This window comes from Gambusia affinis, linkage group LG05, assembly GCF_019740435.1.
Source record: "Gambusia affinis linkage group LG05, SWU_Gaff_1.0, whole genome shotgun sequence".
NCBI lineage: Eukaryota > Metazoa > Chordata > Actinopteri > Cyprinodontiformes > Poeciliidae > Gambusia > Gambusia affinis.
In genome coordinates, this window is record NC_057872.1 from 17,764,226 (window position 1) to 17,881,300 (window position 117,075).

Here is a 117,075-nt window from a genome sequence, read left to right on the forward strand (position 1 = left end):
CTAAATATCTGAATGTATAAAGTTATTTGTTTTCCAATAATGGTGACAGATTGTTATGTTTTTTGCATTTAAAACAAGTTTAATTTGAGGGAAATTTGTTGTGTAGGCTATTGCAAAGAATGTATCAAAAAAACCAAGACCCATTTGGAAACCTTACCTAAAGTACCAACATAATGAAATACCCAAATTATAAACTAATGAGGGACTTCTGGGGATTTCCACTCTTCAAAAATCTCATGGCAATTGGTGGGACTGTATTTTCTTATCAGTCAAGGGTCTGAATTCAAATGCATAATTTTTCTGGTATTAATTTGTTACAAATGTTGAAAAACGGGTATCGTTTGTTGTCCCTACCATAGTTAGTGTTTGAAAAATTTCAAGCAGTATAATTACTTTTGTTAGTCACAATATTGTTCCAACTGTGCCTATACATTAGGCACAGTTGGAACAATACTGTACCTACTATAGGCACAAGCTTGCGAGGCAGCAGGCTAGCCTCTGCTAGCGGCAACAGGAAGTTAAAAATGTATCATTTCAAAAGTGGGAAATGCTACGGATGGGGATGGAAATAATGAAAAATAACTAAATAGTGCTGAAAACCGATCTCCACTTGTTCAAAGTAAGACAGTGGGTTTCCACCAACTTAAAACTCCCATGAGCCACTGCTTCGAACATTGTGGGAGTGTTGATGATGAGTTGTTTAATATTTGCTATGTAGCAACCACTTTGGCAGATAATTAAATGTGTGTGTTCAGTGGTTTTTAATTCATGTGTCATGTGAAGATGTTTGCTATGTTGGAATCGTTATCCTATCCTAAAAGTTCCTCCATCATAAACTTCCCACGGATGCATTTTTTTTTTGTATCACAATTAAATTTGATAATGATTTCTTTAGGAACATTTTCTTTCCATTTGCTTGTTGCAGAAGCAAATCCAATCGAGTTTGAAAGCACTTAGACAATTTTTACTGAAGACCAGAGCTGATAAATGTAGTCCTATCAACTGCCGTGAAAAGACATTTCAAATCTACACCCAATCATTCACAAAGGCTCGTCTGAGGTTGGCTCAGTAAAAGCTGTCAAATACTCATAAGTGCATGTTTGTGCTGTTTAGATGATCCATGCTGTGCCAAGGGCTCGTTCCAATCAGGAACTCAACCCATCAAGTTGGACTCATACTGTCTCTGCAGTCAATTGTTTGAAGGGCGGGACTGATGGTGAAGGGAGAGGGAGAGGGAGTGAAGAACGATGAGAAAAAGGATGGATGAGTTGAGTGAAGAGATGAGGTGAAATATTAGTCCAAAGCGCAGGGCTTAAATAAGCCAATCGATGCTCTCCAATGGAAATAAATGAGAGTTGGGAAGCAGGGAATAGGCTGAGGCTGAATGTGGAGAAGGAGAGTTTGACAACCCAGATTAAAAAGATAAGACAATGACAATCAAAGGTGTAAGTGGATGAAGCATCAGAGTGTTGAAATATCGACAGATAACGTTAAACTATTATTCTTAATTTATAAATCATACATTTATGGCAAAGTAAAACAAAAATTACTGAATGCATCATTAGTTTCTTAGCAATAGTTTAGTAGTTGCATCACCAACTTTCATTTCTCTCATCAAAACAATTCACAAGTGTGCAAAATCCATTGTGATTAGACAGATGAAATCTAAAACACTCGTCCTCTACATGGAAAGCATGTGGTTTAGGAAAACTTTTAGGTTTTAAAGTGTGAGAGAAATCAGATTACACGTTTTACCCATAGTTGCAAGTGAGATTGTAAATGGATATATATCACTTTTCAAGTCATACTGTCCACTCAAAACACTTTAACAATAGAAGTCTCATTTCCCCTTCAGCTCTCACAAAGTTACTTGTCTTGAAACTTTGATAGGAGGAAGACTCACAATCTGCTGTTTTTCTGCTTTTTGGTAATTTTTAACAAGTAATTCCCAAACATTGGTTTTTCCCTGTGTTTGACATGTGGAAATCAAGTCATGAATCAATCACATGCAGGAAAACTTTTCATATAACCTTTCCACACGTTGTAATTATTGTTATTGTAATTATTGTTTTTCCCACATTAAATATGTGGGAAAAACGTCACATATGTTTCAATTAGCTACTATGTGATGTAGTAATGGAAAACCTTTTAGTTCACATAGATGCTTTAGATAACATGAAACATGGCAAAAACTCTACATATAAAATGTTTTCCTTTGTTACAGATATATTTTGCCACTTAATGTAATCACATGTGGAACCAAGGAGGTTTTTTGCTGTAGTACAAAAGTGATGCAATATAAACCATAGTTGTCTTAGCATAGATGTGTAATCTAAGGGAAATGTCCTTTTGGTATATTATCATTAATTTAAAAGTGTAGTAATTTTTTGCATCATGTGAAATTGCAATGTATCGAACTAATAAATGTGCCTAAAATCCATTAAAAGAATTTTAACATGTGACATGAAAGATGTCAGCATAGGAAACCACCTCTGCACCCATCAAAAAGTAAAATATGTGCAACCAAAGTTTGCCACACCAGTAAATCTGGCAAAATGTTGTACCTTTGAAGGGTTTTATTTATATGCTGGGATTTCACTGCGATTGCCTGCTTTTCTGCCTGGAGACCACAAACTTCAACAACCTTGGAAAATGAAGGGGAAAGAGATCAGCCCGTTCCATTTATTTATATAATAACAGACAAATTGAACTTGTGTAGCAACGAGTGATCTCACTCTGCTAATGAGAAGCCTGATGCGTGTCCTAAAGTTTGAGCTCGAGCAACTTAGGACTGCTTCATCAGTTGCACTTTCTGTTTTTGCTATCTGTGAGACCGAGCAGCTATCCGGAGATCCATCAACTCAACTGAGAGCCACAGTGTTTTGTTAATTGGGAATATATATTTGGTTCTTCATCAGGTTAGGCAACAGAAAAGTGGAGCCTGATGTCAGGAAGCCTAGGAGAAAAGTTAGGTAATGAGGAAAATTCTCCCTCACTGACAGAGATAGATTTTATTAAAGTGCAAGAGAGCAGACATTTAATTGCAGTCAGCAACCTGCTCTTCACTTTTATCCCCATCTGTGCTTTTTGGTCTATAACAAATAGGCAGAATAGGATGTTCAAAAAAATTTTTTTAAATCATATTTACGTGTAAGAATATGATCAGAACTGCAGCAAGTGTTTCTATAATGTGACGTGCAACAGTCTTAGTCTACTTTTAGAATAAAATGTTCATTTGGTCAGGACACAATTCTTACAAAGTAGCTTGGACTCAGTTTTTTTACAGCATAATGAAATCTTTTCTTTCAGAAAAAAAAACATCACAAAATGACAAACAAGCAGAGGCATTTGACTTGGAGATAAGACACAGCTGACTCAGGGAGGCTGCAGTCATCTCTGAGGCACACAAGCACCAAGCTTGCATAACTTCTGTCAGCTGACACGTTACAGTTGTCTTCTGAGATGCAGTAAAGGTTTAAAACTGTGGTGTTCCAGATAGTAAATATAACAATTCGCCAGTGGTGGCGCTCTTGCGTTATACAAGAGCGTGAGCTGGACCGCAGAAGAAGGAAAAGGGTTCCATGTTCGATAATAAAAGTTTGCCATGTGTTGTTCCAGTTGCCTACTTGGACATCATTTATTTTAACCCAGTGTTTCATACACAACAGAATTTTGGCGACGAGGATGGGATGTTCAAGTTGGAAAGCACAGAGTACGCAGGGAGCGGCTCCATAGAGGCAAAAACGGAACCATAAAAGCCGAGCGTTTTGGTGAGTGAAAGGACCGCCGAACCAGAGCTACAAAGATGGCGTTTGGAAAGCCTGAAGATTTTCACTTCGAGGAAAGTGAGGAAAGTTTTGACAACTACATGGCGTCTCGAACAGTATTTTGCGACAAGCGACTTGGACACTAACGAGGAGAAAACTAAGTCGGTGTTTCTCACGGTGGTGGGAAAAAGATCCCATAGCTTGCTCATGGACCTATGTGCTCGGATAAACCATCAGAGAAAAGCTATGAGGAGTTGGTGGAGTTGCTGCAGAGGCACTACGTACCAAAGGCGAACTTTATTGCAGAAAGGTGCAAGTTTCACGGAAGAAACCAAAAGACAACGAAACTATCAGTGAGTGCGTGGCAAGTTCTGAAAATTAGCAGCTACATGTAAATTTGGGACTTTCTTAGCTGAAGCACTGCGTGATAGATTTGTCTGTGGGGTAAAGAGCAGTGAGCTCAGAGATCGGCTGCTCAGCACCGCGCACACCAAAGACTTGACGCTGCCGCTGGCTGTAGAAATGGCGTTCTCCTTTGAAGTAACTAAGGACAGTGCACAGCAATTTGCACAGAAAGCGTTCAAGGCTCATGTAGTGGATAAGAAAGCTAAAACACAATACCGCATGAAGCTGAGAAGAATAGAGCTACCGGGAAGCCCTGTTATCGTTGCGGTGGAAAAAGTCACAACCGAATGACTGCAGGTTTAAAGAAAGCGAGTGCCATGAGTGTAAGAAGAAGGGACACATAGCAAAGCCTGTCGCTGCACGCAAAGAAGGAGGCCGTTCGAGTACGACCAAGGGAACCATGCATCTGGATGTGAAGAGACGATCCAGCGCTCTCAAGCAGCGCCATGATGTCGGCGTTCTCCAACAGCAGGATGTCTGCAGCTGGCCCGGTCCGCAGTACCCTCATGAAGGTGCGCCTCAGTATGCAGATCCTGGCAACAAGCACGAGTTTAAAGGATTCAGACGACAACCAATTTCTGTCACATCAAGTCAGAGAAGACAGAGCAGCCAGTGATGTTGTGGTTCAGTGCAAAATGGAAGCTGCACCAAACTCTGACACTATTCCAGATCGGGCATCGGACAGTCCAGATCTTGGTTTGTTTGAAATGAACACAGGTAATGGTGACATTGTTAAGCCTTATTATGTGTATGTCAGTGTAAATGGTTCAAGAGTGAAGATGGAACTAGACACTGGTGCCGCAGTGTCAGTGATATCTGAAAATCTGTATAAGCGCAGATTTAAATCAGTCAAACTTAGTTCAGCAAATTGTGTACTTAAAACGTACAGCCAAGAGTCATTACCGCTGATGGGTAAATTTGTGGCAAAAGTGAAATGTAAAGAGACCACTAAAAAACTAGAACTGTTAGTAGTAAAAGGAAGAGGCCCTGCTTTGATGGGTAGAGACTGGATTAGCCAGCTGAAGCTAGACTGGTCACAGGTGAATAGAGTGGCTCCAGAAACAGTGGAAGATGTATGTGCTCAGTATGCATCAGTGTTCAACCCTGAGTTAGGCAAGTTGAAGGGTATTAAAGCCAAGCTACATGTTGCTCCAGAAGCAGTGCCGAAGTTCCATAAACCAAGAAATGTTCCATATGCATTAAGAGAAGCTGTGGAAAAGGAACTGACTAAATTGGAGGCAGAAGGAGTTATTTCACCCACTAATTACAGTGAGTGGGCTGCTCCAATAGTGTGCATACCTAAAAAGGATGACAGTGTGAGATTATGTGGAGACTACAAGGTCACCATAAATCCATGGTTAAACGTGGACCAGTATCCACTTCCAAAAAGCATAAGATCTGTTTGCAAAATTAGCAGGAGGTCAGAAATTCACCAAACTAGACTTATCTCAGGCTTACCAGCAAGTCCAGTTAGAGGACAGCTCTAGGTGTTACCTGACCATAAACACTCACAAAGGGCTGTACCAATACAACAGGTTGCCTTATGGTGTTGCAAGTGCTCCTGCAATTTTCCAGAAAATAATGGATCAAGTACTTCAGGGCATGGATGGGGTTATCTGCTATCTTGATGATATTTTGATAACTGGTAAAGATGCAGCAAGCCACCTGACTAACTTAAAGGAGGTCCTTAAAAGGCTCAGCTACAACCTTAGGGTAAAGCGAGAAAAGTGTGAGTTCATGAAAGACAGTGTTTCATATTTAGGACATGTCATTGACGCCACCGGCATTCATCCTATGAAGGAAAAGACAACTGCCATTCAGAAGGCTCCAGTTCCAAGAAATGTAACTGAACTTAGGTCATTCTTGGCTCTGTTAAACTACTATGGAAAGTTTATTCCAAACTTATCGACTCTTATCCAGCCAATGTCAGCATTGCTGCACAAAGACGCAGACTGGGTTTGGTCAGAAAATTGTCAAAATGCCTTTGAGAATGCAAAGAAGGCTCTTCAATCTGACAAAATATTGGTACATTTTGATGCAGAACTGCCAATTATCTTGGCATGCGATGCATCTCCTTATGGAGTTGGTGCTGTAATCAGTCACCAAATGAAAGATGGAAGCGAAAGACCGATTGCATTTGCATCACGAATGCTAACTAAGACAGAACAAAATTACTCACAGATTGAAAAAGAAGCACTTGGTTTAGTGTTTGGTGTTATGAAGTTTCATGACTACCTTTATGGTAGGAAATTCATTTTGGTGACGGACCATAAACCATTGTTAAAAATCTTGGGACCAAAAACAGGTGTGCCTACGCTAGCTGCTGCTAGATTGCAAAGATGGGCTCTAATCCTAGCTGCATACAAGTACGAGATTCAGTACAAAAGATCTGAGCAACATAGTAATGCAGATGCTTTATCAAGGTTACCGATGAAACCAAGTGTGGATGTGGTGTCAAACCCTATTTACAAAGTATCTTACCTTGACGAGTTACCTATTACTGCAAGGGAGATAGCAAAAGAAACAGACAAAGATCCTGTGTTAAAGGTGGTGAAACAGTTAGTGTTAACTGGCTGGCCTAAACATGTGCAGGATGAGTTGCTGAAGCCATATTTTCAGAGACGTTTTGAGCTGACTGTTGAAGATGATTGTCTGCTGTGGGGGTTACGAGTGGTGGTTCCTAAGAAATTAAGGGATCAGTTGATTTCTGAACTGCATGAACACCACTGGGGCATGGTAAAGATGAAGTCCCTCGCCAGAAGTTTATTCTGGTGGCCAGCAGTAGATGAGTGCATTGAACAGGAAGTCAGTGAGTGTACCATTTGTCAAAAGCAGCGTAGTATGCCTTGTACTGCACCAGTGCATAAATGGAAATGGGCTGCAAGCCCCTGGGAGAGAATCCATCTAGACTTTGCAGAGGACCACAAGCAGATGTTTCTGGTAGTTATGGATGCCTATGCTAGATGGCCTGAGATTATTCCTATGCATACTACTACTTCAGTTAAAACCATTGAAACACTGAGGAATTTGTTTGCTGCTTACGGGTTACCAAAAGAAGTTGTAACAGATAATGGTCCTCAGTTTGTTTCACAAGAGTTTGAGGCATTTCTAAAGAAAAATGGAGTGCAGCACATTAAGTCACCTGCATACCACCCTGCCAGCAATGGATTAGCAGAGCGCTTAGTCCAAAATCTTAAAAGGTCGCTAGCAAAGAATCGAGCCATAGGTGGTATGACACTTGAGCACTGTGTTGCAAATATTCTTTTTAGGGTGTCGAAACACCCCATACAACTACAGGGAAAACTCCTGCTGAGTTATTTCTAAAACGACAGGTTCGAACAAGACTGTCACTCATCAGACCCCAGTTCTCTCAGAGAATGCAAACCAAAACAGAACCAACTCTTCCACGTGTTCGAGTTTTCACAGTAGGTCAACCTGTATTGGTTAAGAATTACAGGGGAGGGGAGAAGTGGTTGAATGGAGTTGTACAAGAAATCCTGGGTCCTGTAACTTACAGTGTGGAAGTGAATGGAAAGTGTGTTAAAAGACATGTAAATCAGATTCTGGGTGTAAATGGAAATCCAGCTCATTTGACACCAACAGACTCTGGTGCTGGAAACTTTTGGAATGATGATGATCTCGATACAACCGAAGATGTGGATCAACAGATGGAAGAAAAAACTGTTGGGAATCAACCAATAGACTTGCCATCATCTACAGTTGAAAGAAACACTCGTCCAGTGAGGAACCGGCGACCTCCTGATAGACTGAACTTGAAATTGCAACTCTAAATTAGGGTTTAAAAAAAGAAAAGTGCTTCTTAATTTTCAGTTGTATTTGTTTAAAAAAAAAGAAAAAAAAAATGAAAAATGTTTGATTGAGAAGTATTGATTTTACAGGGGAGGAGCTGTGGTGTTCCAGATAGTAAATATAACAATTCGCCAGTGGTGGCGCTCTTGCGTTATACAAGAGCGTGAGCTGGACCGCAGAAGAAGGAAAAGGGTTCCATGTTCGATAATAAAAGTTTGCCATGTGTTGTTCCAGTTGCCTACTTGGACATCATTTATTTTAACCCAGTGTTTCATACACAACAAAAACATTGTGATATTAAGATGTGACGTCAGATACAGATCACCTGGTTATCACTTACCTGCAGTATAAAGACATTAGAAGTTTTCAGTCCCAGTCCTGTAATATGGGATTTTAATCACATCCCTCCTGTGGGTGAGCTGTAGGTGCAAGTTGTTCAAATCTAGCAAGCTACTGATCAACTGCAGGCTGAAATACAAGCACATTTGAATAAACCGGAATATAATTGAAATGATACATTTTTTCAATAATTTAATTTAAAAAAGGAAGACTCTTGTTATGTGATACAATTTTGGATTTTATTTCGGTTCATTTTGACGACACAATCATTTAAATTAACAGAAACACCTTTAAAAACTTCTCAGGATATAATATATTTTTTAACTCTTTGATATGAATTCCTGATATAAATGAACTTTCAATAAAGGTTACTTCCAGTTTGTTGTATTAACAGTCTGTTTTATGCTAAAAATGCAATTATTTTAAATATGGTTTTTAATTTTCATCCCTACTCTTGCGTTGCAGTTTTTTATTATATGACATCTTTGTGACTCAGTGCATCCTCAATATAAGTAAATGTTGCGTAGTTTCATCTTAGTCATTTGCCTTTTCAGTCAGGGGTGACTTGGTGCAGCGTTCCTTTTGTCAAACAGCCTTGAGTCCCTGCTAGCAACACAATTAAAGATCCCACAAATCTGTCATGTGACCTTGTTCTCTTCATCATAACAACTGCAGCCATCGTTCAGCAGAGTCAACGGCAAGTAATTTGGAGGTAAAAAAACATGCAGATTTGCTGTTGTTTAGTGTTACAAATCAGATGAGAGGTGAAGCCCAAATGATTTGTGATAACTCCAAGTCCACGTCACTGATGTGCAGATTTTAGAAAAAGTAAGGGATCAAGAAACAGTGGAGAGGCCTGAAATTAAGGAACATTAATGTTTAGTGCAGGAATTATGAGTTTAAAAAACATTAAAAAAAAAACAACTAAAAGATTGGCCAGCGAGTGTACATCTGTAGTAGAATATATTTAGCTTTTTTGTGATATTTTGTGTCACAAGACGTTGCACCTCTTTTTAATACTAAAGTCCTTGCAAAATATGCACAAACCACTATGGATAAAGGATAATGACGTCAAAGCTGCTATGAAACCATTTCTAGACTCCTGGCTGTTTGTGTGGCTGAACTGTTGCCTTGCAGCAGAAAGATTCTGGTTTCAGGTCCCAGCCGGCTCCTTGTTGTGTGGCGTCTGCGTGTTCTCCCTGTATATCTGTGGGTTCTCTCCAAATACTCTGGTTACCAAACACTCAAAGACCTGCAGGCTAGGTTAAGTGGCCTCTTTAAATTGCACTGAAGGACCCTTCGGCGTGCAGAACCACCTCTAGCCTATTGACAGCTAGAGATAAGCATAGAAAATGAATGAGTGATTTCCTGTTAAATTGGCAAATGTTAAAGATGCTTCTTAGTAGAAATTGGGTGAGGATTAAGCTCTGAAGTAGTTTAATCACAGTCTAGTGTCCAGTCTAACCTTCATCATGTGGTGCTGAGCTCCATGCTTCATATTTAGGACTTACTTTCACTACTTGGGCACAAACTAATACAAGATTTCATAAATCTCCAAGTTTGTTGTTGAAATTTATTCCCACTTATGCTGTTTTAACTGCTGATGTCTTTTGAATAATTGAGAAGTGAAGTTTTAACTTAGCAATCATTTAAAATCTTGAATCAGATAAGAACTTCAGCATCAAGTGTACAGCTAAGTTTTTTTGTTTGTTTTTTTTACTTTGCTTTCACAGTGCAGCACAGAGATGGAGGCGCTACGCTTTCACTGACTAAATATAGGAATAGAAAATCTGTTTTCAGATTTTTTGTCTTTCTTGGGCACTTTTTCCACCCTCTGATACAGTGGGATCTTGGATGAAGAGTCATATCACCCATATCAAAAAGTGCCTTCAAAGGCGTTCATATCCAACATAATGTGCCCATGAAGAGAGGCACAGGCAGGAAGTAAAGAGGTCTGGTCATGTGACCTTTCACACTAGATACATGAAATTGATGTTGCTTAGAGTAGACACATTATTATTTTATTTTAAAACTTTAATTAGCTGTCAAAAGTCAAAACAATTGTTCTAGAGCTTCCAGAAGTTAGGAAAAATGTCTGGCAACAATTGTTGTCGGTGGAATTAAAGTCACAGAAACAGTAGGAGAAATGATGCTATATAATATTTATGCTACATTCATTGTTTTCAGTTTACATCAATATTTTTATTTTTTACACTTAATTTTAAATGTTAAATTCTCCCTGTTTTGTCTTACTTTGATTGTGTTTGCTGTCATTTGAATCATCTTTCTACATTATTGTCATTAGTATTCCAGTTACTTTGCACACCTCCTGGGTAATAACATGCCTTTCTGAGAAGATTTTACAACTTCCAAAATTTTACCTCTCATCTCTGCCCCTTCTGTAATTTATCCACAATCATAATAAAAGGGGAATTGCCTCTGACTTTTTTTTATTTCTAGTACGAGTGTAACTGCTGCCTTTGCAAAGATACATTTTTCGAAAGATGTGCTGGAAGCATCTGGAGGTATTGACAAACCTGGACAGGAAGCAGATAAGGTGCTTCATCTAAGAGCGTCAAGCCAGACCCGGATTTCATAAAATACAAGTGCAGGAATTCTTGCTTGGACAATGAGGTCATGACTTAAGCAGTTGTTCTTGAAAGACTTCATCATCGGGAAAGCTTGTGCGACTGGGAACAAGATTTCTATCCTTTTCTTGGCCTACTGATAAGGCTCTATGGGAAAATCCAAGCTAATCACTGATTCCCCTAACTTGCAGCCCAAAAAGCCGCCCGTTTATCACACAAGGGGGGACCAGTCTTCCCCACATGTTGGATTGTCAGGAACAGTTTGTATGAGAGGAAACCCAGCAGTGTCACAAGCCTGCTGACGGGCATTTATTCTCAGACAGCTGACACAAACTCACATCCAGTCCATCAGCACAGCCACAGCACTGCTGACTCTGGGCTTCATCTGAACACTTCCAGTGCCAAATATTAGCAACCTGACAGCAAAAACGACAATGCATCAGATACGAGAGCCTGTGAAACTGTGATTATTATTAGGTTCTGTGTTTGATACCATTTCAGACACACGCAGAGTCCAATAAACCCAAGTCAATAAGCTTGTATGAGTATGAGCGTGTGTGTGTGTGTGGGTGTGGGTGTGTGTGTGTGTGTGTGGGCTTGAGTGCCAAAAAAGTGTGTCGCTCTTTTCATTAAAAGGGCACAGTTGTTTGGAGGCGAGATATTCTGCACTGATTGCTCACCGCTTAAATGGGAGAGCAGACGCATTACCCACAGCTTTCTGCAAGCTCCACCATTTACTCCCCCTCTTCTCCTCCTCACCTCCTCCTCCTCTGTACCTTTCACCCCCTGCAGCTTCCCGCTCTCTGGATTTGATTAGTCCTCTCAAGCAGATGGAGTGCTGTTCGCCAAGCAGAAATCCATCTGCATGTGCAGCAGTCGGCCTCAGACTCTATAGCTTCCCAGCCCCTCGTACAGTCTGAGCCATTAGGATACAAAGGGAGCAGTGTAGGGCAACAATTAGGGTATGTCTGATAGAGCGAGGCCTGGCCAGTGGTCTATTAAGAAGAGCCAGAGAGCTTAACAGTGCACTTACTCATCACTTCTCTGACATTTTTCATAAATGCAGTCACTAAACGGTAATTGTTTGGTGAAAGAGAAAAATCTGCCTATGTTTCATTTTTCCTCCTCAGGAAATGAGGGAAACTCATTCTGTGATGAAACATTTTTCAAATTTTATGTGAGTAAAATTCACTTCCTAATTGAAAATGTGTTGCAAAATGTGTGAAACTAACGTTTAAGAGCTTGGAAGTTCAGCGGTACTAATACTCGTACTGGGTACATGCTCATTTGCACCGAAATAAACTGATCTTTAATTGCAACAGTGTAATTTCACTCTACATAAATCTAGGTGCATTCATTGAGTAGGTAAAAATAGGTTCATATTCGATGTTTCTTTTCTCAAAATCTCAAAAGCCAAGTTGGCAAACATACACCTCATACTTTATAAAGCCCTATTTTGCTAACAGGATAGCGCTCAGGCCGTTTATGATCCTGCTAAGGAATTTAGGGCATAGCAAATACAACCACAGACTTGGTTGTATTTGCTATCAATAAGTGGAAGACTTGAGGGCTTCAATTTATTAAACTTTAAAGAAAACAATTGACCCTGAAATGAGCTACATTGTAAGTTGTTCTTTCAATAAAACAAATGTCCAACACTGTGTTTTGATACAGTTGCAAGGTAGAAAACTACTGGGATTTATTGTGACGCTAACTACTGGTAGCAATTATTTACACCTTGGTCTCCCATTTATGTGTTTAGACACAAAGTTACATGTTCTGAAAATGACTTGGCACATTACTATGTGGTTTAATGAGACAAAAACGCTGCCAGAAATGTAAAGAAGCACTTTCGATATGTTTTGTATGTAGAGCACTGGTGTGAGATCTCTGACTGTACAAACATGAATTAGTGTTCTGGTTAATTTTATTTTTTTACTTAGACCTTGAAAGGTCCAATTTCTACTCTGGAAATGACATCCTATCTGATTTGAGCATGTCCTGGTTGCAAGTCAGGATTTGCTAAATGTTGTGCTCCTAGTGTCAAATGTTGCCTTTTTCTCTTTATTTTCTTCGCTCAAACAATAAAGGAATGTGTTCCTAAATTGAGGTTGTACAGCACTATGTCTGCCACTGGTTTAATGAGATGCAAACTGTCAAAAGTGTCAATAAATTGTTCATACCGTTGACTCACTATGTCTTTATCCACAGCAGCTACATTGTTTGCTGCAGGCTGCACATAAATCTTCTACTTTAGTGAGTCTTTTTGTTGTATTCATGACAAAGAACATTGGAAAATACCACTTTCTGAGTCCAAAGAGTTTGCACCATTAGGACACAACAGGCAGTCTTGAGAATTTCTATAAAAGGGTCTTTGTTAGTATTCTGTTATTCTATCTATCTCAGAATGTTTTTTCTTTAATTTTTTTTTCTGCATTTTCATTTATTTACCCATTCATCTCCAAGTCCTGCTCCATTTAATTCAATACTTGATTTAATGAAAAAAAAAATTAAAATTCTTCCAAACTAAAGAGATAAACTTTCATACCTAAAGAAATGCCAATCAATCAAGGCCAGAAACCTTTGGCAATTTACTATAAAAAATGAGAAATGGTTTAAAATGTTTGCACTATTTTCAATGTTGTGTAATCTCTCGTTTTGTAACAAATACTTAATACATTGTGCAAGTTTAAATTAAATCTGGGTTTCCTCATCAAAATCTTACTGCTTAAAATGTCCATTTAATTGTGTCATATTGTGTACTACGTTTTGTATATTTTTAAATATTATTATAAGATTCCTCATTAGATTTCACATTATACTGCATTTCAGAATATGTATAGAAAAATATTTTACTTTCCCCCTCACAGATATGATTAGATTTTTATCATATTTATTGAAGAAAAATATGACACTCTGTTAAATTATTATGCTAGCCATTAGTTTAAGATGTGTAATTAATGGACGGCTGTTTCTCTAGGGTAAAAACTGATGCATCTGGAAGACTTCAACCACAAAACATCTTTTTAAATAACGATTCTGCAACAGTTTTATATTCATGTCAAACATGTTGCCCTGCCAGTACATCTGTATCTTCTCCCAGTTCAACATTTCCATGGAGAGAGGGAACATGGAACAAAGCGTTTTTAGAAAGGGGTATAATTAAATGTAGCCAGCGTCTATTTATGTTTTCTTTCATAAAAAGAGCTGAAATACGTCTGGTGCGTTTAGATTGCCCTGTTTTATTGTGCTTCCTGTCACACACCCACATCTCCTGAGCTCCCCGTCTGTTACCTCGCTGCTGTCTCACCTGTTCTCGGTTCTCGAGTTATCCCCTGTGAATTTACACCCAGAGAACAACGGTTCTCTGCCAGATCCTCTTAGAAAACGCGTGTGTTGTTTCAGTGACTTTTGGCTGCGGCTGGATTTTTCTATTTGCCTCCCAGAGAGCCTCTGTAGAGCTTCCCTTGCTTAAGACAGATCATATTTTACATTCACCTTTCTAACTTGCTTTTTAAGCGACGGGTAGATAATGGAAGCTGCTGTTTAACGCCGATACGCTGAGGCCTTAAGAGCAAATATCACAGAGTGCGTTTCCCTCACCAGCTTCACTCAGCGTCAGACCACCTTTAATGCTCGCTATCATCTTTATTGTTAAGGCAGGCTTTCATTCTTAACCTCAGTGTGTACGCTAATAAGAAAGACGCTGTTTAAAAGTTATTTGACTTTGCTGACAGTGAAGAGATGGAGTTAATGTGTTTGGTTTGGTTTTGGGAGCAGGCCCACGCCTCAGTCACACCTCTAATTGTCCAGCAGTCATTTTATAATCTGTCATAATCTTCAGACCCCACCCTCAGCTGTTCATACCGTCTTACCTATCGATTTCTTCTTGTCCCTACCTCCTCTACATTCCTGACCATTTCGTTCCTCCTCTTGTATCCTTTATTCCTCATCCGTACCTCCTTCAACCCTCTTTATTCTCTGTCATATCTTCTACTTTCATCCCTCATCTCATCATCACTCATCCCTCATTTCCTGATCTTTTTTAGTGTTCCTCCTTTCACTACTTCAGCCCTCATCTTTACCTCCTCCAACCTGTCATCATACCCCCTTCATCCCTCATCCCTTATCTACTCTCTCACTCCTAGCTCCACCCCATCCTTCAACTTTCATCCCTTATTTAATTTATCCCTCATCCTTCATCAATGATCTTTGTTAATGTTAAACCTGGGCATCCATTGGATGTTAGTTGTAAATAGATCACATAATATAACCATGCAGTGAAAGAGAAAAAAAAAATTAAAACCGAGTAAAACAAAGATGAAATGCAAGTAGTGATTATCTTTTTTTTTTTTACTTGTTTTAAATCAAATATACAGCTCTGGCAAAAATTAAGGGACCACTTAAAATGCCCATTTTCTCTGATTTTACTTATTATAGGTAAATGTTTGAATAAAATGAACATTGTTCTTTTATTCTATGAACTACCGACAACAACTCTCCGAAATTACAAGCAAAACTGTAGTATTTATTTGGAGAAAATGAGAAATGGTTAAAATGACGTAAAAGATATAGTGTTTCCAGACCTCAAATAATACAAAGAAATCCAGTGTATATTAATTTAGAAACAACAATACTGATGTTTTAACTCAGGAAGAGTTCAGAAATCATTATTTGGTGGAATAACCAGAAGGTTTTTGATGGGGTTCAGTGCAGTGGAGTCTCTTAATTTTTTCCAGAGCTGTATTTTTCAAAAGACAAAAAAAAAAAAAGAAAAAATGTTTTCACAACAAAATCACACAAAAACAGAACATGCCTCTTCCGACCCAGAGGAGACATCCATAACCATGTAATAAACTAGAACAGGCTGAACATATTCACACCATGATTCTGTGGCAGAGATAAAACCATAGAAAGACATTAGCCTTTCTGGTTTTCACTGTCTCCCATCAAATCAGATTGAATTTTTTTCTGATTTAAATCAGACCAAGATTAGTCTTGTTTGATGGATGCTAGAATAGTGAGTGAGATAATTTTTCAGAGAGTGTCTTCAATTTTCCCAGATCATTGACCCCATGACTGGTCATCATGGGGTTTTCTAAAACTGGCTGATCACCTCGCTACTCGCTCCTTAGTGCTTACTCTTTCTATCCGGTGTCAGTGTTTATGTCCTTGTGGGGTGTCATGGACATTCATACGTATTGTTTCAGGTAGTTTTTACAAAACTCTGCTTTTTCTAAATTCCTTCCCTTCCCAGGTGTGTTTTTATTATAATGTAATGGTTGCTATATGTTGAATAGAAATAGAAAAATAGCTTTATTCACTGCTTGTGCTGTTGAATGTTGCACTAGTCTCAGAAGACCTTCCTGTAGTTTGTCACACTTCTTCTCTTGAGCCTTTTTGACTCATTCCTTTTTTCTTTTTAAAACAACTTTTATCCTGCTTGGTGCTCTTTCTCCATTTCCTCCTCCACCAACCTGAACCAACCTGCCATTGGTTCATAAAGAAGTCTGATGTGATTTATACAGTGTCATTTCCTGTAGCTCCGATGTGGCTTTAAACTCGGAGGGAGATCAGAAAGACAGATAGAGCAGCCGGAACAAGAGCTGGTTTGTGTACTACAGAGTAGTAGGCATAGCAACTGCCAGCCCTCTTTCTTATTCCTGTTTTCGATTTTACTATTCACTTTATTCTTCACTTATTTCTCCCAATCATATTTCTCACAGCGCATACGCTGCAGGGCACCGCTGTTTGCCAACCTTTTCATCCAGAATGCCGATCATTTCTCCTCACCGTCACCCCCCACCTGCTCCAGACTCTCCATCCTCTGCTGCTGACCACTAGCCTTGACAATATTAAGACTTGTGAAAAGTATACAGTGTGCCCTGACACCATTTCTATTTTCTGTCAGGTCTAATCTCCCCCTGGGCTTCTGGCACACCTTTTTCCATTTACTGCGCTTCATTGTGTTGTCAAACTCTGTCTCGGTTGCTTTTGCTCACCTGAGCAAACCTGCTGCCAGATCACTGAATTATACCAGAGATGATTTTCTTTTACACGATGATGTTTCTGTCTTAACACATGACATGATGATTGGAGGAATATGTCAACAATATGCCTGATTTGAGCACCATCCACATTCATATTCATCTATATTTTTTTTCTTCCTTAGGGTGTAAGAACATTTTTTTTCACAATCTGGGATTTTGTTTCTTTTTGTATGGCTAAGATTACTAAGCAGTTAATGTTTCTATGTCCTTATTTGGAAAATGTAACAGAAATGTCCTCTTTAGATGCTGCAAATGTATGAAGAAATGGAAAAAGCAGCACATCCACCGACATCAGTGGACGGAGGTGGGAGTGAAAGACATGGTGACTGAATTCAACAGAAACTTCACACATAGCAAAATGAAATGAACTGAAAAATATAAAACTCTGTTTGTTATGTCTTTCTGAGGGGGCAAGTTAATTTTCTAAACTCGCATACTTTTATTGGATGCCTCCCACATAAGATCTTCTCCACACAAGTTCACTGTTCTTTACTGACCTTATGCTGTTTTAGCTGCTTTTGCCACTTGTTGGTATCTTGCTCATGTTTGTTGATAACTGGGAGAAAAAATATGTACAAATATTCATCAAATTCCTTCACATTGGGTCATGCTGTCAATAAACAAATAAATCTTCTTTTGGTGCAGTTGTTACTCTAAAGCCAATAACACATTTATTACTGTGCTATTGATTGTGGCTACAGCACAAGTAGCTGGTTGAGGAAGTTAGCAAAAAAGCTAAAAATAAGTGTATTGTATATTATTTTTTTCTGCTCAACATACCTAGATATAGACTATTAGACATCTATAATAACCTTTTCAACCACAGTTGGTTCATCAATCAGCTTCCAAATACGTGCAAGCTGATGTAATCTAAGGGAAATTTTATTGGAAAAAAACAATTTGTTTTGCCATTCTTTTCACCTACATTCAATTGAGGTTTCCTACACCAGATATACAGCGTATCCATTCACTGTTTATTAAAAAACGAGAAAAAAGTAGATATGAATCACCTTACATAACACAAGCCTTACATCGTCTGCACTTATCAGGCTAAATAAACAAGTAGCTTTGATCTGATGGCTTGCACTTGTGATCTCTGACCTTTCCTTGGGCCTTGATTCCAACAATTTCCATCTTGTTGAACCAGCCTCTCTCCATCGCTGACCCATCACGAGTGTGCCCTGGGCAGATGCATCCGATTACCACGCTTATTTGAAGTCATGAGGAAGAAATAAATGAAATTATCCAACTTCAGATCCAGAGAAAAAGAAAACAACACGAAAAAACACAAAAAAATACCAAGAAACACCGGGACTCGATTCAACATTGGTATTGCCTCTAAAACCAAGGCGTTGCAATTTGGTGGGATTCCTGTCTTCAACTTCACATGGTATTATCTTTATTGATGTGTGTCAAGTTGCATAATAAGGGTGCAGCACAGTAGGTTAACCTGTTATATAGAAACGGTCTAATCTGCTCCCCCTCCACCTTTATCCGATTAAAGTGCATAAGGCATGTAGAAAAAAGCATAATGTGAAATGAAACAGATTAGATTGGATAATGTAGTGTAATTATGTAGGATTATATGAAATCAGTAATATTATAAGATAGATTGTGCCTTAAGGTCATATTAATAATAATAATACAAATGGGAGATTAATGAGGGGAATTAAATGCATTCATCCATTTTCTATAACTGCCTAATCCTGTTAAGGGTGGCGCCGGGAGTTGTACCTATTTCCAACAGCCAGTGGGAAAGCAGCAGGGCGAACCCTGGTCAACATGTGCACAGAGATAATCACGACTTATATCAAGGTAGAGTCACCAATCATCCGAATATTATTTCCTTTGGATTATGAAGAGCAACTGGAACAACAGAGAAGATGAGAAGTCCATGTCACAGACCCCAACAGGAAACTCACGCCGGGAACTTCTTGTGTTGAAGAAACTACACTGGAAAATAATACACTGTTTCTCAAGGCAGAGACCAAGTTTGTATGCGACCTTCAGCAGAATCCACTTTTAGTTCCCACTTCCAGTAAAATCCACTCCAGTGGTGGTATAACCTTTAAGTTTAGGAGTTGCAAATGTGGAGCTGGTACTTTTTGTTTACTCAAAAGCTAACAGTGATTTAATCAAGATTGAATGTTTTTCCTTCCAATTGTCTCTTGAATAAATAGCACTAAATAATTTTCAAAGACAAGCATATTTTCCTGACGTACTTATTAAGTCTGGCAGTCATGTCTGGAGTAATTAAAACTTAGCAGAGTTGGAAAGGATTGACCAATTTAATTAGATTTCTTACAAGCGTCTGAATTTCAAGTTTCATTTCAAGTTTATTTTTAACAATGGGACAATGCATACTAAATACACAAGACTATAGCCAAGTGATTAATTTCTATTTATCGTCCCTTTGGCAGGTTGATGTTAAAACACAGATAATAAAAAAACAGGATGGAAATCAAAGATATAACACTATTAATTAAGAGATGTATAAGCAACGGGCTGCACAGCGGCGCAGTTAGTAGAGCTGTTGCCTTGCAACAAGAAGGTTTGATTCCCGGCCCGGGGTCTTTCTGCATGGAGTTTGCATGTTCTCCCTGTGCATGCGTGGGTTCTCTCCGGGTTCTCTGACTTCCTCCCACAGTCCAAAAACATGACCGTCAGGTTAATTGGGCTCTCTAAATTCTCCCTAGGTGTGAGTGTGTGTGTGAATGTTTGTGTGTCCTGTGTGTCTCTGTGTTGCCCTGCGACAGACTGGCGACCTGTCCAGGGTGAACCCCGCCTCTCGCCCAGAACGTAGCTGGAGATTGGCACCAGCAACCCTCCTGACCCCATTAGGGGGAAGGGGTGTATATGGATGGATGTATAAGTAACCATAAATACATACATTTATGACTTTCCAATATCCAGGTTTTTTTTGTTCTTCTGTTTTCTCTGATGTTTGTCTTTCTTCAACCTGTCCATCCATTAGCTGATCATTAGTTATTGGGAAGTCAGTTCCAGGAGGGATATCCCAACATTTGTTTTCCTGTCTCTTTTTAGGGGATCCAAAATTAATTCTATGCCAGGAAGAAAATTATATATGCTGTGGCTTGTGGATTTGTGGGTCTGTGCTGGAGTCCAATAAGGCTAAGCTACAGAGGAAGACAATTTTTTCCCGTTTGCATCAGAGATCTTGCTCTTTCAGTCAGGATTCATCTGGTGATCATTACTAAAGGTTGTAATGTAGATTGACTCCTACAATGCTTTCTGGCTCATCTCCTACTTTATTGCAATGAAATCTTGAGTCTATTTATCTCCTGCTCCAAGTATCATTACTCATAAACAGAGGAGAGCAGTAACAGTTTCTTTTACCCGAATCACGTCTCTGTTTGGGGAAAAAACTGTCTCCCGCACAGAAACTAGCACTTAAAACTTTTCCCTTTGTGAACTGTGGCCTCTTACGAGAATAAAGTCAAAGTGCTCTAAAATCTCATCTGAATTTTTTTGGGCTCTCTCCTGGAGCCGGGCCTGTCAGAGTCTCTACTTCAGAGGGCAGCAGGAGGTCACCTAGAAGTGGGCCCACCTCCTACAGGGAGAGATGTTGAGTTCAAGCTAGCAGGCAAGATTCATTATAAATTGGCACCTGAGATCTGAAAACTGCCAAATGTTGATTGATTTAAACTAGACTAGCATGAAATCACAACGGAATTTCATTGTGTTTTTCTATAAGATTAATAGTGAAAATTTTATTTTCTTTACCAGCTGTCCCATTATTCTAAAAAAAAAAAAAATACTTAAGGGAAAATTGCACCCCCCCACCCAAAAACCAAAAAAACCAAAACCTGTTTATTCAAAACCAGAAGCTCAGCTTGGCCTGCAGGGACAGAAGTTTGGGTACACTGTACAAGTTTTACTGGTGTAACTGATGTGTTTCACAAAATAGACTGCATCACAATAAAGGATAAATGTATGGAAATATTACAGTAACATCTCAGGAGATCAGAAATTAAGTTAAAGTCACAAATGGACAACCTTAAAGACACCATGATAGCTTAAGGACAACAAAGTCTCTCTCTCTCTCTGTATATATATATATATATATATATATATATATATATATATATAATGCCCAACAAGTGTTATACCCAACCAAAAGCGTGGTTTTCCTATAATGTAGTCTCAACGGTACCAAATGCCACATCGCCATATGGATAATGTTTTCTGAGGTTACAATAAAAATAATAATTACCCAGAAATAACCAGGGTACAGTAAATTAAACATCCGTTCGGCGGCCACATCGCGCGCATATCCTGCCACCTGTTTTCTGCGCTCGCTTCAGCGTCCAATGACGAAGGAGCGGCGGTTCTGGAGGCGGAGAAAGGACGCAGAGAAGTTGGAGGAGAGAGTGAGAGACAGAGACGGGGAGACGGAGAGACGGGGAGCTGGGGATTGAGTGTTATAGTCGCTGTTGTCACATATTTAATCACAGACTTTACTGCTCATCTTTGGATTGATAAATCACACCCAGGCGAGTTTCTCCTCCCTTTCTGTTTCTCTCCTTTTTTGCACATTTTATTGACGCGCAGCCACAGGTTGGCCCGATTTTAATCCAGTCACCAGTGGATTATTCCTCCTCATCATCTTCTCCCTGAAGCGGGTTAGAAATGTGTACCGTCGAGACATACGCGACGATCGTTTTAGGGGAAACAAACTGAACATTCAAAGTAAGGAGGAGGAGGAGGAGACATTCATTCATTCTGCGAAGAAGCGACGCGCAAATTTTGTCTTTCTTTTGCTGAGACGAGGACCTGTGGAGGAGCTGAGAGGAGACGAAGCGGAAAAAAGACCAGGGGGATGGCTCTGACAACATGAGAAAGAAAAAGTGTGGTGGTCCTGTCTTTCAACCAGCCAGTGATTGAACGCACCTAACCTGGGGGGCAAGGATCGTGGGAGAAGAGGTCGGAGGTAGGTAAGGGGGGGACAGTCGGGAGGGGTGGTGAAGGTATCTGGTTATATCATACTGAAAGTAGGTTATTGCATTTTGATCAGTCGCCGGCAGCTGATTGCAGCCAACTTATGGTTAACAGACACTTCGCTGCAGCCACGCTTCTCCTGCAAAGGCAAATTGACAGATGTGAAATTGTTATTCTCAGAGTCTCTAAGCCTGATCTGATTTTCATGGGGGTAAAGCCAGAGGATCCCCCTCCCCCCTCCCTCTTGACTGACAACATCAGTGTAACACAGATGACATTTTATGGCCGAGATTTCTGGGCGAGCTGTGGGATGTGAGAGAACAAGGAGGCACCGGAATCAGAGGGACTGAGGGTTGAGAGAGTGGCTGGCTGGGCAGCTGACTCAAATGTGACTAAAGGAATAACATTTCCTCCAAATTATGACAGCCTCACTGCACTCTATTGGCCCCTTTTGTCACACACACCCAACATTTGGAGACTTGCTCCTCATTCGTTTTGATCTCAGTCCTTCCCTTTCATGTTTGTCTGTTGTTCTGTTGTGTTGCATGAAGAAAAAAGTGAGTAATCATCATCTGTTTGTGTTTCTTTCCCCCTCCGTGTGTTAAACTGTAGTCAGGTGCTTGGCCACAGCTCTGACTATGGAGCCTCCCCCTTCTCTGAGCATGGCTCTGCTAGGAGGGAGCGAGGATGAGGACCAGCGCTTCCTCCTTCCTCTGGGCAGCATATCCCATCCCTCCACGGCTGGCAACCAGCCAGGATCGAACCACTCCAACCATACAGGAGCTTCAAGTATTGATCGCCTGAATGGCAGCACCCCATCGCCGTCCTCCGCCACACCCAACTTGCCTCCGGCGCTCCTCCCTAAGTTACCTCTGTCCTCCTCTGGAACTCAGCCTCTGCCTCCGCCCATTCCCAATGCCCTGCACCCCACCAGTACCCCACTTTCGTCCTGCCTGGGTTCCCAGCACAGCCTGAGTGGAGACAACTCCCCAGTCTATAATGCCCTCTTCTACTCCTCCCACTCGCCCTCCATGGAGCGGGACAGGGACAGAGAGCGTGACAGGGAGAGGGACAGGGGCAGCAAACACAGACAGGCCAGTCCGCTTGTCCACCGCAGGGACAGTAACCCCTTCACGGAGATTGCCATGAGTTCCTGTAAGTACACAGGTGGGGTCATGAAGCCCCTGAGCCGCCTCAGCGCCTCCAGGAGAAACCTCATCGAATCGGACAGCAGCAGTGAAACCAAAGAGGGTGGCGTTTCAGCTGTTGCCGGGGCAACGGCGACTGGCGGACATGACAGACAGCGAGACGCCCCTCCCACTTACTCAGAAACCCAGTCATCTACTCACCAACCCCCTATCCAGAGCCCCCCGGAGATTGTGATCTCGTCCAAAGAAGACTCACCGTACCCCAGACGAGGGTATGACATCACTGACTCCACGTCCAACCAAATGTCCATCTACCACCAGAACCACGCACTGGTGGAGAGTAGGCGGGGACAGTCTGAGCGGGGCAGCAGGCAGGGAGGGGTCGGGGCAACGGGCAGTGGGGCCAGAGGCAGCACCTCCAAGGCCCCAAAACGAAAGAACCAAAACATTGGCTATAAGTTGGGGCATCGCAGGGCGCTATTCGAGAAGAGGAAGAGGCTGAGCGACTACGCCCTCATCTTCGGGATGTTTGGCATCGTGGTCATGGTGATTGAGACAGAGCTGTCGTGGGGAGTGTACAACAAGGTGAGTATTATGTATCTTCACATGATGACGAAATGTCAGACAGGTTACAAGAGGAAATTCATATAAAAAGTGTACGTTACACACATTACATAGCAGCAAAATATTAGAAGGCAATACCAAAAAGGTTTACTTTGTGGGCTGGTATGATTGGTATTCTTTCCTTCAAATAAGTGAGTGAACATGATCGCTAAGAAATTAAAAATCAGATAAGTTATTTAGTCAAAATCAGCAAAAATTGTTTCATGAGATGTTTCATAATTTCTTGTGTACTGTTATGTTTTTAATTTATTTTAAAAAAGAAATGATTAGCAGTTGTTGAATGTCTGCTGATAAGTGTCAGGTCATCAGACAGTAGACTTTTTACCGAAGATAGTACCTCCAACATTTTCAAGCCAAATATTGTCGACTATGCTAACAAAATTGTGCATATTGGCTGTGCTCCTTAACACAAATTTTTAGACACGACATGATTTTTTGTCATATTTTTCTAAGACTAAAAGGGAGTATTTTTACAACAATAAATTATAAGTGCTTGCTCTAAAAGGATTTGTCTTTTACATAAATGTAGCGTCAACCAGCATGATAAAATAAAAAGCTCCTCTATTACAGTAAATCTTACAAAAATTTACTAGTTTTAGCCAATTACATTTTTTCTTTTAAAGACTATTATAACAGCTTACCTTCTTTTCTAGTCTTTCTCCCATAAGAGCTCATTCACTGTTAATGTTAGGAGCAGAGGCAATGTCACACTGTGTGTGTGTGTAGAAAAACAGTGTGTGAAAACAGGGTTCCATTCATTTAAAATAAAGACAAAATGACTGATTTGTTATTGTAAACTGTCTGTAACATTTTATGTCAGCCCTTAGTGCAATTAGCATGATTAGCATTGTTGAGTATAAACAACAATCTCTATGGGGCCTTTCCCATCAAACTGGTACCAGTGCTTAACTGGTACAGGTGCTTACAAAGCACCAGTTCTTTGTTTTTCCACAGAGATAAACCCTGGCTCAAGTCCTAAAAATCTGGAACTATCGCAGCCTCAGTTCCCTGCTTAGCAAAGCCAAATTCCTCTCAGTTTAGACTTTTAACAATTAAATTTAAAAACTCAAAACCCTGAAGACATTTTGCTGAATCTTGGATTAGCATCAGAATAAGAAAAGATGACCATTAGTTATCGTGCAGCAGTTTCTTTTGAAATCACCTGCATTTACACTGAGTCCATAATTTTAATTTCCAACTCAGTCTTGTGCCACTGTGGGTCTTTTAATATATCCAGTTGGTTAATAAAGGATGCTATAAAAGTTGTGTTTAGCCTCCATTTTTCAGCCCATGGTTCAGACGAGAGATCAGCATCAGGTTGATGAAGAATGAAGTACTGCTTATTGCAGCAATAACAATATATTCATTATTAAAAGTCCAACATATGTTTTCCTTAGAGGATATAGACCCAACACTCCACTCTTAGATTTCTTAAAGGTTACAGAAATGCCCAATGCTTGTTTCTAAACAGACAGAGGTCTAAGGCGCAGTAGACATTGAACAGAGCAGCTTTGCTGCAATGCATTCAGCCTTTCTGGTATCTGCTAAAACCAGCTCCGACTTAATTCACTGCTTTGCCAATTTGACAAATTGTTCCCAACGCCGGTATGAATTAATATTTTGTGGCAGATGGCTCCTTTTTGTATCTGGAAAAAAAATAAATAAATCTGGTACAAAACGACCAAAACTGCAAAAATATGAAGTGGTGAAGAATAAAATACTTAAAACCTGCAGAAGCCCAGATTCTTTATGAACAGCTGAAGATGTGGTTTCCTTTTAAGTACCTTCCTACATATTTAGCTTTCTAGAAGCATGATGCAAAACCTTTGAAATACTTCTTTTGGAAATATTCCACTGAACTACCGCATCATGTTTGTAGTTGCATTTGCCAAGGTCTATTAAGAATCTCTTATGTTAACTTTTCTTGTGCTGTGTATTGTTTTTATCTATTTTCCTTTTATATTGTAAGTAACCTGTATTGTATTTTTGTCATTTCAATACTTTAAACCTTTTGAGCTTTGGTCATTTCATATTCAACTTTTCAATGGAAAAATTTGCTATCTGTCATTTAAAGTTGGGTGCAAGACATGTTTTATAGGACATTTAAGAATTTATATGGTTAATTGTTTCTGCAATACTTCTTAGATACTTTAATGGCTAAACAAATTAACTGAAATAATATGGTACCGTTTAGTCAATATATTTGTTTCAAATCTATCAATCTATCCAGTCCAGTCGCCATCCAGGTTACCCTCATCTCGATGGGTCAAGAGTTAAGTTATAAAGACACATTTAGTTGACAAGATGAGGCTTTTAGCCACATTTTTTAAGAAATTAGGTATGCCCAATTTTCTGTCTTCACAAATGGAGCAAAGGTTTCACAAATCTGTTATCAGTGTAGATCATTTCAGCTCGATAAGTGTTCTTCATTAGCTGCTTACGGTACTTCTAATCAGGAGTCTCAAAAATAAATCCAAGACATAATTCAGGAAGTCTTGGAAGTGAATCTTACACTTCTGAAAAGCACATTTGTCCCCCTTTAAATGATAATTTTGATGTTGTGGGTTGAGCAGCTGAGTTGAGTCGGGTTGAGTATCCTCCCTGCTAATTTGAATCAGCGTATTCTGCTCATTCTTGGTGTTGTTTATCGGTTTGGATGATTGAAATGTAAAGAAAAAATACATGTTTGCAGTTTATTCGTTTACCAAATCTAAGTAGTGGCATGTCTCTCCTCATGCTCGTCAACAGCTCGGTCACACACTGTTGTGGAATGGCTTTCCATTCCTTGAGCAGCATTTGCTGCAAGTTTGCCACTGTGGCTTTATCTGTCACTCTGGCATAAAGGCAGCATGCTCCCACAAACATTTAGTGGTGTTGAGGTCAAGATTGCAACAGGTCATTCCGTCTTCTCCTCTTCCAAATTGTGCATGTTGTGTTTGATAAACCCTGCAGTGTTGGGGGAACTGTTGTTATTTTGGATGATGCATTAGTTCCCAGTTTGTAATGATCTGGAATTGCAGTGGCTGCATGAGTGCAATCCTTAGTCTCAACTCGACTTAAGCAGTCAACAAGGTTTCCAACACCTTAAGATTCATTGTCAAAATCATTATTATAACAACAACAACAACAAAAATCAACCAAATGCAAATTACTTTAAATTTGTGTTTGATGGGCAGGGGGTGTCCAATTTAAATCACTCGCCTTGATATCCAGAGGCCAGAATATTAGTTTAGACTTAACCTGACCAGACAAAATCACAAGCTCACAGTGACTGTATTGCACTTTGCTGGACGCACTTCAGTTTGACAAGAAAAATATAGTGCCAATTTAACACACCCTAGTGAGCAGCCATGTTTACCACTTTGTAGCTTCTTGTAACTCTTCACACAGTCAGACCAGCTCTGTACACACATGTTGGAGGAACGTTGTGCACTGTAACGACCACGCTTGACAGTAGCTGCTTCCGGGTGATGTGATATAATGACACAAAGGACATGCAGGGCAGATTATCAGTAGGAGGCCAGGATCTCATTTGTCTGTGTAATGGCCAGTGTAATAAGCTGAACTGGCCCCTGGCTGTTTTTGTGTGTTTATTCTGGGTGTGTATATATGTGTGTTACTTAGCCTCCCAGTGTCTTGTGCTCACCTTCCTGATATCCCTGCCCTCATCCCATCCTTCTTTTCTGGTCTGACACATCACAGAGGGCTGGTTCTCTTTATCTAATGAGGCGGAAACATTACTTTCGCAGATTGTCACAGAAGGATCATTGATCATGGAAAAGATTTGGTGGCACTCTGATTTACAGGTAGCCGGTTAGATGCTAGGCGTGCTTCGCATCCCTTTCTTAACGTGTGTGGCCTCCAATTTATCGTACTGGTCACTCTGGGATGGGATCTGCCTGCTCTGTGCTGCCAACTTTCTCTCTTTTCTTCTCCCCACTGCTGTATTAAAATCACCGTTTCAAAACCAGTGTCTTCCTATTAATGAAAATGTATGGGCCTGAATTTGTCTTTCAATTCTTCTTTGTCTTTCTCCTCGCTTCTCGTCCGGCAGTCGTCCTTCTCAGAGGAGATGGCCGGCACTTTCATGTCCTCTTCCTCCATCTGTCCCCTCTTTTTTATTTTGAAATCCCTGTCCATTTCTTCATCCGGGCTTCCTTTTATTCCTGTATTTCTTTCATTATTCTTTTTTTCTTCCTCTTCTTCGCTTCACTTTCTCACTCCCTCAGCTTCCCTGCTCTCGCAGTGGGCGTCAAACTGGGGGAGTGTGATCGGAAGAGAGAAGCGGCTGAGTGAAAATGAAAGTCTGTGGAAGGATGGAAGAAAGGAAAGGCGATAATGAAAAGCCTGATTTAGGTTCTTAAGCTACAATCAATGCGGCCCATCTTAAGCTGGCAGTATTGTCTATCAAAACAAATGAATGGAGATCCCATGTGTTTGAGCAGGGTAATGCCAGCTCCGTCACCTTAATGAATAATCTATAATCACTCTTGTTAGGAGTGGAGTTCAAGGAAAGCAGGATAAAAAAATAAAACCTCAAACTTTTCAGGAAAGCTTTCTCCAGGATAGCACCCAGACATCTAAATGTCTTCTGGCAATTAGTTTTAGTTTGATTTGGTTTCAGTCCAGCAGATACTGGAGGACCATCAAACAGCTCAAACACTCACTTAGATATCTGAGAAGGACAGAGGCCCACCGGTTGTTGTGGTGAAAAATGGATGGCAATCATGGGGATGGAAGCGAGATGGGAAAGAGAGATGAATGGGAAGGGAGCCCAGAGAAAGGTAGAGAGATGTTGGTTCGTTCAGCTGAAACCCGTCTGAGGGTGGAAGCATTGAATGATTTCTTATATTGATCTCTGAAAATCACTCACCCACACAAGGACTGTCCACCCCCAGATACATGAACTCACAATTGTTGCTGATTCTATTTGATTGTATTTGGGCTGCATTTTGTGTTTTATATTTACTTCTTGAGGTGGTGTGGAAAAGTCCAATCACTAGTAACCGGTTTCATCGCAAAAACCCCTTCAGGTCCATCTCAGTGAACGAGAAATCTCAGTTAAAAGATTTATTTTGATTCAGTATTTAATTACTAAGTGAAATTCATATGATCCACATATTTATTTTACACAGTGATACGTTTAAAGCTTTTATTTCTGAAAATTCTAATCTCTACAACAATCATTGAGTATTTTTAATACAAAAAATATCAGCATATCAGCATTCATATAATGCGTTGCATTATATGAATGCAACGCTTGAGGCTGTGGCTCTGTTGAGGTTCTCAGGAAGCCCATTTTTCTCATTTTCCTCTTAATACTTTGCTGGTGAATCCAGGACAATAACACTATGGGCAGCATGTGTTGGTCCCATTGGTAGAATAGGCAGAAATCCAGCAGGAAATTGAAATCAATTTGTTGGCGGTAGACAGAATGGAGTGCTCTATTTTTTTATTTTGTTAGACTAGCCAAATTTTTTTCTTCCTCTTAACTTTATGCTAACTTGCTTGCATACAGCACTCTGTAAACATTCAGCATCTTTACAATGAAGTCTGGTAGCTAACCCTTTTTGTGGAGAATGTCAATGACTATTTGCTTGACTACTGTCTGTAGTTTCCCCCATGACTGTTTGCCATATCATAGCTTTTTTTTAATTGTTTTTGTTTTGGTCTTACATGATATTTGGGCTTTCTAAAAACTGAATTTTGGGTTGCTTCTGGCTGTAAACCATTACTACTACTACTACTACTACTACTACTACTACTACTACTACTACTACTAATAATAATAATAATAATAATAATAATAATAATAATAATAGTAATAATTAAAAAATACTACTATCTAATGTACGAGATTCAACTTTGTAATTAAGTTATTAAGTAATAACTTGTGGATGATAGTTTGATGCGCGGAGTTGCACCTGTACATACAGCATATCCTGATAACAGTGTCCGTGTACAGTCTCCTGCCAGTGTGTACATATCTCTCAGAGCTCTCTTCAGGAGGTCCAGCTGCTCGATTTTGCTCCCAAAAATAGAGATGAAGAATAAGACTGGAACCGAGTGGGGTGGGCTGGACTTTGCAGAGCGAATATTTGGATGGATAAAGCGAGCGAGGATAACTTTGGAAGACGCGTTCTTCGTGACTGCGAATGTTGCAAGCGCGTGTATCAACAGTTTTTCCGACTCCATCAGCACAGTCTGAGGTCACAGTGTCCAACTTGCTGCTTTGTGGCCTCTGTCTTTCAGTACCTTTCCGTTCCTTTTGGTTGTCTTCAAGCCTGAGCACCGAGACATGAGATCCGCTCGATGAGTTCTGGTCACAGGTTAAAAAACTGTTCTCATGTACGGCAGGCAGCATGAATAATTGAACTTGCTGTCAGGCAAAATGGTGACTTTTCACTTACAAAGCCTGAAAGATGAAAGAGCAGCGCAAAGCCTTTTATATTTTTTCTATAAGTTCTCTTCTGCACTGCACGTGTTAAGAGTTCCAGGCACTTTTGCGTTTGCATCTCCTGCTACCTCTTCTGCACATTTCTGTGGGAATTTAACAGCTATGTGAAGACAGTTCTTCACGTAGGGCATCCATTATTGATTTTAAGAATATGGGGGAATCTGTGTGAGAGCAACCAAGGATCTCGCAGACTTTGGACCGGTTGCCCGCCGGTGTCAGTTCAGCCGACTGGCTCCACACCCCGTTCCAGGCCTGCGATGCAACGCGGGCTATTCTGAGAGAATTCACAGCTGTTGTCAACCACACCTGTCACATCGTCAGCGCACTCACTTTGCACATGTGTGACGCACGGGACGGGCTAACAAGTGGGAGTATGAGCTGTACTTGATGTTGCTCAGCACACGCATCACAAACTGTTGCATTCGGTACACTGTGTTTTTGAGGGGGAAAAAATAAAATCTAAATATTTTTATTTTTTATTTTGAGAATAAGTTTAATGTCTCATGAGCGTAACATGATATGCAAACAGCTGTTATGAAGCAGTACATATTTCCCTCAATGTGACTGATTGGCTATTTCTGCTTCCAAGGAAGAAGCCAAGCCAACGGCAGCTGACATGAATGAATAATTGCATCACGCCCAGCTCAAACAGATTTTCTTCTATATGACCAAGCCAAGAAAGCATTAAATTATTGTTCACCCCGGGAACAAAACAAAACAAGAAAAATCAATGTAATGATGATTTATACACCTACAGCATCTTACTTTCCAGTTCAGTGTTTCTGCTTTTGTTGCTTGGGTACCTGATAGTGCATGTTGGCAATAAATTTAACAACTCAAAAGGTCAAGGTCCGGATTTAGTTACGGGAATGCGTCCATATTGAATGAGATGAAATACTGAGATTTTGGACAATGAAAGGGAAAATTTTAATATAAAGTTTAATATTAAAAAAACCCAAAAAACTAGTTTTGATGCTCAGGAACCCAGCCAGAGTCAGTAAACAAGAACTAAATGTGACACGGCACTTGTATGAAATAAAGTACATAATATCCTCTGCCTCTATAACCTGACTGGTCCTGTCTCTGTCTCAGTGATAACACTGAGTAGTTTTTAATATTTAATGCAGCTGCTGCATTATGATATGTTTCTAAATGCACACATCTTTCACTCTCTCATTGGAGACACAGCTAAAATATTTTGTACAAACAGGGAATAGACTCCTTAACAAACAAACACAGGAGCTGCTGCAAGCGACGACAGTGGGATGGAGAGGGGTCAAACAGAGAGTGATGAGGAGCAAAGCAGAGATGAAGGTGGGAATATGAATCATAAAAAGAAGCTTCACTAAACAGGGATGAAGCCGATGAGATGGTTGAAGAGCAGACATGAGGATGGATGAGTGCCAAGAAAAAGGGTTGAGGAGAAAAAGTGGGATTAAAAGGTGTCATAAAGAGAAATGAGGAAGATAAGCACAATTAACAGGCCTCACAAAGAGGGATGAGAAGATTAAGTAGCCAAAAAAGAAGGATGACAAGCATGAAAAGATAGAAAGAACTTGGAGACTGATGACGAGGGTGTGGCATTAAATTTGATTGTAAAGGTTGAGAATGAGAGGGAATGAGGCAGTAAAGGAAGATGAAGGGATGAAGGGATGAAAATTGGTTGTGAGAGGAATGAGGAGAATAAAATGGACATAGAGAAAGATGACATGAGACATAAGGAGGGATGAGGAGGATGTGTGGGACTGTAATGGAATGAATGGTCATTTAGAGGGTTGTGAGGGAATCATACAGATTGATGATTTGGAGGGAAAAGAATTGTTAAGAGAAATTAGGATGACCAGTGAAGTTAACAGTGGGTGCAAAGAAGGATGAGAGTGTTAGTTGGTATGAAAATGGGCCATAAAGAGGGACAAAAAGGTGTAATAGTTAAGAAAATCACAGATGAAGAGAATACATGCAATGAAAAGGTGAACTAGAGCAGAACAAGGAGGATTATTGGGTTAAAATCTAATCTTAAAGAGAAGATGATGCAGAAGAAAAAGACACATTCAGTACATGTAGGATAAATTTTACCCTTCATTTCTCTGAGACACCAGCAACCCTCCCGACCCCTCTTAAGGGACAAGGGTGAACAGAAAATGGATGGATGGATTTCTCTGAGACTGAGCTTCAGCTCTATTTTACATCAGGAGTCTTCAGAGACTGACGTCCTGCAGATTTTAGATGTGTACCAGCTCCAAACCAGCAGATTCCCCAGCATGTTATCAACCTGCTAATGGCCAAATCACTTGATTCAGGTGTGGTAAGCAAATTAATGGCTGATTCATTCGAGTCAAACATTATAACCTGAGGACTGACTTTGGACACCTCTGCTCTGCATTAAAACTGACAGTATAACCGCTATTATATCCTCTGTGTTTCTGAGTGGCATTTCATTTGATAAAAACTGTTTGACAAAAAAAAAGTCATCCAGCCATGAATTAGATTAAAACTAACTCTAAAACATAGTGCAGTTGTCTAATTCATTCACTGCAGTGCTTTTCCCCGTTCTCTCTTCGCTCCCTCTCCTTTTTCATGTCTCTTAAAGTGAGTGTTTATGTTCCCTCCCTCTGGTATTTCTTAAATATGTCTCCATTTCCCCAAGGGGGTCATTGCCATCTCAGTCGGCTTACATCTCCTTCACATGCCCCTCTTCTGCTCGTACGCCATCCCTCCATCACCGCCTTCGCTGTTCTATCTGTGACATTTCTGGCAGGCATTTACTGGTGGACCTCCCTGGACCTTTCTCTGCTTGACCACTTACTGAGGCTGTGTGCTGCTTTCTGGCGGTACATGATGATGATGATCGGGGAATTGAACTGCCATCATATTCTTTAAAGAGGCTATCAGCCATCTCAGCACTTCTCTGTCCTTTTACCTCTCCTCCGTCTCCGCTCCCCTCCTCGCTTGCTTCTTAGGGACTTCAGATCCCTTAAGTCTCACCACCAGCAGGTATAAATATCGCCACTTCTTCCAACATAACAAGGCTTCCTCCGTCTGTACGTGTGAGCGCGTTGGTACACATGGGTGTGCTAGAGCTCGCATCATCCGGTGATAACATAAACACTCATGTCACAGTGTGTATACCATCTCCTGCGTGTATACACATGTGTGAAGTGTGTTTGTCTTCGTGTCATTTTGTATTCAGCTCTGTCAAAAGTAAAACCCACGGATGCACCTGCTGATGTGTGAGCACTCACATCGCTCTTTGTCTGGATTTAATTGAGTGTGTATGCATGTAATAGCTTATTCCAAAGTGAAGTCAAGTGTGTGTGTGTGTGTGTGTGTGTGTGGTATGCGTGCGTGCGTGTGTCTGTGTGTGTGAGCATTTATTCTGGTAAGGTGCAATCGCTTTTCTGCCTACTGCCTGTTTCCCTGGAGACTGATTGCAAGAAGGCATCACTCTGACAGGAGAGAATCCCAAGGCTAAGTCATTAGCATGCACACACATGGTCATTGATATTCATTATAAACATGTGTACCAGGCGACTTATCTCTGCTAGTCATGTGTTGTAACCAACATGTGCAGTGCACTGCCGTTTGCATTTGTGTCAGTGCTGTTATGGGGACGGCTGGGGAAAGCCCTTCAGATCCTACCTGTGTGTGTGTGTGTGTGTGTGTGGGTGGTTGTGACTGTGTAGGCGGATGCATGGCTGCCTTCCAGCCAAACTAAAGAAGCTGAAAAAGCTCATTATCTCTGCATGCTGTCCACCAAGTCAGTGATCAATGCACACTAATCGCACACTTACGCACAACTGGGGTAAGAAAAAAGAAAATTCACATGGTTATAACAACAAATGCACATGCTTGGGAATACATACTGTAGTATTTTTAAAAGTTGGGCGGATGCATAAAATCTCTTCAAAAAGGATAGAGATAACCGATCAAATTGAAGGATATTTTAAAAGAGCACAACAGAATTTTATTTTAAACATTTTTGTTATTTAGTTAGGTCAAACTACACAACCCACCTGATAAAATGTCATAGCGTGTCACTTGATCAAAACGGATAATTTATTCTGAAAAAACAAAGCAAAAAATAAGTATTCATGTTAATATACATGTCAGTGGGATCAAAATGAAAAGTCCTGACACTACTGTTTATGAAGAAGATAACCAAATGGCTTTGTTATGTTTTCATTGTGACAGTTCACTTTCTTTTGTCTAATTAAAAAAAAGTCAGGTCTTGGAGACACCACCTGAAAATCACAAGACCGTACTATACACTGTTGGCACTTCTGTAAACAATCATGTCTGTGAAAACAGAGATTCACCTGTTTGAACAATTGAGAAATTGTTCAATCTTGGAGACATCTTCAGGAAAGAATATTAAAGAAAAATACACAAAGTCCCTGTGTGGTCCAGTCTCATCACCTAAACTACTGCTGCACATAGAGAACTGCTTTGGGGGGGATTCCTGAAATGGAAACGAGGAAGTCAGTGTTAGCCCAACAGAAAATCTGAGTTTGGATTACGGCAAACTGTCTTAAGAACCTTTATCCGCTTTTATATATTTAAATGTCTGCTAAAACAAACGTGCCCTGCTTGTGATTGGCTGGTTACTATATCAGCTGGAGCTAGCACTGTTAGCAGGAGCTAATGCAAAATCAAAACAAACTGGAAAACAATGAATGTGTGCTTAGTTTATTTGACATTTATATTCATATTAATATAAATATTTATATTTAGATCTGTATTTTGATCACTTTGTGTTAAATCCCTACAGTCAGATAAGAATCTGGACAAGACTATGTGTACCCTCTTACACCAAGCAGAAAACAGTAATCACAAGAACTGCTGATGCTAACTAGCACATAGCGTCTTTGCTTAATCTGTATTCAACCAGAAAGGTTAAAATTGCAATTTGCAAGATTAGAGGGAGTGGTGGTCCATTATCTTGATGAACAACATCTCATCAGTCTCATCCTTTATTCACCGCAGACACTCCAGCATATGCGAGTCAAAGAATTAGCAATGATTTAGCTTCATTCTGGACTTTCATAGAGTGAGCGTGATTATGAGCTTCGAGTTGCAAGACTTTTACTCTAAGCAAAGAAAGTGAAAGTAAGCCTCTTTTTTCATTTTATAAAAAAGACTTTTCCTTTTGGATGTCACACTGTTTTTAGATTCCTGTCTGAGACACAGTTTGCTTTACCTCTTACAAAAAATATGTTTGTAAAGTTTCAATATAAATCATTATTTTAGGAATTAAAAAATAAATAAATCCTGATAAGATACTAATTAGGAGAAAAATCCCATAATAAGAAATACACATTTTGACTGCTTTGGCATCAATAACAAGTAATAAAAAATAAATAAACTAGAGAACAGGAAAAAATTTTATTATTGATAATTTTCTCAGACATTTTAGGAACTTTCAATAAGTAATTGATGACTTTGTGTGTCCCTTTGAGTGTAAATGGAACGTGACACAGAGGCTAATTTCTCCTAGCCACTCCTCAAAATGGAATATGTGTTGATCTGAGTCAATCTAAACTTACCTAAACCCATATCTCTCTACAGTCATAGCACTGATTAAAAAATTAAAACAGGAACCTTTTCAACAAGAATAGCTGGCATTTATACAGGTTGATATTTTCATACTGTGATTGGGATGTACCTCAGGACTGTTAAAACACAGTCCGGAGGTAAAGATTAGGGTGATGGCAAAGAGACCTCACAGACCTGGGGCTTATAACCAAAGATGAAATGTCAAAATACAAATGGAAGCATACAAAATAGTTAACTATCAATTAGAAATGTGTTTGAGTTGTTTAAAATATACACAGTTTTATTATCTTGCTTGATTGAAAACATAAACAGAGTTTAGAATTAACTAAATCAAATTTTTACTTACAACATTATATATTTTCAAGCTTTTCCAGTTCAATGACATTTTATTCACTGTTTCATTGACAAAAGGAAATAAATTATGAATAAATGTCACCTCTAGAGATCCAGGGTAAAATGTCTCACTACAGCTGGGTCAGTGCACCCTATTCTGCCATCCCATGAACAAACTAGGTCAGCAGAGGCAGTGTGTGAAAATAGATGTAATGCCATTACTAACCAAATATTTACACATTTTTGTTATATGAAAAAGAGGCTAGACTTCATGTCCATGATTGAATTTAAAGCTTTCGTTCTTGTTTTTTTTTTTTGTTTTTTTTGTCATCAAAGTGTGGTGCAGCATTGTGGTTGCAAATCTGAGTAATGACAGGCAGAAACAGGGTAATTTGTCCAATCAGTACGAATGTCGAGGCAGCACGAGGACGTGGTTGTTACCACTGCTGCCTCACAGCGAGTAGGTCTTGGTTTAAGCTTGGCAACCAGCTGGGGCCAATTTTCCTTTCCATGTGGGGTTTGCATGTTCTGTTTAGTCCTGCGTGGGTTTTCTCCAGGTGCACTAGTTACCTCCCACAACCCAAAGACATGCATGTTAGATTGACTGGCGTCTCTGAATTGGCTGTAAGCAGGTGTAAGCATGCACGACTGTCGGTTCTATGTTGTCATGTGACAACCTGGCCTATTTAGGCTTTTACTCTTTCCTCTATGCTGTGTGACAGAAACCACTTCTCTGTAAATCTCTCGACTACCAGGATTTTACAGTTAGTACTACCTTAATGCAGCTTTTAAACTGTGACCATACTAGAAATAGTTTTTAAATTAGCACCATCGGAAACAAGAGATGAAACGAAGTAATTAGACTTGGTAATATACTGTCACAAGGTATACATTTGAAGAAGAAAAAAAATGTAAAGGAAAGCTCCCTTGAAAAATTCTGGCATTAAATCAGCCTGTGAAACCACAACCTGTCATTAATTAGTGGCTTTTGGAGGCGCTGGTAGATGACAAGCTTTTGAACTTTGCACACAGCAGAACAGCTGGTTCTCCTCTTTATGCTAACCTAATCCCCTGTTCTCTCAGCAAGGCCACAAATAAATGCATTTCAAATGGTATAAAACATTAACTGGGTGCAGAAATGTGACAGTGCTAGCAGATGCAGAAAAAACAAAAACAAATCAGTAATTCTCAGATATGAAAGGAGGATAACCAGATTTCATTGTGCGTAAAAGCATGCGTGTTGTCTACGTGCGAGCCTGGAACTGTCAACATTCGATTCAGCTTATTTATATAGAGACATTTCAAAACAAATATCATCTGAAGGCTCTTAACAAAAAGTCAATTCAATTCAATTATGCAAACAGATTCGCACTGACATTCATTCCCTCTGTTTGACCATATAATTGGCTACAGAGCGTTGCAAGTGTTAATATCTTAATATCGCTTGTGTTTTTATATTTTTTTCACTTTTCAAGCACAAACATTTCTGGGTTTTATGTGCCAGCTCAATCAAGTGATGAATAATGGTGAAGTGGAAAAAACTGTATGTTTTCAAGCATATTTGGAAATGTTATGTGCATATACTGTCTTCTACTTTTACTGAGTTACTCCTTTATAACAACCAGTGCAACAAGGGCCTATAGAAAGTAAAGTCTACTTGTGTGTAATTGAATCACAATATAAATGCAGCTTTTCTGTGAAGGCCTCAGATGTTGGAAAGAGAAGATTAATGAACAGCATCATGAGATGAGAACACAACAAACTGGCCTGTCGAAAGGATGCCTGAGACTTAATACAAGGGAGGAGGTTCACCTTTCTGCATGACAACAAACCTTAAGACACAGCACAGATATCAAAGTACAGTCACAAGTTAGAGTCACATAAATTCCTACTTGAAAACTGTCATTCACTCACTCCACATTCAACCAAACAATGGGGAAAATGCCACTTTCCTGATGAAACGTGGTAGAGACATGACCCAAGAGAAAAATAGGTTGACGTTTATATCAAAGTTAACAACAAAACTTTCCTTTATTTTTGAAAGTCGTTTGTCTTTTATTCCACTTTAAAAATAATTCCCTAATTCATGTTGGTTCATCACAAACCAACATGAAAAAAATACATTTTAGTTTCTTGTTGTAATATAACAAAATCTGAAAAGGCTCATTAGGTATAAGTACTTTTGAAAAGGTGCCTCTTTTATAAATGCAAAGGAGCATTGCCTTTTTGATGGAATTAAGCACTTTCTGTCATTGTGGCATCAAAGAACAGAAGCTTGACATTAGTGACAATATAATAGGCAGATTTGAAAATAAATGAGAGAAGGAACAGCACGTAGACGACAGGTGGTTGAAGAATGAGACCAGGGAGAGAAATGACGTGAACTCCAAGCCAGCTACATTTCAGCTCAGCCAGTGTGACCATGTTTGAACAGACATGCTGCTGCTGGGAGCCAAAGCTGAATACCTGCATTTTTCTCATTAGCACAACAGCGTTGGCTTCTCTTGCACCTAGTTTGCTCCGGAGAGTACAAATGAGATTTTAGCAGCGGAGAGGGAGATTGATGCAGGACAAACAAGATGGGGCTTTTGCATCGTTGTGCACTGGCCCAGAACCACGCTTTAATAGCAACAAACGTGAGGTGTCAAGTTGTTCTGGTTTGCTTTTTCTTTTTAATCAGATGAATAATGAAAATAGTTTAATATTTTGTGCAGTGCATTCTTTGTTTTGAATAATTATGGGAGAAAATAAATTCAAAGAGTCTCGGTGAGGATTAGCAAACACAACTCTTTGTATATTTAAGTGTTTGTTTGATGTTAAATTAATGCTTCTAAGGCCAAGAAGAGTCCAGAGAGACTCAGAATAAATACAGCAACACACTCCTATTTTCCACAACGCTGACGCGGAGTATATTGTCATGAATTCAAAATGCTGTGTGGAGCGTTCCGTGATGAATGCTTAGCAGCATTCCCCTCAAAAACCAGTAGACATATCTGATCTGAAGTGTAGCAGTCTTAAAGTGGTGCGGATCTCGTCTTTGTGGGGTTATCTGGCTGCAGCACTCAACCTGACCTTGTTGAAGGTAATGATGAATGCACTTTGGAGGTTGTTTGTGCCTGCACATGTTTCGTTTTGCAATTCTAAACCTAGTCCTTGAGCTGATGTGGACAAATGAATCATTTTAGCAAGTTTGGGCTGAAGAAACTAGAATATTGACTGCTACAAGGTTCATCAGCAAAACCATTTGAAACATTTTGACAACTTCAGTATCATTAACAAGATTATTTATGGAATTTCTTTTTGTAAAAAAGCTGACTATTGATAAATAGTGACACAGTAATACATTTTATCTGTCATCTAAGCTGGTTTTTATTATGAATTTCACAGCAGCTAATGACAGTGTTCTGCTATGAACACTAAAAGTCTCAGGAACTCACCCATCTGGAAAACATTTGCCATTGTCTTAAAGAACCAAAGGCCATGATTTCAGTGTAACCCATTACTGTTACATTTAATCCATGGAATGGAACAGGACTGCAATGTGCAATCATGTTCATCCCAGGTAGGTTTTTTATTTAAATACTATTGATTCCCAACCTACATGTTGGCGTCGCTCAACTGGATCCCTTCAGCTTTTGTCTACAACGAAGATAGGAGAACACATGTGACCTGCTATTAATCTTCCATGAGCAAATAAACACTCGTACCGACTAAGGTATCGGGATCCTTAGTCAGTTTATGCTGTGATGATGGAAAATTTGCAACTCAACATTTTCTCTAGTTTAGCTTACGATATCCATTACTTTTTGAACAGTTTCTGAAAGCTTCGTTCAAATGCACCCCATATGCTCATTTGCATCACCCATATTAGACTTTTTCAAGACAATCTGAACGACCCAGTTAAGATCTAATGGTTTCATCTCCCAAAAAATATCCCCCACTTTCATATATGGTACTATAGCAACTGCAATTTGTTCTTTTTTTTTTCTCTTAGTTTCCTCTGAACGTGAATGTAGCCCAAGTCATCTGCACTCACAACCAACTGTGGAGCACCACAAGGGTGTTTGTTAAACTCTTTTCTGTGCACACTACTCACTGACTGTTTCAGGTCTTCACCAACCACTTCCTCCCTAAAATACTCTGATTATACTGCTGATATCTCCTTCCTCTTTGCTACTACAAAATCAGCTATTTCATCTTATTGTAACCAGAAGTAGAAACTAAAACTACAGGCTTTTCGGGAAGAGTTTGAAGCCCTCCTAAGCATGGCCCCGTTTCTCCAAATGTTCCCACCAAACTGGTGGGAAAGGCATTCATGAGAATTAGGAATTATTCAAAATTACTTAGAGCAAATGAGAAGAAAGAACTTGAGGGGGAAAAAATGTTTCTGGGCTTAGAATATTTTTCTTTGCCTTCCAGTTATAATGTATTTGTTTAAACAATGGTGTGGCGTGAAAATGAATTTCCCTCTGGGGAAAAAAAAAGATCTAAAGTCAAAAGTATTTTGAAGGCTTTTATTAATGCCAATAAAAGATCAGACGCAGAGATGAATCTGAAGTGTCTGTGTGAATGCAGTGCGATATTCTCAGGGGCCTGTCCTGTTGACCCGAGCGCCGCATGCATATTAATATGTAGCTAAGAATAGTGGCCAAGAAATTAATCTTAACTGCTGTATGGCTAATGTGAGCTAAATCAAACAGTGACCTTCTAACTAAAAAAGGTATTCATATTTATGACACCAATTAAAACCACTTTGTTGAGGTATTCTTTCACAAGTCAGGTCTAAATTTACCATTTAGAAAATATATACATTTGTGATATGTATGTTGCAATAATTCACAACAATTACAATATAAATAGCTTCAGTCTATATCCAGTCATATAAAAAAATAGGTGTTGGGAGGTTTGCTTGTCTCTCTCCAGCCGTCATTGGGCAAGAGGCGGGGTACACCTTGTACAGATTTCTAGTAGATCACAGGGTAACACAAAGACACATACAGGACAAACAGCTCACACACACTCACACCAAAGAGCAAGTTAGAGAGGCACTTAACAGCTGAAAGATTTTTCGACTGTGGAAAGAAGTTGGAGTACCCAGAAAAACCCTCTTCCAGCACCTGGAGAGCTTTCAAAACTCTCCAGGCTGCAATTTGAGCAGCCTGGGTTTTGCTGTAAGACAGCAGTGCTGCCATGCAGACCTGGACTATCTCATTTAAAAACAAAATGCAACATTAGGTTATGCGCATCAAATTTGAAACCAATCCAGCCAGTAACATTTCTGCATTAAGTAAAATTTAAAACCATAAACAAATAAAAGTGCAAAAATATTTTCAGGAAAACTTACGCTTATTACAGGTAGATATATATATATATATATATAGCCTATCTGTCATAAGTATGCCACATCTCAGAAATAAAAATGTTTATGTAATCCATCACTGCAAGCTAATAGAAAAAAATATTTCGAGTTGTTGATGAAATGTGAGTCCGACAATTTGACAGACAGCAGCGCTCTGAATGGTAATCCCTCATGCCTTTCTGTAGATCTCATGGTGCATGACGAAAATGGATGAGAGGAGGAAGGAGCAACCAAAGGGAAGTGCAATGGGCAGACTAAATCAGCCCCACCAGATCCCTATTTTTACTTATATTTATATTTGAATGGTTAAAATCTGAAGAATCAGACTATGTTTAAATAGTTTAAATAGTAACACACTTATAGAGTTTATGGTGAGTTTTATAAATAAGTTTGCTGAACTGATTTTTGCTGTTACCATGGAACTTTTCCTGTTCTCTGTAAATATAGTCAGTAAACCAACAACTACATGTTGTTCATTGGGCTTCTTGTAGCATCTAATTAATTTAAACCTGAATTTGTAATTACCGTTGTAGGACTTGGCTTCATTAATTAATTCAGTCATTCTCAGCATATAAATCTATGTTGTTTTTCTCTCTTTTGATGTGTCTTGCACAAATGCTCAAGTGAGGGTTTTTGTGTGCATTGGTGTGATAACCACATGGCGTTTTGCTTTGCTCTAAGTGAGAGGTTGGTGGGCCTAGAAGAAGCCACTGAAGTGCTATGAGGTGTATTGATTGGAAGTTCCCCACAGCATTGATTATAAGCACTATCAAACCAGACAAGCAGAGGATTTAAAGCTTGACTCCAGACAGATATTGATGGGTCAAACACTAAAGTTCCACTTTACTTCAGCTTCCTGTTTTAATATGTAACATCTGAATGATTACATGAGGCTGAATGTTAATTCGAGTTATGTTATTTTTTTTTTAGGTTTTTCGATTTTTCGTCTAGTTCTACAAACTACCAGAACATTTGTCAGACATCCATTTGTTTTTATGTCCTTAATGATGTTAATAACTGTATTTTGTCTTTCTGCAGAGCTCCATGTATTCTCTGGCGCTGAAGTGTTTGATCAGCCTTTCCACAGTCATCCTGCTGGGCCTCATCATAGCCTACCACGCACGTGAGGTTCAGGTAGGTCACCTGTATGAGCATGTGCAGATGTACAGAATGTGAAAACCATAAACCTGGGGAGATTGCAGTGATTATAATTATGACATCTGTTGATGAGCTCTAAACAATGCGTAGCTGAAAAGAAACCAAACCAAAATGATGATCTTTGCCAGGTACCAAATAAGCAGATTTTATTAATTTATACAACTGTATTAACATTACACAAAATTACAACAAAGATCATCTTATTTTAGAACTATGCAGTAAAGTTGTTTACTTCCACTTGTAATCAGCCTGGTTACTCTCATAAGACATTTTAGTTTTTTATTCAATTTCACTTTTCCTGGCTGAGACAATTTCTGATTTCCTTTGATTTCTGATTTGCCAAAACCTATTTTACTGATTTTATGCTTTTCTGTAAAGATACAACACATAAAAGAACATTTATTGATAGTATTTTGATTTGTGGTGAAAATCAATCCAACATAAGTCCCATTTATGTATCAAAGTGTTTCTCCCTAACAGTTATCAAGAAATGTGTCGTTGGTTGATGATCTTCAAAAGTTGTTGAATCGTCAGCCAGGCATTAAAAATGTCTTAAAATAAGAAAATAAATGTGTTCTGCTTTTAATGCAGCCTTGTTCTGAATAGTGCATGAGCATTGAGATCAACGGTGAGGAACTCACATCTTCACAGTGTTACATGAGGTTAAGTAATGCTAATATTACTTAATTGCTACAGAAATATGGGTTAACAGCTGGCACAGTTGAAGTGCCCATATGCTTGTGTACAAGATCTGCATCATGGAATTTCTTTCAACCAAAAAAATTATGTTCATTTATCTTAGCTGATTATCTCATTATTCATGGGAATACATCCATAAATGTGTAAGAAGGCAACTCATCCTCATTCACTACTGAGGCATATGGCAGATACACAGAATATAATTGGGGTATTAGCTTTAATTTTATAATTAGGACATTTTGTTTTACTGGAGATTTTTTATTGTTTAGTGAGGAGATCACAGAAAAACCATCTGGTTCCAATCTCCAAGTAAGTGGGATATTTCTATTAAAATTCACAACAGATTTAAGTTTATATTCAGTTCTGTTTCCCAATCCCAGTCCAAAAGGCAGCCAGTTCTCCAGGTTTTGAAGACTCCCTTGCTTAACAATCGCTGCTTTAAATTATTGCACAATTAACCAATTGTTACAAAACCTCTTGACTAACTACTGCTGCAACATTTTCCTCTCGATGTGGTGTACCCTCAGCACCAGGATTGGGAAACAGTGACATATAGTTTCAATTAAATTCTAATTTCACTCCAGTTTAATAGAATCAATACAGAGCGATGATGATTGCGTTCTAAGATGTCTCCAATCAGCATACAAACATGGCAGTGTAACTATTTGACTCCTGAAATAGATTAAATCTGTGCAAGCGGTCACTCAGTGACAGCTTAAATTTCTTTTGCTATGAAGATGATACGTATTCATGGGCATAGATTAAACCAGTCAGATAAACACAGATCAGGTTTTATGGTTGTTGTTAAAAAGCTTGTGTTTGATGTTAAATCAGTGGCAATACTTCAGAAGTGGTTGTTACTCTCTTTCAGGAACCTCCTAAAAGAGAATTATCATTTTAGCTTAGAGAAGTGTTTCCTTATGCGCAATCAGACTTTCTCAATTATTCTGTCCAGCTATAAATTTAACTGACTCCAAATGTAAGTAACTTTCCTTTAACCAAGGAGTCGAATGTGCTGCATGCATTAACAGTGTGGCAGTGTGAGCGTAATAATCAACTTGTGAGGGAGTCTGCTTTAAGTAACTCTGCGCCATTAGCAAGTAGCACTGAAGAAAATTATAATGAAACAAATTCTTTTTCTACCTCTGAAAGCTGCAAAAAAACAATACAAATAGTCTCAAAAGAATTTGAACAGAAAGACGAATATTAAATGCTATTTTGTATGATGAATATAGCATTACTAATATTACAGCAAAACCAGGGCAAAACACTGCTATTTAAATTTGTAGCTTATGTCAGTGTAGTGCTACAGGTGGACCAGATGAATATCCATCCAACAAGCGAAAGCTCACCAGGATGAAACCATTAGACATGATTTGGGCTTGAGATGAAAGATTTAAGACTTACATTGAAGTTGATATGAAAGACAGAAAACTTGATTTGGGTTTGGGATCAAAAGCTAGAACCTTGATTTGGACTTGAAAGAGAAGACTGGAGCCTTTTGTTGATCTCAGTATATAAGACAGGATCCTTGATTTGGACTCCAGATGAAATTCCTCAGAATTAAATTGGACTCGGGATAAAATAAGGTGAATTGTACCTTGTACCTCAAACCTAACATGGATTTTGTGCAAAATTCTTCAAACTTGACCTGCAGTTGAGGCAAACAACTTGGATTTGAGGTAAAATGCTGGGGAAGTGGATTTGAGTAAGGATAAAAGTCTTTTAGTCTTGACATAGGAACAGCAGACCAGAGTCTTATGCCTACAATTGAACTTGAGATTAAAAAAACAAACAAAAACTGGAAACTTGTCTTGTACTTGTGAAAACTGAAAATTGATTTGGATTTTGGACAAAAGACTAGAGACCTCTCTTAGACTGAGGCCAAAAATGGGGAACTTTACTTGCGATTGCAATGTAAGACTTGATTTTTCCTTGAATTGTTAAAAGAAGTCATCTTTATTAGGGATGCTCCGATCAGGTTTTTTGCTGCTAATTCCGATCATCCACGAGGCTGATCTCTGCCGATCACCAATCACTGCCGATTGCCTGAAATGGCTGTTAATTTTTCGCTTTATGTATAAATGATGCTATGCAGTCTGGCAAAATGGAAAAGTATCAGGCAATAAATTCACCTAATATAGACATAATAGACATATTTTAATACATATCTAAAGTATATATATATGTATATATATATATATTTTTTTTTTTTTAAGTTACATGCTGCAGCGTTAAGCAGATGTTTGGTGTGAGAGTCCATAGTGGCGGTCCAAGAGCGAGAGCAGAACCAGCGTCTTACACCACTTTTTTTTTTCCTGCATTGAGCCTCGATGTAGCTAAACTCCGTCAAGTGCTTGTTGTTTAAAAGCCATAGTAGAGTCTTTGTGTTGATGCATTTTGACGTGCTTCACATGCGCTTGCACAGAGTGAAGGAAAGAGAACATCAGCTGCACACGCAGGCTGCGAAGTGAGATGAATTTGATCAGTTCTGGTGATCGGCAACAAGAGACAGTGATCGGCAATCGCCGATCACAGACTTTTTCACGGAGATCGGCATATTGTGATCGATCGCCACACCTCTATGTTGCTCTCTGCCGTCAACCCTGAAAGAAGTGAGTTTTTGCTCTGGCCCAGGACAGCTTCACTGCTGCTGTTCGTTACTGATTTTTCAGTGCTGCAGCTGGTTATTTTGTTTAGTAAAGAATAATATTTTAAATACAAAGCCCATCTGAGGTTCGTCTGAGCTGTGTCCATATTGTTCACATCGTGTTGTTTGCCCTCTGGGTGGTGAGATAGACACAAGTACCCAGGTGTGAGTCGACGCCACCCAATTAAGGACATTAATGAGAGTCTTGGTGGGATCGACAAAGCTGGCTCCATGGCCTTGCAGCAAATAGATACACACTGTACGTTAAATACATGTAGAGCCGATAATAAAACTGCCATTCAACATATCCACAGAGAACACAATTTAATACACAGAAACTAATAAGACACACACACCACACACAGCCTTCACCTCTTGTAAGGCTGAAAGAATCAATTAGAAGTGCTTTCCTGCTTCATTATATTTATTGTGGTGTTTGTCATTTCACTGATACAATGCTACCACAGTCATTTAGCTGGGGTTCTCGTCTGAAACCATTTCCAGCTGATGCACATAGACAATTTATTGACTAACATGGGAGCCTCGTGGGATCCAGTGAGGGTCCCCAGAATGGTTATTATTCCCTACAGGTAGACCATGGTGCCTTGCTAATCTTTAGAACTCCATAATATTTCAGTGCTCTGACTATTTCCCCTTTATTTCTGCTCGCTTGTAGATGTCCCTAAAAACGGTATTGGACAGTTATTCTTGATCTTGATCCAGAATTAACTGTATTCAGCATTCTGTATTCATGGTCCACTGTTATAGAAGTCATTAATAATGTTCCAAGCAAAGTGCATATTTGATGACGCAGGAAAATAACTCTTTCTCTAGCTTTTTCTTCACATGATTAATTCGATCTGAAAAGAAAACATGCCACACCATCAACAAGTCACATAAAAACCCTACAAGGAAAAACAAATTGATATACCATAGTGTTAGCGAGGGCTGCACAATATTACAAAATATTCCAATAATGATATAATTGGAAAATATCACAAAAGTGACATTGATTGCAATTCACGTATTTCCGATTCCTGTCTGTGTGGTTCTAACTCTTTCTTTCTTTACTCGTGGCCTCAAATCTGCCATGAGGTTAAGTATCTTATGGCCATGAGAAATGTGTATGTTGCACTTGATATATATTAGTTTTAGTTTTAGTAGATAGGTGCAAAATGGTTCGTTTACAGACACAAAAAGGTCACAGGAAAGGACATGAGAATGAACGAGGTGAATGAATTAGCTTTACATATCAAACAGCTTCCACTAATTTGAAGTATATAAGTATTATATATCATCACATATTATTACATACTTTATTATAAAATGTTTTAACTTTGTAGCAATTGTTACTCTGATAAAAAAAAAACTGAAAAAGTGAATTTTAAATAAAATAAAGTGTAATCAGGAAGATAATTAAGCAAATGTTCTAAGTTAAGACAACTGATTTAAAATAGAAGTCCCACATTAGGTTGCTATGTTTTATAAATTTTCGGGTATCTTTACGTACATGAGATCAGTCTGCTGTAACACCTCAAATTCAGATTATTTACTTTCCTTACTCTTGTGAACGACTCCTTATTTCTTGAGGCAGGAAAAGTAATTAAGTTAATCAAGTTTGGGTTAAAGTGTTTTGTAAAATTAAAGCACTTATCATCTGGTGTTGTCAACGTTCAAGCCCCTCAGGGTAGCAAACGCAAAATTGCAGGCAAAAAAAAAGTAATTTCTTGTGCTTCTAAGTTGCAAACAAATTTAATAAAAAAGGATTTGTCTGTCACCAGTTGCTCCTGACCTTTGACCTAATCTAGAAATCTAGAAATAAAGTCTACATGTTGAAAGTTAATTTAAACATTTTAACTCAACTCATCAGTTAAAATGTTTGTGATCAATCTGGAGGTTAAAAATCCCAATCATTGTTATTTACTGTCACAAACTAATGAACTGACAACCACCCTGGCGTTGACACAAAATAACTGCCTGAATTTCCTTAATTCAAACTATATCTCATTTCTGCTCATGAAGTTCGAAGTCACTTTGACACAAAGCGTCCATTATCCCGCTGTAGTTGCTGCACGTGATGGGGATGCTAATACCGGCAGGAGATTGGGAGCATGTTGAGCTGGCAAGAGAGATATAAAATGTTCTTTTGTTAATCTACTCGATAAGTAATTCCTTTTGATTAAATAAAAGTGGGACTTTGGGAGGACGCTGCCAACGTAGAGGTGGGAATCCCTGCAGGTTGGGGGAGGAGATGTTGGGATTTAGCCTAAAATCACTTTGGATAATCGTTTGAGAGAGGAAGGTGATAATATGTGCACATTTCTACACAGCAGCAGATGACAGATCGACAGGGTAATTCTTGTTTACAGCTTTCGCTTTGGCTGCTTTTTTTTTCTTTTTCTTTTTTTTTTTTAACAAATTCTGGTATTTTCTCACTAAAACTGCTGGGTTTCAATAAATGATATGCTTTAATAATATCATAAGTAAATGGTTGATATACAGGTTTAAAAAATTTAGTCCATTAAAGAATAAAAAGCAACATCATGATATTGCCTTTATGTACTATCCTGAAATATTTGCATTCAGTGTGTTTTTGGTGTCTGAATATGAATAATGGCTTTTATTTTCTAACAAAGGTCTAACTGTTATTTATTTTGTATTTGTTTAGACATTACAAATTTGAAACATTTACTTTATCACAAATTTGTGCTTTTTATGAGTAGATCATATTTTTTTGTGACTTAATCAATTAAATCTTACAAATTTTGTGTTCTAATTTTTCCCCAAAAAATTAATTAAAAGCTAGTGGTAAGTAGAAGATCTGAAACAGCGATTTGGTTCACTCTCTTTCTGTGATGAACTGGCTTGATCTCCTGTGATTTGATGCACTGTCTTTCACCCACTGATACATTTATAGAAAATGAGTAGACAGAAAAAATAAATACTTAGCCTAAATCTATAAAACATAAAAAAAACTATTTGTTGTACATGCAATGTGAACATCTGCTTACTACCTTAGTGCTACTTCAAACTTGAACTGAAATAAACTTCTACATTAAAGGCTTTTTCTGTATTTTAAAAAGGTCTTTAAGGGCAATCAGGATGCAATGAGGTGTAACAATTTTAATCCACTGCTTTTGCTCACTGTAATTGAAAGCTACACCATATCAAAATCATAATGCGTATTACTTCAGCATATTGTTCTTTTTCCTCAGCCCTCTCATAATCACAGCTATAGAAAAGCTACGTAATTACATGCTGCAGCTGCTTCCTGACGGTGACAGAGTGGGATGCCCCTGAGATTTATTCATTACTTCTTTGCAAATTTAAAACTGTGTTCATCCCAGAAGACTACCTCAGACCAATGCATTTTTTATGACGTCTGTGCGCCACCTGCCCTCCTGACTCCACCCTTGTTTACCTTCATGGCTGAACAGCATGTATGTTGCATGGGTTATTGTTGGATTCGTCAGGTACGAAGTGATGCACATTGTGAGAAACATTGTCATACAAAAGGAAAGGCACTGTTCAGTAAATATCTCATCCAGAGATCGGACGGACTCCATTGAGCATTTTGACCCCCAAGTTGTAGGATATTACTCACAAACCACATGTATGTATTTTTATGAGACATTCATTTAGCAGTTGCTGGGATCTGAATGATGTTATCGAGTTCATCTGGCATTTACATTTCCTCTCTCACTCTCGCTCATTCTCTCTCTAAAGGCCTTTTTGGTTTCCCTCTCCTCACGTCTTTTATCTCAGTACGGTTTGTTTACCACCAGAAGTATGCTTCTCTGTCTTTCTTCCCTCTTTCTTTTGCCTGCTGCTCCTCCGACATTATCAGATTATATTTCTTCTCTCTTTTCCTCCAACGGGCTTCAATTCAATTTTGTTGTAGAGTCCCACATCCTTTTCTCTAGACTGCTCTACTCCCTTGTTACGCGGCATTCAGCTTCTCAGTTTCTCCTCTCTTTTGCCCCTGTTGTACTTTAACACTCATATGAGTTTCTCTCACTCTCTTCTTTTTTACTCCTGGTTCATGAAGAAGTAAACGACCATAAAAGTAGTTTGATTGTGTCTCTTTTCTCTTTGAGTTACTCTGCATCTTTTGCTTAGTTAATTGCCTTCTTGCCAGGCTTTAGGTTTTACACTTTAAGCTCTTGTGTAATCTGGTGGGTAGCAACGAGAACTCAAAGTTGTAAGCCTAATGTGAGCAGTTAATGTTTATCTTCACTGACTACAATGGCTTTATTTGTCTTATTAACATCACAAAAGAAAAATGGTGCTTCCTCATTAATGTCTGGGAATTTTAATCTTTAATGAGAGAAACTTAAAAAGATTAACCTGAGAATTTGATCAAGTTCTAAAAGTATATGTTAATCTATCTACATGTACACCAGAATCAAGTTGACTTGCACTTCCCAGAATCTCCAACAATGTTCAATCAACACAAAGGTGGAAAACTTAAACCCATTGTGACAGAAGTCATGACCTGACTGCTTTCTTATTACTCAACAAATCTGGTTGTTTTCCTGGGCTTTTTGTTTTAGCTATCTTTGCACAGATTTCTTCTAAGTCACAGTGCCACTGCCATGGCACTGTGACTTAGAAGAAAGAACAAATTATAATTATTAGAATTCTTCAAATTATGAGAATTCTTTACAATCTAAAAAAAAAAAAATCTGAAGTTTCTGCTCCTCCAACTTAAGTTTCAATTTTGTTGACATAGAAAGAATAATCAAGACTTTCATCAGCTAAGCAGCACGATGAAATGCTTCTTTCTTTTCCTCCTACTGCTCATTCTCCTTGTTCTTTTTCCTCCAAAATTACTAAGCCTGCTGTCACACTATTTTCTATGATGTCTGAAATTCACAACGTTCTGCTGCATTAGCACTGGAAATGCTCCTTGTGCTGTGGTTTTTTCGTTTTACTACAGCAAACATTCATGTTTATTGTTTCATACGGGATCAACTGACCATCACAGAATAACATTTAATTCCATCAATTTTATCTTTAGTTTCAAGTCTATCAAATGAGGACGATGTCTTGATAATGTAGTCATTCGGTTTGAGCTGTAGTGCTCACTTTGCAAACTTTTTTAACTTCCAAAATAGCTATTGTTGCCTGGCTTACGCAGTGGTCAAATTGTGAATTCTCCACTTTATAGTAAGAGGAAGCTGGAGCATTGATTTCACATGGCCTTATTTTTTCCTATATTGTTGAAACGAAACACAAATAAGGAACAGTAGGACAGGATTGCAAATATAGTATAGTAGGATGTTGCTTTATATTTTCTGTGTCCTTTTTCACGTCAACCTAACAAGGTTTGTTTGAATTTGTAAACTGATTCTGTTTACAGCTTAGTATTTCAAGTAAAAGGCTGATTTCTATGAGCAGGACTTGTTGCAGCTTAAGGTTCCTACATACTACATCCAAAGCCGAACATAAAAAGGACTAGAGGTATAATTTAGGTCAGAACAAAATCCAAATTCAGAAATCAGAAATTGAGCAGAACTTCCACAGATCATACTGATCTCAGAGAGTCCTTGTGAAGAGTGGAAAATATATATTTTCGGAAGCTGTTGAGGACATTTGGGCATAAAATCATAAATATATGATTTATGTAACTACAGACTTAAATATACAGTAGATAGTTTGTTTCTTCTTTACTGGCTTCTTAACTGAATACTGTCTTCTTGCAGAAGTTTACACATTCTTAAGTGCTTATTTGGAGGGTTGTGCTCTGCTGTGTAATCTACATGAAAGGACAAAATTGGACTGTTAGCAGCCATCAAATCTCACCTAAAAATGTTCATACAAATATCTACTGCAATCAGCTTAGACTTGTGCTTCTTAAGAATGTTTTAGGGTAAATTTCTGCCTTGTGTGGAAAATAATTATACATATTTAGCTTAAATCATACCTTAAATGTAGTACCATGTGCATAAAATGTCCTTTTCCTTTTTTGTTTCTCTGCGTTCGAAATATTTTTTGTCCTTTGATATTGTGCATCAGAACATTGATACTTAAAATATCTGTTTTTCTAGCAGGTTTGCTAGAAATGATCTGAATGATCTCTGAACTCACCTGATTCTGTTTTCTGTGCCTGTGGCCCTTTAGCCTAAACTAGCAGTCTGTAGACAAGAGGATAACAACCTGGATATTTAGCTATGCAAATACAGTCATCCACAAATTTAAAAAAAAATAATTAAATTCTTGTTTAGTCAAATTTGCATTTGTTTTTTGTTGGAACCAGATAAAAATCCCACGTATGCACAGGAAGCAACCGCTGGACCCACTGTGCAGACCTGTGAGCGTAGCTAGCACTTTATGATCTGCAAATTCACTAAGGATGCCAATCATTTCTATCCCTCTTAAACTATCATCTATTCATTCTGAAATGGTGTAGATGTGTGTGTAACTCGGTTGCAAAAATAGTTATTTAATAGTGTGTGCTCATCAGAGGAAAAAAACCCCAAATATGTTAAAAGAATTAATCCAGGTGCCATTTTCCGCCTCTAACCTGAGACATTGAACACTGGTCTGATGCTTCAACTCAAGTTTATTAGACAAATATGAAATAATACGGACTTACTCCACTGCAAAACTGATTCTAGAACTGTCTCTTACAGTGTTTGTTTCAGTCCCTGCAGTTACTGTTAACCTTTTTTTTGCTGTATTTTGTATCTTTCTGAAGTCTTTACAAATTATTTGCAGCTGAGCTCAACACAGTAGTACAGAACTTCAGACTTTTAAACACAAATAGGAATTGCATGACTCATTTTTGAGTCCATCCATCTTTTACTGCAGAGTTGAGCAGCGGTTGCTGATTGTTTATTTCTACCTACTGCGTGTGACAGCAGCATTAGTGGATTTAATGTCAGGGGATGACTGTTGTCAATGGTGAAAAAAAGGAAGGGAGAGGAAGTAGATAAAATCCTTGGCAAGATTGTAAATGATCTAATTTGCCATAAACATTTTTGACATATTAATCATCCGCCCATCAGCAGTGTTGATAATTGATTTTTGTTACAAATAAAACACAAATATTAGATGTATTCTTTTGTTATACTGTGCCAGTTGTGGTTGTGGTGATGAGCAAAAGCAAACCAGGTAATTGAAAAATTTTGTCATAGTACTTTCATTAAGTTTCATTAAGTTTAATCAGAGCCTATTTAACTACATGTTAGAATTTCAAATGAACTACAATTAACTTAAGCGGCTCTGATTAAGAGTTTCTGTCCCTTATATTATATGATGCCTTTAGTACTATTAGTCTCTTGACATTGAGTCCGAGTCTGATACAGCTTTAAAATTATTACCATGAACAGCTGTATATTAGAGCTGCACAATAGACTGAATCACAGTTATCATTGCAGTGTTAATGTATGCGACTGCAAAGGACTTTTTTGGATGCTCTATCTGGCTAGATATTATATTTGCCGTGCACTAATATTCTGTCATTTTCTGCCTGCTAATGATATAGTGTTGCCTGCTAGATAGACTTTAATTGCTCTTGAAGGAAAAACGCTAAAGTGCGCAAATAGTGATGTGGAAATTGTGAGAAAGGGAAAAAATATGAATAGTGTTTTGCAGCCCAAATATAGCTGCTTAGTGTCTTGGCATGAATAGTGCATGAAGTTAGCACACAACTTTTAATTAATATTTCATGGTGTACTGTGGAAATTAGACATTGGTTATTGCATTGTGTCCCAACTAACTTATGAACCAATCATATTGATCTTTTCATAGCGACAGATACTTTGTCCCAACGCACGTTTCTGTTGTTTAAATGCAACATGCTGTTATAATACAAGGTTAGGTAGTTCAACAAAATCTGTACAATTTCAATTGGTCACCAGGAAAGCATGTAGGTTTACCATTTATGTTTGACTGAACTCATACAGCTAGGCTTTATTAAGTGATAGTCTTACACTAGCATTTTTACAGTTTACTTTGATATGACTCATTGATAAATTAGCTCTGAACTCAATCAAATACCATTGCACTCAGGGGAGCTGCAGCAGCCAATTTAGTCACTCATTCCCAATGATCGGTACTTTAAAGGGTGAAATTAATAGATTATTAGGAAAATCAGATTTGTGCAATCAGCCACTAATGTGAATCATGTATAATGCAGCACTCAAATAACTTGCAGTCTTTAGAAATTAAAAAAATAATAATAATAAAAAATAATTCTGCCGCATGTTTCTCTGGATAAAAGATAAAAGTTTGGGAGAAATAAAATCACAGACAGTGCTCCAACAAACCACAGCACTGTTATCAGTGATCAATACATTCATACAGTTGAACAAAATTCATAACATTGAAGTCATTCCTGAGATTAAAGTCCTTCCTCTTAATTTCCTGAAAGTATTTTTGCTTTTGTCTGTGAAGTTTGTATAAAGAATAAGATCAAAGACCCAGCCTTACTTTGTGAAGTAAAGCTTTGAATGTTTGACTTTGAAATGCTGAAAACATTTAGGATTGCTTCTGTTTTGAAACATTCAAGCTCTGCACAGTTTCTCAGTCATTGTCTTAGCAAACCGCTTTGTACTGAAAGAAAAAGTTTGATGATTGCTTGTACAACAGTGCATTCATATTGCTGGGAGGCGCCACTGCAGCACTGGTGACTCGTTTGGGTTCAGTAATTGTCTGTATTTGTGTATTTATTGGAACTCATGTGGTGATGATTGGAACCAGCATTAACTTATCGTCAGGGTGTTGTGATTCACGGCCTTATCTGGACAACCTCTTTCCATTAGACTGAGTTAACTACAAGACCAATAGACTGCAATTGCTTAGACTTAATGGAGACCGAGAAGGGAAATATATGGGTCTAGTCAATGGTAAATCAAGACAAAACCCATTAGGATGGCAGCTGATGGAATAGTGAAACATTGTGATTCAAGTGGCTAATCAAAGAGATAATTTTAAGGCCTAAAACCAGACAATGTTCAAAGGCTTGATTTAGAAGAAAAAGAAAAACCAGAGAAGTGCTTTGCTGTGAAAAATCATTTGTTCTTCTACAGATGTCTGTATTTCTGTATTTTTTTTCTTCTTTCGTTTCAGATCATCAAACGGATTTTAATATCAAACAGAGTAAATTCAAAATGCAGCTTTCAAATTATGATATCATTTATTCAGGAATGAAAACAATCCACTGTTACTCTATGTTTTGTTTTTTTTTCTCCCCACCAGGGGGTCTTCTGTGGGCTCTAGTGTCCTTTATATGACAGTAGGCTGACAGGAAGGGGGGAAGACATGCGGCAAGTGTCGCCGAGTCCGGGAATCGAACCCGCGACGGCCGCGTCGAGGACTCAAGGCCTTCAAATGTGGGTCGCGCTATCCCCTACGCCACCACAGCATGCCCCACTGTTACTCTATGAAACCTAGTATCTGGTGGTGCCACCCTTGACAGCAACAGCTGCCATCAAACATTTGTAATAATTGGCAATAACTCTTACTTTGCCGTAGAAGACTTTGAGTTTGACTTTATTGGACATAGTGTAATTAATGAATGAACAAAGTTATATACAAAGAAAGTTAATTTAAATTTAAAAAGTGCATTTAAAACAAAAGCAAACAAAAGTAGAACAGTGTTGCTCTTTGCAGAATTCTTTTTATTTAGCAACATGGGAAATATTTTGAGCATGAATCACGTAAGGTTGCACGACAAAATCTAAAGAAGATTTAGGTTTGGACATGCTGTAGTGTTTTATATCATTGACCTTTTGATTAACCCGCTTGTGCATAAAGTTAGAAGGATGTCTGAAACGTTGCCTTCAGGTACAACAAGCCCTTCAGGTGCTGAAGCAGCATAGCAGCCCCAGACCATCACACAACTAAAATCATATTTTCTTTTTTTCTGTTTATTCATTTTCATTAAAAACAAAACAATTATGTACAATAGAAAAAAATATGCAAATAAATAAAATGCAAGGCAGCAGAAAGAAGAAAAAAAAATCTTATATATCTCCCCCTTTTATCCCAAAAAATATATTTTACTGGAGCTACTTGGTGATCATCACTCAAGCTTTTTTGTTCTTTTTGGTCTTTTCCATTGATGTCATTTTTGCCCAGTTTCTTCTTTGTTGAATCCTGATCACTAACCTATGCTGAGGTAAGAGAGGCCTGCAGTACTTCAGATGCTCTTCTGTGTTTTTCTTACCTGCTGGATTACTCATTGATGTTGTTCTGGAGTAGTTTTGGTAGGCCAGCCAGTCTGGAGGACGTTCATTACTGCTCAGTGTTTTCCTCCATTTGTAGATAATTGTTTCCAGTTTATTTCAGGATGTGATTTGTTGCTTTTCGAGATCTTTTAGTCTACTTCATGTTATCAGACAGGTTAAATTAAGTCTTGTCTCGACAGTTCTGGCAATAATCAGAACTGGGGTGTGGTTTGTAAAACTGAACTCAGCTTCCCAAAAAAACTGACCAATCACAGTTAGTAAATTGTCTAAGAAGATTGGCCATTTTTTTCAAAGAGATCAAATTGGTCGCTTTTCTTCATTTAATAAATGAAGTCATTGTTTGAAAAAGTTTTTTACAATCATCTTTGTCTGATAAGTATTTTTAGAACCAAAATGTTTAATTATTGCTAAAGGTACACCAAAGAACCACTTTCCTGTAGCTCTGTATATTTGAGAAACATAGTTTTTCTACATTCCCAAGAAGTTGAGGTGCTGCATTTCACATGAATCCCTTATCCGCCATCTCAACCTCAGGCTACTCTTGCTTTCTTAACAGGTAGAAACAAACTCAGCAACAACAGAAAAAAAAAAAATTGCTCTGATGGAAAAGGATTCACTGTAGTTCATGCACTTGAAAGAAATCTGCACTTGAAAGGCAAAAATTGAATTGATGTTGAAATTAATCAAATAGAAACTTTTAAAGAGAGTGTGCAAGAAAGGGATGTTTCTCCAGTCCATTAGTGCACTTTAAGCATTACTGACTCGTGTTATTCAGTTACTTTTGGAGAGTTTTAAGAGGCATTCCATTGATCAAGAAGACAGCAGCTTGGCACTCATGGACACTCAGAGGAAGCCAATATGGCATTAGAAAACAAAGTGAGCTGTTGTCTTGCAAGGGAGATGTCTTTTCTCATTGAGGAAGATGCCTATACTTAGAGGGTCACTTAATGATGTCATACTCTGCAGATTCTGCATCACGCATGCTCAGTTTGGTCTGTGAATGAATGAGGATGACAAAATGTAACAGCAGAATAGAACATAATCTTGACTCTGTACATGAAAGAAGCAATTCATCTGCTTATGTCCATGAAACGCTAATTTATCAAATGCCATGTGTGTCTTATTTACCCCGGGACATTTTGGAGATTACAGCATGTCTTTCATATCTGCTCTGAATGAAGGAAATTCCTTGTCTTCAGACACCACTGGTGGAAAACTCTCTTCACTCCCTTCCACTTGCTGTTTTTAGACCTGCTTGAAAACAAGCCTGCATAGCACATTCACACGCCTGACTTGTGATCTTTTCTTCATCTGTCACACTTTCTAACACTTCCTTTTCACTTCACTTCACTTCCCCGCTTCCTGTACTCCTGCTTGCGTAGAATCAGCCACCGGGGTGTTCCCTCACAACTGCAATTACGGTGAGGGAAAAGTGTGTTATCCTCCTTGAATATTCATATGTTTCACCGTGTGGGAATCTGGGTTTGTGTGTCGAGACCTTGTGTGTGTGTTCGGTTCGCCCCACTTATTTTGCCTTCCTCTTTCTGGGCTTTCTATGCTACAGGACTCAGACATTCCCTGGAGTTCTCACTGTGTGGGTAAAGCCGTGTGTGCAAGCTTTTCCTGCTTCGTCACTGTCTCCTTCAGTAAATATTTCCCATAGCATGTGTTAGCCCCTCTACCTCCTGTGGGAAGTGGAGATTTGATATGTATTTTTCTTGCACATGCACACCGTTTTGTAATGTGTTTGGATGCATATGGGCATGTACACATGATATTATATTCAAAATATTCTTTGTTCCTGGCTTTGCAGAGGTAGAACATTCAGTCTGGCTTCATGATTTGAGGCATCTGGAATGAGAAACATGAAGGCCCTCTGAGGAAGCTTTAGAGGTTAACGCAGAGTTGGCTGGCTTGTTGAGAGGGAAAGACTGAGAGGTCGCAGACTCCTCTAGCAGGCAGCAGGAGCAGACGGGGAAATGCCGTGGGTGGAGAGTGGCCTGCCAGACTTCACACCTTCACCTCTGTAGACACCTCAGCTTATTTTTAATGCAGATCATTTTCACACATTTTTTCTCCTTTTTTATTTTGTCTGATTTTTTCCAACTGACGTCTCTTTCTTCCTTACTGTGTCCTCTTTCTGTCTTACTCACTTCCCGTTTTGTTTCCTGTCCCTAGCCTTCTGCCCTGTGATGTCACAGCCTGTTAAAATTAAGTGGACACATCTTCTTTTCCAAATCTCTGTTCTCTTCCCCTGTGGGTTTGTTCTTTATGTCCAAGTTGATTTAACTGTTATCCAACCTCAGCCCACCTTCATCGACTGAAACTCCTTGTAAAACATGCGTATATAAAAATACAACCATTAGAACACTTAGGCGACCAGAAACCAATCAAGTAACTAGAAAAAATGCAAACAACTTAAAAAACATTGTCTTTCAAGTCATTCATTGCGTTTTTATCCAGACGTATTTAGAGGTGCCATATCAATATTTAACTTTTAAAGAATTCAGACCATCTAGCTATTTATCTTCCACACCTGATTAACCTCATACGGTCAGTGCCAATCTCCAGTGGTCATTGGAGGAAGGCGGGGCAGGCGCTCAACAGTCCATCACAGGGCAACACAAAGACACACAGGACAAACGATCATGCACACACACTCGTACCTAAAGACAATTTAGAGGGACCAGTTGAAATTGAACAGGGAGAACAGGCAGGGTTTCAAACTCCAGGACCTTCTTGCTGCCAATTCCACCATTTTGCAGACATAATGTATCTTTGAGCGCTTAAAAAGAAAAACTTTTTTACTTTCCTATACTTTACTTTTGCATAAAGTGAAAAATTAGCTCTCTTAACAATGCAGTCTTTCTAGTAAAATAAAGCAGTCAGCATGCATTCTGTGCTTCTTACTGTTTTCTAAAGCAGCTTTCAATTATTGTAGCTTTAGTCGTTTCTTATAAATTTTTAATAACATTTTAACTCAAAGAAAGAGAGCAGAATGAGCTGTGCCTTATAGGTGTTAAAGTTGTATGTTCACCATTTATTGCCAAATAAACTCAGTCTTTAGTGGTTTTGTTAAGTACATTGGCTTTTTATCTTTCCAAAAGCTTTAAATACCCACGTAATTTGTGAGAGCTGCATGCATGCTGTGGAACTGATTTGTGGATTATTTATTTATTTAACTTGTTATGAAAGATAAGATAAATGTAACATAGTATAACATGATTTAAAAAGCAGTGTTACAGGAAGAAGCCAACTTAATAAACACATTTATGCTGCAAAGCATTGCTCACCATGCTTTAAATGGGTAGCTAAGCTTCCCTCCAGTTTAGTGGTGATTAGCCCACAGCTGGAAGTTCACTGGTTCGGATCTTGAAGGCGCATTTTTCCAGCTACGGCAGAGTACTTTGAAAGTTTAAAAAGCATCTACTTTAGGTAAATTAGTGACACTTTGTTCTCTCAGGACTGAATGTGAGGATTGTTGTCTTTGCCGTTGTGCTGCGCTTGTGACGCCTTGCCACGCCGACTGCTTGGACAGGTTGCAGAAAATTAATGAGAAGGTGAGAGCTGCTTGAAAAGCCTTTGACTGGCAAAGATCCTGCTTTAGTGGTGACTTTGAGATGAGTTGGTATGATTGGATGTTCTATGTATTCACATTAAGGGTTAACAGTCATCATTGCTGTGACAATTTTAAAACATGTTTACATAATATGCATTTAATCTGTTTGGCTCATGAATGTTTTATGTGTAGATTTATGCAGTTTTGTAAGATGTGCCCAGCATTTCCCTCTAGTTCCTGCTCATATGCAAAAAAATCCTATTTTTCATCAGCAGATGATGAAGACTAATAACCATTTGCAACCATTTGGAGACTAATTTTGCTATGCAGTCCTCCGTCATCCCCTGCCTCTGCCCTCTTCATGTAGGGGCAGTGGCACTCACTCACTCCCAGTGACAGATTACTCTCCTAATGGAATTTAATTATTTATCCCTTCCTCATGGCGATTTCGCCAGGAAAGGACCAACCGCGTGACTCTACGGCAGGACAGGACAGGAGGGGAGGACGCAGGGAAAAAGGAAGGGAGAAGCACTTATTTCCTCTAGCGGTGCTGGAAGGAGGCTCACTTCACTTCTGATTCAGAGAAATGTCACATTGTGGAAGACACAAAAACTGAGTGGAGGATGCTGGGAGAAGGAAAAACATATAGAATGCAAATTTATATGCACATGAATTTAATGCATCACCAGTTTGCACAGAAACTTGTTTTTTGTCACATATGAATATATATGTCTAGTATTCTTGTTTCAAAACAACTCAAGCTTTCCCTTTTAACATTGCAGTGGCTTTAAACTTCTAATCATGAATTGCTAGTGTCAGTGTGGAGTTTCAGCACTGCTCAATGTCTAATGAAACAGGGCACCAGTCTTCCTCTTGTACTTGTCATTTACCGCTCTGTTCAAACAGTTCTGACTGTTAATTAAATAGCCTAACTTTGGTATCAGGCATTACTTTAGAAATAGGAATATAAGTACATTTCTAAATCATAAACAAATGTGTTGTTGATCTGAAACTAAATATAGATTAAGTGTTTTTCAAGTCTTTCTTTTCGGTCTTCCGCCTCTGTTTTTATCTAAAAAACAAATCTGGTATTGTTGCTGACATTTTAACCTTGAAATTCTCTTGCCCTTTATTTCTGGATAAAAGAAAAACATTTTATAAATAATACTTTAAGCAGTCAAAAAAAAAAATTATAATGTACTTTTTCACATTTACAACCACAAACGTCAACACACTTTACTGGGATCTTATGGGACAGACCAACACAAAACAATACATAGTGGTAAACTGGACAAAACCTATAAAACATGGTTTTCAATTTTTCACGAAGAAAATCTAAAAAGTGTGGGGGGGTAATAAGCTCAAACTTCTGCCTATTTATTTTAAAAGAAATGATCATGTAAATATGCAACATGGTGCATGAATGGGAATATATTTGAAATAAACAAATGTGGTGGAAATTCATTATCAAAAGGGAGAAGAAACTGTTTCAATAAATTAGAGAAAGATCAATCTTTGTCTTCTAAAGGCTTTATTCAAAGGCAAACATCTTTCGAAGGCTCTGCCACTGAACTAGTCAGAGCACGCAGTGTTTTATACTCTTCACCGCATCCTGCTCTTACAACACACAAGTATAAGATGAAAAACAAAGGATAAACCTATCTCAGTTAAAGAAACACAGCTGAGCTTATAGAGGTACAGTTCTAACCACACCTGCTTGAACGCTTTTTATTCTCGGTGGCTTCACCCACGTTGTGTAACCTTTGGATTCACCCGTTTTTTGCACTTCGTACTAGACACTTGCTTTCACTATGAACTGAAAGGAAATCAAACAAAAATGTCTATAGAAATAATAATTCAGTCATTTGTATCAGTTTTTCTACTACACCAGCAAGTACACGTAATGTCTCCACAAGCCTGGCCTTTATAGAAGAGTAGAACGAACACAGCACACATGAGGAAGAAGGTGTGTCCAGTCAGCTTTAATCAACTTTTTGGCAGAAATTTGCAAAACAAACTACTTGTGGAAAACTGTGTCATTAAAATCTAACCCTGTAGAATGTGGGAGTGCTGTGGTGATGCTTTTTTCTCATCAGAGACAAGGTCAGAGTTCATCGAAAGATGAATGGAGTTTAGTGCAGGTCAGTGGTGGAAGAAAACTTGTGAGAGGCTGCAAAACACACAAGCCTGGGACAACAGCCATACACACCCCAGACTTAAATCCATTTGGGAATCTGTGGCAAGACTTGAAAATTGATGTTCACACCTTTAATTGCAGTAAAATGCAGAGCAGTTCCATGAAGTATTGACTCAAGCAAGGTGAATACACGTGTACCGCACCTTTTAGGTGATAAGAATTCAGCAAGGATAGTAATCAGAGTTCTATTGATGTGGATATCTTAAAATGAAAACAAGAAGTTCAGATGTTTTTTATATTTTTTTATTGTTTTTTTTTTTTTGTCTGTGTCTAATTTTCAATAGTTTCCAAACTCTCATAGTGTCAGCATCGCAATCCAGTCAAAGCCTTATGACAAAGTACGACATCTTACAGTGGAGATCGTGTTGTAATGAACTAACCGTTCTTTAAAAAATAAGGTTAGTTATTTTTTAAAGAACTAACCTTGAAAAGTTGAAGGAAGTATTTTATCTTCAAATGTGACCGTACAAATTCATTCCTTCCTTGCCAAAGTATGAGCTGTCACGCACACAGACACACGCAAACCTTTGCGAATCTCCACCATGAGTATTAGACAACCTGTCAGTTGTGTCCCGTCTTCATTCACAAACGCGCACCTCAGCGTTTGTTCTTACTTCTCCGCTTTCCGCACCTTTCCTTGCGCTTCTCTCTCTTTTTGACTCTCTCTTTCTCACTGGGGATCCTAATTAAGCTTGGCTGCTCTTTGATGTTGTCGCCTTGGCAACAGTCACCATGACGAGGTTGGGTCTGCACACAGACGCACACACACATTATATCACTCTGTCTCTCACACTCGCTCGGGCACACAGAGTATACCACACACAAACAGAAACATGCAAATACACGCTCTCTGCCATCATTAAGGAATACAGCCAGCATTTGACCCTGGGCTCAAATGACGGCTTACACAATGACTCCTGCTTCAGGCTCGGCTACATGTGTGTGCACACAGGGAACACTGAACAGAACACCCAGGCTTTGCAAGATGATGAACTCTGCAAGTGTTCGTATTCACAGATGGTTTGAAGAAGTTTCAGCCTCATCATGACACCGATCAGTCAGCTTGGACAAAAGAGGCGTCATGTATGCTTGCTGCTTTGCTTGACCTGTTGTTGGACTTGCTTTGTTTTCCTAAATAAATGTTTGCTGGCCCTCAAAGCCCTTGAGATGAATCATGAGGTAAATTGCAATTGTTTGAGCTCAGGCAGTTTCTCCGGGCTGGACGGCAGCTGGTAAACTCGTCTGATTTACAGTCGGGGAGTTTATTGTTTCTCTCACGGTGCCCCAGCTTTCTGTTTTCCTTCTCTGACTTGCTCTTTACCCCTTCCATCCACAACAATAATCTTTGAAGCATTGTGGTTTATGATTATAACATTTTGACTGATTTAAAATGTTGAACGATTATGTCAATATATTTTGTACAGGTCAGATAAAAGACAAACAAATCTACAGAAAGACCCCATGTTCGCATTCAAACGCTTCAATCCCTTTGCTTCAAACTTCTTGCTACAAGGCAACCATTTGCTCCGCTGTGGAGCGTGGCTGACGCCATTAATGTGTTGTGTTATTGGTCATGCTTCGACTGACTGTGATTCTTAAAACATAAACTCCTTTTCGTCATCAGCGTTCTAGCTGGCACATGAAGGTTTTGGGTCACAAGTATGGAGCTGCTTATACTCTCTTCCCCCTTCACAAACCCTGCAATTCCATTTGAGGGATAGTTATCCTCCAGCATGATGCTGCCACCGCCATGCTTTACTGTTTATATGTTTTGTTTTTATTTTTTTCTCAGCATGCCTTTTGGGAATATCCTTCTACCGACTAATTTTTTTTTACGTAGTTGCACGCCCAACCGTCAGACGTTAGTTTCAAGTTTATCCCTAAAGAAAAGCTTTGTTTGAAATGCTCCACTTTGGACACTGTTTTCTCATTCCCCACCATTAAATTACGAAAGGTTGTGATATGCCTACCCCCTGGCATGGAGTGTTTGGAAAAGATGAAATAGGACTCAGTCCAACTACTTTGGATTTTTGTGATTCATTTGCCTCTAAGTGCAGAAGCAAACCAAAATGTCTCTCTTTCCCTGATATCCCCTTGTACCTATCTTTATCTCTCTATTTCCTCTACTCTTCACTCATCTACTTCCACTGCACTCTGCTCATCAGCCCCACTCCCGACCGCCCTCTCTCCTCTCCCCGGCTCCTGTCAGCTCCTCCTGGAGGGAGGGCCCCCTCACTGAAAACCTGCTCTTACCACCTCCTTATAACAGCAGCTTTGGTGACAATATCAAGAGTAACCACAGCAATTACGAACACGAAATATCCACAAACATGGAGGGAAAACCGCAATTAAAGGAACGCTTGTAGTGAAGCCGGAAATTTGATTTCACTCTGGAGGACGACAATGAACAAGAAATACTCTCTAAAGCTATTCCTGCAGGGAAAGTCTAAATGAAAGTTGTGGTAAATGTAATGAGTAAGCATGTGATGTAAGTGTGTGTTGAACATATGACTGTGTTTATAAGACACATATATTACCCTTTAATTTACAGGGAAGGTAGAAGCATATGTGTACAAAATCTGGGTCATCCACAGAAGTAAAGCTTGATATTCACCCACACTGAAAAAAAAAATAAAACTAATATCTGTTTTCCAAGAAAAGTAGCAGGGTAAAGCTTTCCTCCTGGCTGCGATCCACCATGTTCCCTTGACACAAATTTATTTGTCAAGTAAAAGAGCCAGGAGATTTACTTGGCTAAAGGAAAGATTATAACTGAGTACTTGGCAATTAGCTTATTCTACATTGGATTTAAGTAAATGTACTCCTATGATTTTGAAATGCCTAATTTGTTGTGTTTAAAGTGATTTGTTCTTCTGCTGATGAGGTTTTATTGTCTTACAAATAACTCCGCAAAGTTTGCTAACCATTTAAAACACCAATAATTATAGACTTGTCATCTGCCTATGATACAATTCATCCCCATTCTGCTTTAAAACAAGCACTTTTTTTTATTTCAGATGTCCCATGAATGAAATGTTGTTATACAAAACTCTCCTCTCCTACCTCCACTTCTACTATCCGTCACTGAACAAAAATATATTGATGCATGACATATGAACAGTGGGACAATTTGATGGTACAGTCATCTTCTGGGATTAAAAAAAAAACTCAGTTTTGCAATTAATAAAAAAATACAGATGAATAAAATTACATCTGTAATCGAAAGTTTTATTCAATTTTTCCCTCAAGCGTTCATTGAAACAAACAATACATGAAAAGAAAAAAACAATGAACAAGAGTAACTCTTTGAAAATAAGCTTTTTAAAAATCTCTGTGTTGTTGCTCTGCTCTGCAGTTTTAACAATAACAATAGCACATTTTATTTGCCTGGGCTCTTAATAGACCCCAGACACTTTGCAAGAATAAAGCAATTACACAGACATAGTTATAGACAGGTGCTACTGTCATTTAACATCACATTTATAATGTACAGTACAGACCAAACGTTTGGACACACACTTGTGTCCAAACGTTTGGTCTGTACAGTACATATGGAGCAAAATGTTGTTGAAAAGCTCCAATAAAATGAAAACATAAATAAAACTGGTAAAATAAAAAGTTCTGTGGGTCTCAGTTTGACAAGAATCTGGGTCTCTAAAAGATGAGGGGAAGTATGTCCCGAGTGTCGAGGTGTAATGTGTTACTTGGACTAACTCACACTTTGACTTGTAAGGAAGTCTCTTTTGTTTTTTAGAAATCCTATAACTTGGGATGTCTATCACATAATTACCAGATGCTAATGTCAATAAAAGCTCTGACATTAAAATCCATGTGACCCAGAGCACGCTAACAACTTGCAGGCAGATGAACACAGACTACAACCAGATGGAGTGTCAGCTGGATGGACCAATCACACTTAAGCAAGAAATATTTGATGAGCTTCTAGGAGCCCTGAAGGAAAACAGGCTTCATCTTGAACAGCCGTTTTCCTCTTGGTCCTCGTGGATGAACGGTATCCTGTTAAAATAGTTCAACACTGTTTTTGGACAGCAGGGTACCAAATCTGCCTCTTGAGAGGGAAATGGGGAGGTACATATCCTCCTATATTCCTCTTTCCACATTGCATCCATGCTTTAAAATGTTTGTGTAGAGCTGAAAGTCAGTAGCAGCCTTATTATTTCCATTAACAAATCGCTCAGGCACATATTTTCTGAGTTTGTTTTGTCTTTAAAACAAGTGTTCTATGTGTTTATCTTCTTTATTATTTAACATGTATAGAAGTAAGGAAGACCAAAATTCAGGAGTCCTCTTTGTATGATGACATAGCTTGTTATTTGGGACATTCATGATGTTGCTATGGAGCAGTTTCACTGTTTATGAAGGTTGTTGGTCCTTGATGCTGCCATCCAGAGTTCAGGTCCAGACATCGGGACCTTTGCTGCATTTCTTCCTCCCTTTGTCTTTCTGCTCCTTTCCAGTCCAGTGGCTGTGATTAAGGGTCACTGTTCCCACAAAGGTCTTGTTTCTTGGTTTGAGAGAAACTTTCTTGTCTTCTATGTAAGTAAGACAAGAAGACTGCTGCACCACAGTTATAAGTACTTATAAAGACCAACAACTCACCAATTTTAAACAGGTCAAAGGGGCTGTAAGCAATTGACTTCTTTTTTCTTATTGCATGAAGGTTTCATATACAGAAACTCAAGAAAATAATGATCTCTTCTGAGAAACTTGAGAAACTTTGGTTTTAGTAAGCACACATGCTTTTTTTATTGGGAGTTGTCTCATTTATATAACATCTTTGTACGTTAACCTCTTAGTTAAGCATCAGAAGAAATTGAGTGAGAGGATCGATCAGGCCAGCAAGATCAATGGCTCTAACCAGCTCCTTCTGCAGAAATTAAATGATCCATTCATCCACAGGAAGGATACTCAGGTCTAAAATAATTCTTCACTTCCTTTTCACTCGTTTCTGGTGTTCTGGCAGAAGAATTAATGTTCCAGTAACATTGAAAAAATTTATTAAGAAATCTCTTTAGTGTGTTTGAATTCCTATATGTATATTTTGGATAAAGACCTGCTGTGTATAAACACGTTTGGGTGATCAAACATCCTCTTTTCCTCGAACATGTTCACTTTTCTCCTTCTGTCCTGGACATCTTGTGAGTATTCATTGATTGATGAAAATGCCCAGGTTCTCATCATTTTTCAGGTTACACTTGTGAATTTATAACAGCCTTTTGTCATCCCCAAGCTGCCTACTGGGAGGTTATTTCTTCTGATGTTTACAAAGTGCAACTGTAGTTTTACAGACAAACTGGAAAATGAGTGTCTTTCATACCATCCTGGTTGCAGCAAATGGGTAGCAAATATGTGCAAATTTAATTTACCATCTTTTCTTCAATTACTTGTACATTCAGCAAGCAGTCCTCAGTTCTCCACTCACAGTTTTCGACATTTTGTAAGTCTTTAAACATCATACAATACAGTTCATTGATGTGTTGGCCATATATGGAGCATACAGAAAAGATTTGGAACTTTTTTTCATTTTGACAAAAGGTGATAGAGTTCCTCTGACTCCAGGTGTTTTTCCTAAAGTGAATGTTTGACCTCCTTGACCCCCTTTTACTCTTTATTTTCACTCATAGCCTGCAGAGTTACATGGAATCATAAAACAATGCCCTTTCTGTGTAAAACAAAGAAATAGCAGTAATTCAGTAATTACAATCCTATTTTGCATTGGAGCCAGTACTCCACGACTCAGCATCTCTGGTTTAATTTTAGAAAGACGAGCCTTGCAGGTTATATGAAAACGAGCCAGAGGACTGCAAGGAGGCTGAACTGCTGATTAAATGGATTTTTGTTTTACATCACAGAAAAGACATTTACTCTGATTTGCTGCTGGTATCTATAATCATCAAATCAGTCTGCTGTAGTGATGAGGGGACTCTGCCAAAAGAGGTTCATCATGAAGTTTTTTTTGTCCCGTAGAGCTATTAAAAGACGTCTCATTCTTTTTACTGACTTGACTCTCGCCGTGTCCTGACTGTCCCCCACAGCTGTTCGTCATAGACAACGGGGCGGACGACTGGCGCATCGCCATGACCATGGAGAGGGTTCTGCTAATAGCCCTGGAGCTGCTGGTGTCTGCCGTGCATCCTGTGCCTGGGGACTTTAAGTTCCAGTGGCGGGCGCGGCTGGCCTTCTCGTATGCGCCTTCACAGGCTGAGGCAGACCTGGACATGGTGCTGAGCGTGCCCATGTTCCTGCGCCTCTACCTCATCGCCAGAGTCATGCTTCTGCACAGCAAGCTCTTCACTGACGCCTCCTCTAGGAGTATAGGTGCCCTAAATAAGGTCAGAAAACTTTATTGCTTGCAGGTGCTTGGTGCATGGATTCAAGAGAGTGATATTCTTCAAGATTTAACTGGACTAAAGTGGTGAAAATCCTAAGCTACAGATGTCAAGAGCTTCCATTTCTTAATATAAGAGTTCCTTCCTTCGTTCTCTGCTCCAGATCAGATCTTCTTTTCATCAGCTTGTTGAGATCCCTTCCTCTTCTTGTTTGTTGCTGTGCTTAGAGACTTTGATGTAAGCTGTGGCGAATCTTTCATATACTGTATGAGATGAGAGCGCCTAGTGGGAACAACATATTGCATGTGACTCAACATGGTCGTAAAAAACAGGAGAAGAATGAAGTTAGAAAATAAGGATGGAAGAAAAACTTAGCAGGTCATACAACAGACCCATGGTTCTCAAACTGCTGGGCTGCCTTTAGTGGTACCTTAATAACAGTTTGATGGTTTTATCAAGCTAAACCTGATTTGTATGTTAAAATTAATAAATAACTCAGTCAGTAGGAAGTAGGAACTCGGTAGGAAAAGTGGAGTGGAGAAAATTTCAAGAACTTCCAGTCGGGGATAAATTCAGTGACAATAAATGATGTTCCCAGTATTTCCAAGCTAAAAAAAATGGATCTGGGAGTGACATAATACTGTACCCAATGATGCTCCTGTTCCAAGCTTGAGAACCAGCAGGATTTAAAAGTTACTATACTTACCAAGTTACCAAGCTTAAGCTACAGCTGACCATTATCTAAAGGGTAATGCAGGTGCTGTGATCCCCCTAAGAAGATCACAGCACATAGTACTTGTGTTCAAAGTAAGTATCTTTAGTACCCTATTTAAATAACACCAGACCTCGTCATGATCTGTTTTTGTCCCTTCATGTTCACTCCTCTACTTTCAGTTCTCTCTTATGAAATGGCAAGCTGGACAAAATGTGCATTCATACTCTTCGTCACTAACGTTGAGTCACGTGCTCTAGCAGTTGGGTAAACACGCACTACCTGCCACAGTCAGAGAGCACGCAGGAAGACATGTTGCTAAAACCTGCAATGCAGGGAAGGATATATGCACAAAATTTCTTTTTGATGGCTGCGTTCATTCTCCTGCAGGAGTAACTCCTCTCCTGGTACATAAAATGAAGGTACAAGTGCGCAAAATAGGCAAAGTGTTTCATGTCCTTCACCTGACACGCAGCAAAAATCCAACCATCACTGAGTAAATGGGTTTGACCTGGCTTGACTATCACAGGGGAAACACTCCCTCCAGCTGTGTGAGGCTCAGCTTGGTAAGTAAATACATACATGGTAGTTTTGAGAGAGAGAGAGACAGAAGATAAAGGTGGCGCAAGACAGGGACAAATAAAATATGAGATAAAGAGAGAGACAGAAAGATGGAGAGATGCAGATAAAAATGACAGAAATTAAGATTGATTAAACCAATAAGTTGTTCCACAGAGGGATTGCTGTTATTATAAGACAGCAATGACCAAGGCCAAATCCCTCGGGGAAACACTGAGCCTACCATTTGCAAAACAACCTAACAACAATGTATTTCTCTCCATTTTGTACATTTCAGCACTCTAGGATAATGTGTATTAAGGGACTGGATGAAAAATTTTATGAGATACAATTTGTGAGCTGTGCTTTTTCTGTGGCAAGTTGGCTAAGTTTTAGATGCAATGGATGCAATGTTGGGATGAATGGAAATCCTCCGACCTTAAAAAGTCCAGTTTTTATTTATAAAGTTCTGTATTTTCTGAACTATTCACTCCATGTTCCATCCATCCATCTCTCCCACCTTTTTATTTGTCTTTTTTCCTTCCTATCTTTTTTCCTTTCTTCATTCTTTCTCCTATTTTGTTATAATTTAATAAATTCAGTTGTACTACTGTTTGAAAATGTTGGTGTGCTGTTGTTGGGAAATTTGATATTTACCGAGGTGGAACTGGTTACCGTATAAAAAATGGAGGGAATGAGGCATGTTTATTTTGCCATTTAACAATAAACAGGATGGTAATATCAGGATGTTAAGATGTGACACATTGTTGTAATCTGTGAATTAGGTGTAAAAGGAGGCCAGCATTGGAGAGGAACCGGACTTCAGTCGAGTAATTTAAATGTTTGCTGCCGTAAATATGATGACATTCCTCTGGCCGTTTCTCTCACAGTGACAAGGAGAGGAGGTGAAGCTGCCACTGACGTGCTGCTCTAAAATGACAACTCATTTATCGTTCGCTTTATCCTTCCAGGGCCCAACCATCAAATGATCCATCTGCCAGAACCTCCCTGTCTGCCTCTTATTGACAAATGAGTCACGTTTAACAGCTACTCAGAAACGGGCCAATTACTCAGAGACACAGTAAAGTTTGACCCAAAGCAGAGGTCAGGACCTGCTCTCTACTCCTGTTAGTGTCAGTATCTCAGAATCCCGCTTCTGTCAACAGCTACTGTAAAGGCTAATTAGGAAAATTTTCAGTCTGAATGGTTTCCAATTGGGGATTTCGAGGTTGTTTTAGAAGAAGATTGTTTTAGATTCACTCAGCAATATACTGTCCTTTATCAGCTCCATGGTACTCAGTGGGTGTTCTTATTTCAGGTCCATTTTAACACAAGGTTTGTAATGAAAACCCTCATGACCATCTGCCCTGGGACGGTGCTGCTGGTCTTCAGCATCTCTCTGTGGATCATCGCTGCCTGGACTGTACGAGTATGTGAGAGGTCAGTACAGGACTTAATGCATCTAAGTGTATTTCTGGTTTTAGTAATTATGTGACAGTGAGTTTGGATAATATTAGGAAATTTAAATATACATGCTCCTTGCAAGCATTTTAACCAGACATTTTGACCCAAATCCAAAAAGGTTTGGACACCACTTATGTAACAGACTTTGAATCAATGAGTAATCAATGTGATTAGCAAAGTTACAAAGCTGAAAAATAAATAAGAGTCACAAGCCTTAGCTAAATGGTGAAGATGTAGGAAATGCCTCACAACTTCATTCTTTCTTGTACTTTAGGGTGTACTCACTCATACACAAATACTGCATCATAACCCTTGCAAATATGCTGATGTTGATGTTTAATTTTTGCAGACATAGCTAGGATAGATAAATAAGCAAATGTGTGGCTTATTATTTTCTTATGAAAGACTAGCCAAAGCCTGATTCTTATTAAATTTGCAGCCAGAAGTTGCATTTTGCAGACAATTATCCTAATTCACTTCAGATGTTGTGCTTTCATGTCTAGATCTTTCCAATCATTTTAACACTGAAAACAAACTTAACATAACCCACTCTTCTCATCCACCAATATTAGTTCAAATTCATTTTTAAAAAATAAATGATTTTTTTTTTGTATGCATACCAACAGACAATAACATTCCTTAATGCACCAACAAATCTACAGCTGTGCTGGCTACTGATCTCGTTTGTCTTCAATTCAGTACCCAGATGTAGGAAAAAACACCTATAAGCACAGTCTACTCAGTTATAGCTGAGAGGTGTTGTAAAGTGGTAATCGCATGACTCGCTACATTTGAAGGATAATTTATTTTCATCAGTTGTGTAATGTTTCTAATGCGCCACTGCGAATAAGGCGAAATGTGACGGACTGCTGTGATGAGTTCTAATGCTTTTGGAGATAATCTCAGAGATAACGGGAAATGTCACTTGGTTAATAAGCTTGATTAAAAACATCATTGAATGGCTGCTGGGCTGCCCTGTTTCACATTCATCTTTAACTGACATTTCCTCTCCTCTCACTGCAAATTACATTCACAACAACAAAAAAAAGTTTGTTTTCACCTAAAGTAAAGAATGTGTCCATTAAAAACTTTCTTGTTCAGTGTCTTAGTAAATGCACAGTGTGAAAGACAAATTTTCAAGGTTAAGTTTTTTTTATTATTATTTTTCTGTTGAAAAGGTTTTTGAAAGAGGAGATTTTTTTTCTGATCTGTACTGGGTTTGGTAACTATGGGAACTAGAGTGATGGAGTTGCAGTAATGTCTTTTATTCAGTGCAGGGAAAAAATTGCAGGACACGTGTTTTAGTTTTGACGCCCACATTTACAGACTGAGCCAGTTAGCCTGTTATGTTTTACTATTACTGCAGTGCTTTGCAAAAAGTGGTCGCACACCTTAAATGTTTTTCCACGTTCTATCACTTCACAACTACAAATTTCACTGTTCCTTATATGACAGACCATGTTTTCAAAACTTAACGAATAAAAATCTGAAATGCTGAAAAGTTGCAGAGAAGCTGAGAGAAGTGACAGGTTGTAACTGCCTCAAACTGTGAACATTTCATGAATTATGAGTTTGTCAAAACAACAAATGTGCCAAGACACAGCCATCCACCTAAACAACTAAAAAGGCAATGGTGGCTCTAGAGGAGCTGATGAGATTCACAACCCAGTTTGGAGAATCTATAAAAAGTACCACTATAGCTGTACTAATATAAATTAGTGCTGTCATCTTTAACGTATGTGGTTAATCTGAAAATTTAACGTGTTGATATTACATAACGCAAATTAATCAAACTGCCTATTTTGACCTAAATACCTCTGTGTTACCAGCCTGATACATGAGGAGAAATGAACAACAGCGAAAGGTGAAAGTTTTCAGCAACAGGAGTTGAACATTTTCAACTTTCTTGTGTTGTGTCGCTAGACCCCATGTGCACATGTACGTGCATAAAGCACGAACTGTGTTGGTCGCTTAGCTGGATGAGGACAAGACAAAACGCTTCATCGCACAAGTTCCACAGGAAATGAATGGAGATCCATTTTTTTATTGATTGACAGCCTCTAACAGCAACAAACATTTAGTGAAACAATAACACTGGACAACATCCTGAAGAAATCATCCTCACATGCAGTTGGCAGCATCAATCAGTGAGGATGCTTCTCTTCATCACTAACAGAGAAATTGGTGAGAGTTGATGGGATGATAAACAGAGCAACGTATTGGACAACAGTGAAAGAAAACCTGTGTTCTTGTTAGTTTCCAACAGGAAACAGTTTCCACCTGTCAGAGTTTCCAAAAGATATGATACTGAGGTGGAGCTGGACCTTCCTGCAGAACCTCCACACTAAACAGACAGCCAGATTTACAATTGGATTGTTTATATCAAATTATATTCATGTTTTTTAATGACTATTCACACACAAACTCCATATAATTCGACAGAACTTGCACTTTTTTTTAAATAAAATTTTGCAAAATTTTAACTTTTTAGGCATGCCCAAATAAGATGCAGTGACAGAAAAATTTGGTACTGCAAAGTAATACCTCAGATGGAGAAAGTCCAAAGACCACCATAATTCTGAAGTAAAATTTCCATCTGATTTGCATTACCACCAAGCTTTGTTGTATGTTTCTCAATTCTGGTCCTCAGACTGCCCTGCTTGTTTTAGGTGTTTCCTTTCTGTCACACACCTGGATTGAATCTGTGGGTGATTTTCAGGCCTCTGCAGTACTTGATGGCTGCAGAGGAGGTCATGCAATCATTTGGATCGGCTGTTCTGGAATAGAGGCACATCTAAAACATGCAGAGCAGGGGGCCCTGAGGACTGGAATTGAGAAGCACTTAACACTTAAAAGCTCAATAAAACACATTGGTGTTTGTCAGTGTAATAAAACAAAATGTGTGTTTTTTATTTTTAGAAGGTGTCATATCCACTATTCATTGTTTTCTACTAGCTATCTGTTATAAACTGGGTTTTATTTTTCTTCAGGTACCATGACGCTCAGGATGTGACCAGTAACTTCCTGGGAGCGATGTGGCTTATCTCTATCACTTTCCTCTCCATCGGCTATGGAGACATGGTTCCTCACACCTACTGTGGCAAAGGAGTCTGTCTGCTCACAGGCATTATGGTCAGTATATTTCCAGTCGCTCCTCCTCCTGTGTCCCTCACAGTCTCCCCAAGGCGCTGTCCTCACCATGTTCAAAGGTCAGCAGATTGGAGAACATGCTGTCATTTGCGAGAGAAATTCTGCCTTGTGTAATTTGGGCAATCCTCTCTGAATTAGCTGCATCTGTGCTTCTGTGTGTTTTGGTCGCGTAGGCGTCCAAACAAGAGCACATTAGCGGTTTGTGCGTGTTTTTGTGTGTTATTCGTGTTTCTGTCCTCATTGCATAATGAAGGTCCTACCTTTCAATGTGCCATGTCCTCCCACTCTCACTTTCTCACTACCTCCATCATTCTTTCATTTTCTTTCTTTGCCACTATCGACCCCTTACATTTCATCAAATCTTTTTTTCTCCTTTTTTCTTGTGTTCTTCTCCAAGGCCACATGTTTATTTTTATCTGTCATCTATCTGCTAGCAGTAGTGTTTAAGCACACAACTTCTACATTCTGCCGGTGAGGTGGTCTGTCTGTCTCCAACTTTTTTTCATTCTTATATTCTTGTTTGATTCTCTCTCTTCTTCATATTTCTTATCCCTTTTGTCAAATAGTCTCTTTTTCATTCAGGCTTTTGCAAACACTTCTCTTGAGTGTAAAAAAATATTTTGGTAAATATATAGTTTGATTTTAAACTAAATGTGCTACTGAGCCTTATATCCTATTATATTTGTTATTTATAATGCCAGCAACAAGAAGGAATGGTCTAAATTGGTGTAACTACAGGTAATTCAAATTTCACACAAACCTATTTTCTTCTTCCCACATTTGTTTTGATGGGAATGGGATCATAACTTTCTTTGTTGCCCTTTAACCACTATTTAACAAAATTGTTTGTGTTCTTTGTGTCATAATTTGCTTAGAAGACCCATGAATGCCCAAGCTTTTATTTCCTGGCTTACTTATGAGATATTGTTTTGATATTGTTTCCTTGTGATTCTCTATTTTTAAGTCCTTTCTTCTGAAACAACCCAAATGACAAAATGGTGATGCTTTCCCCCTACCACATAGTTGGACATTTCTTTTTACCTAATGTGTGTGAGAGATGTAGTTTGTCTTTATATGTTGTTTTTGAAGGCTTCTTCCTTACAGAGTGGCCTTTCAGCACATTTTGGTACAAGACTGGTTTAACTGTGTCGTGTTAAATGACAGAGTTAAACCAGCTAAATGACATGCCAATAAATATCCTAAGAGTTCAATTTGACATGACTCTTATCTTTCATAAAGTTAGGTATTCACAGTGATAAAGAAGCTCTTTTATTCTCACTTCCTTTCTCTGTAACTTATCTCATAATTCCCACTGTGTGCTCCTGTCTAAGGTCACCAAACTGCTACACTTCAGCTGACTTTTACAGCCTCTTTGTTTTTTTCTTTTTTTAAAATATCCTAGCGGCGCCTCTATTAATAATGTAATGAGAGCAGAGGCAAGGTTGGTGACATTACTGCATGGTGGGGACAGGGGTGTATAACAGCACAAAAAGTCAGAACCACAACAACCTCTCCTTTTTACACTCCACTAACTCAAGAAAAATAGGAGATGGCCCGATATTATAACATTCTGCTTCTATTGCCATCACTGCAGGAATTTTTAGAATCCATTTTCAACCTTATTTTAACATAACATGCATGTTTTGTATGAGGGCACTGAAAATTGTGTTGCGGTATTTAAGCCACTTCAGAAGTGCCCTAAGATACGGTTTAATGGCTGCTCAATGAAAACAAGAGCACTGCTCAAAAACGCTTGAAATGACTCTTTCACAAAAAATAAACTTCCTTGAGCTGTGTGTCTACTGGTCTTTGAAAATATTCAGATAGATGATTCAGTGTTCTCCCAAAAACAGCGTGTGTATTCTTTTATCCTCACTGTATCCAACCTCTCTCTGTGTTTGCCAACTCACCTACCTTCCTCACTTTGCAGTCCATTAAATGTGTGAGCAAACACACCGTTTCACACAAGACAGACACACATGAACCCCTTTTGTTGGGTGAATCATCCAATAGATGTTTGAGATAGAGTAAAACTCTCACCACAATAGACACAGAAAGAAACAGACATAAAACAGAGGGGTGGATACAGATAGTCCCAAGCCCACTGCTACAGACTGGACTGAATACCCCCCTCCACACACACACACACACACACCACACTGACAGAGAACTTGACATGCACTCTGAGCATGGTGCCCACACACACTCTTCTGACAAACACATAAACAAGCGCTCCTCCGAGCGGTCAGAGTGTTTTATTTTTATTGAACATCAGATGATCATGTTGCTTCACAGGAAAATATCTAGTGGAGTTTCAGTCATGGAGAAAAGCACAGCACAAAGAGGATATGTTTTATTATTGTTTGCGTGTGCCTGTGTGTGTGTGGATGTGTGCTTGAGAGTTAATGTAATGGGTTTGAACGAGAGAAATTTTCACTGATGTTACTATGACAACACATGAAGGAATATACCATCGTCCCAAGGCTACCTGGGGGTGTTCCAGGTGTTAGTGAGCTCATGTGGGCGGTTGTGTGTTTGTTGTCAGCGGGTGGATGGTGGGAGGGTTAAAAAGCTTTAAAATGCTGCGAACAAAGTGAGATATTTGTCTTAAATTAAAATACAACGAGGGATATTTGCCTCAATGAATCAAATTTTGAGAATGCAGGATCACATTGACAACTGACTACACTGTTTGCAGATTTGCCCACAGTCGGTTTTTTATTGTTTTAGTCACACTTAAATGTTTCAAATCATCGAGCAAATTTTAAAATAAGCCAAAGATAATCTGTGTAAATGCAAAATGGTTTTTTTTTGCATTTACAAAAGCTCAAGCTAGCCCGAACCTTATGGGAAAATGAATCCTACACTAACTGTGGTTAACTACCTTTATTGGTTAAACTTTACAAGCCACATCAAGGCCAGATTACTGCTTGACGTGTAGAATCAAAACAGTTGTCATGATAAAACCTATCTGACAGCACAAAGTAGGCTAAACAATCTTAAAAATCACATTCTGTCCCAATATTGGAACATTTCAGAATACAAGCCAGAACATGTAAAGTATTGCAGGCTTCACTTGCATTAATTAAGCTCAGTGTTCATAATTCAGCAATAAGAAAGATTGTGCTAAATCAGAATCCATGGAAGGGAACTAGAACCACTACTAAGTAATAAAAAAAGAAAAAAATGTTTGGTCGACCGATAGCATTTTTGAAGGTGTGTTGTCTTTTGGTCTTTGAGTGAATAAGTTGTCAGTTACAATGTTTGAGTTAAGTGACTTGCTATATTTGGATTCTCTGGTACCGGTGATTACCTTTTTTATGGTCCTGACCTTAACCTAAAATATTGATCAACCATAAAATCTAAAGCTATTTATACTCCTTCCATATAAAGGTTGACAATTAAATTAGTCACTGAGCACTTACACCAAAAAGACCACAGGCGTTAAACTGGTGTTAAACTCCAGGCCTCTAAAACCAGCGTCCTGCAACTTTTACATGGGTCTCTGCTTCAACACACATTAATCAAATAATTATGTCGTTAACTCAGTCTGTAGAACCTGATTCCATGCTGAGGCAGCCTTCAGCTTATATAACAATTTCAGGACAATGAGGACCTGGGGTTGAGGACCCAAACCACAGATTAAAATTGTGATGGTTTTCTAAATTATCAGGGTGTGGCAGACGTATTCTGACTTATTTAAGAGTCATTCCTAAATTACAAAAAGTTGATTGTCATAGAGGCCTGTCCAAATTCACAAACTACTGAATTATCTGGATTTTCACAAAATTTGCAATGACAATATAAAAGGAGCATTTTATTTACTGAAATAATTAAGATCGTAAGTAAATCATGTACAAAGTTTAAGCATTTTTATGAACTTGAGCACGTAAACGTATTTTCTCCCACGTCTGACACTCTGTATTTCTGCATTGACTCCAGTTTTTATACCCTGGAGTTATGCCTTCTTAAATGCAGTCTGTAATGCAAACATATGAGTTTTCTTGACCTAGTTGCTGCTTTCTTTTGGTATAAACTGCTTTGTCAGGTTTAAGAGAATAACTGCTTTTCAAATGGCTTTGTGCTCTTTCATCCTCTAAGTGCATCCATTCTGCATTCAAAATAGTTTGTTGAAATATCCCCAGTATTTTTTCTGTCTTTATTCCGACTGACCTGATTTTGAAACTATTTCCAGTTGGGTTTTTTTTTTTTTTTTTTGCTTAAACATGTTTGTCTGTTTCGGGCTTAGTAGTGTGCACACAAATTACACTAGATAATCCCTCAAAGAAGGCTTGACTGTTTATAACACACTGGAAACCATGAACAGCAAAGAGAAATACTGAAATAGTTCTACTCAAAAACGGTCTAGTAGTGATATTTTGATATTGCATTACAAAACTCCCGTAATAGACGGGCTCTTTAAATGTCAAGCTTCTCTTTTGGTTTATTTCTCTATGCTCGGTGTAAATTTACTTAACAAAATCTTTCTATAGCCAGATGACTTTAAATCACAACAACCACTGCTGTGAGCTGTCATGTTCCATTCTAGATTCCCCACCTTTTTCCAAGCAATTCATAAAGATACCCAACGATACCCAAATTACATAGGACATCTCACTTTGACTACTCATAGAGTTGCAATGGGATTTAAAGTTGTAGTTTAGTGGAAATGGAAACAGAAGCAGACATGTCTTCCTCTGTAAATCTGAGCAGTAAAATGAATGGGATTTTTTTGCATTTCAAAAACAATGTGGATGCGTACGTTGAAGGTATGGATGCTATGCGGTGCAAGTGCATTTGACCTATATGTCATCGATAATATAGATCATCCCTTTTGTAAGGGAATGACATTTAGCAGTTTCCGTCTTTGGAGCATACAGGTTTGTTTCAAGGAAAGTCAAGTTTATTTACATACTACTTTATTGTTTAAGCAAAAACGTAACTGGAAATAGTTTCAAAATCAGGTCAGTGGGAATAAAGACAGAAAAAAAAACTGGGGATATTTCAACAAACAATTTTGAATGCACACACACAACTCAATCCAAAAGTGCTTCACAGTTCTTAAAGGTCATTTCTAAAAGTATGTTAAGAGTTAAAGTTAATAATAGTCTTATTAGAAAGATACTGACCAGTTCTGGTTTGGAAGGGTTGCTAGTAGAAAGGATCGGCTCTCTAAGAAGAATATGGTGATAAAAAAATGGGTTTGGAAAGTTGGACCTGAATTATCCTTAGGACTATTGGAACCATGTCATTTGAACAGATGAGACCAAGTTAGTTTTTCTGGCCATTACTGCTATATTTAATGAAAAGCAATATATTTAAAACCCTGTGCCAACTCTTAAGTATGGTAGTGGAGGGATAATGATCCACGCACCTAGGAGTTGCTAAGGCAACCATGAACTCCTCTGTTTACAAAGGTATTATAGTGTTGAATGTAAGTGTTTTTGTTCCGCTGCTCAAGTTCGACTTAATCTGGGTCGTCAACAGATTAATGAAGAACCTACAGCACAACACAATGGATGAATACAAGGAATTAAGGTTTTGCACTGGGCCATCTAAAGTCTAGACATGATGAAAATCTCTTGGTGGGAGAGCTTAAGAGAGCTGCACAAAAATTCCTGCAACCATCAATGACGTGAGGCGTCTATGAAAGAAGAACATTGTTGAGAGACTGGTGAAGACATGACTATAACTTTGCTACAGGATGTTGAATAGCAGTGTGGGCTGCATGATTTTAAAGAACATGTAATTTGGATTGTAATTTTGAAAATTGCAATGACGATATAAATACTAAACCATTTTCTGACACTTTTCTCTCATTGTGATTTCCCTACCACTGTTTCTGAACTCTTATTCACTAAAAATGCACATCAGTTGTCAGCATTGGGGTTAGTGAAAATCTCTGTTCAAACGTATTACTGGTAAACAGAATTTGCATGTGTGACAACATAATACAACATCAAACATTCCTTTTAAGCAGTCTTTTGTAATTGCGATATTACACACATTAATATTGCGATGACACTTGTGCAGCTTGAGTTTGTACCTATTTTATCGCAAGACTCCTCAACATCCAGGAAGACCCTTTATGCTTTGACTGCACAAGCACAGATGGAGCTTCCCCTCTTTCTGATTGCTGTGGAGACGGCTGTGCCGTACTGGAGGAACCAACGGGAAACACCCTGACAGGCGTATAAAACAAATCACAGCAGCACAGCCATCATCAGTGCGGAGATTGCAGAGGGAACCCTGCTGGAATCAAATGGATGCGGGCGCATACATAAATAGACTCCCATGTACACACAGAAGAGCACACACACTCCCTATAACAAGTGCATGCACACGCACACAACTGGGCTGCCCTGGTGAACCAATCGCTCCCCTACTGATCCTGACCTGGACGGACCCCCATGCAAACAGCGCTGTATTTGCACGACGCTCGTTCATTGAGCGCATGTATGAATGCTCTAAGGGTTTTCCTTTGGCTCTCGTCATATTTTATTCATAGCTGTTGTATGAGCGCAAATAGAGTGGATGAGAGCATAGACGTGGGCACTAATGCCTGTTTGTGCATTACATCTCACTGAAGCCAGCCAAACTTATTTTTGGCAAACCTTTCTTGTCTTTTAAGAGTGTGCTGTGAATTCTTGGCTTTTTCCTTCTTACATGTTTCAGGAATGCTGCACCTTCTCTCAACTCACTCTCTAAACTCGTGTTTGTCTTCTTCTGCATCTCCTTTATTCTCCACCTCTGCCCCCCGATCCCCTGTGAGATGCACACATTAACAAGCAGGAAGGAAGACACTTGTACACTTTCATTAACCACTCTTAATCTTAATTCATTGCCTATCAGGAGATATGTGACCTCATTAACACTGCCTTCTTCTCCATTTTCCTCCCCTGCTATTTTGCATGCACACACCCTCGTCTCCTCATTCATCCCTCCCTCCATGATTTCTTGCTTCACCGTGTTTCTTCTTCCTTTCTCCCTTTCTTTCCTCTCGGTGTGTGTGCCGCCTTCAGAGGAACCTGTGAGCACTCAGCAGCCCCATTCAAAACAGCGTCTAATCTGAAAGTTAATTAAGTCTGCCTTTCCTCCGTGTTCCTTCTCCTCTTTTCCTCTCAAGCATGTCTTTCTGGTTGAGAGGCTGCTGTCACTCTCTCCCAAATGAATTTTGCCGTGTGTCCCACGTGGGTTGAGCTGGAACACAGACAAACTGGTTTGTGTTTTACACTTTCACACGTCCTGAAGGCCTCCAAGACTCCGGTGAGAGGAGAAGACTGACACCATGTAATTCAAATTGACAGCATATAATTAAATGAAAGTAGGTGGTGTCGATTCTTGATTTTTCGAGTTTTTTGTCCAAAAGGAGGTATATTTTTCAGGGAATATATAGAAATCATCTTACACCAGATGGAGTGGAAGTGAAAATAGATTTGGCTTGCTTCTCACCGTGAAGAAATGTGGATTTGGAGCAGAGCTGTTATTCCTAATCCTCTCCTCTCCCCCCTATTCACTTCTCCTTCTGTCATTCAGCTCCTTGTATTTGCCCTTGCAAACCTTCAATTGTCTAGGGTAGCTCCCCATCCAGAAATCTCTCATATTAATGTGTCTGTACCCTGACTCAGTGTTTGTTTTCTCCGCCTCTCTTCTCTCTCTCCCTCTGTCTCTCTCAGGGTGCTGGATGCACAGCTCTGGTGGTTGCTGTGGTAGCCAGGAAGCTGGAGCTGACCAAGGCTGAGAAACACGTGCACAACTTCATGATGGACACACAGCTCACCAAGAGGGTGTGTATATGCTTGGTTTTACTTAGCAGTGGGCTGTTGCAGAGAACACAAACAATGCCTTGCAAAAGTATTCAAACCCTGTAACTTTTTCAGATGTTCCTGTACTATATATAAAAAGATTTTGTATTTTATCTGCGTTTTTGATGGTAGACAAACTAAAAGAGTGCGTAATGGTGCTCTGAATGAACCATGACTCATAGTTGGATTTTTTTTTTTTTTTTTTTTTTTTTTTGCAAATGAAACTCTTGTCTTTGCATATCTAGTTAACCCTATTTACTTTTGAATCCTAAATGATCCTCAGTGTTAACAATTTTCTTCCAAATCCACCATTCGTAACTGATCCAGTGTTGTCACCTGGCAGGCAAGGCCACATTTGTTTTCCACTTATGCCTATTGATGCATATTCAACACATTTCAAAGATCATATTGAAAGGACTGACTCCATCTAGTGGTTGGAGCTATGCCCAACTATGCTTTATTTTACTAAATAACAGCATTCTAAATGCCTAATTTAACAATCGATGTTCAGTTTATAATCTTGACAGAAAAACACAAACACTTATAATGCACCATTGTACACAGAATACAGGTATTAAGGGGTAAATAGGCAAGTAAAGTTCACCTGTGATTAATTGGATCTTAGCATAAATCCAGTTGTGACAGCCTCAGAGGTTTGTTAGAGAACATCAGTGAACCAACAGCAACATGAAGTCCAGTCCATTAGTTGTGTACCAATTACGGAAACCCATTTTTCATTTTCTTTCCACTTGACGTGTTTGCACTACTTTGTAGTTTATTTCATAAAAACCCAGTTCGTGCTTGTATAAGAAAAGCACACATTTCTGTCTTCCTGTGGGTTTAGTATTGCAGGATTTCACGGAATTTTAATATCTGGTAAAACTGTTGCATCTTTCACCTTCCTAAACTACCACATCACACCATCAACCTGCATTGTTGTGACAGAGAATCGTGTTATTTGAGCGATAAAAGGTCATCTATCCAGCTCAGCCTGCTCTGCTCCCTCTGTTACTGCCTCCCTTTTTCTTTCCATCACTGTTCCTTTTCCTCCCACATGGCCATCCCTCCACCTTCCCTTTCCTTTGACATTTGTCTCTCTTACAGTAAATCCCTTTCTCTCCCTCTTTCTCTTTCTGCCACCCTACACCCTCTCCTTTTCTTGCCCCCTCCACACCTCCTTTCCTTCATCTCTCACTCCCTCCCTCCTCCAGTCCTTTTCAATTTTTCATACAGCTGAAAGACCCAAGTTTTAAAAATAGCTCCCATATCAAATATGTAGGGTACATTATGGCAGCAGGGTTATCTGGGTGTCTGAACGGGGTTGAGTGATCAATAATTTGAGCATGGATAAAATATCAACAAGGAAACAAACAGGCTTTAGAGCTATTGACTTTCACCTCGCTCTCCTGCCATCTCTCTTCTGTTCATCCAAATCTGTTTTCACAAGACATTTGACATTTAATTATGATTCACATGATTGGTTTTCTGTCAATGTTTACATATACAAAAGTCCTGAGTCGTTCTCCATTTCTTTACAGTTACCATGAAGACTTTCTTGTTCACTTTCTTGACATTTCTCTGAGCTTTCTGAGGTTATTCCAAAGGATTTTTCCTGGGATTTTGCTGCCTTGTCACTTATTTTCTGGGGACAGAGCTCAACTAGTACTGACTCGGCTTTCAGTTCAGCTTTTAGGATTCTCTGTTAGATTCTGAAACAATTTATGAGTTCCTTATTAAGTATCTCAAGCTGAAAATACATGTTCAGGAGAGTACCAGTCAATGCTTTTCTAGGGGTGCCAACACTGGTTGAGTCCCAAGAGCCACTCTGTTGCAATATTTAATATTTCAATAACTTGCAACAATAACTGAGCTTTAAGGAAAATGGCAATACTGCAGACATTTTTGTATTGGTGGCTGATGAAAAAATACAGAGGAGCTAGACAAAGTAATCCTAAACAAGAAAAAATCCTCTATTGTCTTGTGATGTCACATACACATTTTAGCCTTTTTAGCCGCCTTACCTTTATGTCCCCACCTATTGTAAGGTGGTACTCACTTGTAATGGAAAATGACCAAACTGTGTAGACTGGAGTTGAGCTTAGCAGGTACTAGTTTCCTAAGCCACATAACTGGGATTTGAGTCAAGCATAGATGTTAATAAAGTCAAAGGTCCTGAACTCAAATAACTAAAATTATGTTGAACGTTTCATAGAAATGCAAAGATCAGAATTTTACAAATTTGCAAGATGTAACACAATGAAGCAACCCTTAAAGATCAGATTGACAAAATCCATGTGAAAGAAACTACAATGATTGCTTCATTGTGAAAACGTAAATGCTTATTCTTTACTTTTTTGTGTCTTTCTATCATTTAATCCATCCTTTAAAACTCTCAATCTTAAATTTTGTCCTCTAATGTTTGATCTTAAGATTTTTAATAAGGTCCTCAGTAACTCTGAAGCTATGCATGGTTTTCTCACTCTTTGGTTTAGATGTAATTCAAATTGCTGAAGTCTTTAGCAAGCATTAGACTCAACTGCACTTATTGGAGTTAAAGAAGTAAAAACCTGAATGTTGGAATTGTCTTTAAATCTGCTTGGCCAGATGGGTTTTTTTGTGCAGAACCATCTGTGTGCAGACTGTTTGGAATAGGGCAGTCTTTTGGCAATATTTGTCAGGTGATTGGCTGAACCATCTGCCTGTCAATGTTTATACAGTTAGAGGTATTAAACTGTGAAGGGAAAATAAAACATATCCTCTTCTATGTAATGCTCCTTGTGTTATTTGTTGGTCTTTTTACTCGCCCTAGCAGGATGTATCCCTTCATTAAAAACCTCATTAGTTTTTTTTTAGGTTGTTGGAAAACATTAAGAAATGAAGTGCTTTTGCAATATCAACACAATTATGTTAGTTGCATTTTAGTTTGAAACGACATACTTTTTCTACAGATATTTATTTCTGAGTCATCCTTGTATTCATTTTATTAAAATAATAGGTCCTATTATTTTAGGTTTACTATATTTACTATATAGCTGGAGGCTGCAGTTCGACAAAGTGACTGCGAAACTTAGAGGTGTGATCAAATCATTGTTTTAAATCTGCAAAGTTCAAACCCCAAGTCTAGGGACTCAACCTAAAAGCAGGCCCCAGTCAGATAAGGAGTTCAACTTTTGTGGTGTATTTTCAGTTGTCATCTTCATGTTGCTGATGTGGTGATGCTTCAGGAATAAAAGATTTTATTTCAAACTGCAGCCCAAATCAAAGAAACCAAATCATGAGGAAAACTTGACCCAATTATTTAAAAAAATTTCATTCGATCTCTAGATACAGTCCACATTCCTTTTAAAGTGTTGTATGCAACAGATATCCAAGACCATATTTGGCATTCCCCAGCACATAGGCCTTACCTCTGTGAGACCAGCTAAAAATCTTAAGACCTCTGTGAATGTAAAATAACTTACAGAGTTTTTTTCAGATTCACATTTTCACGTGTGGTTCTTTTCAACACCAGGTGTCAACAATCTCCTTATTGTGCAACAATCTGGGCTTTTCCTTATTTGATCTGTCCCAGTGTAAAACTTTATGCTTTGAATGTTCTCCAAGGACAGCAGTATTTCTCTGTGTGATGAGGCACTACACTTTCAACTTAAAATGTCACTGATTATTCAAAAGCAAATAAGGACTCATATTTAGCCACTATTAATCTTGGAAACACTTGACTGAGTTCATGGTTCTGACTGATAACACAGAAACAGACGTCATTTCGTTTGAAAGGAGAGACAGTAAATCTTGTGGCCCTTGTACTGTCTTTGAATTGATGTGTTGCGTTATCTTCAGAAACTGATTTTCCATATTGTTGTGGTCCCTCTGTTTATCTCACTTTAGCTGAAAGCTTTTGTTCTTTTTGTGCTAGGTTATCATGTTGTTTAAAATCAGGGTGTCTCCCAGCTCAACAGGTTGACCAAGAGATAATACAGGAGAGGAATAACCAGTCCAGGAGTTTCAGCTTGATTGGTGACGAATAGTGAAAGATTTCACATCTTCATTTGGCTTGGTTCACTTTCACACTGCTCATCTGAAAGAAGACCAAACTGTCTGGACAATGCCATGTTGTTACAACGGCTGCTGTGCCCTGTATGCCAAAATGTTTTAATATTCAATTTAAGACTGTAATAAGATGTATTCACACTCTGTCTGCTAAATCTTCTTAAGCACACAGATTAACATTAACAAGATGATAGCTCAGTTTGCTTATGGCAAACTGTTATAGCAATGTAAAAGCCAGAAACAAGTTTATCCATTTCAGTAAAAAATTAACCTTTCAAATATACAGAATGGCATTCTTCTTTCCAACAATGATCACTTTAGGGAGCTCCAGAGATATTGTTCCTAGGACAAATACTCCATGTGAATGTGCTAAGTCATTATTTGCAAAAACAAAACCTTAATATTCACTCACTTCTGTAACAGTATTGGTAGGATACTGTTCAACAAACCATAAACCCTCAATCCTCCAGGAAATATGACAGTAACTGTGACAGATATTAACCTTAAATAAAATGTGGTAAAATGAGGTAGTGTTGCATAACACAAACTATCCTTGGCTAATTTACATCAGCTAAACCCTTTCGTCTTGATAATTCCTTCGTTTACTCCCCTCCATTTGTGATAAGAGCTCGTAATTAATTAAGTGTTTTATCTCATGTCTTTGTCTCTGATTGCCTCAGTGTACAACAAACAGTCTCATTGCGGACTGCTCCTGTAGCAGCGTCTGGTGATCACTCTGTTCTGTATGGCCTCCATACTGGCAGACAGGAAGTTAGCTGAAGTTCTACGACCCGTGGATCCTTCTGACGCAGTAATGCCTTGGGATCCCCCAGAACTAGGAGGCGAAAGATATCTGGGTTTCCAGCCAAACGTCTGGATTTCCTTTTTTTTATTTTTTTATTTATTAGATTTGGAAAACTTTTGAAGTCCAAGTTTAAGGTTTAATCTGCAGTTAGAGTTTAAGTTCAAACAGCAGAAGCATTTAGTTTATTATACTGAATCAAAACTTTCTCTTGGCAGTTTCACACACATTGTGGTGGACCTTGTGATGAGCTTCCAACATTAAGGCAAAAGAAATTAACCCAAAATCCCAAAGTTCTCAAGGTAATCGATTTATACTGGTCCCTCAGGCGCTATGGTGCTGTTGATTATAAAGGTAATATTCTTGCTGTAGCTCATCTCAATGTTTGTGAAGCTGCCAATCGAGTAAGGGAGATGTCATGCAGGCAGCGTGCTCCTTCTTGATATTTCCGTCAAAGGTTCAACTACATACGCACCTGTAATTATCTCCTGCCCTTTACCGCTTACAGACCAGCGAACAAAGCTGTTGCGTCCTGGTGGATTTACACAACGGGAGCTATTCTCTGTCATATTATCGCAGAGAGCACAATCAGTCAGGGCTTTGTAATGAATAGTGTAACAATAGATTCTACAACCTGCCATAATTGTGCATGTGCCGACACACAAAAATAGCTGAATGTCGCACACACTGACTTTCTACCTCAGTGAAAGTCTCGTTCCCTTTGAAGGATTAACAAGAATGTCAGTTAAATGCCAAAGAGGGAAGAGCTCAGCTGATCTGAACGAGGGGTCGCTGTGTAATGAGTCCTGGGTGTGGCTCTGTACCGCAGACTAAAATAGTCTCTAGCCAGTCACCTTTAGCAGGAAGGCAACTTTTTCTTAGACATCTGCTTTACAAACTTGTTCTTTTTAGATGAAACGTGTGTTTGTTGATCTCACCTGATGTGGCACTTCAAAATGATTTGAGTTCTGCTCTTTTATCTGTAGATCAGATTGTGAGACCCAGGCATCAAGAAGCGATTGCGAAATCTGAACATCTTTTTCGGTGTGTTGCTGACTATGAAGGAAAGATATAATCTTATCAGTTCAGTGCACAGTGTTAATTTGCATTCAGCACTCAGTGAAGCAAAGGCTGTCCTTTTGATAGGATTAAAATAATGTTAATTAAACAACAGTTAATGCAGCCCTGTTGTCTGTGAGGTGAGAAGTGCTCATGTTTGAAGAGTTCTGCTGTTTTCATGCGGCACATTCAAGGTGCACATGAAAGTACAGCTCTCATCTTGAGGTGGATTTATGTCTTGAAATTTAACAGGTTTCTTTTTATTCCTAGGACTGTCTTGAGAATTAATCTGAACTTTAAAGAAGGTGGTTGTACTCTGCAGATTTTGCACAATAGGCAAAATGTGATTTTTTTTTCCGTTTGTCAAAAGAAAAATGTTTTAGATGAAACTAACTGACTTCTTGCAGTTCCAATGAATCCTTTAAATATAGGGTGGATTAGGCACCACAACCGCCCTCAAAATATGTGAAAAGATTGACAGATTTGCAAATGCCAGCCAATAGCATGTCAAGTAGCATTTTGCCTTGGTATTTCAGATATTTTAGACATTTTTGTACATTGTTGTACAAAAGAAAAACACACCAATAAACTATTTTTTTGCAAACAATTTGGAATTACGTTACACAGAAAAATCTGTGAATCAAATGATTGTGCTGCAAATGTAAAAAAAAACATGCATTAGATGCAGAAATTTCAAGTCAAAATGATTAAATTTGCATCTGGAGTACAGTAGTGGCATGCACCCCTACAATAAGCTGCACCTCCACAACAAGCCTGCTGGATATTTGAACGTAGCTTCTGACAGCAAATGTGAAACCAATTGAAATTGGTTGGTTTCCTGACATTTGGATAACATTTCAACACATAACATTAAGGTTCTTTCAATTTTCAGTGCAGTTCAGGTTGGAACTTTGAGTGTGTAAAGAACTTGAGGCAGTCTTCAGTTATCCCATCCATTTTGTCAGCTTTTAGCAATGCAGCCCCTCAGCATACTGCTGCCACCACCATGCTTGATATTTAGTACAACTACCGTAGTAGTGAGTGATCATGGTATACATATATTTATGTATATTTATAGCATATATATATATATATATATATATATATATATATATATATATATATATATATATATATATATATATATATATATATATATATATATATATATATATATTATATATATATCATATATATGTATATATATATATATATATATATATATATATATATATATATATATATATATATATAAGCTCAAAAGTCAAATATTTTTGACGAACTTATGTAATTAACTGTGAAAAATGTGAATTCTGAAAATTCAGAGCCCTTTTGCATTTCCCTGTGGTGAGAGCTTCGCCCCTCTCTGAGCTTTTTTCACAGAGCACTCTGGGCCTTGGCCAGAGAGGAGGTGCTGCATTTGCCTTCCAATGTTTACACCACGGGCCAAATGGGAGCAATCTAACCCCTGAAGACTTCTCCAAAGCTAGCTTCCACTCTGCACTGTAAAAATAACTTTCTTTTCAAAAGCTTTTTAATTCCCATTTAAACCAGATGGATCACTGGCGAAACAGACGCCCGGTGACGCACCAAGGGTGCATTATGCTTTGCCCCAATAAGGTTTCCTCAAATTTTTACTTTCATTTTTATAGAAGCACTGCACAAATGTGTGTTATCCTTCACATTTTAGTGAAATTAGTGAATCATTCTGCTTTTTATCTCATGTATTAGGATGTTTTTGTCTTTCGAGTTTGTGAAGATTTAATCTGATTAGGTTGCCTAAAGGTCTGTGAGAGCTGTCTCTTCCCTTTGTCGCCCTGTCTTTGAGGGGAAGGTCACAGCAGGTAAAGCCACGTGTCACTGTGGCACAAGGATGGCGGGTTTCCATGGTAGTTGCACTGTTTATCTATTTACTTGCATTTGAGAGTCATTAGAGGTTAAGAGTGACTTTTTTTAATGTTTTAAAGTTGACACATATTTCTTATTTATACTGTTTTTATTTAAATAGAAACTATATTTAAATCAAATACAGTTTAATTTCATTCCAATATAGGTTGTTATTCTTATTATAAATGTATAGCGGTGCACAATTTCCCACATCCAGATGATACATACACAAAATAAATAAATAGCATTCATAATAATTTCATAATTTAAATGTTTAGTGAGAAAAGGATCTCTTTGTAAGCAATACTAATAATTTACTTTATTTCATGTTAGAAATTAGTGCAAAAAAATTGAAATAATTATATAAATGCTCAAATAATTACATGCAGTTTTAATTATTTGTATTGTGTACTTGATACATTATTGGTACATTTAAATTATTATAACTAAATATATTATTTATTTAATTGTATTCACTACAAATGATGCCTTAACACATAACAAGAAAGAACAGCAAATACAATTACTATCATTAATTTTGGCACTTTTGGTTCTTCATATAATATTGCTAATTATACTACAGTATATAATGACATCTTTTCAGTATTTCTATTTATACTGATTACACGCAACAATATGTCATCCTAGCATGCTGCAGTGTGGGAAACCCTTTGAATCAACAGATTTCACATGTACCTGCCATAAGGTGAGCCACGTAGGGGGGCAGGCAGAATGCATCTTTGACCCAATATGACCATATGGACCCAACACGGTTTCCCAAATACGGTCCATATGGTGAAGGAACGGCTGTCGCTGCTGTCGTTTGGTTTCTTGCAGAGTGTTCTTAGTGGTTCACGTCGAGTCTTTTATTCTTGCAAATGGAGTTGCTATCTTTGCCCACATTCATTTCCCCCAGGAGAGAGAAAATGAAGACTGCAGTGGTGGGGGTAATTGTGGACAGTAATTGTGGTTGCAGGAAATCTGGAAACTACAAACAGTCTGCGGCAATCAGTCAATGTTATTTGCACAAGGGGCATGTCATGATTCATCATAATGTAATCCTGCTGCCCTGATTGATCAGTTTATGAATATGACCTGACATATCCGACTGTCAAAAGGTTTACAGATGAAAGCAGTGCTAATTGTGCTGTTTAGTGACTTGGCTAAAGATTTAGATAGAAATCTGCTGCATTCAAATGTGATTTGAGAAAGTTATCTTTTTCATAAATATTGCAATTTCTGGTTTACAATTCTTCTTTCTCCCCTTTGTGCTGGACGATCTATGCAGATATTCTATTCAAACAAATTGACGAACTGCAAAAGTTGTCTTTGTTACTGTTATATTCAAATATATTGCACAGTTCTTTATTGATTTTGGAAAAAGTTATTTGAAGAGCCACTCTGGAGGCAAAGGTTATTTACTTCTGCTTTAGATAGGCTTTAGGTTTTAAATTGGACCTGAGATTCATTCTCTGGGTCTTATATAGATTGCCACCAAAGTCATGATTGATATTTTGATAAATTTTTATAAAGGAATCTGAGATCTCAACCTGTTCTTTTAACACTGTATTGAATGGGAATGTTACAATCCATCAAGTGTCTGACCACTTATCCATGGACAGTCACAGGGGAGCTGATGCTTAAACTCAAGTGGTCATTGGGCAAGAGGTGGGGTACATCCTGGACAAATTCTCAGTCCATCACAGGGACATGCAGGACAAATAACCATGCACACACACACTCACACCTAAGGACAATTTAGAAAGACCAATTAACCTAACAATCATGTTATTGGAGTAAGGGAGGAAGACAGAGTACCTTGAGAGAACTCATGTATGCACACGGAAAACGTGCAAACGTCAAGCAGCAAGTCCCCAAGCTGGGACTGGAACTCAGGACCTTTTTGTTGCAAGGTAGGAGTGCTCCCAACCAAGCCACCATGCAGCTGAAAGTCCAGGACTGTAAAATTTTACTGCCATTTAAACAGTGTTAATCTAAGTTTGTAAAAAAAAAAATAATAATAATAACATTAAATAAATTTTAAAAAGCAGCATTTAGTCGTTTTGCAAGTTGTGAAACCCACAGATAATGAAACTCAACTTCATAAATGACTTGGACTCAAAAAGTGAAAACCTGAGTCAAGAAAAGTGAATTTTGAACTGGAAATGTTTTGACACTCAAACAACATCGGTTATGTTGGACTTTGTGTGTCTTGGCTTGACGTCCTCTGGGTCAGTGTTAACACTTTCCCAGGGCGATGGCCTTCCACCCTCCTCATCTGCAGCCGACTCCGTGTGAACATGTAGTGGGTGACTGCGAGGGGTCTCTCCTTACAGCGGATGGGTGCTGATTAGCCAGGCTGCCAGGGTCTTTTGTTCTCTTCAGACGGGGGTATAATTGTTCTTTGTTCAGTCTTCTCCATCTCTTTGAAGTCTCTCATTCAATTTACACGCTTACATTTCCTTTGTGCCGTCTCTCCTCACTATTGTATTCTCCTTCTCCCTTTTTTTATCCACTGGATGTCAGACCCTTGTAATTATGTAGCAACCTATAGCGACAGATGAATCAGATAATCATGCTAAATATTATTGATTGCAGGGAAAGCCTTAGGCAGACTCTGACATTTTGAATTGCCGTCTTACCAAATCCTGAGAAACTTAGAAAAATTGCCTTCTTTCATTAGCCTTCCATGCAACAGCATCATTATATCAGACCAATGTTCCTCTTCTCTTCAGATGAGGAATGTCTTTGACAGCTAGTTTAAGAGCAGCCACTTCAGCTGTGATTGTTTTCTACGATTGTTGTCATAATTAAAAGGAAGATCCCTGGTTTAAATAAACACCAATCATACTGAGATGATTTTGTTTTTACCCAGCTAGCATAATTTAGTCTCTTTTTTTTTTAATTAAATGTGATACACACATTAATTGGCTTTTTACACATTGTATTATCTTAATAGTACAAATGTCAATGCATTTTCTTTGAAATGTATATCATAGACAAACAAAAAGTAGTGCATAACTGTGAAGTGGGTTGACAATTATACCTTTTATTTTTTTTACAAATAGAACCATTAACAGCCAAATCATTTCCAGTGCAACAAACTTCTTTCTGAAACACCCTAAGTGGTAAATAGTGTTGTCTTTTAAAACAATATTCAAAGGAAGGAGTGTCAAGAAAACAGGGAAGCCTTTCTGAGTTGGCAAGAAGATGGATGGAGCTAAATACAGGGAAATTCACAAAATGAATCATGTTAGATGTATTTAAACATCTGAACTGAGATTATAATGATGGTTCTGTGAGACACCAAACTTTGATTAAGAAAATGTTTTACACCAGCTTGGGTTGAACATATTTAGCCAAAGTCCAACATGTTGTTCTACTTTGCACTGTTAACTTTATGGAAGATCTATTTCTATGCCAATGTGAGTCAACAAATACCTCACAGACACATTAACTATGAGCTAATGTGTTCCAAGAACTTTATACTCAACAGTTTTCTATGGGTGCCATTGTTGTAGCTGTTATTAAAGTTATGCCATAAAGCAGTCAAGCAACTAAAACAGCAGCAAAGAAAACGAGAGATAAAGAATAAATATTCAAAGTCACAGAAAATATAAATATATTCATAGTAGCGGTAGTTCAACAACCTTAAACATGCAGCCAGGGCTGCAATAAATTTCAAATTGCCTCATCAAAGTGCTAAATAGACTCTCAACCTAAACTAAGCTTGAGATCCTTTCAAAAGAAGAGTAGGAAAACATTTCAGATTTAATATGTCGAAAATTGATACAGATATACTCCAAATGAATTACAGCTGTAATTGGTGCAAAAGGTGGTTCTACAGAGTAGACTCACTCAGGTTGAATTTATCCCACACTTTTCTATCTTTACTTTTGAAAAATGTTAAACAAATTTCTTCTCTTCCTTCTGTTTCACAATTTGTGATGGTCTATTATCTGTAGTATGAATAAAGCAAATTAAAGTTTGTGTTTGTAACATGTTAAAACCTAAAGAAGTATGAATAATTTTGCAAGGCACTGTAGGCACTGGAAGCCAGTAGAGTGTGAAGGAAAGACTCCTGTTGGCTCTCATTGCCAATCTCCCTAAGGACAGAGCTATGCAAGCGCACATAAAAAGCATTGGCAAGCCTGCCAGAGAATGGGGGCAGCCTTTGAGAAGACAAAAAGATGGCTTAGTGCTATTTTTTTTTTCTTTGCACAGAGACGATAGTGAAAACAAAGAGAGGAACAAGAGCAGATAAACCTGTTGCCTCCTCCAGTTGCCAAGGACTACCTGTTGCTAATAAATGTCGACATATGTGTATTTATTGTCTGGAGACAGATAAAGAACGCAGCGGCTAATGTGCTGAGGGAGACTTGGCTCATCTACAAGCACACCAAGCTGATGAAGAAGATCGACCACTCCAGGGTCCGCAAACACCAGCGGAAGTTCCTGCAGGCCATACATCAGTGAGACCACACTTCGTGCCCCCCTACATCCATGCACGGGTGCAAACAAACACAAGCACACCACTGTGGTTGCAAAGCCAATGAGGCATTTGAAATCAGCTGTACTTTCTATCCGCCCACAGCTTGAATCCAGTCTGATAATCAGATGAAATGCTCTAATCTCTGCGCACGCTCTCACGCACACACACGCACACGCCAACATACAATTATTCATTATCTGCTAAAGGGCAAGTTCAGTCCAGGCAAACACAATCAGTGTGTTGTGTACCATTAGAGGCTCTCCGTTCATTGTATCATCTCAACAGTAGGGGCTGAAGAATTATGAACAAATTCGAATCATGCGTTTCTTTTTGTCTTCCTCTCTCCTTTATTCTCTAATGGTTAGATATATTGTGAGTTGCCATCAAAAGCCAGAAACAAGAGCTAAAAGACTCTTGATTGTAACTTAGAAGGGTTAATCCTGACACGCAAGACCTGAAAAGCGGACGGGAAGTCAACGAGTGATGAACCAGGGTAATTTTTTGGGGTGAACACATTAAAGAAAGTGATTTTTCCAGGTTAGAGCCTGACAGTGTAACTGGGAAACAGTCTCATAAAATCACTCTTCACTGCATTATAATGGAGGCTGCCACAGGCCCTGATGAAAACACAGATCGAGTCACTAATTATTGTGCTGTGTTTTGAGAGTTAAACAGGTTCTGATTATAATTGGACTGAGGTAAGATGATTTATTTAATTTTCATCCCCTGCAGCTTATTTCCCTGAAGGCTTTATTCCCATTAGCTTTCCTTCATATTAACCTCAGTCCTTCTTTCTTTTATGTCTGCAGTTAGCTCATGCAGACAGCTACAACAGCACTCGCCGTGTTTATACATTCAAATTTTTCAGAGAGGCGCTGCAGGTAAAAATGAACCCAATCCAAGCAAGGTGACCGATGCTTCAGAGAGCCGTTGTGTGGATCCAGAGGGATTATCTCTGTGGGCTGACCACTGTGTATTTACTGGGTTTCACCTCTGTTTGTGAGCTTTATCTGTGTGCACGTCTGTTTGCAGATTACGCAGCGTCAAAATGGAGCAGAGGAAACTCAGTGATCAGGCCAACACACTAGTGGACCTCTCCAAGGTAAGATGCACAAACTGTACACGACATTTAGCACTCTGGCTGTACTGGAACCTTGTGGAAAAATATTACACTCTTTTATGACTATAGCCCCTGCAGTCACTTCATTTGTTTTGCCGGATTTTGCCTCGGACTACACTTCTTGGGAATAACCAGCATAGCTAGTTGGCACACAAATCTGTTAGCATGTAAAGCGTAAAAACATGAATCTACAGCGACTGGAGGAGAAAAAGTCTGATCTGTCAGTCAATCTAACATATTGGAAAATTTAGATTTGAATCTGCATGAGATCGGCTATTGTGAGTTGATGACCACCGACGCAAAAGCCAATAAAAAATAAGGATGGTTGGGTCGCATTGGGAGTGGCCAGTTGTCATGCATTCTGGGTAATTTGAGACTATACCTGTCAGTTCTGCTATAAAGCTGGCAGCCAGAAAGTAGACAGTGAAACAGAGAGAAAGTGAAGGGGAAATGTGAAGAGAAGTTGTATTTATGCTGAGAATTTGCCCAAAGTTTTTTCTTTTAAATGTCTTGGATTAGTATGAGAGTGTGAGCAAGGAATGAACTAGTGATCTCAACTTACTCCAACAGCTTTGACCGTTTTATTCATTTTACATAATACATAAATATATAGTAAATCAAGCACAGGCACTTGTTATAAGCATACGAACCCTAATCAATAAAATTATGTGCACCAGTTTAGTAGTTTTGTTAAGACCAGTAGTTTTTTTTTTTAAATTAGTCCAAACAACAGTAGTTTTGGCCAGGAATCTGTTTTGTGTGAAAGCTTGGTTCTGCCAAATGTTTAGATGGATAGCGTAGCTATAAACAGGGAAATTACCTGTGCTGTGGTGTCACAGGACCACTCCTCATTGGTGCTGCTGAAGTTGCAGCTTTAATATTAGTTATTGTCAGCCGGTATTGCAAAGGTTTTTCTTGCAGCTCTCAGTGTGTTATGGAAATGTTTCCATAACGGTTACAGAGACCAATAATTAACAAAACAGGATTTTATTCTGGTAATTAAGTCGCTCCCGTTCTTCGCTGTAAAAGTTGCTGTCCAACATGCCTGGTGTGACTTTTAGAAATATGGTTACAAGCCTGTTTTAGTTTCAATGACTGACATGAAGTTCAAAGTCAGGGTAACCTGAAATACTGATGAGCCAGAGGATGATTTGAAAAGATCATCTGTAAGCACATGTGCACATGGGGAAGTAGTTTGGTCATTCTAAGCAATTGTGCCTGTTGCAGAGACAATTATCCCTTTTTCACCTGATCTATATTATTGGAAGAATGGCATCTAGCTAGATAATTAGATGGGTCATCTGCTTGACTAGTAAGCAGATTAGTTCAGTTAGTCTCATAGCTATCAAAGGCTTTTATTTTTTTCTTTCTTTAAAATGCTACCATAAAACAATCATTGTTTTTCTTGCTGCCGGCTTATGGAGGGAATTCAGGGGAACTCCTCTTCTTCTGGCACCCCGCACAGCTGACTGGCAGCTTGTAGCAACGCAGACCAGAGAAACATCAGGAATACATTTTTTAAACTGTGGGATACCTTGAATTTAGAACCAGCTACGACTTGTTCAAGTACTGAGATGTGAGAAGAGCTGCTCTACTCTGGTAGTCACACTGACTGTGTGTCTTTTTCGCTGCTAATATCCTCTGTCTTTAATAAGGGAACAGTTCTTCGGGATCTCCTCCCCTTCAGGCATCACATACAGTTGACAGACTGCCAGTTTAAGGCTCATGAACATGATGCTGGAATATTTTACTGGTTTTTAAACCGCAACTTATCAAAACTGTGATGCTGGAAACGACCTAAGCCTTGAGCAGGGTAATACGTCACATGTAGCCATCCTTTGGTCCCCGGAGAAAATACCACGGCATTCCTCTGTTTCCATGCTGACCCGCCTGTTTCTGTGGCTTTTCATCTCCTGGCAACCACAGCAAAGTGTTAAAACAGGGATGACTGCGCGAGAGAGTGAGGAGGAAACGAGAGAGAGGGGAGTGCTTGTGTTTTTTTTTCTGTTAACTGTGTGGGTGTTTGAGAATGTGAGCGAACATGTATGTGTGTGTTTGTGAAAGAGAGAGAAACTCAGAGCAGAGTGAGTGAGATTCAGACATGAATAAGAGGCAGACAAAGATTGAGAATGTGTGCGCATGTGTCTGTCCAAGAAGAAATGCCTTTAGCACCAAATATTTTGCAATTACGCCTTCTCAATGACTCCATCTCAATTGGCCACTTACGTCTTTACCATGGTTACAGAGACCAGGAGAAGCACGGCAGGGACACTGTGCTGCCTTCCTTTTATTATCTATCTCCCTTCTAACTCTCTACTCACAATGTTATAACACCCAGCCTCTTCATCATTCCATCTTCTACTCCCTCTTGGGTTCATTTTCTTTTGCATCTTCCTAATCATGCCCACTGCTTAACACAAGTGAAGAGAAAGTGTTCAGATCTTTTTCTGAAATGAAGACACCAGTACAGGGAGAAAATCCAGTACAAACATCTTTGTACCAACATTTTGTCTATGTAAAAGAGCCTGAATGAGTATTAAATTAGGATTACTTTTCTAAATGACAAGGTGTATTGCATCAGTTTGTAAGAAGCAGGTGGAGAATGAGATGTAAATGGACAGATAAAGGGTCACATCAGAAAAAATACTGGACAATTGTAAAACTGTCATGATAATCATATTGCTTTTCATACACCGATCTAAATTAGTTTTGTCATTCTGCTTTGACGTTTTGAGATAGGCTGGATTATTTGAGAAATTTGGAGAAAACGTATTCTTTAGTATAAGATTTTATTATTTTATCTCTACTCTAATTGCTCCATTTTTATCTGAACTTTTGAGTCTTTTTCTTTATATTAATTCTTCAGCATTCTTTTGTGGTTGGCGCAGGTTTGCACACGACAAGAGATTGCTGCAAAATCTTAAGACTTCGTAAACCTTCTGCAGAGCATGGCAACTAGCATTAAGTTCTGAACTTGGCTGCATCTCATTATAACTAGGACCAAATTGGAATATATGTAATTAATTTTTGAATCTGTATGTATGATTGGGTCATATTGATTTGATGACTTATTTCTGGAATAAATTTGGCTGGGATTGGAAATTGGAAGTCTTTATCTTGTCAGCCAAGCAGTGAACCTTGATCAGTGTGTGAAACGTGGCTATTGATCATTTCAAAAGTCTTTATAACCTAGTAACAATCCAGTTATAGATGATTAATTTAAGGATCTTTCCACTTTGAATTTACTGGCAAACCCCACAGTGAATTCAAAACCTGTTCAGAGAAGCTCAAAGAAAAATACTTCTTCACCTCTCCTCCTACAGATGCAGAGTGTCATGTATGAGCTCATGTCAGAGCTCAACGACCGCAGCGAGGACTTGGAGCGACAGATGCTCTCCCTGGAGCAGCGGGTGGAGCAGCTCACAGCGGGCTTCAACGCCCTGCCTGCACACCTCTCTGCAACCCTCAGCACCCAGCACGCCGCCCTGGTTCACCTGCTCCGAGAGAGGGACGCACGGGACGGCAGAGTGGGAGGAACAGGAAGTGGCGGTGCTGTGGTCCCCCTGTCTCCAACTGCCTCACTAACCACCACACCGGTTCCTGCCTCCCCGGTTCAGGTTGCAGCTCCTCCATCAACCTTAGCACAGATTTCCAGTTTATCCTTGGAGACCCCGCTGTCGCCCCCACCTGTGAGCCCAGAGGGGAGCCTGGAGGCTAGTCCCAATCCCAATACTTGCAGCTCGAGCTGCTGAATACCGCTCTAAGGAGCAGATGGGGACAAATGTGGACACAAAACACAGAGAAGGAAAGACGGGGAGGCTCTGATAGTCCTCTCACATCAGACTAAAGGAGAAAAATGAAGGCAGAGGAGATACATTTTTGGAGATCCTCTGAATATTTTTGCTCCACGATAACAAGATGAAAAGGAACAGTAATGGGACTAAGATGGAGGGCCAGTTTGAGAAATGAGACGTGTTCAGGACTTTTCTTGACGATGGAAGGAAAAGAAAAATGGAGTCTCTTAAAGGCGTGAGGGGGAGGGAGGATGTCACGAGGGTGAGAAATGGAGGTAAAGAGAATGAGGATGTGGGGGAGGGGGAGAAGGGCAGAAGGGAAGAAATAACCAAGAATAATTATATGAACTTCTAAATGGAATCCACTCCAATTACGGCAAAGGGCCTTTTATTCTCTCTATCTCCTTCTCTGCCTTTTTTATTTCTCTTCTCCGGATTTCTCACTCCCTTCATCAGGAATAATGACCATGACTTTTTATCTTTATGATGTATTTTCTATCTGAACGCTTCTCATGTGTTAACAAGCATCCCTTTAACAGAAGGTTCGATCAATACGACCACAATGTAAGAAAAAAAATAGCAGAATGCACGCCACACATACACACAATACAAGGTAACACAGCACAGACAGATTTACACAATGTCTCATAATGCACTACTAGCCCATGATAATACTAAAGCCTATACTGCCAAGCACTCAATGCACTGTTTATCTCCATAGATCACTGCCAAGCAATGTAGACACAGCAAAAGAGAGAAAAATGTTAATCAAAACCGATTCATCTTCTGTGGGTATGAGAGCGTGCAGCAGGTTAGACTCACTACATGCATAGTTGTGACTTCTAACTGCTTGGCTGGGAGAATTGTAACCGGTCTCTGAGCCGCACAAATTTACAGGGGAGGCTGAAATAAACGGATAGAGACGTTAGTCATCATGGAGTCTATTTGTGATGCTTGAGACAGTGGCAGATGGTAAAATGAGATAAAATAACTACAACAGGGCTTTATCACCGCATTCACCGGAGTGCATGGTGAGCGAGACACTTAACGTTTAGGAGTAATTGTAGGCTTGCTGTCCTAAAATGAGACTGTTCACTCATTTACTATGTGGTGCACTATATACAAAGTCTGCCATGGTGCTGTGGTATTTCAAAGGTTTTTCTAACACAATATTGACATTTTTCCCCTCAACCAGCCTGCTCTGTTGGTAAAGCTTAGGCCCCATTAATTTCTATGAACCATTTTGTTATTCACAGTTTGCCAAAGACAGTTTCTACTCAGAGTTTCCAAAATGTTAACCAGAAGACTAAAAATTGAGTGCTGAATCATTTTGCCCCCTCTGCCATTTCATAACTTTGCGGTTTTGGCTGTTTTGTACTTTATGGGTACAAATGGTGCCATGTACCAGCACATTTCATACCCATCTTTCATGTTCATTTGACATCAAGGAACTTAAAGCAATTGTCAAAATTTTCCTCACAGTCTGTCGCTTTGTCCTCTCCATAGTGAACACAAGATAGTGACTGAGTGAACATTTGTAACACGATACATGATTGTTTTTTGTAGACAAGCCACAGAAAAGAGAAGATTAATAATGAGTTTTAACAAGTGCATTAATTTTTCTGATTGTTGTTGGAAGAAGGAACCAAATCTATATCGAATCAGAATTTAAACCAGTTATTTTAAGTTTATTCATTTACTTATTTAACTGAATATTGGTGCCAGATCTCAGTTTAATAATTTAGCTTCCAGTTCTTACGCCACCAGGAATTATTATTTTATTTTCCCAACCAAATGAGACACTGGTGTGCATTTAGTTTGTTTTCTTTATTTTTATAATCCAAAAAAACATACCTAGAGTTATCTAAATGTTGCCTTTACATTGATAATTATACTCACTTGTACCAATGCAAAACTGAATTATCTATATAATTCCAAGTTTGCATCTTTATAGTCATTTCCGTGCATGGCTCTGTCCTTGATTGTCCATTCTTTTTCCCGGTACCAAAACAGCTCACTGTTATTATGAATGTATTCTGTTAAAAGACAAAACACTCAGAAATACATCTTTGTTCGCTTGCTTTGTCATTTAAACAGCCGCGCAAACACACACGCACACACATGCCCACAAGCATATATCTATATAGATATCTATATATATCTATATATAAATGTTCACACATACACACACCTTAACAACCAAAGTGCTCTCTCTTAAATGGACTTCAAAGAGGCAGGGAAAGCTGCTGTCACTTGGGACAAAAGATAGCAGGAACAGGCAGAAATCCTGACACTATTTCTGAGGGAATTACTGTGAAAAAAAATGGGAATGGACTTCTTGAAGTGGACTGCTCTTGAGGGAGGAAGACTGTGGATGAACATAAGGGATCACAAATAAACCTTACAAAGGATCAATGGCCATGAAGGAACATCTGTTAGTGAAATTTATATCTGAGAGAGGAATTATGCGAGTAAGATGGGAAGAAGAGACAAGCCTACCTTTGCTTTTGGAGATAACACTGAAAACTATCTTATAGTGACATGCTGTGGCCGGAATACTGAATTACATGCGCTTGGAATATTGTACAGTATGCTCTCAACGAATTCTAGCTTTCTATTGCTTAGTCTTTTCTACCATTATGATTAAATACAGTTACAGCTGATATCTTACATTATAAACCATAGTATTCTTCTCATTCGTCATGACAATTATAATAAATGTACCATTAATACATTAAATAATTATGAACAAGGAAAGTGCCGTTTGAGGTTGAAATTATTTTGTAATTTTATTTTATCAGAGAGAATTAATAAAGTATATATCTATAACATTACAGCTCTCATGGGTTTTTTTTATTGTGGTATTTCATGTATGACACTTATCTATTTTCGCTTTTTGAGAGGTGTCTTATTTTTATTATTTCATACTTTTAATTTATTTATTTTTTGACATGTCAAGAGACATGCTGTTGAAGGCAGGTGGCTCTACCGCACTAAGCATGAGTCTGGACGGTTAGCAGCCTACGCTGTAGCGTGATGTAAAAACAGAAAAACATCAAAAACTTTGGTTTCTGTTCATCACATGTACATCTGTACCAACATAATTTCATACGCTTCACAAAAGGACAAACTTTTTAAATTAATTTAATCTGCTTAAACAATTATCTTGAAGAATAAACAGCATGTGGCATCCTGTGATCCTGAAATTAACATGTTTTGATGTGAAATGTCCTTATGGACCTCCAGAGTAAAAATAAAATACCTTCTGAAGTTGTTGGTTGAAACTGAGAAGAGAGTGTTATTATCCACAATGAAATGAGTTGAAAGAAAGAGATGAGAAAGACATTAACCCCCAAAAAAAGGAGAAAAAGACCCTCAGATAATCATTTGCAAATGCACAGAGGGACAAAGGCTTACGTTGTTGGAGACCTTCCCTTTGAACTGACACTGATTTGGCCGTAATGACTATTGTTACATTTGATTAAAATGGGGAAAGCCTGAGAACACCATCTCAGCTGTGAAGTATGTGGGTGTCAGTGTGATGCTGTTAAGGTATTTTTCTACTGGATGGACTGGTGCAATTCACAAACTGGATGTCAACCTGAGGAAAGGCATTCACCAAGACATTTGGAAAACAAGTCTTCCAAGTCAACAATGACCTTTATCATGTCACCAAATTAGCTACAGGACAACACAGTCAGTGTTTAGGAGTGGCCAACACAATGGACTGCAAGATTTCCCCCAGAAAACTTGCTAAGCCTGGTGGTTGGGACGCTCGGCAGTCATTCATCCAGCGACCCGCCATGTTTTTGAGTTAAAATCTTTTTAAAATTGGCAGAAACTTTGAAAATATTACTTGATAATTATGTGTTATTGGAATACTGGAAGATTAATATCTGAACACCAATTATAAAGTCTTAAAAAATTTAAACATTTAAAAATATTTTCATAAACAAGCAATGCTAAGCCTGGTGGCCCACCAGGCTTATAATACACTGGTGTATTATAAATTGCATTCCCTTAAATAAATTATCTTTTTATTTCTCTCCTCCATGACAAACTTGGAACAGTTATTGGAAAGAGAGTCTTACATTTATTGACTTTATTTGGATTATTTCCTATAAAATTTGGCTGAAACAGTCGTAGTGTGAAACAGGAAAGGTGAGAAGCTCTTTACAAGTACCCAGAGATGCCATACTTGGACTGCAACGCAGTTCTTCCCATTTAATTTTGTGTGTGCATGGGTGTGTGTGTGTGCGTGTGTGTAATTTTACAACTATGTCTGCATGTTTTGTTGTGAAATTGCAAACCTTCACCTGCCTGCAAAGGACTTTCATTCTAGTCTATTCTGTGTGTTTCTACAGCCATCTTCTCTTATTTCAGCTTAAGAAACCATACGCTCACAACGAGCCAGTGATTACCATGTTTTGCTGCAGGCATAGTAGAGTATTAATGAGGTGATCTCTGGTGCCTCCACATTCTTTATTACATTATGGAAATACTAGTTCCATCAGATCCGAAGAGTTGGCTTTTCTGAGTATAATTAGGTGTGTTTTTTGTGATGCATAGGTTTAGTTTTGTCTGTCAACAACAAAAGATTAATCAATTTTGTAAAAATTATTCAACAGTAATTCGTTTAAAACTTAACATAATACAATACATTTTATAACACTTATTTCGTTTCTCAAAATAATTCCCTATTCTATTTAAATGATCATTTCTAAGCTTTTATTTTTCTATTACTTGTACATCTGCTAAAAAAGTTTTATGATGAAGATGAAGCTAACCTTATTGTGAGCTACACCCTCTATTAGTGCAATAATGGCAAACGTGAAATAACATGATGCAGTATGAATGTGTTGGTGAAGAAATAAAATCAAATAACCAACCAAATAAACATAAAATCTATAAGCATTACAAAGATGGATACTGGAAGAGTGGTCTAAGTGATTTATTTCTTCTTCTTCTAGGACATTTGAAAAATTTGTATTCTACTACAATCACTTATTGACTTTTAATGTTGTACACTTATTTTGATCCAGATTGCATTGAATAAAGCTACACAATTTAAAGATCTTTGTATTTTCCATCATAATTTACTTCAGTACAACAAATCTCAAATAATAATACATTTTCTAATTGACCAATTTTTGGACATATGGCTAAAAAATACCCAAATATTGGACAAACTACAGATTTTTTAAATTGTAAGTATATAAACATTTTTTTTAAATAATAAACAATCAAGGTTTTAAAGAGGGAACATTTTCTCCTCCATTCTGTATGTGTTGAAATCTGATCACGTTAAGCACCGTCCTACCACCATTCTTTATTTTGCCCATGAAACACAAAAAAAATCTAACATTTCCAGCCAATCCATCCCATCCAAATTTTGCTGGAACTAGTGTTAACATTCAGGCTTGGTGGGCCCATCTGATCAATCCCAACCACCTTTCAACCACAGCCAGACATCGATAAACATTGTTATGTAGGCGTCTTTTTTAACAGACCGAGGCAAATCCGCCTTTTCAATAAAACTCAGTTTGGAGGACTGGCTGTATGATTTGTGATTGTTAGCACTAATATTATCCTAGCTCTGACTACTTGCTTAATCGGTGATCACACATCAACCTAATATCGCCTAATATGAAATAAGCTCAGTTTGCCGCGAGGGGCCTATTTCTCCTCGACAGATGAAACCGATTACTTTTTCATAAATGCCGCTTCATATAAACCTGGCCTGTTGGGTGTTTTGCCCAGAGATAAAACAGAAGGACCGAACTGTGAAAGCCAAAACGCCCGAGGCGTTGTTCTGCTGAGGGCCAATCCAACGTATCTTCCCTGATGTGATGTGTTTGTCATCTGTGCTGTTTGCTGGCAGGCCCTCCTATCTGCAGGGGGTTTTCATCATCTTCTATTGGTCTTTGTGAATTTTTATGATTGAGTCCTATAATTTTAGGGCCAAGGTAATGTCCGTAGCGGAGGTCTGTCGACCTCTCTCCATTTTTCAGAGTTTACTCTCTGCAGATTACTGTGCCGAGGGGAGTATCGGTTATAGATGTAATGGAAACTGTGAGATGTTTTTGCTCATATTCCAGCCAGAAAGATGAGAATATGTCTGAAAAAAAATGTCATCACGCACAAAAAATACTGAAATCAAGAGCAAGAAATGCCCAAGAAAGTGACACCGAAAAACATATTAATAGTGTTAAAAACGCACACATTTTCAACTTTAGTAATAAGGAAAGAAGCAATAATGGCTCTGATCAATTTCCTGGATGAAGTGCTTGTTTAAGCTTTCCATTCTTGGCTGCTGTGGCTCAGCAGGTTGGACACTTATAACAAAGTTTGCTCTTCAATCAACAAGCTGAGTAAGACAATGGATCTCAAGTGGCTTATTGCTACAAATGTGCTGTCAGTGAATAAAAGTCGGCGTGTGGAGCACTTTGGATAAAAGCACAATCCATTTAAAAACATCTCAAATCACTCTGAACATGAACATCAGACATTGTGGCTGACAAAGATAATGTTGGTACAGTGATTACAATGTCTAGACAAGATGTGGCTGACTCCCATTCCAGGAGCTTTCAAAAGAAAAATGTCTGATTTTCCCAACATCTTTATCTTTTTCTCAGGATACTTTTGCAAAAGCGTAAATAGACAAATAAAGTAAGATCTTTGAATAAATATTTGAATGCAGATACTTCATAAAGAGCCTATTGCATTTGGTTTGGCTGGCTTGGTTTACCAACACCAAACATCGCTTCTGATTAATCTCATTCCTGAGTCAAGCTTTTTTTTTTTTGATAAAAAACACACAAACATATATCATATATTGCAAACCATCGACTTACTTACTACGTCTAGTAAGTAGTTGACAGAAATACTTGCTATTTCTACTTATTCTGAATCCTTTCCTCTTGTTTCTGGTAAGACAATGAGCCTTTTTCTCATTTCTTGGTGTCAAATTGTTTGTTAAATTATACAGAGTTCAGCTGTCAACTTAATGGCCATCAAGAACGGGTGGTAATACTGGAGGTGAAGTGTAAAATAAACACTTGTCAAGTCAGCCAGAGTTGACAACATGGCTGAATTCACAGCGTAGACTGACCGTGTGGGAAAACTACATAGAGCAAAGCTTCCAGAAAGATAAAATCCCAACACTGAGCGTCTATGGTAGTTTTCCAACAATTACAGTTTAGAAAGGTGTAGAGTTTTGTGTGCAGAGCTGAAGCAAATATGTTTCAAACAGAAATAAACTCCTTTCAATGAGTAAGTGTAAAACTAAAATGTCAAAATACTGAATTTTGTGACCACACGTGTGGTTAATTGTAAGAATCACCATCTTAATGTGGTGGGGGGTTCAAGTGGCACCTTAATATCAGTTTTAACAACTTACATATTTAGAAAATACCTTCTAAGTACAATATAATAATAGAAAAAACACATTTCTTTAACACATTTTGAAACCCCATTTTTCATCCCCACTGAAAATAGTTAAAATCTCACATGGCCTTCAGACAGAAGACTGATCACGTAAGGGATTTAAAAACCTCTCACAATCTATTTAAAATCATCAATTGCAATGCACAGAAGATAGTGTTTAAACATCTGCTAATACGCCTACAGTCTCTGTCCAAGCAAGTTCCCCTTGAAAGCAAACTGCAAGACGCTCAAAGAAGTCTCCAAAAGTCTTAATGTTTTCCTGCACTTTTTGCATGACTGTATTGTTTTTGTTACTTCATAGCTACAGGAAAAAAAACTCAAGTTTAATTTGTTTCCCTGAACTTGTTCTGCTGGTTTAAATCTAATTGGTAATTTATGGTTACCTTTTAATTGTTTGGTGAATAGTAGCTCATAAAGCTGATGAGCATAGAATAGACTTAGGAAGGAGAACTTAAAAATGCTGTGAACTATTATGAAGAGTACATAAGTCATCTGCACTTTTTCCTTTGCAGGCCTTTTTTCTTCAAGCCTCGCTGATCCTCCTGAACTGTCGGTGTCCCACTGTTCTTCTGTCTGGTCAGAGGAGACCACCTGTCTCATTAGAACTAAAAGCAGAGACCTAACACCAACTTGCCTCCTTTGTGGGCGAGGATGACTAATGGGTTTTTTATGCTTCTGTGTGTGGGTGTGCGTGTGTGTGTGTGTGCGTGTGTAGGTGTGTGTGTGTGTGTGTGTGTGTTTGTGCATGACATGCCAGTGGAGAAGAAGCCCGACCTGCTGGTGCTTAAGGTAGGCTGCCATTATCAGTTGCCTGTGCTGCCCTGTGATCGTGTGGTTTAGCTGTCAGATGTAATGTCATCACTTTAACAATCAGTCCAAATGTCACCAGATTCTGTCAGCGGGAGACCGGATCATGCTTGCAGCCCCTGTTTTGGAGTTCACAGCACCGAGCTGATCCACACGCCGTTACTTTTCATCTGAGCAGTTTGACAGCACAGCCCCAATCATATCCTCCCTCGTTAAGGCCTGGACAATCTGTGTTTATGCTGAACTAGCAGAGATCACATTCTCCCATTTACAGTTCTGTAGGTACAGATGTGTCTATGATAAAGGATAGATGTGTGGAGTCTTTGTTGTGAGCTGAATTGTGAGGTTGCTGTGGTGATGATGAAAGGAGAATACTGTAAAAGTGAGGAAAGAAGCTGCAATTCACAAGGCTGACATTCAATCAACCCTTAAAGCACCACAACACACACATTATCTTGTGCGAAGGATTTCTCTCACAAATGTATATAAGCCCATATGAAGTAAATGATTTTAAATTTTTTATTTTTATTTTTTTTTTCATTTTTATGGAAAATCTGTAAAGCATTATATGTACATATTTAGGTCATTTTTAATACTCCCATATAGAGTGTTAAAGTCTTACTCACTTGTTCTCTGCGTAAATCCAGCTGTTCTGTGAAAGTCTAATGAAGACCAAAGAACACATAAGATATGCAGACATTTAAAGCAAAGTTGTAAATCAAGCAGGTAGCTCTGCTCATTACACTGAACACATCATGTGTCGTATGATGGTGGAACCACCATGTGTCGTATGGTGGTGGAACCAACATGTGTCATATGGTGGTGGAACCACCATGTGTCGTATGATGGTGGAACCATCATGTGTCATATCGTGGTGGAACCAACATGTGTCATATCGTGGTGGAACCAACATGTGTCATATCGTGGTGGAACCATCATGTGTCATATCGTGGTGGAACCATCATGTGTCGTATGGTGGTGGAACCAACATGTGTCATATCGTGGTGGAACCGACATGTGTCATATCGTGGTGGAACCATCATGTGTCATATCGTGGTGGAACCAACATGTGTCATATCGTGGTGGAACCGACATGTGTCATATCGTGGTGGAACCGACATGTGTCATATGATGGTGGAACCATCATGTGTCATATGATGGTGGAACCATCATGTGATAGGAATGCTGAAGCAGGGAAGCTGGTTGTTGTCGATGGGAAAACAGAAGAAGCCAAATACCTGGAATCCTGAAAGAAAACATGTCAAAGGTTGCACCTTTCAGAAGAAAAACAGCTCTTTATGAACAGCCACAGTTACTATGGTATTTAGATTAAAACATATTCATGTATTAGAATGGCCCAGTCAAAAACCAGATGTAAATCAAATTGGGAAGATGAGGAAAGACTTGAATACTGCTGCTCTTTTTCCAATCTTAAAGATCTTTTTTGCATAGAAAGTAGGCAAAAAAAAAATTCTTTAGATGTACAAAGCAGACAGAGACGCACCTCAAAAGGATTGTAGTCGAAAGAACAGTGAAGAAAGAACTGAAGACACATTCATGCCTCACTTTTTTAGTATACTTGTTAAAAATTGTCTTATTTTTCCTCACACCTCAGAACTAGGTACTACTATTTTACTCTGTCACATTAAATTTTAAATAAAATACACAGAAATTTGCAGTAATAGTGCAAAAAGAATGAAAAGGTTGTATGGATTCCTGCACTCTACTGTATAGATGACATAGATGATACATCTAATGACCTATCACCCCCCCAATGACATTATTAGAAAGGTATAGAAGTTCATTGTCCTCCAAAAACCGTCTTCTTCCTTCAACAAGCCTGTCAATAATTACAACATTAGGACTGTAATTATTTTAATGCCTCAGCTGTAGTCCTGTCAACACTTCAACCCCTTCAGGACTTTTCCTAACCTTTTCATAAAATCTTTAAGAGCTTTACATCATAAAACAAGTCACTGCCTCACACTTTGACAAATGTTCCCACTGAACATCTGCACTTAACACTCAAATGGATGAGCCATAAAAAAGATAAAAGAAGGTTGTAGCAAAACACTTTGAACCTTTTTTTAATTAACATTTCCCACGCTGGATCCATTAGTAATCTGACTGCATCAGTATTTTATGTAATAGGGACGTAGGTGAATATGCATTTGCAGTTTGAAGCAGATCTTCTTCCAGGCTTTTAAACGTCTAGTCAAAGTTTCAGTTTAATGTACAGTCAGCTCTGTGAGGTTTCTGCTAAAGTGGTGGTCTTATATTCTGGCATAAATAAATGTTCTTTTCTCACATTTCAAATTACTTTCACACACATCTACTCACACTTACACAGTGGTTGTTCACTGTGAAGTGTTTGTCGATACAAAGCGTGTTTAACACTACTTTTAATCTAAAACATGCATTCATTTTTAATGTCATCATTAACCAAATTCATTCCTTCCAGGTTCCAATTATTAGTGATTATTAAATAGAAGTTTGTTAAAACTTGACTAAGTCAAGGAAGCCATGACAGTTGCCATGGCTAATATTATTACTCAAAATAAGAATAAATTATGCAAAAACTATTGGTCCAAGCATACAACCCTGCAGAACTCCATGAAAGTCTCTTTAATTTTAACAAGAATGCAACAGAAGGCTTGATAACTTTCAAACAGAATAAAGAGATTTTGAACATCTATTAATGTCTTGTTGAGCATTTAATAAAAATTTGAGCAAATAATAAATGTATATGCACAGCACTGTTAAAACACTATTTAACAACTTCTACATTAAACTGAATGAAATCAGTGTCCATCTTAAATTTAACAATTACATTTTTGTGACTATATTTCACTGTAAAAAGCAACGTCACCATGGTCACCTTGAAGCAAACCATACATAATCGTCTCCATAGCAACAGAGACCACCCACACTCCCTACAGGCTATGTTAGAAAAAGTAGAGGGTGTACATTAACCTTTTTTTCGTGCTTTTAGCTTGAATCGAGATAAAGGGAGAGACGAGATTCTTAATGATACCTACGGGGACCCGAGGTTCTCTTCCTCCCCTGACGAGACTTCCACTGACATAAATGACATAAATGGGCTACAGGAACTCCTCTGGATATCAAGCTTGAAGTCAGGACATAGTTTCATTTCTGCATTAAGTTTATTTTCCTCTTCCTTTTGGTATCCCCACTTTCTGGCATTTTTATCTTTTCCTCTAAAGACTTCCTTCTTCCTGATTTTTTTCATAGCAGATCTTTAACAACAAGACAAACAGATCAACCAGTGAGCCCGCATACTTAGAGTGGCTTAAAATTGTAGCAGAAGTGATTTCCATCTGTTATCAATGATATTTTTAAATTTGATTTTCAAGCATTACACAGGTGCATCTTAAAAGATTTGAATGTCATTGAAAGGTTAATTGTTCACAAAGGGAAGCTCATATTTTATAATCATTTATTACACACAATAACCAAGCTGCTAATGGTTTAAAGCTAAGAAAAAACGTCAAGGTTCTCAGAAAATGTATTACATAAATTACATAAAGATTTTCAATACCGGAAATTCAGCCGAGTGAAAATGGATCAGTGTGCTGTGCTATGTATAACTTCGATACTGTAAACAGTAGTTTATAAATTATCAAAGGGGTTTAAGTCAAAAGATGTTGCTGGTCAATGCATGGTTATTAAAAACCTCACATGAAATTTTCCTCTTAGTGATTTTACAATCTTCTGTCATTTTTTACTCAAGCATTTGTCCTGCACGGCTTTGCAAGGTCCTGGTGTTGCTTTTTCCTTTGGATTAATTTAGTTCGGTAGCTTTTAATTTGGATCTCACTTGTTTTGACCTTATTACACCCTTTTAGCAAGGCTGCCGTCCATGTCCTGAATAAATCTGTGATGTGCACTAAATCCAGACACAATCTGTGCTTTATAAATCTCAACTGCTAAGTTCATAGTCTTTTTTTAACAGATGCTAAGTTATTTACTTATTTTCAGGGTAAACTAATGTCGTTTTTTTTTTTTTTTTTTATTAGCTGTGCAAGCCAGATTCATTGGAATAATAGAAATAAACATTTGGACTAGCCATTCAATGTGTAGTAAGTTTCTAATAGCTCTATCTATTAATTGTAAATGTTATATAAGTGTCCCATTGCAAATAAAAGTTTAATTTTAAATAACTAGTTAATAATATGGTAATTTTTTGAGATGCACCTTCACTGCAGGCAGTAGGTTTAGGTGTGTTGCAGTAAAATATTCTGGCCAGTTGAAGAGAAAGGTTAGGCTTCATGTTAACTCCCTGCCTGTCCAGCAGGCTATTCCCTTGCTTACTTCTTATTCCTTCCTACTCTGATGCAAACTCCTGTCCACACCTGTAGGGTCCAAGTATTTTTTTTTTCTCCTCTGCTCTTTTTTTTTTATCGTACCTAACTGGTTCCAGAGTTATGGCTCCCTCTGCTTATCATGCTCTTGCACCCATTCATAGATGCTCAGGTGAATGCACAACTAGGCAACCACACACACACACACACACAAATAGGATTAAATTACGATTTTGTATTCACTTGAACTCTTCTCTTCCATCTTCTCCTCCCTCTGCCCATTTATCCTCTCCTTTTCTTTTCCTTACGAAGGGATTTGGACGCTGACTGAAAAGGATGCTGAGTTACGTCCTAACACATTTATTTCTAATTAGCATATCATCATAGTGACAGTTGAATTCAGCAACAACAAGCATAATGAACATCTCACTGGTTTTAATTACCTTGCAAACCCCCATAGTTCTATTTCCAAGACAAGAAAACATACACTTGCATTTAGAGCATCTTCTGTTGATTAAAAAGCTTCTTTTATTTGTTAGGCAGCGTCTCTCGTTTAAGGATGTGACAGTTACCAACACTGCTGAGCTGATAAGGTGTTTTTGTGGTGTTCACATGCATAATGAGTTGCTTCTCCTGTGGTGCTGCCTCGCTCTCCACTGAAATGTAGGTCAGGTGCACCAGAGACTGTAAATTGCCTGCTGTTGTGTATTTTTTTTGTGTGTGTGTGTGTGTCCCCTGCCTTCCACCTGTATGCCTTCAGGGGGTAGAGCCCAGACCTGCCTGACCTGATATGGGACTTTATTGGAGGAAGGGGATGGGTGATGCTTTAGTGAATTAGAAAACAAATGAAGAGATGGAAGAAGCAGTTTGTGTCAATGCATCAAAGCCTGCTGCAATGAACAGGGTGTTTGTTGTCATTATTTCTGCATTTATACACATTGCAAAATGTGATTCACAACCGAAGAAACAGGTTTCAGATTTATTTATTTTTTTAGTGTGAAAACAGGTGGAAGCTTGTCCTGGATGACAGCACCCAATCTCTTCTCCACATTCTGTAATGCAGTTTTGGCTGAGGTTGTCCTGACCTCTCACTATTTCAACTGTCTGGATCTGATCGATCATTAAGTTACTGTATATCTGTCCTCTTGGTTTACCGAGAAACACTGTGACCTTCTTATAAAGATGATTAAATATTTTTATGACTATCTTCCTGTCCAAAACAGCTATTTTCATACACTTTTGATAAATATGGCAATTTTTTTTTTAATCTCAGAAGTTGCTCTTTGCCAGAACCAAATCAATCCAGGAGACTGTCAAAGTGTAACTTCCCCATCCTAGAACTTATCTACCCTCTTAAAGAACAACAGCATTTCCTTAACAATAGACAAATGGTAAGACCATTTGTGTTGGGCTCCACACAATCCCTGGTACATAGCAATCAGGGATTCACTTGATTGGACCTGTAGTCCAAATCAAGTCTCTCTTCTCTGACCAGAACCTATAGAAGGAAGCCAAATCCAGTGTTTGTCAGAGCAGACGTGACACACTCCTTCGACTCTGTGTTTCTGTTCTCACCTTGCAAGGTTTTAATACATTTCTTTTATTCACATCCAGAATTTCTTCCATGACAATAGATCAACACAAATCAGTAGGAAACTAACTGAATAACATCTAAAAAGTGAGGCTTACAAATGTCAAAATAAGAGAAATTCATGAATGTAATGCAAAATCACACTGTTTGAATAAGCTACCTACTGGGAGACAGGTGTAATTTAATCAAAATAAATGAATCTATCAAAAGCCTTCTTCTCAATGAAAGCCTCAGAGGTTTATTACAGAACATTATTGGACAAACAGCCTCATAATAGACAGGTCAGGAAAAAAGTTGTAGAGTATTTACAACAGGGTCAGAAATAATATCTAAAGATTTGAACATAACTATCAGTCATTCCTTTATGTTGGTCTAGAGAACATTGCAAGCTTATTTTGAGAAGAACTGAAGTTCTTATGAGAAATATATTATGAGAAAAGAAAAAAATGAGAAAAGGTCCACATGGTGTGAAGCGCTACATCTGCTACATCTGTGACCAGGAATGTAAAAGTTTGACCACTTCAGATCTTTCTGACTCTTCAAACATCTGCTCATAAATGTCCCCTCATGCCCAGAGACATTCACAGCATTCAGGCTATTTAAGCCACATAGTCAGAATAATTAATGCAGGAAATGGCCACAGACAGGAATGATTAATTTCAGGCTCTGGCAAACTGACATGACTGATTGTGTTCACCGGGTCACCTGACTTTTAATGTTCACTGCCGTTCAAGGGAAGCATCCATCACAGTGACCCTCAGTCCAGCAAAGGGTGTGTGTGTGTATGTGTGTGTCTTGTTAAGCTTATGTTTATTAATTTATCAACTGTGTGATGTTGGCGCAAAAGGGACAGCTACTTTGTAAGATTATATTCAGCAGAGCATACTCCTCCCAGGGCTCTGCGACTAGTTTAATCTTCTGCAGCCTTATTCTTACACATGTTTCATCACGCTTGTCTTCTCTTTTTCTACTTGAACTTGTCCATCTATTTTCTGTCTAGCTGTCTTCAATCTCCATGTTGAAGTCTGTGTGACAGCAGGGGATTTCTGTTTTCTTTCTTATAGTTACAGTCAAAAGGATCTTTTCACCCTGTAGATGCTAATAATAATCGAAGAGAATACATTTTGAAAGTTTTATGCGGTTTTTAAAAAATGCAAGCAAAGAATTAGAATTAATTAAGAATATATTTGATAGACAGTCAAACTGATTATCCATCTTTTCTTAAACAAAACTAAAAAGACTGAGTGGTAACCAAAAGTGTTTTCACTCTATATTAAATTTAAGCTGCTCATTTGCTCAGGCACGTCCATTTTGAATTTTAAACATTTTGTTTTCACTACTACAAAAAATGTGTTGTTCAAGCATCTAAATCATTTTACGGCAACCTCTAAACATATTGTGAGGATGTGTAAAAAGCTTTCGAATAAATTTACACCATCACACTAAAAAGTAGAAAACTCCAGCCTTTAATTTGAGTAGAAAAAATATGTTAGAAAAAAACACTTTAAATATTTTTGTAAATCCGCACTACCACAATTATTATTCCCTAAACATTTTGATCAAAAAATATGATCAGTGTCAATTCTTGCACAAATGATGCCTTTTGAGTTCCCGTTCTTCCAATAGAGAACTATTCAAAGTGAAATAATGTTAATATTTATTTTTATAATATACATACAATTTGCTACTTTTAAAACAATAATTACATTTCATTAATAACTTTTATTGAAGTACAGAAGGTCAAGTAGTTGTAATACTATTTATTGTCATTATTATTGGCAGTGGCAATCTCAAACTAATATACAATAAATAAATTCAACAAATAAATAACTTGTGACAGGAGACGTCTTCCTCTTCTGGACAAAGCTGACAGGTGTCTCTTCTGTGATATAATGGAGACCTGTTGGGGGGTCAGCCAGACCCACCAGCATTTACCACAGTTATTTATAATGTATAATGTCTCTGTCCTTGGTGAGAGGAAGCTCAAACTGTGCGCTCAGATGAAATCACTGTTCACTGTGGTTCTATACAGGGTTTACCCCCCACTCAGCGTGGGAGTTTGCCCAGTTGGAGTCAGTCGGAGGGGATCTATTTAGCTCTAACCTTGATCAATTCTTGCTGCACTCAAAGAACCTATGCTCCACATCATTTTGTACAGCCTTGTCATTTCTGCTTCTTGATTTTTCTCTCTCAATAGCTCTCTTTCATAACCAATTTTGATTTTAACCTTTTCCATTTTGCTAGATTTGATTCAGGGAGAAGAATGCATGCAACTTGCCTCAGCACTGAAAAAAAAAACACACAAAAAAAACTCAATCCTCGCTTTTTCAGATTTCTCTGCCCTTCACTATTGATCCTTTCGTCCCATTTTCTCCTCGGCTTCCAACACACACAGAGCCTGGCACACATGACTTCAGATTATCACCACCAGCTTGCTCTGCTGAACAACCAGAAAACCAAATACAACATAGATAAATGTAACCAACACACATTACATTCAGGGGTAAATTCTAATATCAATAAATATTTTATCCAACAATAAAAAAGCGCATGCATTTCAAACTTAATGAGAAAAAAAAACAAAGCGATTCCATGTTTATTTGGCTTATTTGTCTTCTATGGGCTTCATAAGAAATCGAGATGCAGTTAGTTTAGCGCCCTCTGGTGACCGATTTATATACTTATCACCATTTTCTTTAATCTGTGCTTCGAGAAGATCTCATTATTCTGTCTCCTCTGCCTTTCACTGCCGGCAGATGGGTACAGATGTTGAGTCTATTCTCAGGAAAGGTTGAGCCAGCTGCTTCAGCTGCACTCTCCATCTGAGACTCTTGTCTGGGGTCAGCTTCCTCTCCTTTCACAGCTGCTCTCTGATGTCCAGGAGACCCGGCCATGCCTGCAGGTCGCCTGGTGTCAGTGAGGACCAGATCAGGCCTCCTGTAATGTGATGACAATGTGCTCAGACCTCACAGCGTCTCACAGGCATCCACAGAGAAGGTAGCTGGTGGTAAACGACTCTCAAACACTTTGTAGTAATCATAGACTAGAAGGCTTATTTCTTTCTAATAAAATCTGATGTTTGGAGAATAAAATCTGCTCATTCATCCTCTGGGATGAGTTTCCTGAACATGTTTTTGCAGCCAAATCATGTCAGTAACTTGAGGATCTCTATTATAGGAGAGAAACGGGAGCAAAAACATCTCTATGGGCAGTTTCATCAAATTAATTAATTTCATCATGTTCCTCAACAATAACTCAAACACATTAGCTGGAAAACAAACTAACTTTAAATAGTCCAAAATCAGTACAATACTTAACAGTCTCAGTTGGAATATTTTAAATCTTTAATATTTTCTTATCTTTGTGTTAACACTTAAGCACTCTGAACTGCTTTTGTTTTTGCTTTTGTTTGAGAAGCAAGAGAACATTTCACTGTTATCAAAATGCAATGAAGGTTGTTTATGACCTGAAATAAACTGAGGTCATATGTTAAATATTTACATAACTCTACCTCAACATCCCTGACAGAAAATAATATAAAGCAACTGAACAAATGAAGAAACATATACACTGACATTAGCATTTTATGTTAAATTTAATATGATGCAAAACTAAAAACTACTTTGGTCACCACAGATATTTTCTACCTAAAACGATGATTGAAATGTCACGAAATCAGTAAATACATCATAATGTCCAAACTCTTATTCTAATTACCTTTTATGCTTTTAATTTTCCAACTTTCCATAGTAGCATCAGTTTTTCAGTGATTGTGGAGGTAAAATCTGTTTATAAATCCTTATTTTTGATCTTATACT

At 38.5% G+C, this 117,075-nt stretch overlaps 1 protein-coding gene across 1 annotated transcript; it reads left to right on the forward strand.

Annotated features, from left to right (window-relative positions):
• The first annotated feature begins 21,359 nt into the window (after positions 1–21,359).
• Positions 21,360–102,204, forward strand: kcnn3 (potassium intermediate/small conductance calcium-activated channel, subfamily N, member 3). Its single transcript, XM_044116784.1, has 10 exons — positions 21,360–21,910; positions 22,531–23,651; positions 42,431–42,526; positions 67,908–68,204; positions 70,790–70,911; positions 73,926–74,067; positions 81,762–81,872; positions 94,030–94,157; positions 95,210–95,279; positions 98,621–102,204. The coding sequence occupies exons 2-10, from the start codon at positions 22,557–22,559 to the stop codon at positions 99,047–99,049; spliced, it is 2,490 nt and encodes an 829-aa protein (XP_043972719.1). The 5' UTR covers positions 21,360–21,910; positions 22,531–22,556; the 3' UTR covers positions 99,050–102,204.
• The last annotated feature ends 14,871 nt before the right edge of the window (positions 102,205–117,075 follow it).

Excerpts from the sequence above, each read along its gene's own strand:
- kcnn3 (XM_044116784.1), top strand. The coding sequence starts at position 22,557 with ATGGAGCCTCCCCCTTCTCTGAGCATGGCTCTGCTAGGAGGGAGCGAG. Across the intron at positions 42,527-67,907 it reads ACCACGCACGTGAGGTTCAG|CTGTTCGTCATAGACAACGG; the intron begins GTAGGTCACCTG and ends TGTCCCCCACAG. Across the intron at positions 70,912-73,925 it reads ACTGTACGAGTATGTGAGAG|GTACCATGACGCTCAGGATG; the intron begins GTCAGTACAGGA and ends ATTTTTCTTCAG.